Below are 107231 nucleotides of genomic sequence, written 5' to 3'. Positions count from 1 at the left end.
TGAAGACACTTTTTATTTGAATTTTTAATTTTGAACATATCTCAACTTTATTTTAGATGCAACTTAAGTGACTGGTTAAGAAAAACTGCAGTATCACAGTATTTAGTCTTCACATGTACTGAAAGTAAGCTGATAAGCAGTTCAAATTATTTTACATGTGTTTGCATACACATCTAGAAAGTCAACATATATTTATTTTTTAAAAATAAGTTAAAATATCAACTTCGCTAAAAATAATGGGGAAAAAAAAAAAAAAAAAGAGACCAGTTTGTTGCCAGTATCTCTTAACATCTGGGGACAGAGTCTAACACAGGCAAAGCACTGTATCAGCCAGTCTCTAGCTGCACTGAGAAAAATCAGACTTTGCAAGGAAGCATTTTAAAACAATCCCAATGTCCTTATCGACCGTGGTGTGTCTTTTCATTCGTAAAATTAAAATCTTTATGTGCCTTCTTTCATGTAATCGCAGATGTTTTATGTACTACAGCATAGATACTATGTTTACATATAGTTTTGTAAAGCATATATACTATGGTCAGAAAATATGAAAAACATAGTGGATCAAATTTCAAGTATTGCTTTGTCAATAATTATGCATTCAGACTGCATTAAAATAAAGTTCATGATCTATTGTAATAAAGTAAAAATAATAAACCCAGAAAGAATCCCCCTCATGATTTGCCTTATGCATTGTGTTTTACTGTACACCGGGGGTGGAAAAAAGCGGGTCATGTGAAAGTACTCCTCAGTTCTAGTTTGTTTAACTCGGGACAAACGTTTTCACTCCAGGTCAGAAATACACGCAAACACCATAGCTTCCAAAATCTGTCTGTCATGTGGCTGCTGGTCTGAGATTTAACTTTTGGGAAACAGGTAAGGCCAAAACGTGCAGTACCAGGGGACCCCCCCGGATGATCTTTAAATAAGGGTGAAGATTCTCAGAAGTTACCGTTAAGAGGCTTAAATGGTGTGAAAGGCCAAGCAACGCATCCTGTGGTAGATCCAAAAAATCCACTTACAGATTTTTGCAGCGATGTATTTCCCACTGCATTCTTTTGACTATAAAACAGATGGAAATCCTTCCTTCAAAGTCGAGAGCTGTTTGGAGACAGACATCAGTACAGCATAAACCAAGATTCTATCATATGTTGAGTACTACACTGCCACTGAATAAGTAACAATAGTGCAGACCGATTATTATCTACACTGGGTTCAGGTTTTAATGCTGTAGATCATTTGGATACTTGAAACTTTGCCCCAAGAGAAGTTATTTTACTTAGTTTCACTGAAATCTCTTGTTCAACATCAAATTCTTAATCCAATGAAATCAAAACTAATATACCAATGTTAGAATTCTAAATTATCACAGGACATGTTCATTTATTTGTCAGCTGATGAACCAATGTATCACCTAAATTCACAGGTATAAAAGCAATGCAAACATAGCAACTTACTTTTTTTTTAAAAAAAAAAAAGAGCATAGAATGGTTTACTTCATGGTTTGGTTTTGTACTTTTGAGCACATCAGAATTAAGGAAGAGTTCACACTAATCTGCCACACAAAACGAGTATGAGAGGGAGGCCCAAGGATATCAACTGATCACATTCCTCTTCTGCAGACAGAGCCAGGTTTCTCCTGGGGCCTCACAGATCACCATCTCACCTTGGTTTGCTCAGCAGACCCTCAGCAGACTCACACAGCCAGTCTGGCTCCCTCGGGCTCTTGCTCTGCTCCTGGGCCACCAGAAGCTAGAGGAAGACAGAATTAAGAGTCAAACAGACACCCATGTTTGGGCTCTCTATGGCACCTTTTCCCCCAAAATCCAGATATTTAGCAGTTGTTCTACATCTTGGATTTTTGGAGGAATACACAATCAAAGCCTTTTCGCTGACAGTCAGGAAGTAACTTTATTGACAGAAAATACACAACCCCCCCCCCCCATTCTGCCCTGGCATCATTTGGGTTCTTTCGTATTTCGTAAGTTTTTAATCTGTGTCAATTCAAGTCACTTAGTTCATTTTTTTCCACTACTTAGTCCTCCCCTGTAGCTGTAAACTTCCACACGTTTTATTTCAAATTTGAGGGAAAAAACCCAAGGATAGGGAATGACAAGGAAAAACTGATTAGATAAAAATGAGCTAGCAAACAGTAAAGATTTGTTTAGTTATTATCCATTAACATTTTCTGAAGGCCAGGGCAAGTCAGAAGAAATTTTCTTGGACAACATTTTGCCCTAATGTAACTCTAGCAGTAGTCAGTCACCAATACTGCCATTCAGTAATTATCTGTGCAGTTCTTGGAGGTCTTAAAACCACCCCACCTATACTCTTAGCATTTTATAAGATTCTCTAGCTACACAAAGAATCAACTGGAATCACCATTTTGAAAGAAATCTAAGTCTACTATTGAACTGTGTAGAACAACAACAAATGCCTATGCAAACAGAAACAATGCATAAAAGCCCAGTTAATCCAGCAATCATTAGTTTTATCTAACGCAAAACGTGTGCTTTTCTCCCAAAGATCTTTCCTTTCAGTAGTGGCTTTAGATAAACCACTGCAACACAAATGTTTAAAAAAAAATATTAACACAACGCAAAGAAGTTGATAATTTAGCAAAACTATTTTATTAAAGCTTATTCTCATGATAAAATAATAGCCAACAAAATCATACGAGGCAGGTCTTCCGCAAATGTGTGCAGCTGCCACCTATTTAGATATCATTAAGTCAAGATATTCTTGTGTTCTGTGGTATTCTTTATTTTCAGCTATTTACAGTCAAGCATGAAGCAGATACATCAGGAATGTAGTATTACAATTTTCCCCTCGAGAGTCACCATTTATTGTAATTAATGCCAGACAGGAATTTATGTTTTCCTTCTTATCACTAAAATACAACTATTTTGCCCTTTACCCATTCGGTATATTTAAAAATATTGCACTACGTTTAATTTATCTCTTACAATCATCATTAGCAATACTATGTGAGGAAAACTATATCCAGCTTTTCTTGCCCACTGTATTACACAAGTCAATTTAAAACCATGAATGTGTTCTTGAAATCAGTATTTGCATTGTTTTCACAGCTCCTTCATGTGTACCAGGGTTTAAATGAAGTACTTGGATATATTTGAAAACCTCTGTAGTACTCTATAGTAGTCCATAAGAGCAAACACTGATGGAGATTGAATGCAGATCACCACCAATGGTAAGCCACTGAGAAAATGGAGTGGGGAAGTCCTAATATGCATCTCAAGCAAGTATAGGTTAAATAACTTTTAGTCAATAAGGGAAGCTAATTTTGTGCGATTATTTGCTGAAGCTTCATTTCAGAAGTGTCACATGCCTATTTTAGCATGGATAGTGTTTTCCATACATCAACTAAGTAAGTATCAACTGCCCAGAACTCACAAAAAAGTGCAAGTAGTCGCATGAGTGGAAGTAACCGTTTTGTTTAGAAGCACAGGTATGCTTTTCCATCTGTGAAAACTACTGCTTCTTGATTTTGCCCATCACAGCATCAACTGAAAAGCAAATTTAATGGAGAGGTACGTTACAGACTGCCTGAAAACTTAAGCGAGTTATTTCACCATCTTAGATTCAACTCCATTTCCACAAAGGCATTGTGGGTTTTTTCCTACCCCCAGTGATAATGATACCAGTACCTAACACAGTACCTAAAATAAAGATGATATTTTATACGGCATTTCTACACAGAGGATGAAACAAAGACATGTTTACAGGAAATAAATAAGAACAACGGCCTTAGCTAGGTGATGCTAAGATCCACAGTTTACACATAGCACAAGACCATAGAGTTCTTTTCAAAAGCTGCTGGCTGAAATTCTTCCTCATCTCTACTGGACTCACTTATTTTGACTCAAATAAAACATGTTATATACAGTATAGGACATTCTTCTGACAAAGGTGATCCTTCTGCTCAGACTGTCCCTTCTGTCCGAGAAACTGAATGCAACTTACCACTATATGATTGCTCAAAAGTGTCGAGAGAACATGTTTAGCTATTTTGAAAAGTCTTTTGTACCTCGATAAAGTCTGCAGCAAAATATTAATTTTTTTTTTCAATTACTGAAACTGTCATTACATGCTTTTTCATAGAATGCAATGCAACCTCCAACTCTTGTGAAGATCAATTTTCCTTTATCGGGTTATCAGATAATACAACAACAATTAAACATACGATTTTGTTCTGGAAGGCAACCAGCCTTTCATCTCAAAAATATTCCCAATTACACTGTGAGATACTGGTATGTACTTTGATATCTAGTATTATTCAATCAGGATACAATAGCCCAAAGTTCTACGGAGGATTTTTTTTTTGTAGCATAGCATTACTATATTTCATGTTAATTACAAACTATGAAAAGTTCTTGTATCTAACATAAAATATGGAAAACAAACGATATGCAATGTTAACTTCAGTAAGTACTAACAACAGACAAAATGAAAGACCTTCTGTTTGCTTTCAAGATATGTTTGGCAAAAAATGCACAACTACCTAGAAGACGTACAATAAAACTGTGATCAACGTTCTAAAGCCTGGTCCCTCAGTGATTTCTGTGTCAGTCATCAGGCATGCAACAAGCTTATTTTTTCATCATACAACGGAAACTAATGTTTTGAAAATCCTGCCAGTCTCCTGTTGAAAACACCAGCTCAAAAAAAAAAAAGGGGGGGAGTGGGGGGAGGAACACATTAAGGACACCACACACATTAATGTGAAATGGTAAGGTTACATATAATTAGAAAAAATAAAAATAAGTTATTAAAAATAAATTTCCAATATAAACCTCAAAATGTAGTTTTAACCAGCCAGTTTAATAAAATGATGGTGCCGTAGCTGGAGAAGAACCATTATTAGCTGTACTCTTACACAGGCAAATAACTGGAGAAGCAGGACATGTACATTATACCAGTGTTTTAATTTAATTGGAGCGTGTTTGTAATCAAGTGCAAAGTATTCTTTTAGTCCATTCCTTCAAAGGCTAAATACGTAAATATCAGTCTACTGATTGAGGTGGATCAACTGGTTCTTCTGATATGATGTTGAATGTTGGAGCCTCCATCAGACTGACATCTTCGTTATCCATTTCTTCTGCTATATTGGGTTCCTCTGAATCTTTAGTCACTCGTTTGGACTGCCGCTCTAATGACATGTTCTCCAAAGACTCTATATCCTCAATGCCTGCTCTGTAGTGGATCATCAGCAGTGTGAGGGCCTGCAGTCTTTCACCTGACTTAGCCAGCGCAGCAGAAATCAAGGCTTTTTTCCTTGCATCAGTCATCTCTTTTTCTTCTTTCACAAGTGAATTATTATTTTCCAGCTCCTGGTCTATTTCATTCTGCAGCTTATCCAACATAAATTCTAATTTCTGAAAGCGCTCCTCTGTGGGTAAACTTCTGTAGAGATCACGTCCAATTTCTTTAACAGCAATGAAGACACTGTCATCCAGACCACCCTCCTTTCGGACCAACTTTATCCCAGTACCTGCTGCACGTTTTGAAGGACTGCTCGGCCCACTGATTTCAGTGTCGCTGCTTTCATTATCAGAAGTGTTTGGTGTGTGCTTTGGCGAAGGTTCTACCACCTCTGTTCCTTGCTCAGAAAGGCGAGCTTTAGGGACTTGACGAAGGTTTAACAAACGGGTGCTTGTATTGATGATATGCCTGGTCAAACCTGTAGTTCTGTTAACAGATTTAGATTCTGAATCAACACGAGAGGATGCAGCCTGGGGAGCTTCCTGTCCTTCTGCTCTACAAGCACCCACAGTTCGATCAAGTCGCTTTTCGGCTCCTACACAAAAGGGCGTCTCAGTTAGACATTTTTCTTGACATTTTTTATGGCAAACATAAGCACAGAGCATGCACTGTGAAGCTGCTTTAGTCCATACTTTCTTTTTGCAGTAATCGCACCAAGTTGGATTCTGAAACTGAGTATCTTGAAAGTTATGCTTGTTCTCCGTAAGAACAATTTGTCCCAAGAAAGGATCCTCCTTCTGAAGTACACGAGCTTCTTCTTCCAAGTGGCATTCCTTTTCTTTCTCCAGGAGAAAGTTTGAATCGTCTATTTCACCTTCTTTTAAATATTTGAAGTGTAAAGTTACATCACCGTAACAAAATTTTTCATTGAACCCCTTATGGGTTGTCAAATTCCGCAATGCTGTTCTAGTGACTGCTGCTTTAGGTGTAGGGGCATCCAGTTTAAATGTTCTAATGTATTCCATTGAGGATGTAGCTATACAATCTAAAGCAATTTCTTCAAGTTTTATGCTTGCATATCCTAAGCAGATAAAACCACCTGCTTTGAAAGGGTCTCTGCACCACAGTGCAACATTAAGGTACTTATGGTATCCTTCTACTTCAAATAGACAGGAGGACGTTCTTGTCCTTGGCCATCGGCCTTGCCGGACTTTATAAGGAATTTCTGGTGATTCCCATGTTTGATGATCATCTCCACTATCTTTGTAACTACGTGCGTTTTCTGAAAGTCCATCTTTTAACGTATCTTGTTTTGCTGCTGCTGTTATTTTTGATACCGTTGGGTCTTCTATCTGATCATTGTTCTTTACTACCTTCTCTGCACACTTATCTCCATTATTTGCAGGTGGAGGTGGCCTCTCTGGTTTTTCAGAAGATACACCTCCAGTTTCAAACAGATTCTGAGTTTCACTAGTAGGCAAAATAGGCTTACTTTGTGGCCTAGGTGGTACAGGAGGCTTAGTACTGGATCCTTGTGATTGTTTACCCGATTGCTGTGATGCATCTGAACCCTCACTAGTTTTGGGTGTTGCCACTTTAGCTCCATCTTTTTGTTGTGTTTTTGATGTCGTCTGATAGCTTCCTAAATGTAGTTTTCGATTCAGAATTGGAGATATAGTTCCAAGTGGTTTAGCAGCAAGTATTACTACCGAACGTTTGGGACTCGGAGTTGTTGGCAGATCTTCTTTTTGGTCAGGTGATTCACAAGCTAAGTCCTCAAATTCAGAATCAAAATCTCTGTTATCAACATCAGCTGATAAACTAGCCTGGTCATCTTCTGGCTGTGTCAAGAAAGCTGTGTCTTCCAGTTGTCCAAATCCATCCTGCAGTGCTGAACCATGCTGATTATACCCAACAGGCCTTTCATAAAAGACTAAAACTCTGTCCCCAGCCTGTCTAATAAGCTTCAGCACTTGGACAGTTGATGTGATTTTAACACCTATTAAAAAAAGACAAAAATAATTAAAATTTAATTCTGATGACTATTTTTGGTCATTTAGATTGTTAACAAATACGTTTAGATCTTTAATAGTAAATACTGTTGCTCACTAACAGAGGAAGTCAATTATGACAGAAGAGCTCAATTGAAATATAACAGATGGATTCTTTCAATTTTATTCATACAAATATACCACTTCAGAAGCCACAAAAGATATGAACATAAATACTCTAGTTTGCTGTTTGTTATTAATGCTGTAACATTGACTTTGTATGCTAACATTTTTAACCTTGGTCTTACTGTAAGTTTGGACTTTTCAGCAGCAAGCATTTAACAAAGGATTCAAAAGAGAGGGGCATCTTCAAATTCAGTTATAATTAAAACAGAAGCAGGCTAACAACGAAAATAGTTCCGATACGTTAACAAAATATAGGCATGACGTTACATTCTCAGTGCGGCTGAGCAGCAAATTGAATCACCTTCCTCATCAGAACTTTCAGAGCCATTTGACAATATCTCCAGCCTATGGTAAGATTCAACAAATTACAGGCATTAAAGAGCACACAGTCATGCAGGGGGTCATGTAAAAATAACTTTTCCCTTGTTCGAGAGCAATCATCAATTGCCTGCTCTAAGCAGCTCAAACCCCTTTTAAATCACTGGAGCAATGCAACAGGTATTCAGGCAGTACCTAATCACAACTCAGTGCAGTGGTTCAGCTCTAGTCTGTAAAACTGCTCAGGTAAAACCTTTAAAAAAAATTGAGACTGGGATAGCAGGGAATGTAAGTAGTTCAGATCATAAGTATATAGAGTTCTATCTTCACAGTATTTTACCACACTACCTCTTCTATAGTACCTTAATGACTTAGAATGAAATATAAAATTACTTTACCTCTTATTTACACGGTTAATATTTGGAGAAGAAATGTGGGATATCTGGGATACTACATGTAGTTCCTAATTACGCAGTTCTTTCTGGATTTCTTTCTCTACCAGTGAAATGGAGATAATCTCCTAATTCATAATACAACTCTAACGGAATTTCTCTTACCATTTTTCCCCTTGAGAATTTCAATGTAACATTCCATTTTATCAGTGGTACCTACACTTATTTCCAAAATATTACTAAAATACAGTGATACTCCCACTCCTTTTTCCTTTATAAATCCTTGGACAGTATACAAGCCTCAACAACTTCAAATCAAGCTACTTACTATTCCTACTCCATAATGCTTTACTTAGTCCCACGACATCCAGTAGAATGGAAAACATTACATTATTTCTTAATGACCATGAACAGGTTCCTATCTGTTCCTTCCACTCAGCTGATCAGCCACTGTTCTTGTTAACGGTTTATTTGTCCTTCTGTCCACCGTCATATTCTATAGGTCCCCTCCAATTCTCAAGTTTAAAGCAGTAAGATTTCCAGTATCAGTTTCTGATTAAAGTTTATGATCTAGTTCTCTGTTGGTGACAGGGTCCATACAAAACTGAAGTATTCAAGCTATATCTGGAGATGATCTAATTTGTAACTGTACAATATAAACTAGTATCAATCCACTTCATAATGCCCAGGGATTTCCACAGAATCTTTATTAAAAAGCCCTCAAAAGTCAAGGGTACTTTTTGCCTCAATGCAGCGCTACCTGCCAGTTACAATTTGGGTAAGGTCTTCAAATATGAGAACTTCAGAGTAGATTTCTAAATAATACTTTTGTCAGAGCTGACAAAAATTAACACTAAAAGTACAAAACTACTATCAAATGCTCAGCAGACGATCTTGGGTCATTTTCACACTTCAGACAACTACTCTGTTAGTCAAAAATATGTTTATACTACTTGTTCCATACTTGACTTAGTACCTTTAGGTTCAAAGCTGAGTAAGCAGGCCTAGAATGTAAAATGTTATGGTTTTCTTTGTAAAAAAAAAGCACATTTTATAACATCGGTGGAAGAAGCTAAGTAGAGAACCTCACAGTATCACTATTAGAACAGTAAAAATATATTTACATTCAAATGTTTATTCAACTTTATTTTGGCTTCTACCTAGCAAAGAGTAAATAAATATGCGAGAAAACAAATCAAGTGAATGGTAACCTGAAGTGGCCATAAATACATAAGTGTTAGTTTCCATCATGCACGCCAGGCACAACTTTAATTGTTAGAAAGGCACTCCAGTTGAATTGTATGCAGACATGTCCTCCCAGTTTGCAACACAACACTTATTTTGAGGGCTGACATATTACTCACTGCCAATTGCTAGAAGTCTGTCTCCCCTCTGTAGATCAGCAGCTGCAGCAGGTGAGTTTGGAGTCACAGTTTCGATGACAACATGCCCCGCATCATCTTCCTTGGACTGCACAAGGCGGAGCGTCAGCCCAACACTTTGCAGATTCCCTTTCACTAGTTCTGCCTAGAGAGAAAGAAGTTGGAAGTTAAGAGTATGCCAATTAAGCTGACTGCAAGGCTTCGTGGTTACCAACGATCCTTTAAACAAGATTATACAACTGATATCAAAAAAAGTTACATTAGGACATGCATTGACTGCATTAAGAAGATTATCACATATAGATTAACTGTCTGTCAATCCAGTTTACACCTTTGGAGAAAGATGAAACCAAATGTCACCAGTTCTGAAGAGCCAAATACATCAAAACTAGAGAGCAGTGCAAGGAGTTGTCAGCAAAATAAATATGTATTTATGTGAGCACACATCTGTTCAATAGTTTAAACACAATTAATAACAATACTGAGCTAACCTATGCAAATACAAATCAGAAGGAAAGGGAATACATGACTCATCTTTGTGAACAGCCCCAGTCCTAACAAAGCTACAACTAAGCACAACTTCATCACTCATTTTATTGGGAAAGAGTTTTATTAAAAGCAGCACTGTACCATCAATCTAAGTATCACTTTGAATACCACATTTGTGTTATACAACCTGTTACTATGAGTAGCTCCCCAGTAGTCTATACAAAAAGGTGTCTGAGTGAGAAAACATGTACTTATATATTGCTAAAGCATACTTAGAACAAATTAAATTAACAATAGCCTAAGAAGTTTCTTTGAAGACTCAGAACCCTTGCCTCATTTGTCTTGCAAGATAAGACAAATTTTAACTCAATAATCTCAAATATCTTACCTAAAAAAAAAAAAAAAAAGGCTGAGGTGCAATCTCTGTAGCAGAGTTTCAACCCACACTCACGCACAAGTCTCTTATAATTTGGAAGTCCTTATTGAAGAATCTGTCTAGGTAGTTGTCAATCGTTTACACACCTCTGTGCAAGATCTTTGGCAACTTTTTTCTTAATAAAGACTGTCCTTAATGAATTCAAAAACATACTCCCCCCCAAAAGCACATTCCTTCTGGACTGTTTCAAATGACTGTCTACTGTAATTCCACCAAAGTATATTCTGTCTATTTGAAAGGGGAACACATTGTCTACGTTTCAGCTCCAAGGACAGAAATTTAATTTGATTTTTTTGATTCCCAAGAACAGAGAGACAGACACTGTTTGTAGAAAACCTCCATAGGAAATTGTCTGTTTGGTTTCAATTTACTGAGTTTAGGTAGACAGTCTTCTCCTCCATCCTTCTGAATTTACTCTGTTGCTATTCAATTGTCGATGTTTGAACTGTCGAGTTGATCCTCATCTTTTGAGGATGTGTTTGTTGGTTTAGTTTTGTACAATGGCTTTCCACAAATGAAGTGGATTATAATTATTTAACTTCAGTACATGACTCTCTCCTTGCCTGCATGATTTTCACACCTGTCCTATAATCTTAATAGCACCATGTCTTGGTTGGGGTTTTGTTAATTGTTGTTCAGTTCTTTATAGAAATAAAAATGCTACACTAAACAGTTTAAGACCAGCACTGAGTTTGAAGAAGCAGATTTGCATTGACTTTCTAAACTTTGTCCTAATTTTCTGCATTTCCCATAGTATTTTTTCCCCTCAAACTTTAACATCTATTGTGAATACCCAGTAATACACGTAAGGATAACAAAACCGAATATAAGCTTAATCGCTGTTCTAAGATTCAAAGTTTTTCTGTAACACAAACAAGTAAATAGCTGCACTCTGATACATAATTAAATTAAAAAAAAAAATTAATAAAACTCTTTAAGTGCTAAGAAACAAAGAAAAAGTATCAAATACCTGCAGAAGAAAAGAGAAACTTTTAAAAATAGAACAATTACTCTTCTGCTTTAGTCCTTTATTTATATATAATATGGCTATAAGTTAGCAATTCACGAATTTGCTGCATGGAAACAACATGAACAACTACTACAACTTCAAAACAACACTAGCTGAATATTTTAACCATCAACTCACAAATGACATGAATTTGCTGTGGCAGCATACAAAGCTGCAACAAAAACCCTTCCAGAAATCACTCCCCTGTGCTAGGTAGCTCTGCATATTCTTATCAAACGATGAGGAGACCATTATTTCTGAGATTTGCCACAGAGTCTAAGTACTCAGATCTCAGTTCTCCTGTGATGGTTCCTTTGAAAGTCTTGCTCTAAATGATTAAGGTTGGAAAAAGATTTCCAAATCCTCGTGTTTGACTAGATAAAGAAACCATCACGATGAAGATCAGAAAGTAAGCTCCCACTCAAGGAACACTAACCAAACACAAACATTACAAAGGACTCAAAAGCAAACTATAACCGTTTTTTGCCCTGTTTTTCTTAGTCCACTGAAGTACAGAACTCTTTAGTGACAGAATTTCAGGAAAGAAAAGAACACTTAAAGAGAAGGGTGGAGAAAAAGAAACACAACAGGATGATGTTAATCTGGCCATTTAATTGCACTCCTTTAGGGATACATCTATTTTGATGATACATAGTTTTCTTCTGAAATCTTACATTAGTTCTGGATCTTAACACCCAGAACTGGAATTAATAAGGCAAGACGTTTTAATAGTTTTGCATCACTGCAGAAGAAATGTTGCTCTAAGTCCGTTTGCAACATGAGGTAACTCTTGTGCAATCAGTCTTTGAGCAGATCAGAAAAACATCCAACTACTGAAGGAAGCTGGCCATTGTAACACTTTTACAGGAGTTCTCATGCAAATCTACTTTCTTTTACAGCCTGATATTTTCTCATCCATCCAAAAAGTTATAAGAAGTGCTAAGATTTCTAAAGAGCTGTTCCTCAGAAAGCAACAAGCCTTATTTGAAAGGGAACGTCAGCAGGAAAACAAGAGCTGGTACTGCAACATCCAGCATTTTGAAGAAAGGCAGCAATGACTTCTAACTACTGTTAGTACTTGCAGTCATGGCAAACTGCATGATGAGCAGATATGGGGAAAGGGCATAATTAGACAGTAAAAAGGAAGAAAATGTTACCGAAAGCTCTCACAGAGTTTGTCAGTACAGACCCTCATTCTCTTGAGCTTCCTTTGAATCCAAGGACTTCTCTGAGCATCAAAAGTGGATGACTTAACAGCAAAAATATTCTTTACTGTAAAAGACTGGAAACCTCCGAGGTGATTCCCAGCCTTTCACCCTTCCCTCCTCCCCCCACCAGGGCGAGACCACATAAAAGAAACGAGGGACAGCTGGGACCAAAGACACTTAGGTATCTCTGAACATTTGGCTCCCATGCAGGGACATTGACCGCAGATTACAACGCGTATGACTCACTGATGGCAAAGAGACTTCCAATATTCTAGCAGTATCTGATGGAAAGCTGTTTTTGGAAGGAGGGAGCCTTTGAACATAACAAGCAAAGTTCATCTCGACTTTTTATTAACTTTGGCACAGTCACAAGCTTTCTCACGAAGTAAACTGGTTTTATTTATCAACCCAAACCAGATGAATAGTTTCCTTGATTTTTCTTCCTGGCAACTCCAAGTTTCACCAAGCAATACCACAGTATCTCAGGCTAGCTACAGCGCAGGTAAACACTGGTTCAAGCTCTCAGACACCCCCCACCCCAACAAGTACAGTCACAAAACCAAGCTTCTTTGTACACCCAGCATAGCTACTTTATGCCTTTCTGCTTCTCCCTCAAATTAAAACTTGATAATAAATGTGAAGAGCCAAAGATCTGCTGGAACATGAGACATCAGAAGGACAAAAATCAGCTAAATGACACAGAGGTTAGAAGAAAACTGCTGATAATAAAAAGACATTTGTTATCAAGGATGTTTGCTGCAAGGGAGAAAAACAAACAGCTGTGCCCAGAAGAAAGGAAAATTTTAACCAACTAGCTACATCATATTAAACCAAGACTATTTTTATTTGGTCTAATTAATAACTCTGTTTTACTAGTTTCTGTAGTTACTTTAATAAGAAGCAAGGTAAAGCAACTAATGCTACTTGCTCGTCAGTGACAGGAATACATTCAGAGTAATTTATATGGAAAGAGCTAGAGCTAAACTGTGTCCGACAATGTACCTTTTTTATAAAAAGGTAAGCACCACCCAGACTATTTATGAAATACTTGTTGAGACTAAGAGGCAATGGAACAGGAATGATCATCTTGTGAAAAAATGATAAAAAGTAATTTCCTTAGTGTTTTATTATTCAAGAAAAAAAAAAACAAAACAAGAAGAGGACACAAAGTGTCCATTCACTTTAAAATTAATACAACATTTTGATGTGGGGCTGTGCATGCCTGACTTTTACAGGACAAAGTCTATAAACATTGATTTCACAGTACAGGCTTTAGTTCATTTATATGCATCAGTGCATGAGCCACTGCAGAGCATAAGCCCACCACTACTTTCAGTTCAATATTTGAAGTATGCTCTGGAAATAAAATGCAGTAGAAAATTATGTTGTGTCTCAGCCTTCCCTTACCTCAGTCTTGTCATTCTGAAAGCCTAGCAGACATTGGATGTCAGTGAAAATCAACTTTTCCAACCTTTTTTAACACACTGATACTGAACTCCACAGCTACACAATGATCATTCAGAAGTTTATAGCTTGCTAATATCATTTAAATAGCCAAATATTTACACAAGTGTCAATACAGGATGCAGTTTTAATCTTCCAATGCTTCATTAAATTATCAGTCTGAAAGAACTTGCAAATGCAAAGGGATGATAAACAAACACCCCTCTTATAGGCAACAGTCAAGTGTGATACCACTTCATTTATCATTTGCTTCCAGAACTGTACCTATGAAGTCCGGTTATTTTTGAATACAGAGGTAAAAATGTCATCATCAACACTGTAGTCTCACATTTACAATGTCAGTTAACATCAGATACAGCATTTCCATTCAGAATTTTTAAGACATGACATAATAAATAATGTCCATCAATAAATACGGAGATTATAGCATCTGGAGAAGTACGTATAACAACCTCTTACTAGTAGCGCGACATCATTCAGCTAAACATAAAAAGTCACAAAGTTAAGCCACAGTATGATAATTAGAGCATAAAGACTTTTGCTTTTAAACCAAATTACCTATTTTAAGGAGCTAAAACGGAAAAAATTTTTGAAAGCTTAATTTTACTCTAACTAATATCCCGTATTTGCTTAACTATTTGTAAGCTTTAACACAATAAAGCTTTATTACAATTTCATAAGCAGTCACAATATTTTCAATAAAATGCTAGGTAAAGCTTGATCACCCAAGCACATACAAGAAATCTTGTTTCACTGACTTTACATCAATTGAATAATATTTTTACAAATACTTGTTATTCCCCATCAGTGGTATATAACATGCTGTATAAATCACAAATTGACATGTCAGTGCTGTACTGTAGAAAAAGTCCTTATTTTTTTCCAACCCATCAAGAGTTCCTACAGAGGATCTTACATATTCGTGCAAGGTATCATCTAATGTGTTTTGGGGAAAGAGAAGTGATAATGTCTACGAATATGCCTGTAAAGTATTACATTCTCCTAGAGAACCCTGCATGCTGAGAGGAAAGGAAGGAATATTTCATGTAAAAAAAAAGTAACATTAAAGTAGAATCCTAGGAAGCAGTTCCTTCTATTCTGAAGACTCAGATATTTGTATTATTAAAAAAAGGTTTTTGGCATATATCTTTAAAATATGGACTTTAATGTTATTGCTTTTTTCAATCCTATTATTGAATGCAGTCATTATGTATGACCTGCAGAGTGAAGTGATTGCTGGGTTATTTATATGGAGACAGTGAAAGGAAACGGCATCACCAATCTCACGATACATTCCTTAGTAACATCGACTCAAAGGAAAAAAAAGGAGGTGGGTTTTTTTAATGTTCTGAGAGGATTTCCATCTATGCTTCAGAGAAGGAGTAGATGTTTTTCTCCTCTTTGTGCACAGCCCTGAAGCCCAAAGACACGGGGCCAGAGTAGCACAAGCCTTTTCCAACCTATTCTCCAGCCCTCCAGTCCACGCAGCAGGATAACCCCTGTAGTGTTCTGGGGAAACTGTCAAGCAAACAGTCCTGCATAGAAAGCATCTGATGTAGACCTTGATCGAGGAAACAGTGATGACAGAAACACTTTAATTTCTCAGGCACAGAGAAAGCTCCCAACAAGAAGAGGAGAAAGTTTTCTGAGCATTGGAGAGCTAGGCGTGTTCTTGGGATGCCTAAATCCTTCAGCAGTCAATAAAGGATGTACTGGTTATCAATTACAAACTGCATTCACTACTATGTCTTATACATATGTAGGTGTACTGATATACATGTATACAGTTGTACAGCAATCCATTGAAAATTCAGTTCAAAAACTTGTTAAATAGGCTGGGATTCCCGAGTGACTCCCTGGTTAGTATGCACTCAAATACACTGCAAACAGATAGAGACCCCCAAATAATAAACACAGGAACTGGCTACCTAAAACTGGACATGTGCCTCCATCTCCTTAATCTTTATATTTCCTTTAGCAGGTTCAGACACATGAAAACATGCTGACAGATAGTTTTAAAAAATAATCAAAAGCTATATTAGGATTTGTAGGATAACTAGACCATACAATATGACAAACAATGAAAAGAAAGAAAGTAATCTCCAATAAAATTAACTCTACATAGAAAACTGACTTTTTAATACTTGTTTTCTTCCCCACTAGATACAGGCACTAATTACAAACCACTATTAAGAAAAAAGATTGAAGGTAATCTAATGCAAAAGATTATATACTGGCTACTTAAAACATCAGTATACATCACAGCTAGAAGCACTACTGCATTCTAAGAAACCAACACGTACTAGGAAACACATTTACAAACTTGGAAATTAGTTTACAGATTTGCAGAATAATTTTTTTCAAATAGTTCATAAAATCACTTGAATAAAAATCTGACTTTTATTGTTTCCATAATTGAAGCTGAATCTTAAATTCTAAAGTTGTCACTGTTCCAAAATTTGTATTAAGACTTCTATGACAATAATTAACATATTCTTCCTTGCTATGTGATGCTTCCTCTATATCAAAGAAATATATAACTTTGATATCAGACTTGGCTGAAAATGTTCATGTATTTTTCCCCCATCCCCAGTTTCACATTGATTCAGTTTATTTCAAACAGATCACTATGTTTCCCCCCCCAGTGGTTTTTTTTTTTTGTATGTCACCAAAAAATTTTAAACATATTTTGCATGAACATGTATTTGTTGTAGATAAACTAGAATGGGGGGGTGTGTGGTTTGAAAATAATTTATAAATATATTATATATTTTAAAATACATATATAGGAACAAAAACTTCAGGAAATAAAAGGGAAGTATCTGCTGCTTATGAAAAAAAAAAAAAAATCGCTTGTGAAACAGCAAACCTGAAGACCCAAATTATTGTTCTTGCACAATTCATTTTACAGGACACAACTGAGCAACTGCCGAAAAGACATTCATCTGCCCACTTTGCTTGGAAGAAGAAATTTGAGAAGATCATTAAAAACAACATGCAAAACCAAAAGAAGTTTGGAAAAGATGCTAATTACAGAATGAGCTTTCACCATAAGCAGACACCACCAACAAAACCAAAACTTCATGACAAACATGATAGAGTTACAGTGAATGTAAAAATACGAAAGCTTTATCAGAAATCTGTCTCCACAGGGATATTACAGAATTTATTTATGTGCACAACCACATTTTCTTAGTCTGCCCTATCCCACTTAGTTTGATAGTTAAACCATGCCTTGCCTCTACCCAGTGTTCACTGTAGTGTTTGCAGTGTGTTTCTGGATCACGCTGATCCTTCAAATTTTAGACAATTTTAATTACCTGCTTTTTGCTTTACTTGGTGTTCTGCTTTCCTCCACTGCAGCTCTTACTCTGCTCTGAAAACCCATGAGTCTAGAGAGGTTTCTCTGTGCTCACATAGCTGTCCTCAGCAGCTGTTCGCTTGCCTAATCTGTTATCCACTAAAAAAGTCAACCTTGCACATCAAGAAACCTCCGAACAAAGCATTCTCTCGAGAACAGTCTTCATCAGCAAAACAAAGGAATCAACCAGCACTCAAAATCTTTTTGTGTATGAAGATTCACACAATTTTGCTAGGACAAATATTTGCAATATCAGAAAATGTGTTCTTCAGCTTGTTTAATTTTATTCAGTATTGTCAGTTTTTCAGTTACTGCATTTTTATATACATACTTGCATCCTGTATCATTATCAACTGAAAACGCCTGTAGATTAGAGTATACAAAACCAACTGAAACACCAATTACTAACTGGCAAATCAGGTATAGATGGCACCACTGATCGTTCATACTGTACATATCTTTATGGGACTGGCTACACCATTGTGCCTTTTTGGGTGTCAGTGAACAGCTACTAAAATCATCAGCCTGTGGACTCTTCCACAAGGAATTATATTCAAGCAATTTTATGGAATTATCCACTTCTAACGCAATGGATTGACTCAGGTGTTCATCAACCATCACGAGTATCTCTGCAAGTTTAGTGGGACTCCCACAGACTTCTCAAAGGGAGCCCTGACCATTGATGAAAGCAGAAGAATTATAGTAATTTCAAAACAGGCAGTTTAAGTTCAAACACTAGAAAATAAAGCATTCATAGAGAAGTTAAGAAAGAAACACCGGAGTCCTAAAAGCACTGGACCTTTTAAAGACCTTTTTTAAGTTGTGAAAACCTCAGCTCCAGGAAAATTTTTTTTTTTTTTTTTTTTTTAAACTGTGGTTACTGTTCTCCCACTCAGCAGATGATGCACATGACCTACAAACCGCTTTCCCATTTCTTCTCCCCTTTGCGAAGAGCAATAAAAACCAAAACCAACCAACCAAAAAAACCGCACAAACACACACATGAAACACCTTTGCCTTCAAAAGACTTGCTACATTTACTGGCATCTGGAAACAGCCAGTAAGTAGTCAGTTCTTAAAACACAGAAATGTATCCGCTGACTTTAAACCTGCCAGTCTGTATTTTGATGCCAGAGCAGTCAGCACAATGAATTAGTCCACTCAGTTTCATGTTGAGACAGCACTAAATCTTCATACAGATAAATTGGTACTGCTGAGTTATTTCAGGTATATCAATATTACAGCGTTGTACTGCACTGTGGACCCACCTTCAGTTGCTTTGAGAATGCCTAAGACGTTTACTATTCTCCAATGGTTTTAATCTCTTCTTGTCCATTTACAAGCATCTTTAAACATAACATAGCATTTTCTCCAAACTATACTGGAAGAAGTTTTTAAGGGACAGAGTTCCCCATTAATGGGTACATCACATCTCAGCCACGCCAGTTAATAATATTGAAAAAAAATGAAAAATTGTGGCGCACACTTCCTATTTAAGCAATAAAGCAGCATTGTTAATGAAAAAGTCTGTACAGCAAATGTATCACACAAAGAGAAATCGGGCTTATAAGCAATGGACTCACTACCTCTGTGTTCTTAACAAGGTCTAGAATAGTCACCAGTTTTGCTTTTTGTGGAATATCAGGAACAACAGATTTTTAATGAAGATAAAACAGTGAAAAAATGGAAGTGGGATGTTAGAGCTTTTGCAGTTGATCTTTCAGCTATGCGAGTTGCGGTTTGTGCATGAGGCGCCAAAACTATCTCAGATGAAGGCTGCAGTTTCCATGGTTTGGGCCCGGGATTTTTTTTGTTTGTTTGGGTTTTTTTTCGGTTGTGTGTGGGGTTTTTTGTTGGGTTTTTTTGTTTGTGGGTTTTGTTTTTTTTTTTTTTACTTCTAGGAAGAAGTATATTTCTGGATAAATGTCTTCAGATTTTTGTTTACTAGTCATCATATACAGCAAGCTAGTGGGCCTCTATTTTCTGTTCTACATGATATCTTATAAAAACCGAAAAATGTAAGTTACAAAATATGATGGTAATTTCATTCTGAAGCGAGTTAGATATTGGACCAAGATCACATGTAAAGTAATAATTCGTTAAGGCCAAAATACTGCAAATGTTACGCACATGTTTAACTTCACCATCATGTGCTATTTGTCTGAAATTAACTTTACTACCACGAATTGTCACATTTAGCATCCGCACGGCTGCCTGATGAGCACTAAAAGCGTTTGACATTCGCAAAATCCAGAACAGGGTAGTTACTGAACAAAACAAGGAGCTACATCTTATTTTCCTCAGCACTTTGACACATTGCAGGTACTCTGACTAAGCTACTACTAAGAAGAAGAGTGTACCTTCCAATTGTAGAGTGAAACAGGTTGTGTGACATGCAACAAGTAAACTGTTTAGCAATTATCATGAATTGCTGAGACATTCTTACTAAACAGTAATTACAGGAGTTGAATGGAGGAGCTAAAGACAAACAAGGCAGCAGAAAACCTGCATTTAACTTCAAACTGTCAGAAGCAGTTAAAATGCAGGCCTTCAGTTTTACACAGAGCTCTTCTTTGGAGACCCATTTAACGCAAACACCAGTGTACCTCTTCAAGTGCTCTTACTCACTGACATCCTTTTAGTCTTTTTTAAACTATGATGATTTCCTTTAGCCTGGAAAAAATGGAAAAGATTGATTTTTTTTTTTTCCCCCCCAAATCTTCTGTCACCATTTATGGTTTCCATAGAAAAAAGGCTTCCTCCAATATTGCTTAAGCATATAAATATTTTGTAAAAAACTCAGATAGTCTAATACTAAACATTGAAATAAGGTTACTGAAACTGGATATTAAAAAGAACAGAGAAAGTTCGTTAATAATACCACGAGTGACACCAAACCAATGAAGAGTTTACTTAGTTAATGGTTTTCTTTGTAGAAATTTGTTATGAATTGCTGCAATGCAAATTACAGATAAAGGAGATCACCAAGAACGTAAAGAGTTTATGCACTGTAAATATGTGCAGACAAGAGAGAGGACAACTCAGGGTTTTGATAGAAGAGATGGAAGCAAAGAAATTAAAAACATTAAAGTGTATACATTAAAAGCAAATGCTCTAAAACAGCTAGTAATTACATTTATCTTGGAAGTACCAACAGTTACTATTAATCTTCATGTAAGAAATTCAAAATATTAGACCACCAGGTAAAAGTTCTTATAATGGAAATTATATTAACGGTGAAGAGTTTTCATCTCCACACAGAGAAACTGCTTGGCAATTTTGACTACCACACCCAGCAGCATTAACCACCTGATTACAGACATGGATATTGCCATCAAAACTAAAAATATGAAAAGTTATTATACACTGTAGTTACAGTACCATGCATCACAGATGCCAGTTCCCATGGAAATAAAATACACAATACTACTTTCTAATGCATAGAAATCATAACTCTTAGATCTCACTAATGGACTTAAGAGTCATATTTTAAAGGGCTTAAAAGTTACATTTCTGACAAAAATGTTAATGGAAAGAGTAAGTGCATTATAGATTGATTTTATTCTGGAGCAGCAGTGTTTTCTTCACAGCAACAGCAATGCTAACTGCAGAGTTATGGCTGGAGCACTCCACGCCTTCCGAAACGAGCCAGAGCTGCACAAGCGCTCCTTGCCTGGGAATCTTCGGCAAAGCACCTGGATTTGCGGTGGGAGCAGAATCCCTGCAGCAGCTCTGCTCTGAGGAAGCCCAGGGAGTGCTGGCAGCCCCAGGGGGGCCACAGCAGCACTGGTATCCCCGGCCCCCCCAGCCCTGCCCCTGCTCTAATGGGGTTATCAGATTAAGCCGTGTACCAAAGTTGAGGAAATCAAGCAGTGGCATTTGACCTATTAAAGATGCAACATATTTAAAGAGTCCCTTACACAAGAGTGGGCAAAAAACATGCAAAACCTATACTCTTACAAACCAACCATTACAATGGTGGGTAATGCAAATAAGACAGTCAAGGCAACAGGGACCACATCTGTACCTAAAACCAATGTAATTATATAATTTGAAATATCATAGGACTTAAGTGAGCACAGTTTGTTATTTCTGCACTGCATAAACATACTACCTTCTTGAGACAGATTTCTCATCAATATTAACGGCTAGATGGCTATTGCAGAAAAGCACAAGCCTGAATAATATCCTGCATGACCCAATCAGTTTTCAGACTCCTACGTTCCCACAGAACTAGCTAAACCCAAAGGAACTGAAGCAGATGCAGTAAAATGAACTGTCATCACAATAGTTCTTCAGAGATTAAATAGAAGATCTGTTTGCATCAAAGTTCCTGTTGCATACACCCCCCCAACCCCACCCTTTGCCTTGTAAAACCAGGAGATCACTTTTCTTCTGAAATTCTATATTACCAAGGCCAGAAGAGACGAGGATTTATATCTAGCTAATTCAGAACCATTGCTGTAAGAAGGCCAAGGTTTTGTATATAATAATCTTTCTCAACATAGAAAGGCAGCCAAACCACACTGAGTTGTTTCCAATTAAGTTCTGGACAAAACGTTGCAGTATAAACACACAACTATATAACCAGTAAGGATTTCCATGATCATACATCTATTTCTGGTGATTTTGTTGAACACATCACATCAAATCAATTTGTTTATGGTTACAGGGCACAAGTCACTGCCAGGCAGTGAAACAGCAGCTCAATGTCACATCTAATTAGTAGCACCAAGACAACAGCACACCTAGAAGCCAGATTTTCATACTGTTACCATTCATCACTTATAAAAATTGCCACAACTATTAAACTGAAAAAGATCTTTACACCAACTAAGTCAAATACTGACAATTCACTTTGCAAAAGAAATCAATACCCAGCTATATTTGCTTTGCACATGAAAAATATTCCAGATTCTTTTCCCCCAAACACGCATAAAGATCAGTTCTCAATATAGTCAAAGAATGATTTAGAAACCGAACATTAGCTGCAAATCAGAACCAACACACCATCCAACTTTGCAACCTAGCTTCTACAAATGTTCCATGAAAATCTCAAGATCTGAATTTTTCATAGACTCATAGAATGGTTCGGCTTGGAAGGCATCTTTGTGTTGCAGCCTTCTTTGCACATAATCAATGTGATCCTAACTGGCTAATAAAAAGTAGGAACTTCTTTTTCCCCTAGAGTTAGATATCTGAACAACAAGAAAACAGAATTGGTATAACTACTTTGATAAAGAGCTGAATATCCTCCATTTCTAGGCGCTGAAAAAGCTTTGTTACAATGGATGTCCAAAAAACCAAACCAAACAAAACCCACTTAGCTGTGCCACAAAGATTTCTGTTAAACTTTTAGACTGGGTTTGTGCATTATCGCAAGGCTTAGTCACGATTCTGGCAGAAGTCTCTCCCATAATTTACCTCTCCCCGTTATTTCTGGAGGTACCGAAACATACGAGTTCTCCAGAAACTCGTTTTAGACCCCAAACCACTAACACTGAAGCATGCAAAAGTGCTAAAATAGTCCTTCAGAAAGAGCTTATTTGAAGTAAAAAAAAAAAAAAATTTACAAGAGGAGCAGGACTCTACCCATAATGGAAGTAAAAGTTCATTCATTTTGACTGGGTTTGTTGGTTGGTTTGGGTTTTGCTCTCGTGGTTTTTTTTTTTGGTTGGTTTTTTGGTTTTTTTTCTCGTTTTTTGGGGATTTTTTTGTTTTGTTTTTGGTGGTTTTTTTTTTTTTTTTTAAAAGTATTTCCTGGCTCAGGGAAGTAATTTATACCAATTCCTCATCTCCCTATCATAAGGTAAGTGAAAGAATGAATAGGAAAGTATGCCAAGCTTAAAAACTTCTTTTACTTCAGCACTCACTATAACTTCATATACTCTGGTTTTATGCTCTGCTATTTTTAAATTAGCAACAGATCTTACTGATAGCTGGTGAAACACATAAAAAAAATACCCAGCAGATTTCATAACGCAACAGCTTTCTGCTTCCCTTTCCCCCTTCTCTCCTTTGCCACCAGAAACAGGGTTCGCTTGGGACTGCAACCAATTACCTTACCCAAAGAATTTACAACTCAATTTAAAATCGAACAAAGAATTAGTCAATACCAGAGAGTGCCTGAGAAATAAATACATTTAAAAAATGAAGTCATACTGAACAAGGGGCAGGGGGGAGACTGTCAAATGCACATGTATGGCAGAAGCTGCCATTAAGTAGATCTTACTTGTTTACTTAAAAGTAGTAAATATTTGTAAGGTGATAAATAACTGTCTACATATTGCAGGGATGGAATTTGTCATCAGTTCTGAAACCATGAGTTACTTGGTTTTGATTTTTTCACTTAAGTATGAATAATTTAGTTTACTTAATAATTTGAATGAGATTTATCAAGTAAAAAATACCTGAAAATGGCATCCAAGTAGTTGATCAAAACACTCTGTGCAATATAATTTGAATACTTGATACCAGGCCATAGTACTATACTTTCTCGACCACCACTGTAAGGCTGTTGGTGGAGAAGCCCAAAAAAATGTCACTGTTCACAAATGGCACATTCACTACTAAGAATTCAAAGTCTGAGGTTTCTCTCAAAATTGATACTTTTAAAAATATTTGAAAACCTACAGGTTTCAGAGATTAGAGCTCTATAGAAAAACCAAATGTGCCATGTGATGAATGGTGAAATACAGTAAATAAAAATAATAAAGATGAAATATCTTAGAGCAAAGCTTTAGGATACAAAACTACAAATTTAATCACTGACTTGCTCCCAATTTGTTATACAGTCACTTAACTCCCACCATAGTTCATGAGAACAAAGGATGTGTTAACTAAGAAAAAATTGTTTGTTTTTATAACCTCTGCAACAGACTAAAAAGCTTAAGAAAAAAGTACCTGAGAAATTATATTCAGCCAGAGTCGGGGGAGGCGGGAGGAAGGGTAAAACCACTGCATATGTAGAGATGTGGAAGGAAAAGAGGATGGAGACAGAAAAAAAAAATAGATCTGGATTGGAGAACTGCAGTCTGCCAAGTCCATAGGTATGGACCATGGCAAAACACTCCTAATTTTCCTGAGACTTCTGATTATTAAAACTTTATTAAATTTACAGTAGCTACCAAGAAACCCATAGCTTAAACTCAGATTTTCAACTACCAATTTGTGTACAAATTTACACTTGGGTACAGACCGCTAAGCACATATTACAAAATACTCTACTAGAAAAAAGTATGAATTGTCTTTTTTTGCAAAACAAAAAAGACCATTTGGGGAGCTAAAAAACCAAAACTAGCTGCACAGTGCTGTTTTTCACTTAGGAGTCTGTTAGCCTGCAATGCCAGAAGAAACTCATAATGAATAAACATGTGTGTTCATCATGCACAGCTTGCCCTTCTTGATGAACTCTCAAGGTTCACAAAAATAGCCTGTGACTTACATACTTTAATACCATTTGAAGAAGAGCACTGCAAGATAATTAAACCTGAGGTAATTCTACACTGCGAAGTCATACAAATACCAAAAATGGACTGTAATTTTAGTGTTTTCAGCAGAAGCATTGTTGATTTTATTTTTGCCATTTTCATACAAGCACACATGTCTCAGTCGAACTGGAAACAATATTTTGCAAAGCAGGCCAAGGTTAAAAACAACATACAAGGATCATGACTTGTGTATGATGATGAAATCAAGTAATAGTTGCTCATAATTACTGAAAGAGCTATGGCTTTTTAACAGAGAGTGAACGTGCTTGCTTCCACGCAGAATATATGGGGCTTTTGTAAGGGCCCTGCCCCAGAGCAGCTGACAGCGCCGTGGTCCACAGCAATAAACACAGCCCTGACGGGAACAAGTGGCAAGATCCCCCCTTGCCAAAAGGTGAGTGAAGGACAGGGGTGCTCCCGCAGCAGCGCCCCTGACACTCCCGTGGCAGCAGGACCCTCTCGGCAGCCAGGCTGCCCTGTGGGGGCGGGTGACCCCGCTGTGGTGTGGGGCCCAAGAGCCAGTTTGCCCCTACAGAAACCCAGAGCTTTTACCTGGGCTTGTTGCAGCTGTACGTGGTTGGGGAACACCAATAGTATAGCTCTAATGGTGCCACAGGGCTAACCAAGGGATGAGAGCCAAATTCCACTGCCTCCTGGTTTAAGTCTCCGCCTGGTTAAATACTTATTTATTCCCCCCACCCCCTGCAAACAGCAGATCAAACACACAGATTTTACAAATCACTAGGCTTTAAAAAAAAGTGCTATATAGGTATAGCTACTCAAAGGGATATAAAAAGCAAGGTACCTAGCTGTATATGCAAATGAGACTTTTAATGACTAATGAGACATTTTGAAATGGATAACAAACTCTGCCTCCAGACTGAAGTGACACTCACCAAGTTGACATAATTCCCCTAATACAGTATGACCAAATACGATTTTCTGAAGTTTTTCAATACCAAAAAGATTGCAAGACTAACAATAACCAATTAAAAATGAATCCTTACAGTAGCTAAGACCCCTAGCTAACAGTCATATTATACCAAGCATTCAAGCTAAACGGCAGCAATACTCAGAGAAGGGACCTGAAGGATATATCAGGGGAAGAGGTGAAGTGATAGACAAATACTAAAAACACCATGCCTGCAGGTACAGACCACTCATTCAAATTTTGCACATCAGACATACTCTCGCTTTTACAGAAGACTACAGAAGACTTGCTTTAAAGTGTTTCTGGCCAACTGATAAGTCACTAGCTGCCTGCTCATTCAACATTCTCAACTTCTATTCTTTTTTTAATAAAATATGCTGAAATGTATGATACCTATAGATAGGTAACAGAATTACTGTCATACAATTCAAGTTCATGATCTACTTGCAAAGTCTTCTGCATCTTAAGTGATGGCTGGCTAACCACTGCTCTCCGACTTTGGATTTATGCTGTTGTCTCAACAGAAATTGCACCTTTTAAAAAAAGAATCAATTTATTCTATTGACAATAGAATTTATACTTCTGCACTTTGCATTTAGCAATACGTAATGCTTGAAGCTTACCTAGTAATTTGTAGGACTGCTTGACACCAGCCTCCAAGAAGCATATAGCAAGAAAAAAAATCTAGCTTGAAGAATCCCTTTCAGAAGTTGGCAAAGTTATTCTCCAATAAAACTTAAAAATAAATACTAAGAAAAAGTGCCAAGTCCTAATGTCAAAGACTTATTTTCTGGGTTGATATAGACAGAAGAAAGAATTAGCTTGTAGCTCTCCTGTTCTACAAAGTGCTTTGCTGAAAAGGAGGCCCAGGATACAATCAGTCAAGACCTATCTAGCGTCTTTCCCTAAACTGTTCTTCTTGCAGACACAGCAACATTCCTTGCTTCTCTTCTACTGTAGCTGTAAAATATTTATGTCAGCATTTGAAGAGTTATACAATGGGTTGGGGGTTTAGCAATATCAAAACAGATCTCTTCACTAAAATATTTTTTGAACATGCAGAAAAAAGTGTATTCTGTCCAAGACACATTTCCAATGCCTTTATAGGTTTCTACTTCCAGCTGTCAAAATAAACCCAGAAATGAAACTAATCTCTGTAAAAGAAAATTGTGTGATCTTAGCTAGAATCAGATTTTTTACTTTCTGGTAAGTCTTGTTTACTTTCATTCCAATTATTAGACATGAGAGAATATTGCTCTAATGACCTTTTACAAAATTACTTCCTCCTAGTAGCTATTTTTAAAGTCAGGAATTAATTACAATTCATGGTTACCTCAATCACATGTAACCAAGACTGTGGTTCCTAATGCACTTCTGTACATCAGTTGGCAAGAACCTGAATGCCTTTGCTCACATCAGACAAAAGTTCATTCTAAGTTATTACAAACATATTTTTAGAATATATGGTATTTCAGATTCTCTTCCAATAGCTAAAGCTTCAAGAACTGTAGTAGAAATAGAAACATTTATCAAACATGGCAAAAACCCCTTTGTTTAAAAAAAACATCCTTTGCTCAAATATTGTTTGCAAGGAATAAAAATACATCAGAGACGTTCCTGCGGTTTGGTTCAACACCCATTGTAGCCAGACTGCAGAAGAATAATAAATGAAACAAAAGTTTTCTCTCTTCAGCAGGTCTGTAAGTTCAGGCATAGCCTTGATGCAATTTAGCTACAGTTTTTGGGCTAAAACTCCCACCTGCCAGGACTGCCTGCAACAAAAAGAAATTGTATTCCATCTGAAGCCATCCCTATAGAAACAGTCCTACACTAGTCTAGAGACTAAACCACTCTCTCTATAAGTTATTTTTATTTAACTAGTCAAAATGAGTTCAGATAGCTCTGCTGCCCTCCCTCCCTGTGTAACAGTGGAGTCTGTCATGTACTATTTAGTGAGGAGGAAAAAAAAAAAAAAATATTTGAAGACTAACCTTTTTTGACAGCTAGCACTGCCTGGCTGCCAGGGCCCCTCTGAACAGGGTCCTGAGCAGTCTGAGCCAGCATAGCCCTGACCTGGGGAGAGTTGAGAACAAAATACCTTCAGAAGTCCCTTCCATTTGAAATTATTCTGACTCTAGTCTAATAACCAAACAGATACCTCATCCAGATATCATTTAAATCTTGAATACTTTTTTTTATATAGGAAGGAATGCTTGAAATCAAGCCAATTTTTCTGCCGAAGCCAGCTGTTTAATGTTTCTGACAGAAAATCCCAAGAAACCTGTAGTTGTACTATAACCTACAGATAACATACATTAATCTGGTATTTTAAAGATTCCACACTAGCCAAATATTTACAGCTACTCTACTCCCATGACCTTACTGCTCCTATGATTTTGTTGGTAATATTATTCTTTTTAGAGATCCTCTGCTCTCTGTTTATGCAGCTGCATTGATGCAGTTATTCATCATCGCACCTGGTCTGCACCAAGCTAATAGTCATTATTTGCTCTCCCTTACTACCGTGCCTGATTTCTCCTTTAATAATTAACAGATATTACATCTCTAAGTGCTGCTTAGAGAATTGGCTTGGTTAAGTAATACACTTCCTAGCATCTCATGTATTTTCCTTACTAGAAGCTTTCAAAGAAATTCTGGCTAACTGAACTTCCCCCCCCCCCCCCCAAGTGCCTTATTCTTCCTTGCAAATGCAGCAGCTTCACTAACAAAGCTCACAGCATGGCCTTCCTAAGCTCCCATGCTGAGCTCAGAGTGGAGTATTTCACTCCTAACACATCTTACCCCACCTAAGCAGAGACTGTTCTTCAGGTCAAAACTGCATGTCTGCAATTCAGGCACATTCGTATCAGCCTTGAAACAACTAAACCAACCCTACCAATCAAACTCACCCCTACCTCTCCCTCAGTTCCCTGTACTTTAACAGGGTAGCACAACTAAGAAAACCCAGGAGTACCCTCAAAATTCTCATTTCATCAAGACTCAACACTGGACTTCACCCCTCCAAAGTAAAGCAACATTTCAAAGGCATCACAAATGACTACTAATGCAAATGTAGCTGCTTCATTTTAGGCATCACAAGAAATCAAGTTACTTAGGAGACAATACCCACCTGCACCTCATCACTACTAGTTTCTCTTCCATTTTGAGCTATTTTATTGGATTTAGGATAGATCCAATATATAGAACCCATCTTGCCCATAGTTCCCCCCTTCCAAACACTTAATATACAGGCAGCTAGAGCCCTCCAAGTTTTTCTTCTTCTATGCTGATCTGTGAAATGCTTTCTTTCCACAACTTCTGGCCCTTTATACAAAATAACTTCTGCATCAGCCTCACTGCATAATCTAACCCCATTGACAAGCAAACCACCTCCCTGGCACCCCACAGGACAAAGTTTGACCCAGGCTTCAACAGCCCCTCAGTTACTTCTTTACTATCCCTCCCATGAACAGAAGAAAAACAACTAAAGCTTGATGACCTTTTACAGATAGATCTGCGCAAGACAGTGACAAAATAAATTCTGTAGTTATTTTAGCTCATTCGAGAGACAAAAGCAGTAGGAGCACAAGCCAGCCAACCCAAAGATGGAATTTGCAATGTAACAGTTGCTCAAAGCATACACCTACATTTGCTTTCCAGTTCAGATCAGGGGTGTGCTCTTGAGCCAGAGCTTCCCATGGTCTCCACTTACTGTGCCTCGATTTGTCTCACCAAGTGCTCCGGGACAGACAAAGTACATTCCCTCCAGAGGAAGCGACACACAACAATGCTCTCCTAACACCCACCTGCGGTCAGCCAGGAGGACAGACCAGAAGCAGACCCCAGTAAAACCTCCACGAGGCATACGGTGTGGAAGTCAGGTCCTCAGCCTCCAGGCTATACCACTTACTGACATAGGGGCAGCTTAGCATCCACTGTCAGCACAGTTTGTGATATGCACATCCATTTTCCAAACTGTCTTTCATTAATTTATATATATACATGTCCATAGAGAGGACAACTTTATCTATGGTCTATACAGAAGTCTCAGATCCAAACATTATGAGTAAATGCATGTTATACGTGAGTATGTACATCTATCAACACCTTTGTCACTTGGGGGTTTTACATCCCCTACGAACAGGCTATACAGCTCAAATAGATTCTGACTCCACATTTCACAAAAACACCATGTGACTGAACAGCAATTTATAAGTTAAGCAACGTTAACTAGTTCATCAAAATCGCATAGACTCTGTGTATTGTCAGCGCTACTTATTACAAACGCACATCTGATTTGAGACCAGGGAAAATCACTGGTTTGAAAGCAGAAGAGATTAAAGAGGAGATGGAACACATGTTTGTGTTACGAAGTCATGAACACCGTAATCCTGTGCTCGTTCCACATGTAGTTCATGTTGTTAACGCAAAGTGACTGTAGTTTTAGTTTACAAGCTGCTGTACAGCCTATTCTTACTATATTTCCAAAGATGTGTGATTTAACTACCAAGGAACCTAGAAACAGATTTCTGCAATTGCTCTGATAAATATCATCTTTTTATTTCTTGACTCTTGTATATCATCGAAGCTGTAAGCACCGGGGAACTTCAGATAAGCCAGTCATTTATTGTATTTACAAGTATTACATTTTTAAATGCATGGCCAATTTGTTAATCATGAGACTTCCATTTAAATTTAACTGAAGAAGAATAACTGATATTTTTCATTTAAGTGTATATATATATATATATACACACACACAAAAATCTAAATATATTAAGTGCATCTATTTATATATATGCACAACTTATATATAAATATATAGAATGTATCTATATTAGTTGTATTTGTTTAGATGTGAAAAGCTTTATGGTTGTTTCTATAATTAAAAAAACCCAAGCAATGACTTCCTGCATATCTGGCCTCATATTTCCAAGGGCTTTTTTTGGTTTTGTTTTCTTCCATCAGCTGGGGAAAATACACAGCTTCAATTAACATCAAATGGATCTAAGGGTACACAGACATGATACTTGTTCCAAACTAAGCCCCTAAAAACAGAAACAGATTACATTAGTAAAGATCTGAAGACACTGACTTTTGGTTAAAATATTTGTAAAGACATTCATAGTTCAAAGACTCTATTTATCTCACCAAAACTTTAATGGAGGCAGCCTTTTAACAGACTACATTAAGGGAAATGCTCCATTCTCTAACCATGATTCACTACTGATTACTTCCGATATGTAGGTGTCCTTTGCAGAGCATCACTCTGCTATATCTAACCTTAATATGCTGCAATGACCTTTTAGTCATTTCAGTTGTATGACGGGAATCGGCAATTCCATTTTTGATCCCCAAGGCTTTTCCAGGGCAACTGCTATGCTGCCCACTCATATTATGTTCTCATTTCTATCTGCCACCATTATAGAGCATTTGGAAGAGGATGCACTGCATTTGTATAAGCAAGCATTTTGTAATGCCTTTTTTTTTTTTAATTACTGAAAGTATTTTTCAAATGCTTGTCGTCCTTAAGAAAAAGCAAGAAGAATCACTTACCCTGTACTAGTAATTATATTAGTGCACACTTTGGCCCACAACGTAAGATTTTGCTCCTGCTGTTCTACGGACACAGAATAGCCACAGTAACTAGTGAAAAGGATAATGGCAACATGTAAATACTCAAACACCATTCTCATTCACGCTGTTGCCTGCAGATGTTGAGCTCCACCCTGCTAGACCTGTAAGAGACTTTTAACGCTAAGAGACAAACATCTAATTTCTGCTACAGCTTGTGACTGAAGAGGGAGAAAGGAAGGGGAAAAAAAAAAAAAAGAACATTCACCTCAAGATAACATTCAGTTAAATAATTACAGCATCCTAGGAAGGTAAGACAACATACGTAAATAACACAAGTCCAAGAATCTGAACTGCCTAACTCATTTGACTTCATAAAAATAGCAACATTACATAGTACTCGGAATAAGGAATTCCTCCCACAAAATTAAAGGCTTTCTTTGCAGTCACTCAGTTTGTATGCCTGTATTTTGGCACTTAAACCACAAAATTTAAGACCACTAGATATCAACTACTTGTAGTGTCTGAAAATCATTAACATATATTTAACAGTCAAAAGTGTTGAATACCATCAAATACCATCTCTTCTAAAAAATCATCAGAGCAGAAGGGTAACTGATGAAATCCAGACAGGAGCACCTAGTGACGGCCCTATGTGTCTGTAAGAAGCCTGAATTGTAGAGAGAATCGGAAAACAGACTCACACTTCTGATTATTAAAAATAAAGAAAAATCAATGCAAACAGCTGCACTTATACAACTCTAAGTGTAAATCACATTTCTAAGCATATAGCAAGTTGCAGGCCAAAGCAGATGTGTAAAAAAGAATACAACCTGATGCCAGGTGCCCACAAGTGAAAGCAGCCCTTGCTGACCAGGAGGTGAGGGCAGACAGGAACAGAAGCCCTGCAGGTACTAGCCCATAAGCAGCGTGCATGCCTGTCCACACCATGATATGGCCACAGCCTTCACAGTGCATTCCTGCTGGCTGCCCATGCTATTCATGATCCTCTCGGGATCCTTAAAGACTTGCAGAGGGCTGTATACCTTGTCCTATTGTCATTCAGTGTGAACTGGGAAAAAGATGGGAAGACGAATGCCACAATGCCACAAACTCCGATCAGCTCTCAGTGAGAGCTGTTAACTAAAAACAAGTGGGGTTTTTGGATACTTTAATGCATCTATGGGCATTAAAAGTGAGCAACCATAGCCAAACTTCTGTGACCTACCAACAGAAGGGCATTTTCAGTTACACACCAGCCTGTAATAACCAACCTGTTCAGGACCCCTTCATTTCATACATCCCTCTAAAGCCTATTCTCAGTCCTGAAGAACCTGCTCACCTGGTGACGAAAACCACTTAGTAAGTACCAATCCATCTGCCTCTCTGCTGGCTCCACCTGCTCCTTGTATTAGTGTGTGTCACCTAAAACATCTCACCTTTGGGTGGCACAGTTCAGCAGCCAAACATGCGCCATTATGTTTCACTCCATTTTGCCAAAATGAGTTGCTAAAGAGTTGATATTACTCCTAGTCTAGTTATGCCTTTTTCAGACTATCAAATGAAAAGCAGAAACTTTCCAGAAGGCAAATCTGCAACAGGTTTATTTTACTTCAAGAAATGGTCTGCCATAGTTATCCATCATTTTTAGTCAGAGACAGAGGCCTCCAAACTCAATCTTCCAACCTGGGTTTAAAGAAACAAAACAATAAGCCCAGAAAAAAACCAACCGAACACTACACCAAAAAACAAACCAACAGAAAAAAAAAACCCAAAACCCACCCAACATCAAAAAACCCACAACAAAACAACAACAAGTGAACAACATAACCAATTTGTGCAAATCCTACTAAAAGCTAGTTAACTCCTCCTGGACATTCATTTGCACACAAACGTTCTCTACTCCTCCAGTACAGCCCATAGCAGCAATCTACAAGGGTAGATAAAACTCAGTAGCAGCATTTGACATACTGCATGCAAGCATGGGAAGGTGTCAGACAACCCATAAAGAGTAAACCCAAAGTTAAATGCAAGATCTAACTGCAAGCTCTTGATAAACTTGTAATAAAAAGCTATTCGGCAGCTTTAATTGCTCAAACTTTGAAAACCGAACAAGGCAACTAAAGTGGTATTCAGAAGAGGAGTCTTCTCAGGAGTTATTACTGCACTTCAAAGTCTATAAACAGGTAAATTGTTTATACTTGTAACCAAAGGCAATACCAGATTACTGAAGGCACTCATGGGTCAGAAATTAAACATCAGCTGTCCTGCGATAACTACAAGCACTTGCCTATCCTTTGACAAACTGCCGAAACTACAATGTAATCTTCTCTTCCTTAATTGCAGGATGAACTTCCAGATGATGAACTACTTGTGGGAGTAACTTATAGCCAAGCTGCCACTGTGCAACTTGCCATCAGAAACAAACACCCCTACAACTTTGTCATGTGTCAAACCTGTACACCTCTCAGATTTTAGAAGTTAACTGGTTTTAGGAGAGCATACGAGCACCAAGTGCCAGTAACTATTTCTTAACAAGTATTTTTACTCACAGCCATGGGCCCCTTTTCCAAGACTGTCTACCCACCACCAGGCTTTCTCTCTGTTATAACCTGGAAAACACATTTTTCTTCAGTAATTAAACATTTGAACACAGACTCCCTCCTTCACTATTTTGGGAGTTGTAACTATTCACCAATGGAAGCAAACAGTTTTTGACACGCCCAACAGTTTACTTGATGAGGTCATGATTTGGTAGGGAAACATTACAGTCACTAAAATCCATACAAATGGATTTAAATGGAAATTAGTTCCAATCCAATTACTACCTCCTTAGTAGGATCAGACCACAATCTCTCAATCTGAAAAGAAAAAACCTACTATGTTAAGAAGAGGTTAACTTTTATAAAGGTTCTCTGAGAAAATATATTTTAAAAGTAAACTAGAAGGCTGAAGAGGAACCAACGGGAACGTAAACAGCTTATTTTTCCAAAGGTGGCTGTGGATATCTGTGTTTAAGTCCCTTGCTTTCCACTCCAGCCATTGCAGCTACCTCCAGCCTGGGCTGGTGGCTCATCTGGCCATACAACTTTGCAATAGGATGTAACAAAATAGTTCAGAAAGTCATTCCAGAAATATAGTGAATTACCCAGAAACCACTCTGTTTACTCTGGTCAATAAAACACTGTTATCTCTCTTACAATAGGCCATACTGTTTATACAACCAAAGTTAGCTTTCATGCACCAACCATCTATTTATTTAGCAAGATCAGCTATCACTGTAAATCAATTTCTTTGCAAATGAGAAACAGCTGCTGTAAAACCTACTTAAAACTCTTCCCTGCATCTAATATTTGGACATGCAGCAGAACAGATGACAAGAATACCAAAAAAAAAAAGTCATCAGCACCACATCTAGTGACATACTGAAACAGTGTGCCTATCTTAGCTTTTACAAGCATTTTTAAAGAAAAATTATCTTTTAGTGTTTACTTAAATAGTTTTATATTTTAAATACAAACTTGTAAGTTAAAAAGCATGACAAGAGAAGCTTACAACTGGTATTCAAACTGCATACTATCAGAAGGATATGGAAGACAGGCAACTAAAAGGTAACTCAAAGAATCTGTACTACAGGTTGGTTATTCCATGAGTAACCTTCAAGAAAAAAAAAAACGCAGCAAAATGAATGTTGTTTATCAGCTCTGTAAAAAGCATTAAAAGAACTAATCCCTGATCAAGCTTGAAGTTTTATATAATCTTTGTCCTAGAACAGTCATACAGAGAGGTCTTACAAAGGTGAATTCACTCAACACAGCCATCTAAAAGGCTTGCACCTCTTTCATGACTCTTTCTGATGAATCAGGAGGAGGTCACTACCACTCTTTCAGAAAGTACAACACCCTGCAAAACATCAACTTGGAAGACCCCAACTTGAATAGACAGTACCAACAATGGCACCTGCACTACAACTCAGTTACAAAATCTAATGGAGATTTAGACTGGAATTAAGTGGCTTCAGAACAGACTTACTTCACTCACAAGACAATATCTGGCTGCAGAAGAACTTCTCCTAAGTATCAAGGATGAGTTCTGTTGGCCGCTCTTAAAGCAAGAGTTGGGGATGGGGAAGCGCAAACATACACAGAGCATTAAGCCCTGCTCATGACAGGTTCTTCTCACTCAAGTTATTTTATCCATTAGTCTTCTCATCTGGTCTTTTAAATTTGAAACTTGGTGAGTTGGATTCATTGTAAGCAGTCAGTCTCTGCAGCACTCCAGGGAAGGCTCACAACTTCAAGCTTGGACATAAGGAGAAAGAAGGTGCATTTAAGGGAAGCTGCAGACTTGGTTGCACAAAGCGTTTAAGTACTGTCTGCTGCCAAATGCAAGAGTGCAGCAAGCTCTGCTTTCTGCCTGTCCCAGGTGAGGGTACACATGCCCAAGGATGCGGTACATGATAGCTTCTGAAGGATTTATAAGCAGGCAAGAAGTATCAGGTCAGGCTGTGACCGCAGCAATGACATCCAGTTCTAAAAAAAACAACCTATCTGAATATACATGCACTAAAAAAAGCTGTTAGTGTTTTTCTGGTGGGGTTTTGTGTGGGGTTGGTTTTGGGGTTTTTTTTGTTTTGGTTTTGGGGTTTTTTTTGTTTTGTTTTTTAATGTTCATATTCAATAGTCTCTGAGCAGTAAAGAACTGCAGTGCATTTTCACAGAAGGTCTCATTAAATCACAGAAAAGCTTTCTGAAGCTCCAAGTCAAGAAGCTTAAATGTTTAGGATGAGACCAAAAAATCCTGATGGCCTTCAAGTTTGTTTGAAAGACGGATTACAGAATATTATGTAAAGCACAAATCTCAGAACTATTCCCCATTGTATTTACAAATATTATCAAATTTTACTAGATCATGAATTTTCATAAAAAGTGACATTTTCAAAAAGCTTCTCTTGCTTTAATCCTCCTCCTTTCTTTTGATAGGATTAAATGCTGAAATGGCAGGCTGTTAAATAAGCACACTGAAATGCCAACTGTGAGGCATTTAACTACATGTTTTACAAATTAATGTTTCACAGTTGCTTTAAATTTTGACATTATAGTTTAGTATCTTCAGGCAACTCACTTCAGAGGGTGCTGGATTTGATTTACATTATTTCTCATTTTACATTCATATCTTACAGTACTAGAATACCTTTAAGTTTCCCTTAATCCCTCATAAAAGAAATTTAGTTTTATGAAAGGCTGGGAAATATTGCCTTGTTTTATAAACAGGTACCAACCAGCCTGCCTACAGCAATTTCAAAGTTACCACTAAATTCACCTATAACATGCCATACCCGTCAAGATAACTTCACCAAAAGACATGCAGATCATAGCCTGTGTATGCATACACCTGCACAAATTCAGAGTGCTACGTTGAAAGATTGTGTCACTGATCTTCCCCTTCAGTTACTCCAGTGCTCACCATCATGTTCTGAATGAACTGGAGAAAATGTCAACCAGAATTCCTAAAAAAAGCAGTGGGATGCTCATCTGAATTCTATTATTAGGTTACTTCAGAGGACAGCTGCTTCAAAAGTAAATCCTATGGGCTACTAGATAGGGTGTTTTAGGCTGAATTTACTTTGCAGAACATGAAATGCAGTTTCTGTATTACTAGAGTTAGTATTTACAGAAAGGGTTGAAATCTTAAAAATTATAAATTTTAAAAAGAAAAAAGAAAAAAACACCACCACCAAAGTAGTCCTAACACTACCTTCAGGAATACGAAACTGTGGCTATTCCTACAGTACCACCTCAGACAATATATTAGTTGAAATCATAATTCAAAGGTGTTTCCTCATCTTTTTCTTAGATTATCTAACTTGATTATTTCAAGATCGATAATGTTTCTTTGGTGCTGCTGAATTTCTATAAAAAAGACTTAAGAGAAAACTCGGAAGGAGTACGTTCTGGTTTGCAGTTGAGCACCTTTCCCTCATTACTTTACAGTCATACAATCAATAAAAAGCACAAACCATTTAGAGTTTGTACGTGATTCCTCGGTATAAGAGTTTCAGAAGATACCAACCTATTTGCAATAGTTTCTACAATTTGTAGAAAACTAATTTATTTGTCAGAAAAATCAGTACCTAAAGGGAGGCAAGATGACTACCACGATAGGCAGAGCAGTACATAAGAAACAGGATTCTCATTTCCATACAGCCATACACTTGATTCATTCTTCTCTCTACAATGCTGGAACCAGAGGAAAGTGCCAGCACTTGCCATACTCAGGACAACCGAGCATCCATAGGGCAATCAAGGCATTGCAGAACCAGTGTAAGGGGTACTTACAGCTGCAAAACTACTGCAGCTCTCTGTTTCTAATACTTCAAGATCACTTCTATATTCATTCTCCTGCCATTTTTAAGGACAGCAGACTATGTTTTCCTTTTATTCATAGAGCAACTTCAGTTTCTGCTAAAAAATTATGGTCTTTGCTCACAACACTATACATGAAGTGCTGGCACAGGTAAAGTTAGCAGCAAGATTATCACCAAGTGTAACAAGACCACTCTAAACAGATACGCTCCAAGGAAAAATAGAACAATTCTTTTTGTTTGTAGAAAGCAATCTGATACTGCTAACTGGCAGTTCAGTGTTAATCCTTGACACTTACGACACAGCCTCCATTTAATATCTACAAACATACATCTAATTATTTAGACATCTGATTATTTAGCCATAGAAGACCTGTCTAGCAATCCAATGCTGCTAACTACTACATCCTATCCACACATAGTGAAGTTTTACCTAGCCATGCAATGATTAATGTTAATCCCAGCAGCATGTACTACTAATTCAGATATTCAAGAATGTTTATGTGCATGACCTGGGAATGTGCCAAATCACCTCTCTGAAGTCTTATTGGTGTTTCAGATTCATTTGACAAACAAAAGCCTGAGACACCTTTGTATTATAACAGACACTTCAATAACGCTCTGGATATGTTCAATAACACAACATCTTTTTTCAAAACCAATTTTGACACCTACTAATATTCCATAAATAATGGATCAGATTACAGTCTCACTAAAATTCATTATAAAGTATTAAACCTGTCTAATCTTTTATCACTACTGCTAACATAATAAAAAGAATGAGAATGCCAGAAGTACAGAAAGTTATGAGAATTTTCCTCAGGAGCATTGTAGAACACAGTCTAAATCAGAGGACGCGTTGTCATGCCTATGTGAGACACTTATAAGATGTTTTTAAACTAGAACATATCTTTGTACTTTTCATTTCAACTTAGTCTATCATTTCTCCTCCATAGTTTCTAAAGTTGTTATTCACTCTAACAACTTCGTTCATAAAATTATTGCACACGTGAGCATCAAACAAGGATTAATATTAGAAAGATATTGCGATCAGCTGCCTTGTGGTTAACATTGCACTAGTGCCAAAAATCACAATTAAAGATACAGGTTTTGTTTGGAAAATATCACAATGTTTTTTCTTTGTGACTTCCTATTTAACTATTGCCACAGTTACTACTTCTGAGAAAAAGTTCCAGTGTTAAGTGTTAGCTACACTTCTTATTTTGTTGAGGATCTTTGGCAATACTCTTGCCACCCAGGGACATGTCCTAACTTTTTACATACTAAACCTGATTTGCTAAGGAAAAGAGACTTCCATGGTTTCACTATATCTGTTGAATTTAAGTTGAGAAGCAAAAAGTAGTTCTGCCAGTTACTAAGTTTCAGTTTCCATATTCTACCATACCAAAATTTTCAAAAGCAGGATCTTAAAATTAGGCTGCCTATCTAGTGGCCCAAAGTTCAAGGCGGCTGAGCACAGTGAATTCTTCATACTGTCAGCAGAGCTAGAGATGTAGCAACTCAGATCAAGGAGCCTCTGCTCTCTGGCAGGCAGAGTTTGAACGATGCTTTACGAAGGGCTGCAGCACAGACGCATAGAAAACCCTCCTCTACATTGCAGGCCAGATTTCCAAAGACTTAAGAATTTTTAAAAACCTGCCATTTCATTTTGGATGCAGAAACAGAAGGTTAGCTCTTGAGAGGCTCAGCCTGAGTACTTCTCTGTAGTTCTAATAAAGGAGCCATTCTACCCTCCATCTGTTTAGTCCTACTGCCACCTGCTGTCACAAACACACCGGTGCTACACTGTCCGCAGAGCATTTTTTTTTTCCTCTTCTGTTGTTAGAGTGTAAAAGAATATATATTGCTACTCAAAATTATCTAAAAATAAGCATAAATTAATTTGTCCAGAGAAGCGTAATGGTAGATCAGTATACTGCCACCTTCATGGCTAGAGCATCAACTCTGCAGACCCGTGCATGGTCTCATATGCAGCTCATCCCAACAAAAAGGTCATTCACATTGGAAGTATTAGTAAGATTGGGTCCAGATCCCCAGATTGTTTGGGGGTTTTCTGTTTGTTTGTTTTGAACACTGGCAGTATTGTTGGTTTCTTGAAAATTTTGAAATATTTATTATTATTAGCAAAGGATTAAGACTATGAAATGTCCAGATGACTAAGGTTGAATTGCTCCTACCTTATCCTTATGTGAGCATGCAAAGAGGCTTAAACCTTTAGATTAAAACAAAATAGAAAAAGTTAAAACCAAAATCTGCTGCATAAAACAGATTAAACAAAAAGGTCTGAAAATAAAGTACTCAAATCTACCTCCTGCCTAATGCTTCCATGAAGTCTAGCAACCTCTAGAGTTAAGCAAACTCAGCAATTCCTCTCAGGATCACCGGAACGCTTTATGCCATCACCGCTGGTGGTGCCGTGCTTCAGCAGCTTAAACTACCTGAGGCTGCTGCCATCCCACCCTTCTCTCCCCCGGCTCTGGAGCTATCAGGCAGCAAACCAAGTCAGGGAGCTGACATGGTGCTCTCACAACCACAACCACCACTGACTGCGTTAGGAGCAGGTAGAGAGGAGGCCAAAACAGAGACAACTCTGGAGAACAGAGTCCTGAGCTGCCATCAGTTTCTATGATGTCTGCCTGCTGAACCACGCTCCGGGAAAGTTCTTCTCTGAAGTGCCTTAAGTCTGTGCTGCAGCTGCAGGCTCCCTGCTTGTGGTTTCCCCGCCGCACTCAAAGCTAACTGCCACCCAGTGTTATGGGTTCCTAAGAGAGCAGAGGTGAACCTCTACCCTCCCTTCAAGTTTTTCATCTGACGAAGAGCACAGCAGCTAAGACAACAAAAAGAGACTTTCTGTCTGTTGCTCAGCTGTACACCCTTTTTGGCAAAACAACACACAGTAAGCTGAAAGCAAGTATCATCGCGTTTGTCACAAGGAGTTTTAAAACCAATGCAAAGTGAAATTTAATTGCATAAGCTGAGTGAGATGCTGAAATTCTGGATTCTTGCTGCTCCAGTGGAAAAACAACGCTGGTCTCCAAACACAACTCCAGTCAGGTGTAACAAAGGCACAGGGCTTAAGCTAGCTGCACTCAGAGAGCAAAGGGTAAAATGCAGGACATGGATTTTTGTTCAAGTGATTTCTTTGCATGAAACCAATTGTTAACACTAAGTCTTTTTAAAGACTTCTGGGGTTTGTTCTTGTTTTTTCCAACAAGCACATTACTTACTGCTCAGCATAAGCCCAATTCAGTTTGATGACTACCACCGTATCACTCTAATGGGAAACTGAAAGGCTCTTTCATATGTTGCATCTCTTGTTTGAAGAAAAAAAGGTAACTCTCATCCTCACACACACAAAAGAATGGCAATCTGTAGGCTGCATGCTGCTAAACTCATGTTGTCAAGTATGATAACTAGTAAAAGATTAACTTGCAATACCACCAGTACTACTACTTTCTATATTTGCAGACACTTGTAAAAGTATTTTTCTTTAGCAGTTAGGGTAGGGTTAATATGCTCTAAAAAAGTTAGAGAACTATGGCAATTGCCTATATCTTCACAAAATGCTGGGGAAAAGTTAGTCACACCAGCCACCCTCTAACCCCGCATGTCTTCACCACTCACATCAGAAGGGAACATACCACCGGCCAGTAAGAGACAGGTGAATCTTACTCACCGTTTTCTAAACATGGCCCCACTCAAATATAACAGGACTATAAAAATGCATATTTCACACTGTTTTAATGCAGATAGACAGTTGACAATATAGTCAAACAAGGTATATTTTCAAGCACAGTTGTGATAACTGAACATGATGTTATCCATACATGTCAATTTGACAGTGAAATACTTTGGATTAAAAAGTAACTGGGCTGTTAGGTTTTACGTTGCTTCTTTTTCCTGCTGTCACCCACTTGATTGTCCAAAGATAACACTCTTTCTAGACAATGTATTAAGAGCACAAGAAATACTGCAATATGGAAAGATTATACCCTTTTTTTACCGTTTTAATAGAACTTCGTGATTTTTCTTCCCAAACATTACTGCTCAGCTCCATTGTGCAATGAACATTTGTTTCTCTTTCATAGGATCCAAACATAAGTAACCTGAAATAGAAAAGCCTATAGTAAGAATTGTAATACTATTACATATATCCCAGATATCATATTAAACTTAGCATTCTTCTTTTATACATTCTATTATTATTATTAACGTGTACACACAGAAGTCCACACAGAAAAGATTTCACAGGCACAGCGTTACACCAAAGGAAAGACACTGCCACCCTCTAGTGGAAGAACTCCATAAATATCAAATATAACTTAATTTTTAGCTAGGGTTTTTCCTGCGTGGTGGTTGCTTTGGTTTTGCTATTGTATTTCCCTTTTTCTTTTCCTTTTCTAAATAAAGTGTTCAATCAGACCAGTATTTTTCCATGAAAGAAAAAACTTTTTTTTTTTTTTAAAAAGCAACAATAGCCACAAGAGTCTTTCATTCTAGTCCTAAACTTCATAATACACTGCAGCTCTTCTTGGTTCAAGAGTGTTACTGTAGATTAAAGTCACAGTTCACTACTGCTTATTTCTATGTCACTAAACTAAGATTCTCTCATACCTAATTTTTCATAACATTCATAACAAATGAAAGAGTTGTTCTTCATGCATGATACCCTATTCCAGAAGGCTATAAAGCTTTTCAGGTAGATTATCAGTACTATAAAATAAAATTTAAAAAAAAACAACCTAAAACCAAACAAAAAACCTACAACACAATAACCTTTAGGCTACAGAGCAGCAAAAGTTGTGCACAGCTTCTCACAGTAGCTGGAAGCAGATAAATATTTTGGAATAAAAACTTCAAACAAATACTACTCTTCCAAAAGAGCTCTTAGATTTTAATTTCCCTACAAACTTTCTGTATACATTTGACAAGGACAGTTTCTAAGCTTTCATCAAAAGTATCTTATTTGTGATTTGACATGTTACACAAGTCTTTAGATGATATAGACAAAAGCTGTCAGAAAAAAGATAACAATTTTCTTGGTTTATCTTTATGTTGTTAAATAACATTTCTAGGTTAAATATTTATGATCAAAAAGTGCCTAGCTCCAGATGTGGAGATATGTAGCAAACATACTTTGAAAATTAAGTAACACTGTTGAAAACAACTTTCATCAACAATTAGAATGGGTAAAATTCAGTCAATCCCACGGGAAAACACCTCTTTGGCTGTGACAGCTCTCTAGCTTGCATTGCAGCATGAAAAGGTAAATAAATATTTCTTTTCTATGTCTCTCAATGAAGAACTTGTTTAACTAGTTTTCAGCTGAGTACATGAATTCATGGGGAGGATGACAGGGGAAGATCCCATTTAGGTTGGTACCCAGCACACCTGCTTTACAAAGTGTCAACTGGTTTTGGCTCAGAGTTAGTGGCTGCATCCTGCAACCCCATCTTCAGACAGAAAGTCTGTATGTGCTAGCAAAGCACCACAAACAGCAGCTGTCAACCTCATTTCCAGCTTGACCTTCAGCACTCATTTGTCTAGACACTATTGATTTGATTACTGTAAGCAGAAATCCAGCCTCAGAACCAACTGATTAGGTACTCTGTCTGGGCAAGACTAAGTTTGTTCAAGGTTACTTGAACTGATGAACTCATGCCTTCTTCACTTATTTTTAAGCCATCCCCAGCAACTCTCTGTGGCTTTTCTATTCTGCTTTTAGTAGCTGCTTTTGAGTAATGAGGTTTTCCTCAGTGCCTCATTGATATCAGACAGTTTATTAAAGCTTTTCCACAGCTGATCATTGGCTGCATGTTTCATCTTGTGTTCACCTAGACACACTCTCGGGGAATCTTCCAGCAGTACTTATGGTCACTCAAATATCAAAGTAGCTATTTAGCTGTCTTGTACTGGTGGCAACTGGGATAGGAGGACACAAGGTAGCTCAAAACAGGAATAAAACATAATTTTCAGCCAGAACCATAACATAAGAGTTACAAGAAAAACAATGAGCCATAATGAGATTTCACTGTACATTAGGTCACTAATACCAAACTTGAAGAAACACATCACAAGCCACCAAAACTGCACATTTAAATTTTAAAGAGCTCTTCATGTTGAAGTTTGGAATTTAATTTCCAATTTCAGAAAGACAAAGAGGAAATTTTAACTGCTACAACACTAAGAAAATTTTTGTTTGAATAATACCTCCATTAGCACACAAACAGAGGTACTGTATCTGCAGCTGTGTTATAAACACTGACACTGTGTCACAACACACCCGAAGCAACTGGATATTAAGGCAATATCTATATCCTACGGATTGAAAGTTTGTAAATCAGTGTGAAAGGATGTATGAAAACATCCTGAAACAAAGTTTATAAACCCAGCAATAATTCAATCAATAAAGAAAAGTGATTAAATTACCACCCGAGTAATTGACCTATACATACAGCAAATTTCTATTCCTTCCCCAATTGTAGATTGGATGGTTCCCTGCCACAAGAGAGCACGAGGTAGAGGAGTGATTCAACAGCATTACTGTGGATACGAAAACAGTTGTTGGTAGCTGTCCTGCTTTCCAGTCTGAGAGCTACCAGGACTCCAAGACATGAAGTGTCTGTCCTCAGATACAGAACAGAAGCATGTGGAGACTGTGGTCACCTCACCTCTTGAAGCCAAGAACTTATCAAGTGCCTATGGTCTTCCAGAAAGGAGAACGAACAACAAGGCTAACAAGCCTCCTACTTTTTGTAAGTAATGCTGAAGTACTGATCTGAAAATCTAACAAGAATCTGATATGGGCAAAGTACACACCAACATTTAACATGTTATTTGTTACTCGGTACGTAAAAGCAAACTGAATTTGTTTCCTTTACAATCCTTCCCTAATTTTTTTTAAATTTCAACTGTGGCCTATCTGCAAGTATTTTAGGAGTTGAAATAATCAGAATATTGCTCAAATTTTAAGAATGTCAAAAGCAGATTCAATATTCACATAAGGCTGCCACTGCTGCACACTGACGTTCACTTGAAGACAAAAGGAAGACAACCCATAAAACTCCTGAAGACAAAAGGAAGACAACCCATAAAACTCCTGAAGACAAAAGGAAGACAACCCATAAAACTCCAAATTTGACAAGTCAGTCTCAGGTACACTCTGTGGTATTTTACAAAGTAACTATCTTTGGGAAATTTCCCTTTGTTCACGAAGGTTATCTATTGAAACAAATGCTAATTTAGAAAGCCCACTTGATGGCACTGTTTTGGAAGAGTATTCTCACCTATTATATTAAAAGAGTTTACGAGCATTAAGACTTTCTTCACAGTGTATCTTTAAAAAAAATACAGCAAAATTTAACAGCATGTTGCTTTGTTTTTCCCTTTTCCTTAAAAACTTAAGGTAATGACAGATAACAGATTTTTTGCAAGGATTGAGTTCTGCAAGGGCATTGCACTTGTACAAGAAAACGTATATTTTCAACAGGTCAGACAGAAATTTGAAAACTGTATTCCTTATTATTTAAACCAAAGTGCCTATCCTTTCATTAATTTTTTTTTTTTAATGTGTAAAATTTATTTTTTCTTTCAATAGCATGACAGCAAGAAAATCAATATGGTTGAGCCTGCAATTAGAAAAGAAACAAGTGCAAAAGCTGCAGGTATTCGGTCATGTGAAGGATATAACGAAATTAAATTAGACACAACATACAAAAAGTTCGCTAGATGTTTTATCACTGTAGTTTCACCACTGTACTTCAGACTTAAGCAGGAGAAGTAGTAGAACTGTTACTAGACTAGATGGAATACAATGTCAATGGTCAAGAATCCTACCCCAAATACAGTACAGAAGTCAAAGAATAGCTACTGTCCTGAGTGAGAACATAAAAACCTTTTGGGGCACTGAGCAAAACAAAAACACACAGAAATTAAAGTGATCTTTCATTTGTGGAATGAGAATGACTGCCAAGAAAAGTTTCGAGGTCCCTAAAGCTCAGTATTTCAGCATGCAGTACTGCACTGCAAAAGAACCATTGAGAACGGTCCCACGGAACCGTCACACCAGCTCACATACAGTGGTGATGAAAGAGGGAAGTTTTGCCCTTGTTCCTTTCGTATATATTGTCCATTTCTTCTTTTACTATGAAAATCCTCTATGTGTCTTTCAACTTCTACCTCATCCATATCTTCAAGTGTAAAGTAGACAAGAATATTTACTCACAGGGGGACTGCGAACAGCAGTTGTACTTTAGCGCAAAAAAGGATGGGACACCTGAAAGATCCGAGGAATTACTATGGGACCAAGAGTCAGACATCTAGATCGAGAGGTGTCTGTTAGGACATAATTTTCAAGTGTGCATCAAGAAATTCCAACTGCATAAAGCAATCGGATTAAGTCAGACCTGAAGTTTAAAAGAGCTAACAAGCCAGTAACTGCATCCTCTCCCAGCCATCTGATAAGCATCTGTGACAGCTGAAAGTACTGAGAGGTCAAACAATGATGTCAAACTGAGCAGTCTGGCTTCTAAATGTAATGGAAAGAAACACAACACTAATGACATGTTGGTGATGTTACACAGTGCTTCAGATTCAGGAACAGCATTTAAAAGACTACTTCTCAAACCAAGAACAACTACACATGACTTAAGGTGGTTATTTTGGGCCCTCTTACAATAAAAATGAACACACTACTGGACTGAAATTGGAGACTGCCTATGAAGAGATCATGAGTTCCCTTACTCAGTACGGGCAAAAAGTAAATGCTCCCAGCAGCCAAGGAGCACACAGATTCATTTACTATTCTTGGATCATTCACAGAAAACACACAACAAAAGGTAGGGAGACAGGTGAGCAGCAATTTTATTACAAAAAATAAATCACCACAGCCCTTAGAAGCAAAAGAATATCTTCTGGAAATCCATGGCACTGATAAACCGTATTAGTGCAGCAAATACAGTTCCAACAGTTGTACAAGGCTACAGAAAAAAACGTGCAAAGAGGAGCTCATATTCAATACAAGCAATGAAAAGAACAGGTTAAAAAAGTCTTCCTGCAAACCAGAGTTTAGTTCATAAAAAGCACACAACTAGATCAAAGCCTAAGCACTATTTGGATAAGATCTAACATAAACCAAGAACTAAGAGGTCTGACCAAAAAACCCCCAAACAAGCCCGCATACCTTTCCTCCACCTTTAAAGAGAGTAATTTTCTCTTCCATGAATGAAGTAGATTTTATTTCTTTCCGTTATTTTGTTCAAGACAAAGACAATAAATAATGCCTTATAAAGTTATTTGGATTAATCTAAGTAACACTGAGTGAAACTATTATTTCACTTCGCTTACAACAGAATACAATAGGATAATTACAACATTCATACTGTGCTGGAAAGAGATTCATAATTTGGCATGCCAAACAAACAAAAACAAGTAACAGGAGGCAAAAATTAGCTTGTAACCAAGTAAAACTCAGAAGAATGGTAAATGCACATGTCCACACAAAACATAGAAGTGCCTCAAACTTACTGCAACTTTCATTTGTTCATTTTTACCTAAAAAAATAATTTCTTGATTAGAACGCAATCACAACACCAAAGCTGCTACTTTGTGAATCAGAACAGGCCTACAGCTATAATACAGCTACAAACTTAAGAAACACAAGTACTTGCTTAGTCAGGAATAAGCCAAAGACCACAAAACTTGCCTTGTACATTCAATTAACGTGACTTTCAGTCGACCTTCTGTCAATAGAAAATCCTGTATACAGAGGTCTCGATCTTCATACTCGTCATGGGGCAATATTTGAAATGGAAAAAATGGCTTGAACCTGAAAAACATAGAAGAGACTTATTTTAATTCACATGATGTAAGTAACACTAACACACAAACAAAAAAAGGTTACAGGATTACAATGAATCTTTAACACTCCTAAAGAGAAATACTACCATTCCTACATATTCATTGGTCAAAAGGAACAAGTAGAAGCTACTAAATCTTTTTGAATGCAGGAGACTGGAGAATATATAAACAAAAATAATCTATTCCCGTGAAGCAATCTGAGTTATATTTACTAGTGTGGATAATTTTGAGAAAGTGGGAAGCTGATAAATCACAGAATATGTTTATGATTTCAACCGTGATTTAACACAGGAGTCCTTTTGCAATAAATGTCTTACCAGGTGTTTAAGTTTTAAGCTCATCTGCAAAAACATCACAGCATTGAAAAGCAAAAATATACTATGACCCCGAAGCATAAATTTTTATGACATTGCTGTACTTAAGAGGACTGATGCATCCTAACAAACAGTATACTTCAGTTGCTCTTCTCAGCCAGTCTTCTTGAATCAAAATAAAGATACAGGTATTCTAAATATTTGCCCTTGAGCTTTATTTCCCTCATCACAGCATATGATTCACAGGAAAAGCAGTTCGTGTTCAAGATACTAAGTGTTTTACACAGGTTATCTCACCACATAATTCTCTCTCTTTGATTAGAATATGCTGAGTTATAAATACTGATCTCATTTTTAAGTGATAGTGCTTCAGTGTCAGACACAGCCACGATCTGAGGGAAGGAAGGAGGGGGAGAGGCTGCACAGCTACAGCCCCATCACATGGCAGACACACACATGCAATCCTAACAGCAAGGGCCACCACCCTGCAAATAGAAAGATATCACGGAGTCTGCACTAGCATTTATATAAAATATTTGACAAAGCACTTGCAGGGCATTCCTTCTTTCTGTTTTTATTTATTGCTCTAATTTCCCAGCACTGCCCCGTGCCTTGCTTCCCATCCTCTGCCACTGACACAGCCTCCCAGTGGTTATTTCTGTGGAGAAGACTTACAAAGAGCAGGACACTAGCACCACTGCCTGCAGGATGTATCTGCCATTTCATGAGAAAGAAGTCTTTCATAAGTGCTGTTTGCTCAACCACCAGAGGCATCTGCTGGTCACATTCACAGATCACAATATGTTCAGGAAACAGTCACATGGATCTGAACTGAAGAGTTTCAGAAATTCAAATAAATAATTAAGAGCCCTTTAACTGTCGGCACACTCTTCGGGAAGGAGCTCAACGCTCTGATTCAAGACACTTCGTTTCTGTACAAGCATCAGCCTCGTACAGAGCCATGAGAAAGACATTTCTTTTGTTCTCCTTGTGAATAAATACAACTCAACACTCCAGCTATTTTCCTGAAATCCAATTCAACTTCTAACTTTAATTTGGTTCCAAGTTTCTCCCTCATTAACCCCTTCAGGAAGAAGACATTTTGAAATTGGTCAAGTAAAAAAAAATTTCACTTTAAATACTTTATTCCATTATTTTTTTTAAGCCTGTGTACAAAAAATATGAAGCTATTGAATCACACTGGCCATGGTTTATGCTAACAAGTATACCATAAACAACCAACTCACAATAGGCCTTGTGCACATACTATCTGGTCTGATATTTTACTCATCATCTTCCTTTATAGCTCTTGAATTATTAAAGCAGTAGTAAGCATCACAAAGGTAGGGAAAATACCACCAAGATGACTCCACTATTTTCACTCTACAAGGCTTACTGCCACTTCAGGGCCTGGCCACCTCCCTGCTCAGACCCACCACGAGCCATCACAGCTCACACCGTCCCGCACGTCTCCCACTTTAAGCACAAAGATACCTTGTTCCTTTTAGGAATGATTTTTACCCTCAAAATACATATTTAGCTCAGATTTTGTTAGGCAAAAAAGGACGAGTTAGGCAAGCACTCTGGAAAATAATGTCAAGTTTTGAGTGAATAAATACTGTAGGTTTGGGGATTTTTCAGCACAAATAACTTCTCAGTTAGTAACAGCAACTGCCCATATACCTTCTCCCAAAATCTATTTAAATAAAAAAAGATACATTTTCCATGGGAACCTCAAACTAATGACTACCATCAGAAGCCTCAGTGAGCTATCGAAACTAGATTTCTGGGAGGGAGGAACAAACAAAGAAAGAGGGTCCAATAGGTTACCATCACCTCTCAGAATTTCTGCAAATGCCAAGCCTAAGTGTTGTTATTGATAGGGTCTATCCCTTATATACACACTGTAAAACAGTCTGCATGCTATTTAACAAAGACACAAACCTGGAGAAATCTATTTTCAATACTAAAAATAAGAACAAAACAAAAAAAGCAAAATAACAGATTAAAATATTCCAGTAAGGATGCAGACTTAACCTACCTACACAATCAAACCAAAAATGTCATCTCTCAAGTAACTTCAGAACAAAGTACAGCCCACACTGCAATCTTTTGCTGCAGCAGGGAACAACGAAATAATCAGAATAAGCCATTTTTCTCAGTAGATTAAGACATAACGTTTACTATATTTTTTCTATTTTCAAAATAGACTTTTTTAATTGATATAACAATGAATTAAAGAGGAAAAAAATCTAAAGTACCAATGCAGTTATATACAATAACATGCAAAACACTCACTGTATGCTGGACCTTGCGCAGCACTAGTTAAATTTTCCACAAATATGGGATTAAAAAGCAGTCTCAACATCACTTTTAATTTACAACAAGCACTTGTGTTCACTTCTTACAACTGCAACTAATTTGCAAAATCCTTAGCAAAAAACCTAACACATTACCTATTTCCATTGGCCTTAGCAACGTACAAAGAGCTAAATATCCCACACTACATGCATTTTTAATGTTTAAGTGCTCCTCCAAAGTCTTTGAATTTTGTAATATAGCACATATATTTAAGGTAATTTACTGAGAGTTTGTGCATTTCCAAAAGTAAACACCGGACAAATGACTATTTCAAGTAGATTTCAGTTATATATTAGGTAAGTGAACTGCTGACAGACTATTTAAGTACAAGATAATCCACATTTATTTGGAAAGACTTTCCTACAGGGAGCTGGTGAATTAATACAGACCCAGACAGCGACAGTCGGTATCACAGCGAGACTCTGTTCCCTTGCGTTGCGAAGCCACATGTCGGCAACCTGCAACCCACGCACATAACTGAGCCGGGTACGACGGGTTCCCCCATCTTTTTTCCCCTGTGGTAGGGAAAGCCTATGAGCTATCCCACCTTTTAAACACAGTCACCAGCACAAAGGGCACTCTGAGGACTGCATTCCTCCAGAGCCACCACGGCTGCAGTTTCGTTCGGTCTAGCAGGAGTGCAGCAGGACCGCAACGGATGTTCTCCCTCTGCAGAGAAGCCAGATTCTCCACCTCTGCAACCTCTAATTTTCCTGCTTGAAAACAATCATGTTGCTAGACAAAATGTAATCATGAAGTTCGTTTCATAAAGCATCTGCAGTAGGCACAACAAAACACACTTTTAATATGAAAGAAAAGCTGTATTTTAATGTACTAAAGTACCAAAAGTAGGCTTTTAGCTAATAGTGCCAATAACACAATTAAGCGAACGAGACACGATACACAAACTCCACTCCCAAGCCCTGCAAGCCACAGTACATTTGGTGACTCAGTATCTTCCTGCCCCAAACTTTCCTATGCAAAGAAGAGATAAGTCTCCTATCATCCTGGGTTCATTATTATAATGTAGAACTTTTATTAAATACCTTGTGTAAATAAATAACCTTGCTGTAACTTCTGTAATAGCTTTAAGAGTGTATTTTGCCACCCTCTAATGTTTAGTCCATCTTTAAAGGGCAAAAGTCCACCAATAAATGCCTTAGGGAAAGTAATCACACTGATGAAGAAAGAAAAAGATCATGTAGCCAACCAGTAAGCCTCTATTCAAAAAGTCTCTAAAGAAACCTTGACAGCAAACTAAATGCCTCTGTTAGTCTCAGCTGGTCCCTGCCCTCATCACAGCAGCCATCCCAGGGTCTGGTCAGTTCTGGCAGGTTGCTCCTGTGAATTCAAGGCTCTTGCTTTGCAAACTCTGAACAAGAAAAAACAACATGTGGTTTCTATTTGGCTCTCTAGATCTTTAAACACTCATCCTGGATTCTCAGCTCCCTTTCTTAACTTTAACCAGTAACCAAAAAAGTTAGTTACATAAATTGGTTTACCTCCATCAGTGGAGAACAAGCCCATAACAAATGGTTTGCAATCTGTCCATTCAGGGCTGCCGCCCAAGAAAAACATTTTAAGCCATGCAACGGTAAAGCAAAATCTAGGAGTTGCTCCTGACAGTACAACAGTTGAGAAAATGTTACCAAAAGGTACATATAAGAAATCCAGTACCTTTCTAAACACTGCTGAGCTGCTACCAGGCTGCCCAAGGCAGATTTTCATTGCAACTATATTAGACCCCTTTCAAGTGGATCTAATGCCTCCATCTCCTTATTCAGCAAGGTCTAAAGGCAAAATTCATGTTTGTGTCACAAACCCTTGACCTACAAAGCAGGATTACATCAACTCAATCCATATATCCAAAAGCCTCCTTCTCAATTCCAAACCTGTGAAGTGATACTAAACAAGTATCAGAAGAAAGGTAGATTTTGTGGGGGAGAGATTCTACTGTCTTTAAACCGTATTTGTTAAGGCATTGTAAATTTTTTATCTTTTTCAGAGGAACAAAAATAGACACGCAGCTATACAAGAAAAGACACTTTATACCCCTACCCCAAAATCCTGCTTGGAAATGACATAAAGACATTTGTTTTCAGTTGCATAAGTGCCTTGTATTAGATGCTTACAGTGTGTTTTCAGTTTGTTTTAAAATTATAAGTCTCCGTCCACAAATTCATCATCTTATTTGTACAGAAGTCTAAAATTCCAATAGTACACTATCAAGAAAATATTAGTTAAACTCCAGCATTTTAACTTAATAATATGAATATGAAGACAAATATCCATCAATTGAACATCACGCAAAATTTTAGCAAGTGAAAAAAACCCTATGAAAATAATATTTAAAAGAAACTGTCGGGTAGCAAGAGCATTTCTCAAATACCATAAGACACAAACAGAAAAAAAAAAGTCATTTCACATGAGGAATTAGGTCAGGCGACTATATTGAAAAATAATTAAGATAAACTTACTCAATTAATATAAAGGATTAAAGTTATATTTCAAGTAGCATAACAATGAGCTCTTCCACATTCAAAGCACAGCAAAAGCGTTTCCAGACACCGCACGCAGTCAGTATGTCTCCTTCACATGAAAAACTTCCGCACTTCATTCATGTCATATTTCAGTCACTTCAGTGGTTCATTCGCTCTCATCACTACCTCACTCAGAAAGTCTAGATCAAAACTGCATCTTCAAACAAACCAATCAAGTTTGTTCCCCTCATTTTGGGCGTCTTCAGCCCTTGAATAACACTATTCTTCCTTCCAGTTGCCAGAGTCTTCTATATATTAAGTTAATTAACAATTACCAAATTAACTGCTCGCACCCGTACCTACTTAACGATAAGACTAAGTTGCATGAGGAAATCTATTAAGAACTGTGAAAAAAATACCAATTTATCTGGCTAAAGATAACCATGCACTTACATGTTTCTGTTCATTGTATCTGTTAGGAATATCTAGAATCACAGTAAAAAAAAAAAAATTGCTAGGACCTAAACACAGACAGGAACAAACTTCAAAAGCTCCCAGTACTCCACTTCCTACTTGGAGAAGCAGAAAGATGTATAGCTTCGCTTGTGAACACAGGAGGAGGCTGGGATGTTGTAGAGCTTTTGCTAAGAAGCAAGAACACTTTTCTAGAATAATTTCTGGGAAAAGTTTTAAATTATTCTCAGTATTACAAGCGTTTGATATCTAACACAGTGATCTAAAAATTACTGTATATCTGTTAAAGACCACATTTATCACTTGCATATGGATTCCAGCACTACTCTACTGCCATAGATATTAAACACTGTCAGATTTATGAAATTTTTTTTAATCAATTACATTAACTGAACATTTAAATCTTAATACACAAGGCAAAAAGAGACCTTAAACCTCAGAAGAGCCCACTAGCTAAAAATGCAAGTATCTTTAGCATAAGGCTACTTTGTATACATTGCAAGTGTTAGAATTTTGTTTACCACTAAGTAAAAATTAAATCAAAATATAAAGTCAGACCATGATCAGTAAAGCAGCAATTTACTTCTCTAAATGCTACTGTATTTGAAGAGTATAGTATTTAAAATATTTTTGAAAATATTTTGAAATATCTGATATATTTTTGAAAATAGTTTTGGGAGTACTAAAAAGTTTCAACTAACTACAGAACAGAACTCAGTCATTAGATTGCCTTTTTTATCTGACTCACAGAAAAAAAAGTCATGCATTTGTAAAGTGTATAAATTTCAAAAAAGTGATTGACACTACATATTTTAAGTCATTAAAAAGTCCTCTATTCTTACATTGTGTGTAATTTAAGATGAAGTTTACTTCTACAAAAAGTCTAAAGCATTACAACCCACTCTCAAAGAGGCACGATCACATTAATATGATTTTAAAAGTACTTATCAGCTAACATTTAAGCTTGTTTGCATTAGATACTATAATGCAAACAGCTTATATCATTATTCACATTGAACATATAAAAATGGAACTCACTGTTAGTTTGAAAAAAAATTAGTAATTTGTTGGGGTTTAAGTACTTCAAAAAGAAAAGTACCACCACTGTAGATTGTGCAAAAGTAATTCTCCAGCTCCCACTGATTTCACAAGGAAAAAAGCTACAGAACTTTCTCAGTATTCATATCCAAGGGACTTCAGTCATTCAAACTATACTCTTATTCAGTATAGAAATCTACTAATATCAGCTTTACCCACACCCACGAAAATTTGGCTTACAAATAACCTGAAAAACATCGCAATAAGTAAGTAGGTTTATTTTCTAGGAAGTTTTACAGAAAACTGCAAATCATTTCTAGCACTCCACCCACTGTGTTACAGGACATTCTGCCACAGGCATGTGGGAGGCTCATACACAAGTTCTCAATATATGAACAGTCACTTTTTAAATCAAGACCTCGAAAAAAATCAGCAAGAATTTTATTACTCCTTTTTTTTCTTTACAAATGTTTCACACATTTCCAGATTCTTAAATTACAGTTTTCTTTCTTACAGTGCTATCAGTACCTCTAAGGTGTATCTCAAATCAGACACTCAAGACAAACACTTTTAAAACTTTAAGACCCATTCTACAAGAACAAACAAAAGAACAAATGTAAACAGTCAAGCACCTCCTTCTAAAGAGGTAATAGATTTTTTTTTTCATACTTAGAACAGAAGTCACTAATTACGGCAAGGAGAGTCTTAAAGATTTGCCATTGCTGTCTGAATTGAAATAACCACGGGTAAAAAAAATATCTTGAATCAGGCTTATCAAAACTACTTTATTATCAGCACAAACAAGATCAATTTGACCATGCACAGACTTTTTTGCATTTCAAGAATAGTAGTTTCCCAAATTCTAAATTCCATAAATACTAAAATAGCTTAGTTAACTCCACGCAGTCAATGTCTGCTTGATCTTTGAGTTTTCATGTGGTTTTTCTTTTAATTGTTTGTGACCTAGCTGAAGCCAACTGTTGGTTCAAATTAAGAGAAAGAGATCAAAATCCTGCTGTATTTCAGTCTGAGACAGGACGAAGACAGAATTTCCCTGTCTAACCAGAAAGCCTGAATCGTTGTGGCTCTGCTCCAAATGGGACAGAAGATGCAGAATATGCTTTTGTTCACGGAGAGCTGGAAGAGAGGCAGCTGTGGTTCAGCAACCAGCTTTGAGGCATTCAAGGAGAACTGCAACAGGAAAAAACCCCACCAGAACACCAAACAAATAAACCCAAGCCACCCCAAAACTCTACCTTTAGCCAGCTGGATTAGAGATTGGTTCCAGTAACTGATGCTAGCAAAATGCTAGCTTTTTCCCCTCTTCAGCAATATATTCTCCCAAAAGGAGGTCTCAAGTCTCTCTACAAACATCATCTCTCTGCATTCCTGGTCAGAGGAAAAATGAAGTTGATATTCTAATGGAAGTCTAAGCTCTGTACATGGCTCATTCATTGAGCTCATGAGTTTTAATCCTCTGCTCTAAACATTAGCCTGTGTCCATATGAAAACTAGGAACATCCTCTTAGACCATTTAGACAGAAAATTACCGTCTCACTGCTGAAGACAGTCTGACAGCTGTAAACAAAGTGAAAAAATATTTGTATCTGTTCTGAATTCTAGACATGATAGCTTTCCAAGGTTTATCGTCACTTCTCCAGTTGGTTTTAAAAACATTTGAAGTACTGACGCTTCTCCTCAATCTACATTTATCCAGTCACTTCTGACAAGACAGAAGATGGTCCAGTTCACACCCTTAAAGTCTTCCAAAGTGGTGGAGATGGTCTAGCTCAAGATTAGTAGTACCATTTTCAAAGCTGAGACAACTGGTAGTTCACCTTAAAATTGTAAACGGCAGTAATTAAGGATCTGTTTTACAGACAGCTCAGCTATTCAGACTGCAATAGTGGGGAGGGCACTGATGGGATCCAGGGGACACACCATGGCATGTACTTGCCAACTGTCCCCATTTGAGAGTCACAGCATTTTATTAACAGGCCTGTACTGTAAACAAACAGGATCAAATAACACAGAAGCTCAGTTTGGACACGACCAGTAGCACCATTGTTGACAATCAAATACAGGAGGGGCTTGCAAGATTAACAGGAAAAATTCCTGCCCTGTGCAAATCCTGCATCACTGATGGCAAGTTAGTGTTGGAACTTGTGATTACATTTGAAAGAAGCAGCTGCTCAAATCACCATAATCTTCTCCCACCATCCCCATAATGAATTTGGATATTTTCTCCAATTTGCCCTTCTTTCAGAGGAACAGGGGGAAAAAAAATAAGAAAAAAAATCTGGTTTTGTAGTATTGTTTTAAAACAATACCACTGACTAACATTGCTGTTCCCACCCCACCTCCCCTTGTAATCCACTGGGGCTCTTTGCTTGGCAACATTAGAATTTGTTTTGTTTATTCTACCATACTGCATTAAGTATTGTTAGCAAGTATGCAGAGTTATTCTTAAAAAAAAAAACTGTTGAAGTTTTCAGTTACACTGTATCATTTCCACTGTTTAATTACTTCAGAATTATTCACCAAGCCAGATCATTCACAGCAATGATTCAAACACCACCATGAAAGCCTTCTGCCATGGCACTGGAAGACTATGGTCTCCAATTTCTACTCTTCCTATTGTAGCTCAGGCAAACAGGAATAATGGTTCAAGTGACATTCATGTAAAAGTCCATTTAGTTCTTACTACACAATAGCTTACATTTAAAATACTACGTAAAAAGTACATTTGACAGGACATTTTTCAAAGGTATTTGCATCATTTAAAGCTTTTTACATATGTGCTATTAGTATCTTCATTTCAGTGATGCTGGCAAGCGACATGTAATCTTGTACTTAATGCCATTACACAAGCAGATCGTAATATTTGTACACATTTCCTTCTGAATGAGCATTTTTCATAACTACATTGCCATTAAAACTGATACAGGAAAATATATTGAAGCTTAGCATTAAGACTAAGTTAAGAAAGTCAGGAACAAAGCATGCAAGTGTGATCATCTCCATTAGATACTCAGAGATAATTTTAAAATACTGGACAGAAATTAAGAAATAATTTTGTAAATTCACATCTCAAATTATCCCTGTGAATTTTACAGTTAAAGCAACACAAAATTGCTAAAAAAAGTATTCCCAAATGATTATCCTAATTTAATTTTATGCTAGTCATATCTGCCAAGTAATTACTGTTAAGTGTAACAGTCTGATTAACTCTATCATCAGCTGATCTCTGTAATATACTCTACTGCAGACAGAGTTTTATGACATCTGGTAAGTCTTCAAAAATGTGAAACTTGTATTGCTGTAGCAGAATCCCTGCATTTTTATGACACAAAACAGCTTTAAAAAAAGAAGGCTGGGTGCACTGCTCCTCACTGACCCTTCTGCTGAACTACAGCATAGCTGCAAGCTGAACGGGGGGTATTAAGAAATTATAAAGGCAAGGTGTTCCTATGTACTTTTAAAGTTAAAATTACAACAGCTAGTGGGAAAAAACCAACAAGGTAGCTCTCCAGAGCCCAACCCAGAATTGAAAACAATTTCTGTCTTTCTCTCATCTCTCAAAAAATAAGGTTTTTCCTCTCTCTTTTCTTCTCTGCTACACCTAGCATCTCCTTGGCAGATTTCATAGTTATATATGGCCACAGACAGGTCTAAAAAGCTGTCAGACTCCAGCTGGGTCCTGCAGTAAACACAGATGCACTACCAAGTCCCAAGAGGGCTTATTAACCTGGGCAGGGCTCCACAAGAGTAAGAGTCCTTCCAGAAGGAAAGGTGCTCAGGGAAGCAGATGCACCCAAATGGCTTTGGGCAGGTGTGATGCAGAAGTCTGAGTCACCAAACCCAACACAGCGCATACCCAGCTCGCCGGGTAGAGCAATACAGGAGCACCTGCATCCGTGACACCGCATACACAACCATTTCACTGTTGGCTGGGAACTTTAACTGTACAGTAGAAACCTTTGCAACACAAACATATCTGTCAACTGAAGTCTTCATTGCAGATTTTTTTTCCACTAATTTACTAGATACGCTGGCTGGGATCACTGAACATCTTGAAGGTCTGAATTCTAGCCTAGATTTGATGGGCTTGCGAAGCAACTGCAATTCGTTACACTGTGAAGGTAAATAGTAACAGGAAAAGCTTCCAAAACTTGTGTGGATCTTACTCACGTCTCACAACCGAAATGAACACCATTCCAGCAGTAAATTCTTTAGTTTAAGCAGAAACTCTGTGACTGCAGCAGAAACTAATCAAAGAATTCGTTTACAAATTCTGTGTTCAGCTTAGTAGATCACAATTAACCTGACAAATGTTTATAAAATAATGACTCCCAAATCCCTTTCACAGAAACTGGCATCCACACTCAGTTCCAAAATGAGAATTTATCCGCTGTTATAAACAAGCCCTCTTCAACCCTTGAACATCAAAACAAACACTTTCAGTAGAGCATTTTTTCTTAATTATTTAAAATACTGATATTCATGTATCACACAGAATGGAACCTGCTCAAACAGCTAATTGTTCCCAGCCATCATTTATAATACTGGATCATTGGTTTCTTCTGGACAAAAGCACAGTTTGAGATCATCATGCAAAGGTTTCTGTAGTTCCACAACTAATAAGATTTTAGCAGACTGGGTAGCTATTAAATTAACAGACCACATCGGAATGTAACATTCTCTCCATACTCATTTTAAACAGTAAAGCTTATTAATAATCCTAGAAGTTTTAAACGTAGAGTTTTTTGCTGTTCTCTAAAGAAGAATAATATCAAGAAAACACAAAAAGTTGAAATAGTTTTAAACCAAACAAGTGTGAACATGAACTGTAAACACAGGAGCATATCGGGTGACCTCAGGCAATCTCTGCAGGAATGCAGAATAAGCAGTTTCCCATAGAAACCCAGCAACATGAAAGGACTAGCTCCAATAGTGAAATCAGCAGCCTGAGACTAAGCTTCACTGCCACTGGAGCACCACGCTGTTCTACCACACCGATTACTAAAACCTACTGTCCTTACCCAGGCTGCTTATTTATTTAAGAGCTTTCTCATCAAATATCATTTGCTAATGAAAAGATTAACTATTTCACATGCTTAATATATATAAAATAGGATCTACAAAAGACACATACATTTTGTCATCAAATGAACTACTGAGAGCTGTAATAGCTACCCATTTTTACAGGTAAATTCTGTGCCCCTCTTCCTTGAAGTAATCTTCAAGGAAAATCCAGTGTTCAGTTTCGTGATGGGTAGGGAACACTAGTCATGCTATCTATCCACAAAAGCTAAAAATCATAATATAGCTTGTAGAAGGTGATTAAGAATAACTCAACTCTAGTGCTTGAACACACATACCTGCTCCAATACACAGGCTCAGAGCCAAACTTGGACATTTGTTTGATGCCTACAGTTCAGTAATGTGATTATATTTACTTTAAAATCAGTTACCTTTAAAAAAAAGCACTACTGCTTATTTCATATTTTATTTAAAAGAATTGAAAGCTACACAAATTATGACAACAGAATAAAAAGTATTTGATCTCATTGAGCTGCCAGATCAGCTTAAACATTCAAGATCAGAGTTCAGAAGAACAGCAATGCAAAGTCTCAACACTAGTGCATGCAAAACGCCATTAAGTACCAAATAAATCTTACCAGATTTTTAAGAGCCTTCAATCACTATCCACATGAAAGTAGTTCACTGCAGGACTAAGATCAAGTAATTTCTAAATACAAAATGGCAAAGGTGTTAAATGAGGTAATTTTCATTATTATTGCACAAAGAATCTTTTATATACTGTTTCAAGTAAGAGAAGTTGAAGGAGTTTTATTTTCCTGTCAGACTGATTAACATTAATGCTTATTGGATTGCTACCCACAGCAAATGCAAATAGTAATCACCAAAATTTATTCTTTTGTCTTCATCTATCTCTTCCTCCAACTGAGATTTTTTTTTTTCTCTCCCCACTATACCTCTGGTCTCCCAGTTTCTTCAATAATGCATCTCAAGTCAGTGCCATATTAGTTCCTCACCCTTGCAGGCCAGAAAAGAAGATGTAACATTTGTCAATTAATTGTAGGAAAAAGCTCAATCTAACCTGAAAAGAAAGCCACCTGTATACTGTGAAATGTCCAATATGTAGCTGGTCATTCATTAAATCTGACTTTATAATGAACAAGTTTCAAACTGGCATTCATTCAGAACTAGATCTCTCCAGTGTAAAATCCCATGAAGTGCTAGAGCTGGAGAAGACGACTAAAAGGTTTGAAAACCCCCAGAAGCAATGAACTCTATATCTACGTAAGGATATTTACACACATATTTTGTACCACATACATTCATTTAATCTGAAGAAACATGTATTTAGTGACCCTCCAGACACAGTGTATGTCTGAGATAGACCGCTCCCAAAATAAAGACAGTAAAAAGCTCCACGGGACAAAAAGCTTCCTTCTACACACGTGGCACCCTTGAAGAAATGGAAATATTTAACGTTCCAGGGTTTGGTTTTGTCAGGTTGCCTACAGATCCATTTATCTAACTCCTGTACAAGTAAGAAAAAACTATTTGTCCATGCACTACAAAGATAATCTTCCAAGAATGAAACTACCATCTACAGACAGATATACCAATTCCAGTCACCTCTGCTTTGCCATTAGCGGAACAAGTCTTTGTGCTGGCATCATCCACAGCATCACCTCTCTGGAACAGTCTGAAAACCCACAACTATCACAGTGCTGCTTTACCATCAATTTTTACAGAACAGAAAAGGACTTGGCCCTGGGGGGGGGGGGGGGGGTTGTTAATGCTCCTGTATGCTAGAATAGTTATGGCATTAGAAAAAAAAAAAAAGAAGAAAAAAGTCTCTTTCCTTTCAGCAGCAACAGGAATCAGAACTTCAAAAAGGACTGCCTTACAGATTTAACTAGAAAGAGATTCCTATCACAACTACAGTAGAAATCCACCCAGGAAAAGAATCTCCATTTACTCTCCCTTTGCAGAAGTGATAGAGAAATTAGGTATTTCTACTGGCTGCTGATTTATGAAGTTAAGACACACTCACATTCCCGATCTCTACGATTATTTCTGGTATTTCAGAGTACAACCTCATCATATGAATAATACATACTTTTTAAAATTTCATACATTTCTCAATACCTCTATTACCACGTTATGAGGTCATTTCTATTATAAAACACACTTCAAATCAATAGCTACTTACATAACTACTTAGCTTAAGTTTTGCCCAAAATAAGAAACCACTGTGTAACTCTCAAATTGCATTCTATAATGGTAAATCAAAATAGGCTTGTCTAAAGGTTCTTCCCAGTGAAATTCAATACAGCCCCAGCTTCCAAATAAAGCATAAAACTATCTAATATCACAACTACATTGCAAATGATCAGTTCCAAGGATAATTCATGTTGGAAAGGACCTCAGGAGGTCATCTAAATACCTGATATAGAAGCATTGGAACTAATCCTTTGTGAGATTACTTCTAAAGAAGAGATATTCCACTCTGCAGTAGCACACATTAAAATAAACAAAAGTATAGTTTCTCAGTCTAGTACCAATACAAAATACTAGCTTTTTGTAATGTGACAAACTGAGAAACCAAGTATTCCTAAAATACACAGAACTGACTCACTGCTTAGGCAATACCTAATCTGCTTAGACTCTAAATGGATGAACTTGCAAGACCTTAAATTTAGAAAAATACAGCAGCTGTCAGATTTTTTACATCATTGATTAAGAAATACCAGGAAATTAAATTCTGGAGAGAGACTAGACTGCAAGTACTTCCTCCTCACCCTTTACATACACAAATGGCTCTAACTTTATTATGTCAAAGTGTATTTTTATTGCCTAGAAAGAGACCAAAACCCAAAGCTCTCCAAAAGCTACGTAAAGTGAGATTAGGACCTGTGCAAAACAACATAACTACAGCTGACAGTTAATAGGCTAGACAACACAGCATAATTAGTGTCCCTACATGCCCGACCTGACGGGGGGAACACCAAGGTTGCTACCAACAAACAGCTCAATCACAGGTTAATGAGCAAGGTACAGCTCATTAGAGAACTAAGAGAGATGAACCCATGACCGCCGCAACAGCACAAGCAAGGAGATAAGACACCTGAAATAGTCCTTAATACGTGTCACTAAATATTAAACACACTATGGTAATGCTAGTAACTACAGCTTAGCGTTAACCACTTCATTCTACTATTAAAAAGACAGGAAATAGAAAGTTAAAAGCCACAAGAACAATGTCTATAGTACTACTTTTAAAGAACTGTTCGGGTGTATACAATGCAAAACCAAAGGCAGATAAACGCCGCTTTGTGCTGATAATCAGTATCTACCACCCTGCTCTAGTGAAAGAAACCCACATGAAAAGGAGTGTCAAGTCAAGCTATGCCAACAGGCAAGACTGACTGTCTGTGGTTCCTGGGAGTGCCAACTTTAGAGATTTTGGGACAGCCAGACACAGCTGGTAGGTCAGTGGCTGCCCTGCAGAACCAACAGTTGACATCACAAGCAACCAAGGGGGAAGTTGAGGCTTTCCAAGCTCCACCCACTGGCCAACTTGCCTTAGATCTAAAAAAAAAAAGTATAATTTAAACAGTTAATTCAAGTAAAAATTGAGTTACGGAGTAATTCTAGAGCCAAATAAATGATACCTACAATTCTTCATTACCTTACTGAGTGAGGTTACGGCTAGTTATTAAAAAAATAACATCTTGACTCACAGTTACCCAGGTTCTCAAGAGCGCACCAGAACTCACATATATTGGAGAAGTAAAAAAAATAATTATCATTTTAGATCTTCCCCACATCGGAACAAGAAACTTCTTTAACAGACCACAACGTTTTCAGAAAAGCTCTTTGCATTTCTACTACAAAGCAACAACAAATACATTAAGATTAAGGTTAACTATAAAACAGTAGTAACTCTTGCTGCTATCAACTGAATTCCACAAATCCTTTATCAATGATGAAAATAAAAAGCCTGACGTTCACTGAATTTTACCAGCAGGCTTGCTTCCAGAGACTTAACCAAATTCTACTGTATGAGACAGCAATCGCCACTCAATGGCAGAGCAGCTTCAAAATAGGGTGGTTTGCCAGACACAAACTCATTTCTTAAAGAGCCAAAGAAAAGTGATTACACACTACTAGAAAAAACCCACAAATTACTACTTATCTGTTTAGACGTAAAGTACATCCCTTCTTTTTCAATTAGTAGACAATTGCTTTTATGGAGAAAACCCTACATAAAATGCTAGACAAAGTTTACAATGCACTTACTAGTCTACATTACCTCCCCTCATAGACACTTAAGAGTGCATCAGGAATGCAAGACGCCTTCTTCCACTTTCAAGCTACAACTATGCCCACTGCACAAAGTCACTCCTAGCAATGGATAGTACAAAAGAAGATGATCTTGTAGTCACTGCTTTGCTGCGTAAAATTTCGAACATAACTGGAAAGAATACAAAAGCATGTGTGTAGTAATTCGGCTGTAGCAACAGTCAGCACATGCATGAAGACATAACGCATTTTTAAAACGTGGTGGTTTACACTGACAGAGGAGGGGGGGATTTGCTTTACACAAACTTAGTTACAGGATGTTCAAAATCAACTACTGGCAAAAGTTCTCTTCCTCCACCATTCACTACCAAGTAATAACCTCTAGAAGTCGCCTAATACAAAAGACAAAGAAAACGGCATATTTTAATTTTTAATGCTACTTAGCATCTTGAAACAAGATAAAACTCCTTTGTGGACTTCAATCCAGAAGCTAGCAAGGCAACATAGTGCCCCTTTTAACCAGTCTAAGAGAGAACTCCTCACACTCCAAGTGCTTTTGTTTACAAGGTTGTAATTACTGCTATTCAAAATTTATTTAAAGTTACTTGAGCAAGAGTGGGGAGACATCAAAAGGTTTTGAACTACATATGGAAGCAAATACGATGTACTTAAAAGGCATATATAGGCCACAGGAAAAAAAATGGGGAAAGGATAAGCACATTCCCTGTAGATGAGAAATTGTTAAGCTTTAAGTAAGGTAACGGCTTATTAAGAAGTTGTGAAACTTTGACTTCCTCCTATATATTCCTTGCTAAGGACTATATTAACACAGCATAATCAGAAGCTGATGTATTTTTACAAATTCTATTAAAAATAACAAGTTTTGCATCTTATCAGCAGGGGGTTTGATTTTCCAAACCAGCTCTCCCTACCATCTAACCCATAACGTCTCAATTCTCAACTATGCCACCATGTAAGAGTGTATTGTAACTACTCAGCCGTTACCAAATTGTGCTGTCTAGGGATCACAGAACGGCAGGGGTTGGAAGGGACCTCTGGAGATCATCTAGTCCAACCCCCTGCTAAAGCAGGTTCACCTACAGCAGGTCACACAGGATCGCATCCAGATGGGTTTTGAACATCTCCAGGGAAGGAGACTCCACAGCCTCTCTAGGCAGCCTGTTCCAGTGCACCCTCAGAGTAAAAAAGTTTTTCCTCATGTTGAGGCAGAACTTCCCGTGCTCCAGTTTGTGCCTGTTGCTTTCTGAATCTCTTCTTTATGCAGCATCTGCCTGCATAAATTGATCTGAGACACACTGGTGGAGAATATGTGTTTTCAGTCTGTTCCCCAAAACCTTGGGCAACTGTGGACAGCTAAAGGTTCCCAGACAGCCAAAGGTTCCCATGCAGGGGTCTGTGCTCCCACTTGAAGCTATAAAGGCAAAGTTCTAGACACTTAGGACACCAATGACCCAATCCTCCTTCCTTAAGGCAATTTCATTAATGCCCATTAAGCTTAGTGTCCTGCCCTCCCCCTTCCCCACACAGTGGGTCAGAATGACATGTACGGAACATGGCATAAAATCTAAAGATCACAGAAACACCATAGACGGGCTCAAACACTGTTTCACTGAATATTTGCCACCCTGGGCTACCAGCCTACTTGCTACTGTGAAAGCCTGCTATGATACTCTATTTCCCTCTCAAGCATTCCCAAATTCACACCTCCTTATAACTTAAAGAGAATATTTTAAAACAACAGTTCATTCTTCTTAGTTCTATAATAATTTACACTTCCTATATTGTTCTCCATATCAGTTACCTTCTGTCCTCACACTTCTACTCATGTCTGTCCCAAACACTGTACTCTGCTGCTTTCCTTATTTTCCCCTCCCTTTAACGTGGCAGTGGCTCACACACCTCATCCATTCTTTCTGGCACAGAAAGTTTGAGAAATACCTGGAAAATTCATTACCTCTAACTAAATGATGAGAGCTCCCTACTGCCCAGGTGTATCTCCCAGAGGAAAAATGAAGATGTCTGTCTTCGTCTACCGAAGGGGAGGAACACATCACTACTGGTTCCAGTATGCTGGGCGTGCCCACTGCACCACGACTCTCCCAGCCCAGCCCCTCCTTCGGGCTCTTCTCCACAACTAACAGCTTCAGCCTCTTTCCAACACAGTAAGAGAATGGAAGCAAACTTGCTCTTGACAGCTTCCCTGCTGCCCAGTGATTGCTCTCTTCTGGGCAGCAATTCGGTACCTCAAAATCTGAAAGGACCACCACGTTACTCGAAGAAACTACTTATTGCCCTGTCAGGGCTGTCCAAATCTTGGATATTTTACACAACCACTGTCATGAGAACTCTAATAAATTCGATTACAGAAGAACAGTCTGAAAAGGCTTTAGAAATTACATCACTGCAAAGATAATTACACTTCAAAGTCGAAATAGGCATTTTCAGTTACTCATCTCTGATGAATTTCAGAGAAAAGGCTTACTGCAGAAGAATGTGGTAAACAAAACAAAAACCCTTAACACATAACACAAGCTACAAAAAATAAACAAAAGAAAGGAAATATAGTATCCTAAGAGTGGTAAGACACATGACAGAAAGCGAACACGGTACCTGAACAGTGGTAGAACATTCACTATCTTTTAATCAGAATTGAGGGTGGAATCAAATTGAAGATGCTACTTGCCAATTCTGCTACAGAAATATCACTGAGTATCTCGTTATATTCACTACATAATGTGCTGCAGTCTGTGCACTCACAAAAGAAAACACACTATCTTACAAGAAAAGATGAAAAACCCCCAAGAGGTCCCCCAAAGTTTTCCTTACCATGATAGCAGCAACACTTCTCGTATCAACTCTGAGATTTCACCAAAGTTATTGCAGAAATTCAGCAGACCAGAAAGGAAAAGGACACCATCTATCATGAGATCTCAAAAATATTCCCTAGAGAGTGAACTTTATCCTGCCTCACATTAAGGAACAACCACCTTGCCTCTACAGGTAAGCATAATCCACAAGTCTTCTTGCCCAGGTGGCTCACCAGCAGAAGCTTAGAAGGACACTCCAAACCCACACACTGTCCACAGCACCATCCTTCCGCATTTTCCAAAGCGGGATATCATGGTCCTGTCACTGGACACCTGATAGGATCCCAAAATTTTTTGTACCTACTAATTCTGACATTTAGTTACACGTAGTTTGGGGCACATCACAACCTCACTGTTCAATGGCTTCTTCACCTATTATAACCCTCGGGGAAAGCTTCTGATATCTGACAAGCAATGTACACGTACCCCTGCTGCAAAAGGGCCAACAAAAATCTCTCCGTACTTATTAAGAGCAAACCCAGTAATTCCAACACACACCACCCAAACTAACCTTGAGGCTGCACGACATCTTACCTGATTTTATAATTGGGCAAGGTGTGCTTGCGCTTAATAACTTTCTTGAACTGGTTCACAATGATGGAAGTGAGCTGAGGCATGGGCCGCCCTTCAAACTGGGACTTCACTTCAAAGAGTATCACAGGGTCATCCATAAAAGAGAAGGACCAGTGTGTGAAGGGCAGGCGCGTGAAGACCAGCTTCAGCTTCCCCATCACCCGGGAGATCTTGACAAAGAGGTAGGCCGACTTGCCAAAGACCAGGTCGGCATCGATGGCCAAGTGGAAGCCGCCATTGTACTCCAGGTCTACCTCAAAGCCCAGCTCCTCGGGGCAGCCCTCTTCATTGCAGACCACCGGCCGAATGAGCTTGATAGCTTTGAAGACGGGCAGGACGTTGCCAAGAGAGACGTCCCTGAGGCTGAGCCCCTCCAGCACCTTCCCCGTCATCTTGGCCTGGAGCAGCTCCTCAAACTCCACCTTGATCTTCTTGGTGACCCAGTTCCTGACCAGGGCCGTGTCCCTGAGCTCCCTGAAGAGGAAGAGGAAGATAGCATTGAGGAAGTGGCACGTCTCCTCGCGGGAGGAGGGGGCCGGAGGGGGCTCTGGCTGCTGCTGTTGCTGCGGCTGCTTGGTGCCGGGCTCCGGGCCCGCGGCGGCGGCGGGAGCCGCGGCGGTGGCGGCCGGCGCCGAGGCCGGGGCCGGGCCGGGGGTCGGCTCCGGAGACGCCTGGCTACCGGCCGGCTCGGAGCCCTGGAGGTAGTCCCTGAGGCTGTGGTCGGCCGCGACGCGGGCGTAGACGAGGCCGTCGGAGGTTCCGGCTGCCCCGGGGGGCTCCGGTTTCTTCCTGTAGAGGAGCAGGAGCTGGAGCAGGAGCGTGAGGAAGCAGCCGGCCAGCGCCGAGAGCAGGATCACATAGACCAGCAGCATCCTCGCCGCGCCCCGCACCGCGCCCCGAGCGCGCTGCCCTCACCGCGCCGCCGCCATGGCGGGGGCCGCGCCCGCAGGCCGGCGTTTAACGGCCGCGGCCGCCCGAGGTTACCTCATCCGGGTCCCCCCCCCCCACACACACGCCCTCTCCGCGGCGGCGGGCAGGGGGCGGGGCGGGGGCGGGGCCAACCAACGGCGGCGCGGTCCCTCCCCTCCGCGCGGCCTCATTGGCGGAGCCGGGAAGGATTCGCCGGAAACGCTGTAGAGTGGCGTCACAGCGTGTTGAGCGCATGCGCGGGGCGGGGCGGGGTGGTGTCGTGTCGTGTCCCTGCCTGCCCTGTGGGCTGGGCGGCGGGCTGAGGGCGGTGAGGGAGGGCCGGGGCGCGGGCCGGGGCTGTCCTCGGCGGCACGGAGCGGGCGAGCGCCCGGAGCGCCCTCCAAAACCCGACCCTCGGGAGAGGGGCGCTGCGGCGGGCGGCCCTGCGGTACTGAGGGCGTCACCGCTGAGTTGGGGGACGGGGAGGGAAAACGTCCCGCCTGCGGGAAGGTGACCGGGTCGTTGGGCGCTTCGTTGCCCAAGGCACGTAGGAGGTGTGATGAGAGAGAAAGGACATTTGATGTCTTCAGAAACAGGCGGGTGGATGGTGGTTGTCCCTGTAAAGTTGCTCTGGACAGGGGCAAAGAGACGAGATCGGTTTTCATGGGAGTTCTGTGACTTCTGGAACCTCCTCTCTGGTTCCTGTTGATGAGAGATGCTTTTAGCAAGTGTTGACTGTACCACAGAGATGACACTTCATCAAGCTCTGCTCTTGCTGGTGATAAGATAGAAGTCTGTTTCCATCCTCTTCGCCTGTTTACTAATGCTTAAAACCTGTCATTGAATAACTGAAGTAAAAAAAACCCCAACCAAACATGCAGGGGAAAGGAATATGAAGAAAAGCAAGCTGAGAACTTTGCATAACATCATGATATTTCAGCCTGTGATGTACATGAGATCGCGGTTGTGTGTGGGACGGCGGCAGTCAAGGTCAGGGTTTTTTTTGTAGGACAGGCTGCGGCTTTGTTGAAGCCGAAGAGGTAAGGAGAGGGGGGCCCTTCGCCTCCCAGAGCGTGTGTAGGGGCGGACACAGATGTAATCTCTGCAGGAGGCAGGGCGAGTGGCAGCCGATCAAACTGAGGACCAAGAAGAATGGACATTTATAAAAATTGCTTTAAAAGCAATGAACAAGGATAGAAGAAACATGACATGAGGTAGGACTGCTCTTGAGTGGAAAGAACATGTGTGGAGACTTTTCAGAAAGAATCATTTTCAACATTTTGAGAGACTCACCCAGAAGGCCATTATATTCAAAATTGGTTTACGGCAGTGTCATACAAAATAACCATATTTTTACTTGAAAATATGAGCATACTTCTAAAATGTACTATGACGGCTGCACAAAGTTTTCTGGGTGCTTCCCTGTGTCAGGGATAGTTTTTCAATCTTGAAATAGAACTTTTATAATTTCTGAAAAATATCCACAATTAAAAGTTCCTTAAGTGATAAAGCTTGGGTTTTACACCTGTTTTCTTTTTTGATTGAATATCTGGTGTAAAAGTTCTTAGATATTATATTTTAACAGAATAAAAGAACACTCAGTCTCACATTATTGGTTGTGTTTTGTTTTGCTTTGTTTTTTTTGCCAAGCTGCAGAACTACTTAAAAATGCAAACAAAAGGAGAAGAACATGTGAAATTTAAATGCCAGGAAGAGAAAAGCCTTCTTCCCCTTTCCCCTCCCCCTTCATAAAGTGTGTGGGGTGGGAGGATTGAAAAGCTCTTAATGATGCAGTGCTGTGGTTTGAAACCAGAGATTCAGAGTATGAATTTTTTATAGGTCTTGTGACCGAAAGTTGAAATGCCTGGGTGTTTAACAGAGCATTTCTATAGAAATACCAGGGAGGTCATTAGCCCAACATTTGAACTACTCTGTTACGGGCCTTTACCGTGGCTAATACAGGCATATGCGGCGCGAATGGAAAGGTTTTGGATTTGCAACTAAATGGCTTTTCAGATAAGGAGTAATATATTCAGAAAGGCGGTAGCAGCCTTGGGTTTAGGTCAGGAGGAACAGCAGGAGGAAAAAGAAAAAGTCATGTTGCAGGTGTCTTAACTGAGTATTTTCTTCTGTTAAACAAGCGGAATAGGAAATTTGGCACATTTTGTGCACCTGATGGCAGCTGAAGAGCCTCTCTGAAATGTTCAGCTCAGTAATCGCATTTCCTCTCTCCCAGGAACATTTTCAACAGGAGCTGTGTTATCTTAAAGACATGTTATGAAGCAAGAATCGGGCATGTTTTAGCATTTTCAATGAGAATGAAAGAATAAAGGGAAATAGCAGCAGATGCGTTAACATGAATACAAAAAGGATGTGTAAAAATGTTATATAACAGAATAGGCTTGAAATAAGAGAGAAAACAAAACTATTTAATTTTGTCAAGTCAAGGAGAAAAAAAAAGATTCATCTTAATACTACCTAAAAGGGTGCTTTTAAGAGCGTATTTTGCTTTGGCTTCAATTTGGAAGTTGCTCTTTGCGTTTTCTGGCAGGCTGGATGAATAGAAAGGGGTATGAAATCTCACCAGTTTCCACCCGGGTTGCATAGAGCTGTGTATGTAAAACTGTGTAGAATATACGCAACTATTTGCACTTTGAACAGCTGGAAATTATTAAATAGGATGCAAGACATGCAAAAAGAAAAAAGAGGTCCTGTAGGTATATTTGGGGTTTTTTTAAAAGTACTAGGGGAGAGTTTATTAAAAGGGATATTTCACCTATATTTAACCAGGGGAAATACTCTTTTGAAAATCAATTTAGGACATGACAGAAACAAACCTGTAAGTGTAGAACTTCAAAATCAATTTTCAGTGTTTTGCAGGAGATTGAAACAGCGATAGTGGACAAAGATTGCAAAATATGTAGAGCCCAGTAATTTAATAGAGAGCAAGCAGCATAAATTCACAGAAGGGGCGTGTGTTTGAGCCAATTCTGCTATTCTAAGCAAAGACTAGTGACACCCTGGGAACATTTGTCTCGATTCATCTCATTCATGACTGATCCAAGGATCTTTGGGTTTAGGAGCATTTTTAGTTAACACCAGACAGTAGGACCAGGCAAGGAGGCACACACATCATGGCACCAAGGGCTGAAACATCAACATCACAAGCTTGGAAAAGTGATTACAGATCCTAGTTTTTTGAAAAAACTGCAAAGTAGTCTAAATAGATTATTTTTCAAAGCAGGAAGCCCTGGGTTCTTTTGTCATAAGTGGTTTTAGTAATTTTCTTCATCACTGGACTGGAGTCGTTGCCTAATTTTGTAATATCTGTTGGCAAAACGATTTCATTCTTTCCTGGGCCTCCTATTGTTTTTGTATTACATCTCTTAAAGATCAAAATTAGATTATCGTTCTCATGGTGCTGCATGAAACAGGATTTCGAAAGTGATTAGGTAAGTTCATGAGGAAAAAAAAATCCACTGAAGGCTATCAAATACAGAGATTGCTGGAAGTTACACTGGTGACGGGCTGCAGGGGGGTGCCTTTTGACTGTCTTTTGACTGTCCTCAGACACCTGCAATGTCAGACAGAACACACTGCACTGAGAGCAGCTGGTCTGGTCCAATTCTGAAGATAATGTCAAAAAAAATAGAAATGCAGTGATCAGGATTGCTTCCAGTTCTAGTTCTGAACTCTGCCAAGCACAATGTCATCTTATTATCAGGTGATCCTACATTTATTGGAGTGAACCTCTTCAAAAACACTGAGGCTTTAGATCATGTGAGATTTCCCTTGATGCCATCTAAATTTTTTGTTTTATTTTGGTTTTGTTTTTGTTATAAGCTAATTTTCTCCACTTGGTATTGGAGAAAGAAAAATACAGTTTGGGTGACTCAATCATACTCAGGCTATAATAGTGCTATAGAGAACCACCAGCAGATCGTCAATTGGAATAAATTGTTGGATCCATTGAGTTGAATACATCCATTCATCCTGCTGAAAAATCTGACCCCCCCAACTTTTAGTTATTTTTAAGGATTGCAACTGAGAATTTTAAGAGGTTTTATTCGTATCCTAGAAATGACTCACCGTATGTATTCAGAAAAGGAAGCTAGACCCATTTTTTCAAGATTGGAACGCATATTGAATGTTGCTTTTTGGTTGGATCCTACCTGAGATGCTTAAACCTCAATTTTCAGAGCTAATGAGGAACTAGAGTTTACTTTGGAACTGTGAATACTGCGTGCAGCAGGAGGAAAAAAAAAAATCCATTGGCCACCCAAAGATGCAGATGCCCCAAATTCATGTTCACTTCTCAAAAAAAGGAGGTTTTCAACTTTGTGTCTCAATTTACCGATCTAACATGATCTGTCTCACAACAGGGATACTCTTGCTGTTTATTAACAGCTTTGCAATCTTGCATGCAACAAGCAAAGCACTGGAGTTGGTTGGTGATGGTGGCTTAGAGCCCAAACGGTTTGGATCAGAACATGTTAAAACAAAAAGAGAGTGAGGGTTTGCATCCAAGGTTTGGTTTGGCCCAAGCACAAATCCAGTATTTTGACTGAAGCTCATCTTTAATTATCATCAAAAGTATGTTCTGCTTGTTTAATCAAGAGCTTAACATTTCGGATGTAAAGGTGCTTTGGATGCTTACTTCAAGAGGCTCATGTTCAAGCTTAAAGTATCCTGACTCATAATTAGGGATTCTGTTACTATGTCACCCAGACCCTAGCTTAGCAACTGTAGCTCTCAGATAACTTTTCTGAGATTAAAAAAAAAAAAAAAAAAAAGCCATTTTAACTGTAAATATAACATATTCAGGCTTTTTATACTACCAATATCCAAGGCAAAATGAAGGTTTCCTTTATTCCCTGTCTGCTATTAAATCATAAGTCCAGAAGCTGTTCTTTAATTCGCAGACGCAAGTGAGGCTTATCACATGTATTTTGCTTCTTCCTGCATTTGCTTCACCGCCTTCTGGTATTCATGTAAATGCTAGCTTGCTTAAGCTTTAGAAAGTGATACGTTTGGGATAGTTATCACATTTGTCATTTAGCATTCACTCAAGTACCTTTTCCTTTCATACTCTGAAGCAGATTCACCATCCCTCATAAGAATTGCAGGCAGCCTCCTCGAGGCCGTCTTGCACGCTCCCAAATCATCTTTTTCAGAGTGGAGATTGTTTTAGCTACTTCCCCTAATGCATTTCAAGTATAATTACACTATGATCAATATGTTTTCGATGTTCCACAACCTCACTTTTTTCTTAATACTTGGCTCCCATCCTGGATTAATCCGAAGCAGCCTCTGGCTGATGGAGAGGCTTCAAGAAACTGCATTAAAAAGCAATTTAGAGTTTGTATAAGGATTCAATGGCTAAAGAGTTAATACACACTTCAGGGATGAACGTAGTTTTTGAGATGAGGGTCCCTGTGAGGCTTTGTGCCTCACTTGCCCTTCATTAAAAGTGTTAATTCCCTGCATCAGTCCGCAGGTAGCTGGTTACTGGGCTGGGGTTTCTGCCTCAGGTCCCAGCAGCAGCCAGCCACAGAGCATCTGCTGTGTCTCCTTAGCCTCCAGATAAGCTCAGCCAAATCAGGCCACGGCAAGAAGCTTCTGCGGGAGGTTACCACCCCTGCAGTAAGGTCAGAGCTGAGCACGTGTCCGTGCTGCAGCCATTTCAGCGCAGAGCTGAGAGTCTTTATTAACATTGACGGCCATGAAGAGGTGGGGGGGGGTGGGGAAAGGGCTGCATGGGGGTAGTGGGAAAGAACCGCCTGGCACTTCAACAATCCAAGCCCGAGATCTGTGTCCTGGTCGCGGGAGAGTGCTTACTTGTGCAAATGCTTGGTAATCCGATTTCACCAGCTACAGTCCCGGGATCAGTGACGTGCTGTGGCAGGTCTTGGGTTTCTGTAGCTGCTCCTGTGTGTCCTGATGCTGGCTCAGCAGGAAAGAAAACTAAATAAGGGGACAGTAGGGGATTCGAGGGAAGCTGCCCCAATTCTCCAAGCCAGAGGAAATGTCTCAGAAATTTTAGCCCAGATCCATGAGGTTTCTTGGAAAAGGAACATTCTGAGATTTTTCCATTATTCACCTTTGCCTCTCTGATTTGCCTCTAAGTTGCATATGTGATATCAAGCCACTAAAAGGAAAAAAAGGAAATTACTGGTCAGCTCATCTGCTTACTCTATGAAGAAGGTGTGGATTGTGTAAGTGCAGTGGGCAGGAGTGCCTGTGTCCTGTCTCTCTGGGGCTCCTCGGACTTCTCAGTGCTTACAGGCATCCACGTAGGGCTGTACATAAAATCTCTTCATCTAAGCATATGTAAACATGTTTGCAGAGCCAAATCTTTCACAAATGCCTGAAGAGATCCTTTCATTTTCCCTCCTGTTTGGTCAGGCCCCTCCACCTCCAGACCTAACAGTTTAAACTAAAATGAAAATAACTTGTTCCAGGCAGTGGAAGCTAGACCAGGCATTTTGATGTAAATAAATCTGCGGGGGAAAAAAGTTACCTATTTTAGAGATGAGTCTGACAAGCACTAAGTAAAGAAACAGTTCCCACAGCAAAGCTGGAAGATGGCCATTTCAGCTCCATTCCTTGTATGAACTCAAGGCCGTTTGAGCATGGAAAAGTAGATTGGCTTTTTGTTGCTTGATCTTTTGTATTGACAGTAAGCTCGGGAAAGGTAAACAGAAACACTTATTTACATATTTCTGTACCTTCCTGCTAACAGGTTTTCACAATATTCTTCCCATGTCTGTATTGATGCGTCTGTATTCAGAGACTGAAAAGAAGCATGCAGACTCCCATGGCTAATCTTTACACGTGTAGTTTTATTCCCTTTCATTACACATTTTTGCACAAACTCAAGTAGCTTTTCTTGAGGAGGTGGCCCAAAGACTATATTTAATGACAAATAATAATCACTGCACACAAATCTGGGCTACATATTGTAATACACACACATGTGTATACACAGTAATATGTGTACTTATCAATCTGGGCTATGCATTTGTAATAACATAAGTTACCCTGTTCAACTGTGTGAGACAAATAGCTATGTTACCGAAATCTCTGTAAATACCATTAGTAACATATTCAGCTGAGAAAGCATAACGTTACAATTCCTGCCTTTCTCCTGTTAAAGTTTATTTAGTAGTCTGGTTTCATACTATGCTGTCTGTGCTGCTTTTGTTCAGAGTCTGTTCAGAGCAAGGCAAACACCAGCCAAATTTAAATTCACCCCGAAACACAACCTCATGTCTCACACTCAAAAAGTGACGTTTGAAAGGACAGAAGCAACTCGTAGTTTTGCAAACATTTTGCACATTGTATTATCTCTGTAGTAACAGAGAGATCTGGCCTTATCCTTAGACACTGAGGCTTTGCCGTAACTTTTTCACTCTTTCTGCCTTGTTTATGCATAAGACACGGCAGGGGAATGTGCTAAATGAACTGCCTAGGCAAGGAAAATATTAAAAATAAGTAGGAACTTATTAGGGGAGGGGTGTTGTTCTAATGTTTAGATTATCAGTAAAAATATATAAAAACCTCTGGCAGAAGTATGATTTAAATAAGTGTTCTTCATGTTCACTTTCAAACTACTGACAGGGAAAAAAATACAAATACTTCTTAGCCGAAGAATAATTTCCCCACTTTCAGGCAGGCTGTATTCTTGTAGTTTCGTTAAGACAGAAGGCAAAACTAATGTATATTCATACCATTTTGGTTCTGTTCAATTTCCATTCTTTTTTCCCGGGCACACAGAGATGCTGAGGATACTGGATAGACTGACAAGGTGAAATTCTAGTCTGTGTGCTAAAAGAAGTGAAGAACTTGTCTGTTGTACTCAGTATCGCAGCAAAATAGAAATTCCTCCCACTACCAGCCTACAAATTTTCAGTTATTCCAATAATTTTAGAAGCATGTCTCTAAAACCACAACTGCCTGAAATGCAGCCTATACACTTCTGTTTGAATTTACTTATTGAGCTCTTGGTCTAACAAATGGAAAAACTGAAGTAAATATTTTCAATATGAAATTTAAAACTTCTCCGAAATAAGCCCTAAAGAAGCTTGGCTTCCTGAATAATTTCTGCTAAAATTTGTCATCCATACAAGGTTATTTAATCTGAGTCAATATTAAATTAAAAAAAAAAAAGCCAGGAAGATGAAAACTGTCATATAAAAAGTGAAACTGAAGTTCTGTGAGAGCTGCGTTTCCAAATACTGTTATTTTTATTGGCATGGGTAAAGCTTAGAATATGGTAATGAAAACTTGGAGGTTTTTTGCCAAGATTTTGACTTAACCGCTTTTGATCAGCAACGTTTTCTCAAAAGCATTTTAAAAAAATCACCTCATGTAACTGCATGAGCACCAGCAATACATTTTCTGCCTTCACTGCTGTGACCTAATCAACTGGGCTTAAAGACAAATAAAATCTTTAATGCAGTCGATACAGTTTTTGTTTGAATGCCATGGGTTGAAACTACTCAGATTTAGCCGAGAGCTCCAGATGCATGCACTGCCAGCCACATGAATTATAGCCCTTATTTTTATAATAGGATTGCTGCATTTACCACCCCAATTACAATGATCCTAAGCACTTTTGCTCTAGAAAAGGCAGAATGTATTAAACAAGGGATATCTGCAGGGTCAAAAAGCTGTTAACAGAGTACTAAAACTGCATATTTACAAATTTTTAGGAGTTAAAAAAACGAGTAAACCTCCTTTCTAACATTGTGTAGTTCCACAATCTGTGTCCTGCTACATACCATCTCATGCAAGTGGGAGTATTGTCAGCTTCTACTAGTCTGAGAGAGAAATGTTACCTATGTGGAATATAACCAATGCACATCACGTACAATGGCTGTAATAAAGGTCTCCGTAGCAACATTAAGATCAGTAATTTTTAAATGTTCTGCCTTAGTCTCACGTTCATGTTTTTTTAAATACAACTATTCACTGTTTCCACTGCAGATGCTGCTGTGAGCTAGCCATCCAACAAAACTCCTTTGTCAAGGCTTGAGAAGATGATCCCTGCCTTGTTTTTCTGCAGATTACTGCAGGCTTGATTTCCTTTGCAGTCAGCAAATGTCCACTAAATATTGCATAATTATTTATCAACACACAGCTGGTCTGGAAAATGAACCTGTAAGAACTCTCCCTCCTCTTGGGAGAAGGAGGATGGGGAACAGGAGTAGAAAGGCTCTAACAAGAAGAACCTGAGCAGGTTGTGGCCAAAGATCCCCGGAATTAGTAGCACACAAGCAATGGAAAAAGGGTAGAAAACAAGAGGCTGAGGAGGCACATCATGCTTGGGAGCAGGGCTGAGGGGGAAAGAGTTAGCAGGTGAGCAGCCCCTGCAGGAGCAGAGCTTGCTTAGGAGAGGAAGAACAACAGCGAACAGTTAGGTTTTATCTCAGGGATCAGAAATGGCTGCTTCTGGAAGAGGATCGGGAAGGACGATAATATTTTTCTGAGAAATGAAGCAGCATGTGGGGTTTTCTTGCATGCCCCTCCTTCAGACCTGATTCCCCCAGAGCTTCATCCCCTGATGATTCCAGCATAAAGACTGAGTTAAGGCTAGTGTGGGTTCCCAGACCTCCTTGTACCCAGCATTTTTCTTTGTTATCTCAGGGTGATCCTATGGCACTCCCCCAGTTCCTAACCCCTACAGAAAGCAAAGGAGTTCATGGGGGGAATGCAAGTTTCACCAGGTAAAACAGGTAGAAAGTGGGCTCAGCTCAGCCCCATGCTTAGTGTGGTAGTGGGGCTTCATTTCTGGAAGGAACAGAAGGCTCTTCATTTTCACTGTTAACTTCTTAGTAGACGACTAGCCAGGGCCAATTATAGCAACAATTTATATACTGCTGTACACAGGAGTGATATAGGAGGAATAGAGGCATATACTGCAAGTCTTGGATTTCATTAATAATATATAAATATGCATACTGGGTAAAATATCCAGCCCTCCTAAGTTTGTTAATAGACTTCCAAGATGCTAATCATTAGCTTAAATGCTTAAAACATTGTCTGGCAATACTGTTTGTACCATGCAGAAATTATCTACTTTGGAGGGAGCACAATCAAGGGAGCATGAGAGTGTACTCATCCGTTAACTGCTCTATTGATATACACACGCCTCTGCTCCATCTCTGGAGCAGCCCAAGCACAAAGGTTGTCAAAGGCAGGGGAAGGGAATCACAGGTAAACATGTATAAGTTACATGGTAAGAAGGATGGCAGGAAAAATATGAGTGGGGTGTTGACAACAGTCCTTGTTCAAAAACAGGATGTCCGTGGATAGGTAAAAGGAGTGATCTCTGTCCTGTGTTAAACCTCTTCAATGGAGGCCTGAGGTCTTTAACCGAGGTACAGAGAGATGCATTTGTGCAACAGAATTGCCAGGGGTGGAGGAAGCTGGTATATTTGGGGGTTCCTCTTTTTCCCTTTTATTAGGAAGGGAGCATAGGTTTGTATGACTGGTTAGAGCTCTGTTCTGGATGGTGGCTGTCTAGGAAGTTCTCCTTCTTCAGCGCTGAATCCCTCTTTCACTTATACCCTCCACTATTTTACTGGGAAAGCTTGGGAGACAGCCTGTCGATAGCAATTTGGCCGAGCTGCTCATATCTCTAGGAAAAGAGCAGCCATCAGCAGCTGTATGAATGCTTAATGTAAACCGTACAGCTACTAGCCAAGCGGGTGGGGGAGGAGGAAAATATCTGAAGATTTAGGACCAACTGCAAGATCTGTTCAGGATCCATGCCAAAGAGCAGCTGGACAGGCTGCTAGCTGAAGCCTGTTACACCACCGTGGTTCATAACCAAGGTAATTGTCTGTGTTTGATTTTACACAGGAGATTTGTGGGCATTAATACTTCCTCCGCACCAGTTGCTCAGCATATCTGATGCTGTAACATGAGCTTGCCTGCTTTCTTGTTGCTTAAAAGGGCACCATCAAGGACATTTTCAAAGTGTACGCCAAATTATTTGTGAAACCCTCTCGGAACAGTGAAAATATTGCTTTTCCACAAGGCCAAGTGCTTCTTTTCTTCCTGCCGTTACTCTTGTCAGTGTGACTCTTCCCACAGTAACTTTCTTTTTTGTATCTTTTATTGGAAAGATGCATTTACCAGCGGAGACTGTTCACTTGACACGAGATAGGTGCCATTAAGAGCAAGCACAGGTTCAAATTTAGGTGAAGGAGGAGGTCACAGATGCAATGAAGATTTAAAAACCAGTTATTACTGCTCTACAACACACCATCGACTTTTCCCTTCTACTTTCCCTACTTTTAACTTTTGGTAGCATTAGCAGTAATATCCTGGTATGTGCCTGGTTTGCATTTTGTGTTTGGTTTTGGTTTTTTTTGACACATTATCTACAGAAATAGGTTTCGGTCAGAATTCAGCAGAACAGCCCTGTCTTCCCTCCCTACTCATTGTTCTGGCTCAACATTTTGCGCCTGTGTTATTCTGTGCCTGATCTCTACTTGCCCAGCTTCCAGGGTTGTTTTGCTTTGAATCTACCCAGTCTCAACACTCAAGGAGGGTATTGTAACAATTTGGATACCAAACATAGAGAGAAGGACTGAAGGACAGAAGGACAGCCTTGTTGGACGGCAATGCCAGGATTCCTGCCCTAGCTCTCACCACAGACCTCAGCCAAGTTGCTTCACATCTCCAGAAGGTATGTTGTCACCTGAATCCAGTGAGAAGATGGACCTTAGCTCTTCAACCTTAAAGTCACACCTGTAAGATCAGGATACGCATAGTTATAAAATTACAAGCTGTTTAGGTAACTTGGTCATGTAGGCACGTCTGGGGAAGGTGGAATAAGTACGCTTAACCTTCATCCATGCTAGTGAGCTGAACACAGCTCTTGTTGGAGGCCACAGCTGCAGGAAACTGTGTTGTGCTCTATCAAAGGACCACAGGGCCAAGTGAGGGTGCTGCGGTTGCTCACGCTACGTTTTCTTTTTCTGTGGCTTGGTGACTCATCTTTCACACTTCCTCATTATCCCATTTACTGTCAATATAAAGTAGACTTTTCTAAGAAAGAAGCATTTGGAAGCACTGGGTTTTGGTAAACAATCTGAAAATGATTCTTGGTAGCCATTAAGAGTTTGGGTTCACAGCTTTTCGAAGTAATGCTTATCTTATCTCCATGCAAACTCATCTCCATTCCATAGCCCACTGCTTACACATGGGACCCAACTGTTAATAGTTTCAGCAATACCACTGATGTACTTAGTGCTTCTCTAGTCCAGAATTCGTGATGGATGGTGAGAATTTGCAATATCTGATCCTTAGCATCTGAAGAGTTCATGCTCAATAAATCTTATGCATTTCTTTTTTTCTTATTTTTATCTGAGAACAAAACTTCCAATGACTTTTCTGCGATTGCCTTGGTTCGTTCTGCTTTAGCTAGTGCCTGTTTGCTGAATAGCTCATCTAAGGAAATTAAGTCCTGGATTGATCTGGCAGACAGTGCATATGTTCTTGTGGACTATAATGAAGTAGCTGGGGGAAAACTTGAAAACCATAGCCTGTTATTTGTAAATGCAATAAAGATGCCAAGGAGTAACTTGCAAGATTTTGCTGGACACGTAGATCCAAGGAGGCTATTGCTAAACAGGTACTGTAGACTAACAGCTGAGTGGATGAAAAAGCACATAGAGGATGGTCATAATCAAAGAAAACACATTTTCATGTAGGTAAGAACGGAGGGAACCCTCTGTCTTCTCATATTACAGATACTGGAGTTTGTGATTTTCTTTTTTAAGTTTTTTTATTTTTTCATTTGTTTGTTTGGGTGGTTGGTTGTTTTTTTAAACTGAGCATGGACTATATTATTGCAGGACATTACTTAAGTGCTTTAGGAGTTAACCACATAGAGACTCCTAGCTGCATTCCTCAGGTTTCCTGTGGCATTAAAAGCCTTACTGAGTAACCAGCACAACAAAAATACGTTATCCTTTGTACAGCTTCTTCTGGAGACAGTCTTGGCTTCAAGAGGCAAAATACAATCTGCAGCTTGATCCTCACAGGTCTTCCGGCTCTAAAACTTTGTTCTTTTTAAATAGCAAAAGAGACAAAGCCAGCCCATACTTCCTCTAAAACAGATCAGCATCTGCACGTCAGCGTGTGAAACAGACCAGTGAAGACCATCAGATCTTGCCAAGGTTTGTCCAGTCAGGCTTCCTGTAATGTGATACTAAATCTAGCGACAGAGGAATACTGGAAAACCTGAGTGCAATTCCTTCACAGGCAGTAATATGCCATTATATCTTGTCTGAATGGCTGGTTTCAGTACTGCTTATTGATGTTAACGGGAAGGCTCTGTAGTCATGTAGGCAAACTCAACCAATCATTACAATGAGGACTTTCAGCTACTTCCTTTTTTTCCCATAGGTTGAGCCCCCATTGAACTAGGATCAGCACAGGGAGACATGACCTCATGCATAAAAATATGTGGCATTGGATGACTTCTTTTCATCTATGGCTGATGATGCAACTGCTACCTTCACCAGGGAGCACAACCCTCATTTCTTAACACTTTTCAAAAAGCATGATTATGTTTCCCACCACACGGTTCAGTTCCTTCACCTCTAGATAAGTAAAGCTCCAATGAACTCATAGAAATGAGAGAGGTCCTAAGAGGACAGCTGAGAGAAAATAAAAGGCAGGCAGCAAATGTTACACTTGTCTACATTCAGAAGAGCCTGGGAGAGGTCCACTTAAAACCAACATTGAATCCAGTCATTGAATCCACTCAGCTTGGAGGATCCACTTGTGATGCCGCCACCAAGCAAGTAACCTATTTCCTGGTTGTCTCAATAAGTGAGACATTTCTGGACAGATGCACAATTTTTTTTTTAGCACAAGTTAATAGAGAGTTTTGTACCTTGTCAGTCCCTCTATATTTCTCATATGTCTTCACTGGGAACTGGGCTGGTCCTTTTATGTGGGCTGCAGGACAGACTTAGGGTCAGTGCAGTATTTACTCCTCAAGGTATATCCTTATACATTGTTTGGATTTCCAGTGTGTAAAGTGACAGCTTTCCAGCACAGGGATGAAGAAATCCTATAGGGGAAAAAAGGCAACAGGTCAGGTATTGTTGCACCTTCTGTAAAGACTATTTTGTTTTCTGATGATAGGGTTAGGAGCATGAGGCAAAGGGTGAGCTCCAGCCTTCCAGAGGTGATTGTATTGCTAACAGTCACCCCTAATTTGGCCTGGTACTTGCCCTCCAAGCACCTGTATGAAACCAGATACCAACAGAGTTTTATCGTTTCAACCATGCTCAACACAATCTGGCCTGGTCAATGGATTTAGGCAATGCTATAACATTAATTTAGCTTTTTTTTTTGGCGGGGGTGAGGAAATTTGTCAGGAAAGAAATAAAACTCTATTTTCATCCAACAAAACTTACTTTCCAGGAAGCTTAAGGGATTCCACCTTTATTTCTTCCTACAGGAATTAAAGAATAAAATTAAAAATGGAGACACAGCAAATGGTTGCTGGCTATGGAAACAAAACAGTTCCCTCTTCCACACGTGGTAAGGACTAAATCTACATGCCTTCTGTCTCCAGCAGCAGGTGTCTGTTGTGAATCCTTCACTACGGTGCTAGCGATCTCAAGTCTTGAAGAAAGACCAAGGCACCAAAACACAAATGCGCTGCACCCAAGAGAGTGCAGCACTGTATGACCAGTCCACAGCCCTTTTTCTTTACAGCCAGCAGCCACCCTCCATACTTGTTACTGCTTCTGCAGGTGGGTCACCTAAGGACCTTGTGAGGCATTTGAAAGATCAATTATTATTATTATTATTATTAATAATAATAATAATAATAATAAATACTCCAACAACCCCTTTTAAGTATTCATTTCTTAGTGAACTGCCAAACCTCCAAATCTCAAACCTCTGAGAAAGCAATCTCCCTATTTGCTCTGAATTCAGCCAAGTTTAATCCTATTACTTTCTATTAACCCCTGCTAGACTTACACTGCCTCATAAAGACTCTGCTCAAGACCAATTCTCACTTACTGCCTTCATTTCAACCAACCTGCTCTGTCACCCAGCCTGGCACCGATGACATAAAGCTTTCAATTTTTAACTCCTCCCTTGCAGCCTGGTATTTTTCTCAGGTGTTATCCTGACATCTGGTAGTAGTAATCTGTTCACTCTCTCCTGGCTTATAGGATGCATCCCATGACAGAAGGGTACCCAGGTAGTGGCTTAGAGCTGCTGTGGAGACAGGCACTGCTTACTTTCCCTTTCTGTTACCTTAGCAGGAATCAAACTTCTGGGTAATGATGAACTTCTTGGTCTGTTCAGCACATTAGGAGAGAGGTGGTAATTTTACTGCTGCACTGTTAGTAAGTTCCTTGTGTATCTTTTGGGAGTCATCCCAAAATTTTCTGAAAGGAGCAGAACCCGGATTTTCTGAAGGTACTCATGTCTGTTAGAAATTAATATGAATGATCTACCATATGATTGTAAGTACTAGCTGAGTATAAATAGTATGGTTTTGGTGCTCTACTGTTAAATAGGAGCTTGCTGCCATCTGTGTCCTGTTTCTAGACTTAGCATCTTTTAATCCCAAAAGAGGACTAAGCATTACCAAGTAGACAAGCATTACAAGAAATAGAAGGAGAGAAATGACAGCCATCCTGACAATCACAAAACAAAAAGTGACATGCCAGAAATGTCAGTCATCATAATGTCCTTAAGCAACCATCCTAAACAGACAAGTAGGATGTTTTATCAGGCTGTTATCTCAGATAAAGCATCAGCAGGATCTCAAAGACTGGCTTATGTGCCTCTGCTTTTTAGTTTCAATACATATGTTTTTAGACTCTGTACATTTTGTCATTCCTTGAAGCACCCATATTCTAAATGTAAACACTGAGTAATGAGCAGGGAGTTTACTCCAATAATTCCCATAGCTGTGAATTAAAGGTTTGGATCTCTGTGCAAAATTTGTTGCTCAAGTGCCTAAATATAATACCCTGGCTCAAGCACAAATCAAGTACACCAGTGCCGTAAACCAGGCAAGAACATTACCAAAGCCCAGGGCTCAAAAATGAGTGAGCTCCTGCGGTGTAATGAGTTACTTACTGAGCATCAGTAGAGCCAGATGCTCTCAGTCTGTCACATATTTGAGGAAAAATGTGTTAATTTAAATGTCAGCAAAAAAAGATTTAAGATAATGCATTTTAGCTGTGTGTTTGTGAGGGTCTAGAAGTATGCATGTGGTTGAACCCCCAGCCTCAACAAACACACAATAACTCTCCAGCCAACAGTAACTTGATTATCTCTCCCAACCCTGAACTGAACCGCAACAGTCGCTTCAGATTAGAACTGAGCAAGAGGCACGAGGCTGTCAGAGAGGGTGTAAATTTAACTTCTTAAATTGCAAGTGAGATCAAGTGAGAAACAGTATTTTACTGAGGATTTACTTTATGGAGTCACAGCGTCAGCACTTTGCTAAAGAAAAGCCTATTGTCTCTGAGGGAGAGCTGAGCATTTCCTACTGCACATTTTGTCAGTAAAAAATATTCTGTGCCTGGCTCATGCTGGGCTGTTCCCCTGACTGCACGCTGGGCTGGTCGATATTTTTCTAACACACTGAGAAAGAGAATCAAGGTCTTCTCCAAGTTCCCTGCATCATACAAACCAGCTGATTCACTCGTCAGTGGCCTGGCACATATTCCCCATCAGGAGCTAAGTCACTCTGCAACCCTGGATCAGCAAGAAGTGAAGCAGGCTGGCTGCAATCCAAGACCTGTTCAAGGTCAGGGAGCTGTTTGGATGGTTAAAGTATGCGCTTTGCTGTATTTAGCTCATTGTGGCTTGGAACACCATGATAACATGATAAGAAAAGAAAAAAATCATGATGTTGAAAAAATCACTCATGATGTAGGATTGCCAAGTTGGACTTGGACTACCTAGATCTAGAGGACATTTCTAAATCTCTGGAAATAATACTATGAAAGTTTTAATCAGTGTCTGCACTAGGAAACTGTGTATTTCATACACATTTCCCTTTAAAAAAAAAGCGTTATTATCAGTTCCCTCACCCACCATATAGAAATCATGACATCTGTACAACTCTGAGCAGATAGCCCCATTGTTCAGACAGCACTACCAGAAGATGTATAAGACAAGCAGATAAATAGAAACCACCTGAGAGCCACAAAGCCCTTTGAAAAAAACTGATAAAACAAGCTGCCAAACTTCATGGGCAACCCCAGATCATCCATAAGACCTTTACCTTTAACTCACTTCAAAACACCTTGTTGAGTGAATTAAGCTTCTTCCAAAGACCAGCCCCAATGGGAGGGAGCGTACTTCTTTGTGTGGGTCAGAGCAGAGCAATAGCTGCAAGGACAAGAAGTTTTGTGGCACTAGTCCTCGAAAAGATGATCTGGGTGGACATGGTGTTTTTCTTCAGTCCCTGGAGAGTGGTACTTACAAAAGCTATATACATTTTTTTTCATACAGAACACTTTTAAGCTACATGTATATCGTGGTAAATCCAGTCCATGCTGTTACAATCCAAAATTGCTGTAGCTGTCTCAGTTTGTGGCCACTGGATGTCACTACTGATCCATTCCAGAGGACCAGCAGATTTTTATAAGAGCAAAACAAATACCCTCCTAATTTGGAGAAAATGAAATATTATTTTACTTATTATTATTGTATACAAGAACTTGTCAGCTCTTTTCCCTAAGTCAGCAGAACACGCCTGTCACCTTGTCTGTAACTGCGGACGAGCACACGCGCGAACTGTATTCTTGCATTGCCAGATAACTTCTCGTCAGGGAAGAGACCTCGGGATCCAGGGAAAGAAACTGCAGCTTTTAGAGTGATGATACCTTGTCAAGGCTGCTGTGGAGCATGAGCACCTCCATGCAGCCTGGGCTCATGAGCTAGGAGACCCCAGGAGGCAGGCAGATGTGGGTGCTGGGACCCTACTCCATACTTTCCTGGAGCTGGTGGTAAGTGCCAGCTCATCACCACCCTCTTTCCCTGCCTCTTCTATGGGAACAGTGCAGACCTTATTTTCTTGCAGAAAAAAGACTGATCCCATGTATTATAAATTTTAAAAAGCAGTAGAGACAAAGCACCTGCCAGGCCACTAAAGATGAGTTCTCTATAGATCCATCCCACTGTGTTGGACACTTGCACAGAGGTGGGTCTGCTTCTGAAGCCTTGCAATAAAGGAGGAAGCAGAGATGAGAGAACAAAAAGATTCTTTTCTGTGATATCTTTGCTCTGCTTTGCTGGCATCCCACAGACAAGAGGGGAGGCAATCTGACAGGAACAGGTGAAATGGGGCACTGGAGAGGGAAGAGAGAAGGTGACATCAAGATTTGGACGAGAGGCTGGGGTTTTGTGGCAAACAAAGGGAAGTTAAGGAGATTCTGGAAAAATCACATGAAAGCAGGGATCAGCCTTGGTTCCCTGAGACCTCAGGTCAGATCATATACATTTGCAGTGCTCTGCAGGGTCTGACACCACTCAGCAGCCCGACCGGTGGAGTGTTCTGCAGAATGCTTTGCCAATCCACCCTGCACCACCTGAGCCCCACCTCATGCCAAGGTTGCTCAGCACTTCCCAGGAGAAGGTCCTATTTTCCATTTGGTATAGCTTCACTAAAGTTTCATCATTGAAGCTGAAAATTTCTGTTAGATTTTCTGCCTCAAGCTGAAAAACAAGGGAATAAAACTTTTAATCTATTTTTAAGAAAGAAAATTGAAAGAGAAATCATATATATTCCGTAGAGACTTCTAAAGATTGATAATTGTACTCTTCCAAGATTTATTCCCTTTAGGAAGACGGGGTCCCCAAGGCTTTTAAAGACTGAGCGACAGCCTGGGAGGAGAAAGGAGAACAGGACCAGACAGCTAGAGGGATGGAGAGGTGCTTTTACGCACAAGGCGGAATTAAGTTGTGACAGGAAACCCAAAATTACTGCCTTTGGGCTCCTCCTTGCTACCCTGAAGTGTTCTGAATGTAATTTTTTGAGTGGGTATCTTCTCCTTGTGAACCAGTTTGTGGTGAGGTGTTGTTCAGGGTGGTTCAGGTATTTTCAAAAGCAGAGGACTTCTGAGATCCGGGGTTCCTGAGCTCCCTTATAGGCTCTTGAGGAGCAGAGCATGGCCGTAGAGCCTCCTCACACAATGCAGGAGCTTGGTTCAGTGTGGATTACATCAGCTTGATGAATTCCTCGCAGTGACATAGCCAGATAACGATAGCGGTGACTAACACCCAGTTATCTAATGGAGCTGTGGATCTAACGGGAGTGAGCTGGGGCTCTCCCCATCACCAGGCTCTGCAGCAGCCTACCAGCCCACTGAGCTCATCGGAAACCTGAGAAACTCGTCTGATTTCTGCTGGGAGGTTCATTTTGATTTAATCGGTCTGGCTTTTTGCCAGCATAAAAATTTCGTCTCTGAAATTTCCAACCCGTTTCAGTAAGAACTAAAGGATAACCCAAGGAGGTCTTCTGCACAGCTCCTCTTTGCCTCCTATTTCCTCACATGCGGAGCCATATTAATGCCATGGGGAAATGGCATTACATGTAAAGCTGTACTAAAAGAAGTACTTACATGTAACAGCAGAGAGGACATACAGAACAGGTTCTTCACTTGATCAGCTGACTTTGCCCAGAAAAAGAAGCAGCAAGACCATGCGCACGGGATCCATCTTTTTCCTCTGCTAGTGGAAAAACTACTTCTTCTTTTGAGACAGGGTATCCAGTGAAGTACAGCCCACTTTACCAGTGTGACTGGGAGTTTGGCTGGAGGAAGGAAGATAAGCAAAAAAAAACCACCAAAAAACCCAACCAGAAGAAACAAAATGCCATTTTGGCCAAAATTTCTCCATCCTTATAGACCCTGGCTTTCTTTATGTACCCTGAGAGAGCCAAGCAGCCAGCAAAGCTCAGCCGTTGCACCTCATTCCCAATACATTGCAATGCCTGTAGGGTTAAAAGCTTTTTAATACAGAGATAAATAAACAAGGTGAATGGATATTTGGAGCCAAAGCCAGCAACCTTTACACTATGCCAGTACATTCTCAACTCCATGAGTAGTCCCATTGGTTTCAGTAGGATTACTCGCAGAGTAAGAATCTGCTCAGCCTGAGGGAGGGAACCTGATCCCTTGTTTTCAGCTGAAGATGTAAACTTTGGGGCAAGGATCATTTCGATTTCACAGAGGGTGTTTGGCTCTTGCTCAAGCTAGGGGAAAAGGTGATCATTCTGTAAAGCAGTGTATTGCAGGAAAGCCATTTATCCAGGAGATTGAATATCAAATCTAAATCATCTTTTCATCAGCTTCATTTCACATTCACATTGTATATTAGGCTAGTAAAGCTGAATTTTCCGAACAAGAAAGCAAAGAGGGAAGGAGCTGGCCAGAGCTTTCCGAGACACATTGACAGGATCCTTTCTTCCCCACTCCATGACTCCCGGAACACTTAGCACCAACTGCATGCTTTCTCCTTCCTTTCCTGGAAGTGTTGCTTTGTCCTGTGGAAACTCAAATACGTGTGATAATACGTAAGGAGTTCTCACCAGTGCTTTTTATGAGCGTTATGAAAGATGACAGATTATTATCCGAGGCCTTCCCACCAAACCCACAGCTTCAGGGGGATGCATGGAGGCTGGAAAGATAGGGAAATCCTGTGGCCAAAAGCTTTTGGAGGGATCAGTTTCTCCTCCCACTTGCGGAGACCACACTTAAATATTTGTGGTATCATAAATATGCTCTTTAGCGTGTGCACTAATAGATCTCTGGAACACATCTGTGTTTGGGGGCTCTGGACCCTCAGGCTTGTGCAAGGCAAGGTGAGAAGTGTCCAGTGTGTGTGTGTATGCTGGAGGTGTTGTGTGGGTATCTACCATTCTCAATGGCACCATCAGTGCCATTCTCTTTGACCCCATCCTGGGACTAATGCAACCTGCCACCCCTGCAGCTGTGAGACTTTGAAAATAACAGTTTTCTATCACTAAACTGGATAGCTTAAATATAGAATCGTAGAATAGAGTCATAGAATGCATTGGGCTGGAAGGGACCCCCAAAGACCATCTAGTCCAACCCCCTGCAGTGAGCAGGGACATCTTTAGCTAGATCAGGTTGCCCAGAGTCCCATCAAGCCTGATCTTGAATGTCTCCAGGGATGGGACCTCCAGCACCTCTCTGAACAAACTGTTCCAGTGCTTTACCACCCTTATGGTAAAGAACTTCTTCCTAATATCCAACCTAAATCTACCCGTTTGTAGTTTAAAACCATTGTCCCTTGTCCTCTGTCTACATGCCTTTGTAAACAGTCCCTTCCCACCTTTCCTGTAGCCCCCTTTCAGAACTGGAAGGCTGCTGGGAAGTCTCCCCAGAGTCTTCTCTTCTCCAGGTTGAACAACCCCAACTCTCTCAGCCTGTCCTCACAGGGGAGCTGCTCCAGCCCCTTGATCATTTTCATGGCCCTCCTCTGGACTTGCTCCAAAAGGTCCACGTCCTTCTTGTATTGAGGGCCCCAGAGCTGGACGCAGTACTCCAGGTGGGGTCTCACCAGAGCAGACTAGAGGGGGAGAATCACCTCTCTTGATCTACTGATCACACTTCTCTTGATACAGCCCAGGATGCAATTGGCCTTCTGGGCTGCAAGCATGTGTTGTTGGCTCATACCCAGCTTTTCATCCACCAGTACGCCCAAGTCCTTCTTGGCGGAGCTGCTTTCTATCACATCATCCCCCAGCTTGTATTGATTATGAGGATCACCCCGGACCAGGTTCAGGACCTTGCACTTGGCCTTGTTGAACCTCATGAAATTGATATGGGCCCACCTCTCCAGCTTGTCCAGGTCCCTTTGGATGGCATCCCATCCCTCAGGCATATCGACTGCACCACTCAGCTTGGCGTCATCTGCAAACTCGCTGAGGGTGCACTTGATCCCACTGTCTATATCATTGATGAAGATATTAAACAACACTGGCCCCAGCACGGACCCATGAGGGACACCACTCATCACCGGTCTGCATCTGGACATCGAGCCATTGACCACTACCTTCTGGATGGGACCATCTAGCCAATTCCATACATATTACATGTAGGGAGGAAATGTTACTACCATGGGGAGAAAACAGCAAAACAGACCTCTAGTGCTTTTAGGTTATGTAGCCACTTACGCATACATGGAATCAATATAAGATATTCTCAACTTTGGTTATATAAACATAGCTGATAATGTCCTGCTTTCCCTCAATACAGTGATTTTATGCTAAAGGGTGTCACTTACATAACGTGGTGCTAAAGCCTTGATCTGAAGTCTTAATTCTCTTCTTCAAGCATATTAAAACTCCTCCTTAGGGAGGACAATTTCTCTTTTTCCCCATGCCCTTGCTCTCCCATGCTCTCATGGCTTCAGAGAAGGCTTTTCAGTCTCAAAAGCTGAGGTCCTTCCTAAGAAAAGCAAAGTTAAGGACATGCTATAAGCTTTACTTGTAGAAGTTCAGTGTAACGAGACAGCAGTCCCTCAGGGGGAGAGGGATTGAGGTTGATTTTAATGATTTCCTTCATGTCAAAAGGAAAGTTTAAATCGATTTCTGTGCCCTGAATGTGAAAGCAGAAGAAGTGATTTCTGTTTAAGTAGGTGTTAGGACGTAGGAAAGAGTGTTGTAATAACAACCTGTCTCATAAGCTGAGGAAGTGAGATGTTGAATCTGTACCCAAACAAAGAGTGAACCTGAGTCACAAGAACACTTTGTATTTATAGGGCAGCTTTCGTCGGAGAATTTCAGAGTATTTTACCAACCCAGAGAGCCAGGGGTAAACATACGAACTTACACTGAATCCGTCTTTCCTCGGTGGTGTCATGGAGCCAAACAGTTAAGGAGCACAGAGCCAGGGGCTGTTTCAGTATGAGTAAGAGGACAGAATTTGGCCCCAGATGCTTAGCTTTTCCCTTGTAAAGCAAGCTTTCGTTCCACTTTATAGATGGGTAACTGATGCACAGAGATCCCAGGGACTTTGTCCAAAGTCACAAATTGAGGAAGTTAATGAAAAAGGACCCAAGAGTTTTGACTTTGTGCTCTAACCCCAAGGAAAACTTAATTTGGCACTAGCAGCTGCTTGATCTTTAGGGCTTCTGCATGAACAGGGAGTAGTTTGCTTAATGAAATAATATCCCAGGCACATATGAAGAGCAATTACTTGCTCTCATATAAACCCTCATGTATTCATCTAGAAAAAATGTTCATGACTCAGTCATCTGGGATGGTTCAAGCTACTCACCCTCCAGCATGAGGCGTAGGCATTACAGTGGTGAAGTTAAAAAGGAAGACACATGACCTCAATTACTCACAAGGAGTCAAATTATGATCTCAGATACAGTGGTATAAATCCAGAGTCGTTCCCCCCTGAAGTAATTGGCATCATACTGTATTTCTTTAACATACGGGAAATCAGAATGCAGCCTGTAATCTCAGTATGTCTGTAGAGCTTTATTCAGAGAGAGGCTATGCTCTCCAGCAATGGATGTTAGTGATGGAGAAAAACAAGGTTGGAAAACATGCAAGGTAGAAAAATGTGCCAAGCTTCCATGTAGCAAAAGCAACAAATTGTTACCTAGTTTTAACAGTGTACTTAATAGTGATTTCACTTTTTTATCGGGTTTTCTCCATTTTTTTATAAACAATACAAGTTAACTGATATACAGAAAGACTTCATAAGGGCCTGTCCAGTTGAACTCTATGTTTAATTCCTCATTTTTGCTCTGGATATCATAAACGATGAGGAAGAAAGGGTTTGACTGTTAAGAAAGGTGAAGAAAATTATGAACTTATAAATTTGCAGATGGAGTGTGACTACAAACACAGCTCTAGAATGAGGGACATTGCAAGTTCAGAGAAAAGAATGATTAATGTAACAACCACAATGAACTGTCCCGGTGGGACATCTGAAATTGTATGAAACTGTTTCCATCAGTGCAGAACAAAGGACCTACAGCTTGAAGAGCAGGGACACTGGATTCAGCACAGCAGGAGACCACATAGCAAAATATTATAAATAGACCCTCCATTTATAGTTTCTGAGCTTTCGATAACTGTGATATTCTCAACCCCACTGTCCTAGTAATGTGGAGCTGATAGATGGGGACCTTGCCCCTTTGGGAATGTGGAAAACCTGGCAGAAATGAACAGGGAAATCACTCAGTTTGACAGAGGAAACACATTATAGGCACCTAACAAGTTTCCAGCACATCAGGCAACCCAGAATTTTTACAACTATCTATGTTTTTAACATTTTCTAAGCCTACAGAAGTGGTTCAAACATGCATTGAATTATATTATAGGCAAATCACACCAGCAGTGTACAGAGGGACACCCAGGAGACCTTCCTTAAAAACTCTGGGTGTGCAGGAGGGCTGCCGGGGTGCCACCACAAAGCCTCCTGCCTGCTCCCGCTGCTGGCACTGGGAGGAACACAACATATGGCTCCAGTGCGTGTAGCAGTACTTTATGGGCATATATCGCAGTTTCTGGCTTGTCTTCCAGCTGTTACCCAATTCAGATTCCTTCCTGAAAAATCTTGGCGCATACATCTTGTTGATATAATTTCTAAGTATGCAGAAGACATGCATGCGCACCAGTAAAGCTGCAGATCTGGTAGACTTAGGAAGGTGATACCTGTATTACATGCATGAATGCAAAGTAGGTATATTTACATATGCATAAAATATAGATGTTTTTGAAGTGTGTGACAGCATATGAGTGCAACATGGGGTCCAGGGGTGTCATTAGGAGACACTTGAGTGAAGGCGATGAAGAAACTGTTTACACTGGCACTGCTGAAATGCTGGAGCCTTCTGCCTCTTTGCAGAGAGAGGCATTGTGACAACTTGAAATGTTTTTGTGACAGATCCAAGAATAGTAAGCCTTTCCCAGCACGAAGTGCAGTTGAAATGAGTTTGCAGTCACTTGCTAGGTGTAATTAATGGCTATCTGTATCTCCATCAGTCAAGACTTCTGCTGTGGAACTTCTAACATATCTGGTAACCCTGACAGAGAAGGAGAATAGGTGAAGTGGCACCCAAACAGCACCCAGCCCAGTGTGGCCAGCTGCTCTGTGACCACAGTTGTGTCCTGGTCTGGTTTGAGCACTATGTATATGCAAAAGTGTAGACCAAAAAACTAAGTACTTTAAGTATCCTGCATTACTAAAGTAATGAGCCTTTTTGAAGCCTAGTCTACATGCAATTTTATACAATTTCAGTTCAGGGGTGATTTTTTACTGGAATAGTAGGCTAGCCCAACCCTGCACGTTTGTCATGTGTGCAATGTTACCGGCAGAGAAGGTGCTGTGCTCCAGAACAGAATACACCAACCTCCCACGATAAGCTCATCATCCCTCTGCAGAGGCAGTTCTCCTTTTCTGATGGAGAGACAATTAAACCAGTATGACTTGGTGGTGCAAACAAGTCAATATTTGGGAATTTTCGTGGGAGATTGTCCTTAAGCCTGGCTGTGTTGCTGCTGACTTGTTACAGTGCTGATTGCGCAGGTGAGAGAGCAGCATCACCATGTACACGGTTGTGTTAGTATTGCTTGAAAACCTCCATGGGCTCCTCAGAGCAGCCTCAGGTAGGAAAGAAATTGCTGCCAAGATTCTTACCTTTGTCTGGATCTGCTTTGAATGAGATGGGAAGGAATTGAAAAAATCACATCAAGTGTTTCTGCTGTAAAATTCCTGGGTGTGAGGGTGCAAGATGGTTAAGATGCAGGTCATGGCTGAGGAATGGTGCTGGTCTCTGATCCTGTTACTGAGGAGCTGCCTCACGAGACTCACGTGTCTCACCACTTGGTGGCCATGGGCATCCCCAAAGAGGCACAGGTGCCATGGGGCTGGTCACAGGGTGGGCATGGGTCTGGACCTATGAAGGAGGTAGGAAAAGCGGGTGCATGTTGATAACCTGCTGCTTGGTTAGAAGAATACCTGCAGGCACAGCCTCTCAGCTGCCCTTCAAAGTGCTGTTCTTCTGGTCTGGGACGCCAATGGAAAGTGATCATTGGTGCTTTGGCTAACCAGCAGCATCCAGGTCTCTCAGCGAGGGAGAGGTGGCAGGTCGCATGGCACATTCAAGAGGTGAAGGTGACTGTGAGGTGGGAACACCTAAAAGACCCTGAGAAATTAAAATGTACCCTGTTAACACCAAGAGCTTACTGAGAGTTGTGGCTTTGCAGTTGTGAGGAAGTCAGTCAATATAGGGCAGTCTTCACAAACTGGGGGGATTCTGGTCTTCGAGAAGCTTTAAGGAAAGGGGTTCTAGCTAGTGTTGCATGAAAAGAAAGTGTCATCTCTGGAGGTGACACACCTCCCTTACTTTTGATTAGGGAGCTTGGGTCACCTCATCACAGGCACCATTCCTTATATGCTCTCCTGGGAGCACAGGGCTGCTTTCCAGCAGCACCATCCCAGGCCCTGGCCAGGACTGAGTGTGCAAGGCTATATTCTGGGAAAGTTAAAATTGCATAAAGATCACTCTGCAGCCCTATTTTCAAAAACCTTGGTATTGATCTAACTCCCCTCCATCTGAAAGCTATCTAAAACACTGCAGTGAGAGTTATAGGGCTGTGGCACAGCACTTTGAACCGCGTTTTCCTCATACTCAGTGAATAGAGAAATGCTTAATTGGGTATTTATTTAATGTGCCAGAGCCAACAGGTGTAGGTAATTTGGAACTGCTGAGGACAAATCACCATGTGTAATGTTAAGACAGTTACTCCAGGGAGGAGAGAGGGAGGGTAAAACGCAGTGTATTAGCATAGGTATCTCCTCACACATCCTCTCTCGTCTTTGCATAATATCTCAGTCCTGTGGGCCCCTGCCAGCAAAATAAAACAATGATCCTAGCCCTGTGGGGCTATTATTATTGATTTATAAAATACTTACAGCTAGTTGTGTTAAATGTGGCCTTCCACTGCAAGAAAGAATTACTGGGCATGCAGTGGTGTAAGACGGTGGTGTCGTTATTATGCTATATGAGTTACACATAAAGGCATCTTCAAAATGTCTTTTTTTAGGCATTTCAACCACTTTATGGAAACCCATCTGGAAATAAATGTAGCTGGTCTAATGTATGTAATGAATTTAATGTGCTGTTCTTCCACATTAAGGAAAAATCTAATAGGATGATTGAGTGGGGCCAAACTTCTGCAGGAAATTCCTTTATAATACATGATTGAATTATTGTTTTTCTATTAGGGCAGCCAAAACACTCAGTGTCCTCGACAATACAGGATGTGTGCCGTAACTTTTTTGCCACTAAGCTAGGCATACTGTATCTGGACATGTGCCCAGCTATATGAGTATTTCCATTTGAATGATTTATTTATTTTCCAAAGAAAGACTACATAAGTTATACAGAACTCGGCAAATTTCTTTCAGTTCAGACGACAGAACTAGGTGCCTGGCTGCCAAATGAATGAAATCTAAGGAATCCAGAGGCATTTACAGCAAAGCAGAGATTTTCCTAATGGATGCCTAAAAGTTATGCTCATGAAACTCCTAAACCTTTTCTCAACAGAAATTGGGCACCTAACTCTCTTTGCAAATCCTCATTGCAAGTCTGCATTCAAGTCCCTTAGGTATCCTGATTTTCAAAAATGTTGGCCTTCCAGCTGCAATCACGTACGTTTAGAGAAGCTGCTGAATGTAGCACATGTGAAAATCAGATTGTTTATTTATAAGCCTAAATATGATCCTAGGAGCCTAATTTTAAATGCCTTTTAAAACCTAGGAGCAGTACTTTTACCCATTCAAGTTGCACAGAACAAAGTGTTTTACGAACTTCTCACTAAAGGTATGAAGCTATGAGTGCATTAAGGTAACATAAACACACTGAGAAATTGATGTAAGATATTCTAAGCTGGTAGTTCAAGCTCCCTCCTTCCTTCACTCCCAGAAGCTGTTGCTGTTGTGATACATAGCAGGAGGAAAGCAAATAATTTGAGTGTTGTTTTTTCTGGAAAGGCATTGCATATTGAGACATCTAAGTGCATTCCTGGGGCTTACACCTATAAAACATATACAATTATTACCTCACAGTGTGAGAATATGCTAGTGACTTTGAGATACCCAGGCATCCCATACGTAAGTAAGTATATAGCTATATACAAGAGGAGATGAGGAGGAGAACTCTGGATTTTTCAAACTCTAGCTTGGGAAAAGGTGCTGTATATTAACGTAGCCTCCTAACCTTGTCTACAAGATCTTATAGCTCATTTCCCTTAGCAGTAAAGCCTCTTCCCTTCTGTCTTCTTCATAGGGGAGGGCAATTATTTTTCTTCTGTGAATAAATTTGCCCCCCAAAAGTAGTCCCAGGTCAAATTAGTCATATGGTTGCAGCTGGAAACTATTTTTGGCCTAGGTTTACAGCACCATCGAGGATATCCAGATACTCTACCAAATATTTAAGGCACTCAGCCAAGGTGTGGGAGATGCAGGTTCAGATCTCTCCAGGGAAGTGGATTTGAATCCGCCCTCTGGGAGGTAACTATCATCAGCATCTTGCTGTATAGGGAAAGATGGGGTGAGAGAGAATGATTCAAGCAACCTGCAGTTTGACCAGCTACTTGTCTCACTTGAGCTATGTGGACTTCCACAGCTCCTGAGCTGCAGGGCAGCTGGGACCGGGTACTGAACCAAGCAGGAGGCTCGGTTTGACCTTGCAGTCTAAACCAGACCACTTTTACATTCAACTATTGTCTGTTTGAGCTGTGCAGAGGCAAGGTGGGCTCACTTTCCCCCCACCCCTCTCCAGAGAAACCAGTGTTTGATTTCTGTGTTTGATTTCTTATTAATCCTCCTTAAAATGAAATTCAGAGGTTATCTACCACCAATCCAGGATCCTTACTCATCCTGGCAAAGATCAGGTTCTGACCTCTGGGACATCAAATAAAAGCAAAGAGGGGGGGTAATATTTATTGGCTTTTTAGTAAAATGAGGTGAAAGACACCCAAGTGGGTAAAACTGGAGTGACTTGGTACCTGCTCTGTGTGCAGAAAAGGCTTGATTCTCCTTGTGATGGCATTTCATTACGTGTGCAACACAGCCTTGCTCCTCAAATTTGTCTCGAGTCAAACAGCTCAACAGGTTAACCTGTATTTTTTTGTGCAGGATTCTGAAGCCAGCTGAGTGTTTATCATCCTTGAGGAATCTAGCCTGTAGAGGTTTGATTAATTTTTTTCATACACATATAAACAGATTCAAGATGTTCTTGTTCAGCCAGAGGATAAAGGTTTCTCCTGCTATCTCAGTTCTCCATCAGAAAAACGGTCAGCCCCAACGTGCCAAGATTCTCCCAAAGACGTAATTGCCATCATCTGTGTTTACTAACGCAGGCTTACAGACATCCTCAAAAACAAGGATGATGTCCTTTCCCAGCATGAACTCCGCAGTCTGGATAGTGCCAGGCTTGAACTGCTTCTTAAGCGTGCTTACATCCAGGATGCCTCTCAGATAAGACTAGAAGACCCCATCCATGTTGCAGAAGTAACGCTGGTCAGCTTCAATCAGTGGCCCAGCCTCTCAAGCGCAGAAATATTAAACCCATGATTCCAGTTTGGACAAGTACAGAGCATGACCTAAACCTCCTTCATTCACTCGGAGTCTTCACTTTCCCTCCTAAGTTGCCAAATCATGTTGTCAGACACCGCATAACTGCTGATGTGGTTTTGCACTGTTAGTGCCATGTGTGGGTGGATACTAAAAAGAGTCATCATTAGTGAATCCTCATTTGCTATAAAAAAAGGCACTACAGCATCACTGAAACCTCATCAGAGGATCAAGCCATATACATCCACACAGAGCTCCCCGGGACGCCCCAGACCTGCTTCTCCTTTCCTCTGAGGCAGAGGGCAGGCTGCTTGTCCAGCACGAGTCGAACCAAACTATCGGTCTCTAAGTGATTTCACTGATCTTAAATGAAGATTATTTGGTCTAGGATTCAAAGAATTGAAAAATTTCCACCCTTCCACCATTCCCTGCCAAACCCCAAATATTTAAATTGAATACAAATGCAACTGGACAAAAAAAAAAAAAAATCCACAACAAAAAAAAAAATCTGAATATTTTTATTATCTGGGAGCTCAGCCTTGTTACTGAGAAATCAGGTTACAGAAGGTGGGAAAGAAAGTGCATCTTAGAAAGCCCTTGATCCCAATGCTACAGCCTTGCCCTTATGTCAGTGTCCTGACAGGACATGAGGTCCTCATCTGATGAAAGGCTTTTCTGCTCAATTCTTTTTCAATCCTCTGTGGGAGCAGGAGGTGCCTGCCTATACAGTCTACTATACCCTGCCTATAGTCTAGTATAGCCTGCCTACACTATCTCATTTACGGTCTAATCATCAGCACTGCTGTATTTCAAGCTGACAGCATGTGCACCCAGGTTCAGGCTCTCTGCACATCCACACTTCAGATGTACGCAATTATAGCAGGTTTTGAACTTTCCTCCGTCATGTGCTATCACAGAAAATTGTGCCAACTAGAATTCTTACTTCTGAAAGCCTGAATCTTGTCAAAGCACTCCTCTATACAGCTTTCTACTGACATGTTTTCCTGTTAACAAAATAAAATGCCAGAATTTGGGATTATCTGTAGCATATGAACAGCTTTCCAGAGCAGGCTGGGGAAGGAGCTTGTTTACTGATTGCTACAGCTATACAACGTTAATAAATGTCATTATTAATATATTTGCTTTATTAAGCAAAATAATATTAATTCTTTCCTGATAAATTTTTACAGTAACTCCTCCCTGCACAGCGCTCTAGCTGATGAGGATTGTACGTCTAATTGTTGGAACATGTGCTTTAATATGTTTTAATGTCATGTTTTCTTTTAATTGTATTATATCATAAGCCTGCTCTAGAAATAACACTATTAAAGTTTCCTTTCAAAACAAAGATCAATCAAAGAGACAAGCAATTATTTCATTATCCTTAAGAAGCTCATAACATAATGAAAGGAATGTTAAAAATAAACTAAATGGGTGTGCTTGATTGAAAGAATAGATCAGTCCTAGTGACTTTTCTCAGAGAGTAAAAAATTATCCAGGATTAAGTTTTCACAGCTTTGAGTATATTATGGATTCTCTGTTTCTAATAATTAAATAGGGAAGCCTTTCTCCAATAATAAACTAAGAATGAAATTAGCAACAGTTGTATCTGAATAGAAGCAAGCGCTTACTATTAAAAGCCAAAACTGCAGTTCTGCAGAGCAGGGATGATTAGGTGATGTTTGGGTTGACTGAGTCCTCTCTAGCCTGGCCTGGAGGACACTCCACATGTGAGACCTTGGCCCGCTGTGCTGAGGGTGCCATCCCTGCTTCGCTCAGCAAAGGGGTGAAACAAGGTGGGCGAAGAAGGATCTCAATTCACCCCCTGCTCCATTGGGCAGACCGGGTGAGCTTCATTGCTCTTGGCCCAGCAGCCGTCCAGGATCAGGGGTCACTCTGAACAAGCTGGGCTGGAAGTAGCTGTTTGGACATCAGCTTTACCTACGTGGCCATTTTCACCAGCATAACTGTCCCAGATGGATGTGATTTTTTTTTCCCCTCATAGCAGAACTGGGCTGGCCCTGCCTTCCTGCTGTTGATTGGACCTGGGCTTGGAGGGAACTATTTCATCCAGCCAATATTGCTGTTGAAGAATATTAAATAAATTACAGTATATCCAGGGATATTTCTTTTTGTAGAGTGAAATGTGCCAGGCATTGAGATGAATGCAAGAATAGATGACTGTGTGTTACATATATTTGGATGTCTCTTCTAAGCTGCTCAGATTTTTTTAACTCCCATTGCTCCCGTTTCCCTGATTGAGGTGAGGAGTGGGATCAGCTGCGCATGGCTATGGTGCCAGGTGTCGGAACAGACAGTGACTGGGTAAAAGGGCTTCGTTCTACTCGCTGACAGCAATGACACGGATTTCAACAGGGCTAAACTGGGTCCAGACTTCCAGAAACAAAATCCTGCTTGGTATCACTGCATCCCAACATGGCACCATTGTTGCTTTAACCAGTTTCTCAATCTCTATAACAATTTGTCCTGCTTGAGGTGTATGCACTAGTATTAATTAGAGTAGACTTTCTTGTGTCTTGTGTTTGCCGAAGCAAACTCTCTGCCTGACCCTTTGCACCCTTTTCTTGCTGTTTCTTCCTCTCAGGGAGGCCTTGCTGTGGCAATCTCTTTCACATGTTGAAATTGTTGTTTTTCTAACACAAAATACTATACGTTTTCAAAAGCTTAGCATGGAAGATATATTTCTAAGTCATGTTTCTTGCCAGAGGAGTAGTGAACACTAAATGTTGGCTGTAGACAGTGGTAGACTCAGGATTTGGTAGTTAACCAGTAAAAATATTAAAACAGGCAAAGTCTGTCATCACATAAGAGACAGCTTTCAACTTTACTAAATGTCTTTCTACTTACAAAGTTAATGGAAACCAGTCACAATGATAAAATCTGTGACTGTCTTAAATAGAAAGAATTCTTCGTTCCTTGTGGTAGAAAGAAGACTGGAATTTAAATTCTTGGGTTTTCCCTCCTCATTTTTAATTCCTTTCATTTGATTAAAAGAAAGTCTTAAAATGAACAGTCCAATGCAGGAAGAAAAAAGGAAACATACATCTTAGCAAGATAAAACCCCAAACCCCCTTAAAAAAAATACCCAAACCTTGCAATTATGAGAAATCCAACAGACCCAAAACATGCAGACCCAGAGTGAATAGAGAAGGTAAACACAACCTTGGGCAAAAAAGGGTGAATGCAGGAATGTTACTGGAGGATGCCTGATAAAAACATGACGGGAGAAACCACCATGCAAACCACTTGCAGCTCAGGAAAAAGAATAGCAGTGAGGCAGAGATGGGAGTTACAGATAACAATGTGTGGAAAATTCCTGAGAGAAGTCAGGGAGAAAAATAAGGGCAATATTCACATAAAGAGAAATCCAAGAGATCCAGATGTGCTGAAAGGCAAGCAGAGAGGAGAAAATCATGAAGGAAAGAAGTTGTGAGAACATGGATTCGAAAAGTTGCGATAGCTTTGGAGAACCTCACTAGTAACTAAGCATTATGAAAGTAGGAAAAACACGGCAGATCAGCCTCACCTCAAACATCTCTGCCTGAAGGAGGAGGCTGGACTACAACATAGTACTGCTGTTGCAGCCTTACTACAGGTCAGCTCTGGAACCAAACCTCAGTTTTTGCAAGCACTTTGTGAGAGAGGCTGTCCTTTTAGTTGATTTTGCCTGATGCAGCATGCTGCAGGCTCAGTCCCCTGCTAGGGCTCTGAGACAACTGCAACGGTCCAAACAATAAATAGCAGAGTATATTCTAAACCTCACAGCATCAAAGCTGAATGAATTGACTGTTGTTAGCCTAGAAAAGATAATATTGGCCATTGCAAGGAAGCCAAAACACAAAGTCAACTGGTATTTGGTGCAGATTTTTGTCTCTTTCAGGGTGATGAAAGTGGAAGTAATATTTTCTACCCTGTGAAAACTTCTATTGTAAAAATGATCTGGTCTGGTCTGTGCTAGAATGAAGCCATGACTCCCTGGTGTTTTACATGAATGACAAGAGAAAGAGAAAGACTCTCACCACAGCATGTATTAGCCCAGTGACCTTGACACCTGCCTGTTAAGACCTACAGTTAAGGCCAGCTCTCCTCTATCTCAAGTGGATCACCACAAGGTTATCTTGTGGTTGGGGTCTTTTCTTCATTTTGTTAACAAATTCTAGCTTGGACTGAGAAATCTTCCCCAGTCACTGTTAGAGCCAACATGGTCCCCCTACCCTGACAAAAAAGTTTTAATTTGAACAACAACCATACAGACATTTCTCCAAATAGAAGGGCTGAACTGATTTTTTTTTTTTTTTTCCCAGAAAACTCTACTTCCAAATGTATATGCCCTTTTTTAGGACCTGATCCAAACATGCCAAAGTCAAAGGGGCGGATTCTTCTAAATGAGCATTAACCATGTGAGAGCTGGGTGTTTAAGCTAAGCAAATCCTTAGGTTGTTGTTTTGGTCTATGAAGCAAGAGAGAAGTAACCACGCATACTGACTCACCCATTTTAGGTACCTGCATCAGGGTGGCATGAATCATTCACTGGAATTTCTTATAGGCTCATCCACTGCACACTATGTTTCTCCATGAACGAAAGAAGGCACCTGGGCGGTTACCTGCTAGTTACCTAGTTGGTAAACTACACTGTCGTAGAGATTGATTCCAGTTTGTTTTGCCGTAGACTTGTGTTAGACTCAAGATCCTTCAAGTTCCATTATAAAGAGCCTCTAATATACCAAATCAAGACAGAAGAACTGAAATCTAGTCTGGTCATAACTGTTACTGTTGGAGGAGCCTAGGCCTCATTTGGGAGGCCAAAACATCAACCAAAAGCTGTAGATGTGAACCTGTCAAAATGACATTCACTAAACGTGCAGCTCATCCTTGCCTCTCCTCTTCCTCCTGCTCTCCTCTACTGATAGACCTGTATCTTAGCAATGTTAAAATGTTAAAAAATGGTGGTTAGCTATGCAAAAGCTTACAATTTCACTTAACAGAGGATCTCAGTGAGTGGCCAAGTGTAGCAGAGGCACACAGGCATTTATGCTGCAACGTAGCTCTTAAATGATTCCTCTTAAATGTTGAAGCTTAGTAATTCCAGTCAATTTTGAGAAATATTGATAGTTTTTCTAGTTTTTAGTAGCAATGGACAGTACATAATTACTAAAAACGTAATATTTTTACACCTGGGCTCTTTTATGATAGTGTTACTCCTGTGCAAAATTAAATGTCAGCAAAAGAAGAGTGATTCTAAAATGAAATTTTAAATAAATGTATTATTACACTGAGGAGGTAGTGTGGTGATTTAATATGGTGACTAGTCACACCTGAATAACTAAAGAGTTTGTTTTTACAGGGAAGCGCTAAGTTTACTAAAGCGAAGGGAAAGTATTTTATTACAAATAGATTATCTTAGTGCTTTCACTCAGTTTGGTGCAAAACTTCATGTGGAAGCCGGGATTTGACAGAAGTGTAGCTGGGGGGAAAAAAAAAGCAGAGGAAAAACAAGTAAAAAGTTATCAAAGCAAGGTCCCTAAACACGAAATGCTGTGGAAGACATCCAGAGCAGCCAAGGTCCTTCCTCCACAGCTGTGGGTCCAGGCTCTGCAATAAGATCCCATGAGGTCCCGCACAGGTTACTGCAGCAGTTGAGCTGGCAGCAGCATCGGGGATGCCCCATAGGTCTTTGGGGTGGGATGAGCAACTGCTCAGGGCTAGAGGGTCTCTTGCTCCACTGCTCTCAGTAGTCCAACTCCTGCTGCCAAAGGCTACTCTCCACCTACTATAATTTATAGGACTGCAGAATTTATGATAGCTCACTTTTAGTTCTGTTTAACCAAAGTACAACAGGTGCTGAAGGAACGCCAGAGAACATTATATTTTTTCATCTAGAAATTTCTGGAAGGAACCTAATTTGTTGACAATGAATATTCGTAAAATCTATTTCGTGAGTACATGGTTAATCAGAGTTCAGGGCTCTGGAATGCAGGAGGTCATTCTTGTTCTGACTGGGAAAGGGCCTGGTTTTCTTGTGGATCTTCTTAGAGCTGGAAGGCAGGTTAGTTCTCAGATGTATCCACTGTGTCCTCCTGCAGGAAGGAGAGAGGCATGGGATGCCACATCGCTGAACTGTTGGTGAGGGCCAGAGGATGCTTACCTGCTTTTCTGACAACAGACTGGAATGTGTCACTTGTGTCATCCTGGATTTTTTTCCTTTTTTTTCCTTTCTATTTCAGCAGCGCAAAAGCTGTGCAGGAGATATTGGAGAACCTCAGCCTGATAACAGCAGAAAGATTCTGAATATCTTTCAGAGGAAAAGAAGAGCATGCATTTCCTCTGCTACCCGCCGGTCCCTCAGCTACCTGCATCGCTCAAACAAGGATTCAAACCATTAGGAGAAATGTCTTTATCTTGCAGAAAATTTTTCTCCTGAAACAGCCTCTGTGTTATTTCTTGTAGCTTCCTTATTTTCCATCAGTGCAGTTTCCCTTTGCTGATTTCTTGCATCAGTCTATTCATTAGATAGGAGGATGTAAAAAAGAATTAAAAAATAAAACAAAAATAAGCATCTGTTCCCAAAGACAGTGAAAACAATGGGAGTCAAAGAAACTGGCATTGACAAAACATTTTATTTTCCTCAGGAGAGTAAGAATGGTCCTAGCCAAAGTTTTATAGAACAAAGATTCCAGTAATACATCCAACACAGCAAAACATAAATTGACATCACATTTAGGTCCTTACTTTCTTTCTAAGAGTGACACTCACCTCAGATTATATTTGATCAGTACAGTGACAGCCATCATTATTGGCTTAACTGTATTCAGCATAGTCTTTAATCTTTCTGTAGGATTTTAGGCTGACTACTGTACATACTGACTGCTGAAAGCTGAGGGTAACCCCTAAAAAAAGATACAATCTCTCTTTTTTTTTTTTTTTAGCTTTGGAAATTACAAACAGAAGAGCCTGTGATGTAAAGACACACACAGAAGGAAATGATCTGAGAGAGGAGACTTTAATAAGCTAAATAGGTTCAGCCTAATGTACATTCATGTCTTCGTTAATTTAGTGGATGATTTTCAGTAGACTGAGCCTCTCTTCCTCTGGTGTAGGCAAAAGGCAGTTAACTTACCCCCTGCTGATTTGCTATGGGTAGAATCGACTAGAAATCACTTAATCTGAAAGCAAAAATCCTCTTAGGTATTTTCCCAAAGACTTCCTTGAACAGGCTAAGCGTAGGCAATCGTATATGAAGATAAAGGTTTAGCTGAAGATTTTCCTACAACGCAGTCCCTGCCTTGCTTCTGTTCCCCTCAGCTGCAAATGACGACTCTCCCTCCTCTAGCTTTGAGGAGGAAGCACTAGCAGTCTGTGCCCCAAGTAGCTTACAGCTGGAATTCAGATTTAATAAATCAAGTTAGAGGAAATCTCATGAGAGAGAGCCATCACATGGGGTCACATAAATGAAAAAGCAGCTCAAGTACGTCTCGGGATATTGGTGCCAAAAGAGTGCTCATGAGGAGTTGACTGAATGGCAAGAACATCTGTGTTTCCATCCCGTCTGCTCCACGGTGCTCATTCATCAATACAGAGCCACCATGTGCCAGCTTCTCCCTTGTCAAGCAGAATAATACAGGCAGGGAGTGAACGAGAGCTCCAGCCTAACACGTCACCCCAGCGTCCTGCGTGCAGTGGAAGATGTGCTGGAACTGCGGAAGGTGATTCGGAGTTGTAGAAAGCTCTTAGGTTAAAAAACCCCAAACATATTCTGGTATGGGAATAATCCACTTTGGCTGAGGAAAATCTAATGCAAAATAACAGTTTGCTCAGATGCTTTTATTTTTTTGGAAACTATTCAAATTTGGGGAAATAGTTGCTTCTCTAGCGTTTTAGTTTTAGGGTAGCTCTTTGTCCAGAGGTTGTGGTCAGGAAGCTTTCGTTTGCGGGTGCCGTACCATAGGTCTGGAGGGAACCCTCTAGATAGGGTACTTCGTTCTCGTAATTGTACTTTGGGCATAGAAAATGGACTAAGCCACATGAATTAACTTAAATAAACAGAGCCCTTTATCTCAATGGTAATCCAAGTGCTACGAACTCTATTGCTTAACACCATCCTAACTCTGACCTACTTTCTTTTGGGAAGCCTGGTTTCAGAAATGGATTTCAACTTCCCAAGCACCAAATATTGCTCTTGCAATTAAACACTCCTTTTTTTCGTTCTTTTTCTTTCATTTTTTTTCCCCCAAGGCTGTTTAAAAGATCCTCTGATTAAAAGGCATCACATTTCAGTATTGATTACCCATGCAGCTTGTAACTGATATTATTATTTTACTTTGTGGTTTTAATAGCATGCTCGACCTCTGCATTTGGAGGCTCACTTAGTGCTTACAACTTTTTATTTGATTGCCATGATCTTTTTCCTTATTTCTTATTCAATGAGTGTGACCAAAAATCATTTAACTCTAGTCCTTGCCTACAGTGAGATAAAAATATTTTCCCATGCAATGCATACCCCTATGATGGTCTTTGCTACATGACAGTAAGGCAGAGGTCTTTGGTGGGATCTGATATGGTAATCTGCATGAGCTGACTTTTTTTTTGGTCTCAGTTGATCAGGTTAAACCGTATTGGGAAAGACTTCTTACTCTTTAGTGTCTTATTTGCCTCTGGAAACTCTTCATTGGTTGGCATCAATGTTGGTCCCATGGACAGACTAATGAATTAGTATTAGGCTTTGGTAGTGAAAGATGAGACATTCTTTCTCCTCTCCCAGTCTTTAAGTGGTGTTGCTGGTCCAAATCCACTAATGTTTTTGCTACCATCCTCCAGCAATGTGGGAAAACAAAAGACAAAGACTATTCATGTCAACAAGAAAACTGGAAGAAAAAAAAAAACAAAACAAAACAGGCTTTTGTAATCAAAGAAATGTCTCTATCCTTATACAGTATAAAGCAGGAGTGAAAAATGAAACGTATTTATGATTTCCCAGCAATAAACATGCCTGTAGTCTGAAAAACAGCATCAATATACACAGAGATAATTGACATGCCATTTTAACTGTGCATATTTCAATTGAAAAACAAACAGCTTTGAGAACTCCCAATCTGAGGCATAACAGAGCATGTGTTCACACTGCCGTATGATGGATGCATAATGGTTTCCTCCAGACAACCAACCTTAAAATATCTTAGACCTTATTGTGTTATTGGTGTTTATAGTTTCTACTGCAGTCAAGCCTAAGAGCCCTAGGGCCCCAATTGTGCTGTGAATGGCATAAACAGAGCAAAAAAGACAGACCTTGTCCCCAAATACTGCAGTCTAAATGAAACCTCATCTGTCACCTGCTCTTCCCTCTAGCCTAAATCTACAGTGCGTAATCTCTCTGAGCTATGAATGATGTGTTGCTAGCATGTCTGGAGGCACTCGGTTTTGAAGGGTTGTTGAATGAATAAACAATACACTGAGTAGAGCTTTATCTGTGTCTTTCTTTATTTCTTTTTCTTTCTTTTTTTTTTT

At 39.6% G+C, this 107231-nt stretch overlaps 1 protein-coding gene across 1 annotated transcript; it reads right to left on the bottom strand.

The window, feature by feature from the left end:
- Positions 1–4819: 4819 nt before the first annotated feature.
- On the bottom strand, positions 4820–68036 carry PDZD8 (PDZ domain containing 8). The gene is made up of 5 exons (XM_086466829.1): positions 67126–68036; positions 47540–47662; positions 41840–41942; positions 9472–9634; positions 4820–7219 (listed from the first exon to the last, which is right to left on the bottom strand). Exons 1-5 carry the CDS (start codon positions 68034–68036, stop codon positions 5022–5024), a joined length of 3498 nt encoding a protein of 1165 aa, XP_086322955.1. The 3' UTR covers positions 4820–5021.
- Between the last annotated feature and the right edge of the window lie 39195 nt (positions 68037–107231).

The sequence above is a fragment of the Leptosomus discolor genome, chromosome 6, assembly GCF_034619465.1.
Source record: "Leptosomus discolor isolate bLepDis1 chromosome 6, bLepDis1.hap2, whole genome shotgun sequence".
In the NCBI taxonomy this organism is placed as follows: Eukaryota; Metazoa; Chordata; class Aves; order Leptosomiformes; family Leptosomidae; genus Leptosomus; species Leptosomus discolor.
Note: the sequence above shows the minus strand (reverse complement) of the source record. Positions and strands in the feature narration are given on the sequence as shown.

Excerpts from the sequence above, each read along its gene's own strand:
- PDZD8 (XM_086466829.1), bottom strand. The coding sequence starts at position 68,036 with ATGCTGCTGGTCTATGTGATCCTGCTCTCGGCGCTGGCCGGCTGCTTC. Across the intron at positions 41,943-47,539 it reads ACGTTAATTGAATGTACAAG|GTTACTTATGTTTGGATCCT; the intron begins GCAAGTTTTGTG and ends TTTCTATTTCAG. Across the intron at positions 7,220-9,471 it reads CAGACTTCTAGCAATTGGCA|GTGTTAAAATCACATCAACT; the intron begins GTGAGTAATATG and ends TTTTTTTAATAG.